This window comes from Dasypus novemcinctus, chromosome X (genome assembly GCF_030445035.2).
Source record: "Dasypus novemcinctus isolate mDasNov1 chromosome X, mDasNov1.1.hap2, whole genome shotgun sequence".
In the NCBI taxonomy this organism is placed as follows: Eukaryota; Metazoa; Chordata; class Mammalia; order Cingulata; family Dasypodidae; genus Dasypus; species Dasypus novemcinctus.
Window position 1 is genome coordinate 147,365,404 of NC_080704.1, and position 130,269 is coordinate 147,495,672.

Sequence of the window (130,269 nt, forward strand, 5' to 3'; positions counted from 1 at the left end):
GGCAACAGTAAAGCCACCACAGCCTCAGAATAACTTGCCCTTCTCCCCAAACCCATACACAGCTCTCAAACAGGTGAAGGGGCCACACCAGGCAAGTCTCAACTGCCATCCCTAAAGCCCTTCCAAAGGAGAGAAGACACCCATAGCTTAGAGAGAACCTCTGGGCCTAGGAGAAGGGAAGGGGCAGGGAGGAGGAGGAGGAAGATATTACTCCTGCCAGGCTTCCCTCTAGTCCAAATGACCCTCTGGCTTCCTTAGTATAGGTCCATATATAATAAATATCAACATACCTGCACAGAAAGATTTTTTTCCCCCCGAATTCTTGCTACTCCGTTCAGATTCCATTTACAAAGCTCTGAACCCTCCAGGAATTGCAGGGTACCTCCCCTAAGACCCTCCTGGCCGACCCAGGAGAAACCTTTGAAGTCCCCACGGCAGGCTCAGGGTCGGAACTGCTAAGAAACACCCGAAGACTGAAAGCAAGTCTGCTGGCAGCTTCAGCTCCTTCCAAGCTACTCTCTCCTCATAGTTAATGTAAAGTCATCAGAGTTCGAATGTGAACCGCAAGCTTCTCAGCCTTTCAGTACCGGGGATGGCCTGGGATGTAAACACATAGGAGGATTTATTCCTTTGGCCAGGCGGGGAGTCGTTAGGGCAAAGGATAAGGGTCAGGGGGCTCGAGTTGGTGCCAGAGCAGCCCGAGGAAAACCGGCAGAAGCCGAGCCGTCTTCGAGCCGGGTTTTTGGTCCCGACTGGTGCAAGCTTCCCCCCTTACAGATCTTTCGTTCCCCTCCTCTTTTCTCCTCCCCCGGGCCTCTCGCCCCCCACCCCTCCATGCCACCCCCACCCCGCGGCCCAGGCGAGGGGCTGCTCTTTGAGGGCGGCCCAGGGGTGTGCAGTCCTGGAGGTTGCCACGGAGGGTGGGCTGCCCGGGAGACACGTGGAGAGGCAGCGAGCCCCGGCATTTTCCCTTCCCCAGCACCTGTCCCACTTCGGCGCCGGGGCTGGGGCTGCGCCCGCGGGCGGCCTCTTTGCCAGAGCGCCAGAGCCATGCACCGAGGTCGCCCTGGGTAGGGAAGTGGGGGGCCGGGGGAGGGGCGGGGCGACCGGCGGGGGCGCCCCACCTTTCCAGGCAGGCAAGACCCTACCCCGCCCCCCCCCAAGACACGGAGGCTAAAACGGGGAGAGAGAGTCACACATAAAGCACAGGCGAAAACGCTCACTCTCCGACCCGGAGCGGCGTTGCTCGCTGCCCCCCCTCCGCCGGAGCCGGGGGCTGGCCGGGGAAGGTGGCTCCGTTCTTCCCCGGTGGCCAGTGCGGGGTCTGCGGCTGCCCGGCGAGGTTCCGGCTTCCCCGGGGCTGGCAGGGGGAGCCCCAAGAACTGCAGGCCCGCCCCCCCTTCCTCCTCCTCCTTCCCCTCCTCCCCCACGTGTCCTCCCGGAGCCCAGCGGCCTGATCCCAGCACCCCCTGCCACCTCCCTCCTCCTCCAGCTTCACCCGCTTCCCCGGCGGCGTGGAGAAGAGCAAAGTTGGCGACAGCGGCCGGGGGCTCTGCCCAGGTGAAGGGGGCGCCGTGGGTGGAGGGGAGGCACGCCGCGGCCCTGCAGCGGGGGCGTGGGGGGAAATAAAGAAACTTGCTTGCCGCGGCCCCCATCCCGTGCGGGTTCTGGTCTTACGTGGACCGAGCCCTCGTGGCGAGACGCGGCAACGCCGCCGGGACCTGGGCCGGTACCGGGAACTGGACCCGGACCGCGCGCCTGGGTCGGCCCAGCGGGCGTAGGCAGCGGGCCAGGCCGACACCCAGGCAAGGGCGGGGTGGGCGGCCCGCACACCGGACCGAACTGGGGACGCCGGTGGCCTGGGCGCGGGCCGAACCGAGACCCGGCCGAGTTGGGTGGCGAAGTAGGACGTGGATTCGGGGGCGGGGCGCGGCGGGAGGGGGAAAGCAGGCCCGGCTGGACTGGCCTGGGCGTGGGGGCGGGGGGCGAGTTCGGGGCACTTGCTGGGCTGGGGACCGAGCGGCAGGGCGGGGCGGCGCTAGGGGCTGAGCCGGACCGGCGGGGAGAGGGCGAGGGGAGGGGGAACCGGGGGTGGAGTAGGGGCGTGGAGTTGCGAGCGGGGTCTGGCCTCGGCCGGGGGCGAAGGTAGATCGGCGGGGCCGCGAGCGGAGGGAGGGAGGCCCGCGGCAGCGCGGCGGCGGCGGCGGCGGCGGCGGCGAAGGCCAGCTTCCGCGGAGTTTGTGCCTGGGCTTCCCGGGCTCCGGCCGCCTCACGCGCACAAATGGGGTTAGGGGACCGACTGGTAAGCAACTCCGAGGGCTAGACGGTGTTCGGCGGCGATTCCGGGCAAAACCAGGGAAGACGCCGTCTGCGATTATGCCGCACCCCCCACCCACCTCTTAGCATCTGGATTCTGCTCTCGGGAGGTGGGGGGGCCACGGACCCTCCCCGCCACAACCCTTTCACTCTCCACCATTCCCACCACCTCCCCTCCTTCCTCAGCCATCTGACTCTCCTAGGGATATGCATTTGGGGGGTGGGGGGTGGGCGGCGACGGGGGGCATACTTTCCCTCCCGCGGTAGCAGACTAGTTCCTATCTTATTCCCACCATGTAATGTCGCTTGGAGTCGCGTGGACGTTGGGGGTTTAGATCATCTTTACTCCCACGCCCACCCCACCCCCAAGCGATTTGATCGCTTTTAAGGAAAGGGACAAATCCCAGGATTTCCACGCCTGGGATGGGGGTTGAGGATTGGGATTCACCTCCCCTCCCCTCGCTTCCACTACCAACCCCTCTTCTCTCTGAGCCATTTCCACGGGTATCCGAACCTGGGGGTGGGGGGAACGGGATTATTAACGTGCTTCTCTGTCTCTACACAGGGTCGGCGTGGCGGAGGACAGCTAGTCTCGGAGGGAAAGTAGCCACCAGTCCAACTCGGGTCGCCCCCACTATTACTTAGGTGAGGCAGCAGTGCTAAGAAGGGGATACTAATGGGCAAGGGATCGAATATAAGGGAGGGGTCTGGGTGGTCGCCCCTGAGGGACTCTGTGTCTGTCTTGGCGGTGTGAGAGAGGCAAGCCCTGGCTTCAGAGGAGGGGTTCCGGGGAGGGAGATGGGGGGGTGGCGACGACGGGGGGGGGGGGGGCGGGAAGAAGGGGGGAGTCACGCCCTGCCTGCGAGGGGAGCCTCCCTTAGGCCCCTGGGAGGAGGGGACTGAATGCGTCTGCTCGGTGCTGCCCAGCAGGGGAGATCTTGGGTCTCTGGATTTGCACACTGGATCGGGCACCAGTGGCCTGAGAAAGTCAGATCGGGGCATAAGGTGGCGAGGGTTGGAAGAAAGAGAGAGGAACCCCTGGACACCGGCGCACTGATCCTCTCCCTTCCTCAACCTCCCCCTTCGAGGGGCGTCTGTTGGGGGGGGGGGGCGTGGGGCTCTTGCTGCCCCCTTGGATTGAGCGCCTCCGCCTCTCCCGAGAGTCTAGCTTTTTGCCCGGCTTGCTGCAGCCACCGCTGTCTCTCCAGAATCCGCTCGGTCCTCGCAGCGATCCCCTCCTCCTCCCCTCCCCTCCCAGTGTCACCGGGGCTGCTTGGCTCTGCCCCCTTCGCCGCCGCTTGCTCCCTGCTTTCGTCCCTCCCTCTCTTGCTAGCTCCCTCCCTTCGCCTCCTCCTCCCCATTCTCCCCCCTGCGCGAGCAGCATTCTGGGAGTTGTAGTTCCGTAGAGTTCGGGCTGGCGCCTCACGCGTACCCGGCTGGACTTCACTTCCCGTCGAGCCCTGCGACCGGCACCCACTCCACCAGGCTTCGCTCGCACACACAGACACACACACACACCGCTCTCCCCCTCACTCTTTCGCTTGCCGCGGCTGCTGCCAGTGTGTGGCTCTGTCTCTCCTCCGCTTTGCTGAGCCCTCCCTTCTTCCTCTCAGTTCCTAGAGTCCGACCGCCGCCGCCGCCGAGAGAGAGGAGAAGGAGGTCGGTGGCGATAAGGGGCGGAGGGGGGCATCAGATCGCGGCGGTATTAGGCGGGTGGCGGTTCTGAGGGGGTTAGAGGGAGCCCGGGTGGCGGCCTGAGCCTCCCCGTGGAGCCGACCCGGGAACAGGTGCGTCTTTTTTTTTTTTTCCCCTCAACCCCTCCACCCCTTTTCACTCCCCGGCTTTCTGGTATCCTCTCACCCTCTTCTTTCTATCTTAAGCCTTTCTTCAGTCCTGTCCCTTCTTAGCCCCGCGGCCGCACTGCCTGCCCCCCGGGGGCGCCGTGCTCTTCGTGTCCCCGGACGTAGCGCTCCCTGGAGCTCTCTCTGTTCTCGCCCCTCCCTTCAGGACAGCTCCCCTCCACTTCCCACCTTCGTACCCCATCCCTGTCCTACCCTACCCCCTCCTTATCCCCTTCTCCCTTAGCCAGGTGAGACTTGTTCGCCAGGATAGCCTAGAGTCTTCTTCCCGGCTGGGCGGGGGTCTCCATGGAAACGGGGGTCGGTTGATCCTGAGAGGGGGGGAACCATTGGAATTACCCCACTCTTCCGAAAGGGAGGTGGAGGCTACGGTCTTGTTAACTCCCTGGCCCCCTCCCCCTGCCCCCCCCCCCTCAAGGATCCGACGATCCGAAGGGAGGCTGGCCGGCTGAGCAGGGCGAGAAAGGGCTTGGTTTTTTTGGGGGTGGTGGTGGTGGTGGTGGTGGTGGTGGTGGTGTCCGTGATGAAGTCTTGAAGAGACCGACAGAAAATACCCTCCAGCCTCGGAGGGAAGGTGCGACGGGTGCTTTTCAGGGCTGCTTTCTCCCGGTGTTGGGGTGCAGGAACCGTAGGGTAAGGGGTACCCCTAGGTGGCGGCGGGGCCTGGGTTGGGAGTGGGAGTGCTGTGATGGGGGCAGGGGCAATTATCCGAGTCCCTGAAAAAAGGCGGGGGATGACTTCGGAGCGCCCTGGCTCCGCTGCCCTCGCTGTAGGGGCGGGGGCCGCCGGGCCGGGCGCGGCGGGGAGGGGGCTTAAATTGAAGGAGGAGGAAATCGGGGGTAATTCGCACTAGCCCCGGCAAGCCAGGGGGAGATCGGCGTGCAAACCCTCTACCCGCTTCGCGCCAGGCCTGGAGGCAAGGGGTCTGAGAGAGAAGCCGAAGGCTGGAAGGAGGCAGGCTCCGGTTACGGGGCCGGGTTTCGGGATCAGGGGCAATCCCCCAGCCCTTGGAAAAGGAGGGAGAGGGATGGCCGCGAACCCCCGGGCTCCCCCACCCCAGGTCCTAAGGGGCGTGAGGAGAAACGGACAGCAGGCCCGGCGGAGCTGGATTCGAGCGGATCGCGGCCGGGGCGGGGGGGGCTCCGTGGTGGGCTTCGGGGGGAGCAGTCCGGCAGCGGGGCGGGCAGGCGGGGCGTGGGGCTCCGGCGGGGCGGGGCCGGGGCGGCGCTGCTGCTGCCGCCGCTGCCGCCGCCGCCGCCGCCGCTGCTCCTGCTGGGGCCGCCGCAGCCGTTGCCGCCGCCGCGGCTTCTGGGCGGGGAACGGAGGCCAAAGGGAGTCCCGTGCCGGGGCAGAGGGCGCAGGCTGCGCGCGGTGGGGAGGGGGCCGTCCTGGGGGCGGGGGCAGGCGGGGGGTGGAGTCCCCGACGGGGGGCGGTACAAGCCGGGAAGACGACGACGAGGAGCCCCGGGGGCTGGGTGCATGGAGGACGAGGTGCGGGGAGAAGGAAGGGGGGGAGTAGGTCCCGCGACGGGCCTCGTGGGCTTGGCTCCTCGAGGTTCTGCTTCGGGACAGAGCCCTGCAGGGGTGCCCAGGGGCCCGGGAAGGGAGAGGGAAGCGAGCTGGACGGTGGCAGGGGCCCTCCTCTCCAGGGTCCCGCCGAGAGGAAGGCTGGGCCAGAGGGACGTCCGGGGCCAGGCTGGGAGGAGCCGGCCGCACCTCGGCTCGGGGATTTAGCGTTATGGAGGTGCAGGAGATTGTTGTACGGAAAGATGTGATCGAGGGGAAAGGCGGGAGAGAAGCTCACTGCAAACCCCGGAGACCCACAGCACAGGCCAGTGGGGTGCCCATCGATTCTGCCCGCCCACCCCGACTCCCCCAGTGGAAGCACTATGTTTTTTGTTTTATTGTTTTGAGATTTTCAGTTTTGGTCGTTCGAAACTGTCGATGTGGTGATACTTATTCATTCTTGATGCCTCCTAGAGTAGATGGTAAAGGGCGGGCGTACCCCGGCGAGAACGCGTCAAGCCCAGGGTTTAGGGGCTTTTTTCGAGAATGTAGGTAGGAGGCCCGGTAACTTGGTGTTACCGCTAAATACTCTAGAGGCAATTTGGAGGTCGCCCCTGTGGCACAGAGGTGGAGTACCGTTTCAGAAATCTTCGGTGGAATTTCTGGGGGTGCAGTTGTAGGTTCGTGTTACTCTGGGTTAACGCCATGCTTCTTCCAACTTAGAAGGCAATTTCTCAAATTCGCGCTGCTGAAACATTTTATGGCGGAAAAAACAGGCGGGGGGTGCATTGGAGTTGGAAGCAGATTAAGTTGATAATAAAATCCCAAGGTTGGAAGGCACTTTAAAGGTTATCTAGTTCTCTGTTTATCTCTCCTGTCCTTGAATGTTGGGTTACAGGGAGCTTTGTTATGGGGGACATGGTAGGGGGCACAGTGGAGGATATTTGGGACAGAGTTTAGGGGCCCTCAAATTGGAGGGTGGTGTCCCCATATGGTACTAAAGACGGCCATAGCATGTAGGAAAGAAATTTAGGGGATTCTGCTGGGGGTTAAGTGGGGTAACCCAATCCCAGGAAATACCCAAGAGCTCTAAACAGAAGCAAAAAGTTGAGGAGGAACCTGTAAAATTCTGATGGCCAAGCAAGCTTAGTAGGAAGGACTGGAGGAAGGAATAGCTAGGGGGTTGCGTGAGTCAAGTTCAGAGAATCGAAGGTTGATGGTAGAATTTATGAAGGAATATGGTCAATCTTGACTAAGTCATGTGGATATTGAATAGGCAGGCCCTCATCGTTTGATAGGGTGACTGAGGCAGCTGCCCGTGGGGTAAATGTCAAAGACCAGGCGTCCAGGTTTTAGGACACAGAGCCTTACAAAAATTGACTCCTTAAAGACGGCGGACCCTGTCACCAGGTTTACAGCAGGAGTTGTCAGTTTCTTTCCGTTCTGGAGCTGAGAAGAGGAGTCAGAAAGTCATTGATGGATAAAGGGGGAAGGGGACCCTAATATCAGGATTAAGGAGGACTAGCTCTTTAGAATAGGCCAGTAAGGAAGGGAAGGCAAAACGTTGGGATGGGGTAGAGAAAAGCTAAGGCCGTGGCAAGCTCTGCTGTTGCAGTCTGGATTGGCCAGAGTGGAGAGGGAGTCCCAGAAGAAATGATAGCTGCATCAAGGGCACACATATGGATCTGGCTATTTTTATTTGCTAGGAAAGGGTAGAGAGAGTGGTATGGTCTTTCTTGAGAAGTAAAGGGAGTTCCTCCAGGGGTGTCTCTATTTTTTTCATGATGCAATTCACTCAGTAGGAGGGGAAAATAAAAATTAAAAAAAAAAGTTTAGTACAGGTGGCAAGAGGATCTCGTGACATGATCAGGCTGGATTATGGGTTTTAGGGAGGGGCTCCTTTGAGGGGAACAGAATTATGGGAGAAAAGGACTTGAAGCTAGAAAGAAGGAAGGCAAAAGGAGAAGTCAGGAAGAGGGTTGGTTGGCCAGTGAAGGGGAAAGAAAGGTGATGATTCCTGGTCCCATGTTAGGGCCAAGTAGAGACAAAGTAGAATCTTGCCATATCCAGGATAATGTTTTCCAAAGTAAAGTTTGAAAAATCTTTAGGGTTTTTTATACTTGTGTGCTAGAATGACTAAGTATAGGGCAAGAGATAAGGAAGATCTTGAATGAAAAATAGGATTGGGGAGTAACAGGCTTTTAGGAAGAATTGTAAAGATAAGTATATTTATCCAAAGGAACTAGAGAATGTAGAGATGGTTTACAGGTTAAAAACCACAGAATGTGAGAAAAAAAGGACTAAAGAGTCAAAGGATGAAGGCATTTATTAACATGTCATTCGGAGCTGGTGTTGGAAAAGGTAAAAACTTACCGTTGATAGCTACTGCCTGGTAGGAGCCAGGAGGCAGGGGTTAGCAGGGAACCAGGGCTTACAGGCCTATGCATTAATTAGAAAATCTAGACCAAAGTAAGGATACTAAATGCGGGAAGGGATTCACTGTCATAAATAGAATGGCCTTGAAAGGAGAAAGTGGGGATACACCAGTTTTTCCTGTCTGTGAGTGGGAGGGATCATAGATATAAGGAGGTGAGAGATGGGAATTCCAGGGTGAAACAGGATAAAGAGCAATGTGGCATAAGGGCCTTGAGCCAGAATTGGAGGGTGAGGTGTGGGGGCATGGAGGAGAAGCTCACATGGGGGGGGGGGTTGGACCTTAGGGCATCTGAAATTGTGATTCATTGGTTCTAGGCTAAGCTAAGTTTGGAATGGAATTGAACAGCCACAGGAGTAGTGAGCTATTTTTCAGGATTAACCAGCATTCACGATTCAGAGACAAGGAGGTTGTGGTTGAGGCTGGGTGGGAAAGTGAACATTAGAGTAGAACAGAGAGCATCAGGAGAAAGTACAGGGTTGTTGGGATAAGATAGATGGAAAAGCAGGGAAACTATGGGTACGGAAGACACTTTGACAGTAGTTTTCAAAAAGAGAAGAAATGTCTTAATGCCGGAGTTCAAATTAGGTGTGAGTCGATGCTGGCCAGAATGTTTAACATCAGATAGCCACAGAAGGAGGATATAAGAAGTCATCTACCTTCTAGCCACTAGGATGCTAGTCTGGCATTTTGTATAATCTTGCATAAGAGTTAGGCTATTTATTTATTTATTTATTTGAGATGCCGGGGCTGGGGATTGAATCCCGGACCTTGTATGTGGGAAGTCAGTGCTCAACCACTGAGCCATATCGGCTCCCCTGAGTTGGTGTTTTCATTTGTTTGCTTGTTGTCTTTTCTTTTCTTTTTTTTCCCCTTTCTTTTCCTTTCTTTTCTTTTCCTTTCCTTTCTTTTCCTTTCTTTTCTTGAGGCACCGGGAACCAAACTCAGGACCTCCCATGTGGGAAGCAGGTACTTAAATGCTTGAACCACATCTACTCTCCAAGTTATGCTTTATTAATGCCAGTTTTTGAATGGGCACCCTTAAAATAATCTACAAAACTGTTCTCTTTCTGAAGTGTACCCTTTCCCACTGCTCACAACTTAAAAACAATCTTTCATGATGAAAACTTTTCTTTGGCAAACTGAAGTTGAATTCTGGTCAAGGGCAAAATTTAACCCTGTGTTTCCATCCCCATCATTCAAATTTGTACTCTTTCTCTTGCGCTCTCTCTCTCTTTGAATCAGAAGCCACTTTTCCCCCATAAAACATTTAAATATGGATAATTCTTTTTTACAAGTGGCTACAGGCTACATGTCAAAGTCATGTTTTCCCTGGTCAGTTAATTGTGATACATTTGAAGAGACATGATGTGTTATTTGCAAAATGTGATAATTTTCAGATTGGCACTTTAGAGTATGTGAGGCAGGATACGTCTTCATTTAGATCTTAAGAAGACCTTAATCTAAGCATCCGTGAAGAATCGAGAGTACTAAGGGGCAGGCAGAGCTTTGTGTTTCGGGCTTCTTTACCAACTGTCTGCTAAGAAACAAACTTTGCTTACCTCATTGCTAAGGTATGCCTAGAAATCTTAGTGCCATGTAAGGGTACAGCCTAGTTTTGTTATAACGCTGGTGTCAGGACCAGGAGAAGAAGTGGCTTTTAGTTTTTCCAAGTACTATGGAGAAGTGTGCTATCCATGACCATGATCCCAAAGGTGAGTTGATGTACTCCATACCTGGATCCATGAGATGATTAGGTGTTTTGTGATGATGAGGCTTTACTCAATTTAACTTGGTTGCACCATGCACAGGTTAGGATAGTGCAATGACGCTCAAACTTTCGCGTGCAGCAGAATCACCTGGAGAGCTTTGGGGTCATAAAGCCTTAGCATAGAGTCCTTGTACTCTCACTTGCTAGCTGGGTATCATGTAGCAAGTCACTTAACTTTCTGGAGCCTTGGTTTCCTCACCTCTAAAATGAAGATGCTAACACCAATCTCACGGGGGTGTGAGGATGGCATGGTGTGATGTACATATGGTGCCAGGCACATAGTCAGTACCCAGTAAGTGGTATCTATTACTGTATGATCTTCTAAATGTTCTTAATCAATTGCATATCACTTTATGGTAAATGTGGTGGCAGAATGAAAACTATCCCTAGCTCCCGAGCTTCCCTTCTGTCTTGATTCTCTGTTGTGCTCTTTTTCTATATTCCTGTTGTATTAGTACACATTTAATATTTGCAAAGTGGTAGGAAGAAATAGCTTGGCTCATCACTGCATTATTGCATCCACCTTTGAGGTGGAAGTGGCAGCTTCTTCAACAGCTGTGCTGTAACTCTGTTCAGTATTTCAGGGCAGGAACTGAAGACTGGCTATTCAGTTGAAACTTGAGTGGAAATTTTGGGCCGTGCTTAAAAAATGACCCAAACCTTGTTAATAGGGTGACATTTTAGAAAACCATTGCTTTCTGAAAAGGGCTGATGTGCTTAATTATGACTGGTTGGGCTTTCCAGCTGTCTGTGACATCTGGAAGTTCTACAAAAGCTGGTAGATAAAGCCCGGGTCTGGTATGGCTCTGTGACAAGGATGTTGATCAGTGATCAAATGGAAGAGAATAATATCTCAAATAACTGAGGTATCCCCAAACCAAACTTCTGAGCAAGGAAAAATGATGGCAAGTGAAATAGATTCCCTCTCTGCAGCAGGGATGGACTTGGATGCCAACAGTCAGCTCTCTGTAAGCAATGCCAATATAGGGGGAGAAGGGTGGCAAGCCAATCTAAAACAGTAGGTCAGTTAACAAATTGATCATTTCCGTTTGACTTTGGAAATGCATTATTATTCTCTACCTTCCCCCCTCCCCAGCAGATTTACCTTCCTATTTATATTCTGCTTAGGTAAATATTCAAATGAGTTGTTCCCTGAGCACACATCTACTGACAGTGGCAGAAGGCAGTCCATAAGTTGGCTGGGTGTAAAAATTAGCTGTGGATAAACCATGCTCAGATCATTGGAAGTTGATTTTATTGTTTTGCCCCAGCCCAATTTTATTTCTGTGATTGTCTTTGTCATGCAAGTAAAGAAAGAAGAGAAAGTTTATGAACAAGCAAAGGAAATAAAAGGAATCCATGGATTCAGTGCTTTTTGTATGGGATTCTTGGTCTCCGTATGACATAGAGAGGATTTCAGTTGTTGCCAGTAACTTAGCAAGTATTTATTGAATACATACTGTGTGCCTTGTATCATGCTAAACACTATTGGGTAGGGGCTATAAAAGAAGAGAAGTAGAAAATATCCTTTCTAACCTTGAGGAACCTATAGACTGGTAGCAAGTTGAGTCAATAAGGAGGGTTTGAGATTCTGTGAGCTAATACTATTTAATAAGATAGTTTATATATGTGTGTGTATATGTATAAATAATAGTATATATATTAGTGTGTGTATATAAATTATGTGGTATATATTTGTCGTGTGTGTGTATATATATATATGTACATACACTAACATATACATAATATATTTAGTTAAGCCCTTATCTAGCTGGGTCTGATGTGGGAGAGTAGAAAAAATAATAACCCGATAATGGCCTCTCCAAGTACTTGTGTAAGAGGTTCAGGAGAGTTAGTTAAAGAAAAAACACACACACAACAAAAGTTGGGTGAGGAGGAATCCTCATTAGAGTCCATATCATCGAAATCCCGTATCATGAATGTGGTATAGGGAAATGGAGACACCAGAGGGCCAGTGCCCTTAGCAGGGAGGACAAGGAAACATCACAAAAGGGATTCAAGTCTCAGATTACAATGATTCAACTCTAGAGTGAAAGACCTAAATATTCAAAATGGTCCTTCTGAAGACCAAGACTGAGGAAAGCCAACTCTTATTTTTGATCTAGCAAAAATTAGAAGTGCTCAAAACATGACCTTAGTTACGTAGGGCAACCTTTTGAGATGGGTCTGCATTTTGAAAAAGGCCGATTCATTTATACACTCTCTTAGGTATCTATGTGTGAAATCTAGAAGTTCTACAAAATATTGTAGTAGAGCCCAGGTCTGGTATAAAGCTCTGACGGGGTGTTTTCCCTAAATGGAGTAAAATAATTTCCTCACGGCAAGAAATGGAAGTGAGGGGAAACGGACTTGGCCCAGTGGTTAGGGCATCCGTCTACCACATGGGAGGTCCGCGGTTCAAACCCCGGGCCTCCTTGACCTGTGTGGAGCTGGTTCATGCACAATGCTGATGTGTGCAAGGAGTGCTGTGCCACGCAGGGGTGTCCCCCGCGTAGGAGAGCCCCACGCGCAAGGAGTGCGCCCCATAAGGAGAGCCGCCCAGTGCAAAAGAAAGTGCAGCCTGCCTAAGAATGGCGCCACCCACACAGAGAGCTGACATAACAAGATGACACAACAAAAAGAGACACAGATTCCCGTGCCGCTGACAACAACAGAAGCGGACAAAGAAACAAGACGCAGCAAATAGACACAGAACAGACAACCAGGGTGGGGGGTGGAGGAGAGAGAAATAAATAAATAAATAAATCTTAAAAAAAAAAAAGAAATGGAAGTGAGTACTATTTGAATAGTAGGAAAAAAGTATCATGGCAGTGGGTAGAAAAGCTAAAACTACCTGGGGATATGAAAATGTGATAGGTTAGTTACCCTTGGTCCTGTCACACACTTTCATGTTATTCTCAATTTTAGATAGGAACTAGTTAATTCCCATTTTACAGACGACATTGTAAAATAGTCTAAGGTGGCTGAGAAGTGAGGCCTGGAAGTGCTCTCCAAGTTTTCCCACCTTGGGCTATAGGGGTGAAAGTATATTGCTTTTTCAAGGGTAATGTTGCTGTTTGATTAGATGGTTCAGAATGGATTGACCCTCAAAGAACTGGGATTAAGTGCTAGCAAGGAGATTGAACAGGGTGTGGCCTAGGTTTGGATGTTGACACTCACTGAAGAGCTCTCTAGGGAGATTGCAAACTCTGGGCACTCCATTCAAATGAATGTTCAGCCTTCCCACGACCTTGACTTGACTATTTTGGAGATAACTGCATTCATCTGAAAAAGAGTAGATTCTAACAGCTAACATTCCTTTGTATCCAATCTCATAAATGCTTATAGGTAAGACTTCTTAAACATAGAGGTACCCAAGAGTCTATGAAGTTACCCATGCTGGAACCATGTACAGGCAACTGCTTAGCCTTGTTAGTAAATACAGGAATTAATGTATCTGAGAACAGGATACAATTTCCTATGTAAGACTGATCCCTTGGGATAGACATAGAGGAAATGTTTGGATAGAAAAATGAGGAGAACTAGAAAGTGCTAGAATAGTGTTAGTTTGGCAGAAGGTTGGGATGAACAGCTCAAAGAGCCCTCCTTCCTCTAAATTGCCTGGCAGATTATTAGTTGATTGTGTTTGTGTGTGGAGTGGGGTGCGATAGGGGCTGGGGGTGATAGAGGAACCATTTAACATGAAGGTAAGCAAAGTTAAGTGATTGGATCATGTGTATAGGACTGAGTGTCAGAATGGTGATATTTAGTTAATGATAGGAAAAAGTGAGGGGGTATAGAAATTGGGGGCGGGGGGAGCCTGAGGAGCATATTAGAACATATTTATATGGAAAATCATTACGTTAGAGCAATTTAAATTAAGAGGACTTCCTTATTGGAGGGCAGGGTTTAGGGTATGTAATTAAGTAGGGAAAACAGTAATGTTAGTCTCCTGTTGACTGCACATGGACTGAGCTAGAGAGACAAGGAGATCTGTAGCAAGAGTTCCATACTAAAGGCAGGTAAATTCTTCCTCGTTGGGTATGCGTACATTTTCCTTTTGAACACAATGATTTTAAGAAGTTTTGACCTTTCTAAAGGCAATCCAGTGACTGTGCAGAAATGATGCACTTTTCACTTTGACCCTAGGACCTCAACTTCAGTGGTCTTTTGGATCTCCTCGGGGGTGTTTTGGATGCTGCTTTTCCCAAAATGGAATAATGGGGTGGCCTCTCTTTTGCTTCTGTGAAATTTGAAAGTGAATGCTTCTGTCTTATGGGAACTTTTTACCCAGAGTACCGTGTTTTCTATTGGAGCAATAAGTCCTAAAGTTGGTTTTCTTTACTCATTAGTCATCACTGACCCAACCCTCCTCCTTTTTTTTTTTAATTGATTTTGTAAAAATATTACATCAAAAAAACAATATGAGGTCCCATTCAACCCCACCACCCCCACCCCACCACTCCCCCCCCAGCAACACTCACTCCCATCATCATGATACATCCATTGCATTTGGTAAGTACCTCTCTGGGCATCTCTGCACCTCATGGTCAATGGTCCACATCATGGCACATACTCTCCCACATTCCATCCAGTGGGCCCTGGGAGGATTTACAATGTCCGGTGATTGTCCCTGCAGCACTATCCAGGGCAACTCTAAGTCCCAAAGGCGCCTCCACATCTCATCTCTTCCTGCCATTCCCTATACCCATATCAGCCACCATGTCCACTTTTCCCACTCCACTCCAATGCCACCTTTTCTCTGTGGACCTTGGATTGGTTATGTCCGTGGCATCTCTATGTAAAGAGGAGGCTCAGATTCCACATGGATACTGGATGCAATCCTCCTGCTTTCAGTTGTAGGCACTCTAGGCTCCATGGTGTGGTGCTAACCCTCCTCCTTACTGGCCACTGTCCACGCCTATCCTCTTGAGGCCAGATTCAGGGCCAGGTTTCAAGAGGAATATTTTCCAGCTCTTTCATTTTCTAAGCCATAATTGCTTCCAGGTCACCAGGCAGTATGAACCAAAAGAAGTGTGGGGGAGTACTAACCAGATTGAGTTTAACCAAGACCTTCTTAATCTTGAGTTTCTAGTTTACTGTCATGGTGGTGGAATCCAACAATGAATAAATGGGCAGGTTTCATGCTGTGTGTAGAGGGCCTCGTTGTGTACCATATGTTTCCATCTCCTATAGTTCTTACAGGTGAGGGGTCTTCTGCCACCAAGAGACCTACATGGTTCTGGAGAACTTGTCAACTGGGTGAAGACCTTGTCTGATCATTTTAAGGTTAAAAGACATTTAAAACAGTGTCTACCTTGGTCAAAAACATCCATCAGTTAGATGCTTTGTTACCTCCTTTAAATGTCCTCTTCCTCATAAGCATGATGACCATGCTTTTGCTTGTAAGTGTTGTGAAATCTTGCTTGTTTGGGCATCTTCATTTCAAAACACAATAAAACATGACAAAATTCCACCCCATCTGTTAAATCTCCTTTAAGATTTTAGTTCTACCCATCCTCTATAACCACCTCCCCTTTATTCTGACTTGGGCTACACTTTGATATTGTTCTTCCCCTTTTGACAACATATGTTCTCTAAACTTTTCTAAAATGTCTGTCTTCAGTGTTTCCCCACAGTGTTTCAGTTTGGCCCGTGATGGTGAAATATTTCAGGTTCCCCTATTTCATTTTTTTCCCTTTTGGTTCTTATATGCCATGGGCTTTTCTTTTATGCCCTTCACACCTGCCTTAGTCTTCTGGTGTTTGTATATTTCCTTTTGGATTTATAAAATATAGTTTTTAAAGATCTCTGCTGCTTTATTTTTTCTCTTCCACTACCTGCTCATACTCAGCTTAGCTGCTGTCCTCCTCCATGTTAAAGTTACTACTTACCTCTTAGTCCATTTTCCTTTTGGTATTCCTCATTCCATAGTGTGGATATTATGTCTGAATATCTACTTTCTGCGCAGCATATGACTGCCCACTTGTTGAATTCATTCCCTTGGATGTTAGTTAGTTCTTCTATTTCTGTATAATGCCTGAGTCCCCTAAATTGAAAAGGGGCTTTTCTGCCATGTTTTTTCTTTCAGCCAGTGGGTCGGTGGAGCATGTGCTATCCAGTGTCCCCACCATGAGTTGAAGGCATATTCTGAGTTTTTTCCCCCAAAGTGGATACAACTCACAGTGGTCCCACTGCCTTCCACAGAGTGAGCAACATTTGATTTTTGGGCCACACAGCTGTTCATTTCTTAAACAATTACATGGTGATGACATCTGGGAGAATCCTTTGAGGTGCCTATGCTTCCTGGGTCACTTGGAATTACCAGGCTTCTTGCAAGTTCCTTTGAGGAACTTCTGTGCCTTTGATCTGATGGTGGCCCCATCAGGAACCTGTTGTTCATGCCCCCATATGAGTTCCCTTTCCTTACTCTCTGGTTTGGGAGGACCAGTCTAATCTTCTTAAGGGAACTTCTTACCCCAATGCTCTCCTGCCCTATGCCTTCTAACACTCCCCTCTCTATCATCTACAAAGGCTACCATTACCTAGCAATAGTGGGCTTCAGCTGGGCAGAGGTACTACCCTGACAAAATCATAACACAAGTTGGAGAGGCAAAGACTTAAGCAGATACTTCTATCTTCAGGGTCTCATGAAAATGGGGGTCTCCAGTTTCAGTTTTGCTCTCAAGGTAATCAGGAAGTATTGTGTGATCATTATCTTGGTTTTTACTTGTATTTTATTTATGGGTAGAGAGAGGTGGGGTCTGAAAGCTCTTGATCAAGGTGCTGACAAATGACATAGTATATGTTGTGTGGTTTTTAAATGCTAGGCTTCCCTTCTGATTTCTGTCCCAGGCCCTACAAACTTCTAATCCTAAACAGAACAAATATAAATGCAAGAGTGAAAAGTTAAGCAGCAACTAAAACTTGTACTTGATGTTGAAATATATCTTATGGCAAGAACGGCCCCTTCTATTGCCTGAGTCCTCTAATGTGTCACAGAGAGAAAAAATGAGCAAAGTACCTGGTGTATCAGCCAACAGGCTAGGCTGAATTGTTGTTTCTTAAGCTGGGATATTCCAAGATACTCTCAGAAACAGTTGAAACTAAGCCCCCTCTCGATATAGAGGTGGAATGGACATAACCATCCCAGGGTCCACAGCATGGAGGAATAGAGTATGGATTAGAGTGGACTTACTGATATTCTACTATGGAACTATTGTGATTAGTAATGGAAGAAATTGTAGCATTGATGTGGAGAAAGTGGCCACCGTAGCTGCTGAGGGTAGGGAGAGGGAAGAAGAGATATGATGTGGGGGCATTTTCAGAACTTGGAGTTGTCCTGGGTAGTACTGCAGGGACAGATGCTGGACATTGTATGTCCTGCCGTGGCCCACTGGGTGGACTGGGGAAGAGTGTAAACTACAATGTAAACCACTATTCATGTGGTGTAGCAGTGCTCCAAAATGAATTCACCAAATACAATGAATGTCCCACGATGATGAAAAAGGTTGTTGATGTGGGAGGAGTGAGGTGAGGGGGATGGGGGGTATATGGGGACCTCTTACATTTTTTAAATGTGACATTTAAAAAAAATAAAGATAGAAAAATAAAAAACTTGATTAACCAGGGTTGCAAGAAATGGGGACCAGGTGAACTGATTTGTAAAGCAGCCAAGCCGTTTGTCTTGCCCCTTGTTGAAAATCATTCGAAAATTATGAGTTGACTCACATAACTGTCTTAGTAATGTTAGAAGATAATTTTCAGGAAAAGGTGAAATCATGAGTTTTGTACAGATAGAAAAATGAAAAGATTTTATTTTACTCGTTAATCAATTGGGGAACCAGACAGATGTTATAACCAGTTCAAAGAAAAAGTCAAAAAGCACAAATTTATACGGAGCAAAGGAATTGAATTGCAAATGGAGGCAAAACTGGTTTTTCCACAGGGGGGAGGGAAGTCAATCCAAACTCTATGGGACAAGACAGCGTTTGCATATCCACCAGTTACCTGCAATTTATAGAGTTGTAAAACACCCAAAGACAATGAAGAAGGCTAGAATCAGGTAGCCTGGAAGGGTGTGCGATGGACAAGGCATAGTTTTTTTCATTGAAGTACAAAGTTTTTTTCCCTACAGCAAGTAAGCATGCTGAACCTTTTCTCTCCCTTCCTTCTTTTCTTTTTTCTTTTTTTCTTTCATTTCTTTTCTTTCTCTCTTCCTGTCTAATTGATTTTGCTCCTTGTAATTTCTCAGGGTCATCACCTCAATTCTCATCCAGAGTTCAGTTGCATATAACATTACATTTACTGAGTACTTACTATATGTAAGGTACTGTGGAGGAACCAGAGACTAAAAGACCTTAAGTAGCTAATTGTGTGGGGGGAGACATAGGCATGCCTTGCCATCCAAAGATCACTGCATGGCAGGGAAGACCAAGAATCGGTGCTGTGGTAGTGGTATGAAGTAAGTGTTTGAGAAGAACCAGAGAGGGAGGAATTCACTCTGATAGGGGCTGTGGAGATGACATGATGACTTTTAAGCTAGGCCTTGAGGGAATGACAGAGAGAGGTGAGGAGTGCGGGCATGGGGAGAGGCCATTTCAGGATGAGGAAAACAGCAGAGTCCTGAAACTAGATGGTCTGTTTAGGGGTCAGGAGCCTGGGATGGCCAGGGTGGCAGGAAAATGGCAAGATGTGGCAGAACAGGAGGCTAGTCGGGAGGTCTGAGGCCAGGTTCATGGTGAGCCCTGAAGGCTGCACTAAGAAATGCAAACTTGATTCCTCAGGCAGAGGAAAGCTCTTGAATGCTTTTGAGGAGGGGACGGGGTGACTGTGATCGAACTGGTGCTTTAGGAGATGAATTGATTGTAGAATGAAGAGATTGGCAGCAGAGGGATCAGTTAAGAGGTTATTGTAATATTCTGGGTGAGAGATGATGAGGGCCTGCATCAGGGTAGTGGCAAGAGGGGTAGAAGGAGAGGATGGAGAGGGCGTTATCAAGGTTTGACTTCTGATTGGATATGCTCAGGGAGGGAGAAAGGGAGTTGAAGACAATGCTGAAATTCCCAGGCTAGGGGTGCTATTAAGTATGACAGGAAACACGCTGGGGTTGGGGAAGTGGGGAGCATGTTTACAGGAACAGATAATGAGTTCAGATTGAGATGCGTTGTGTTTGAGGGAGGCAGTGGACATCCTGTTAGCAACAAGTGGCTGGCAGCTGGAAATTCTGGTCTGGGCCTAAGAAGAGCCATCAGGGTGAAAGACAGAGAGGGATACTGAAAGAAAACAGAGGCAGAAAGACAAAGAGTAGAGGGGAAGAGGAGGCCATGGTAGAGGGAAAGAGAAGGAGGAGGAGAGTGGGGAGAGACTGAAGGGATAGTGAGAGAAATGGGTGAAGGTGAGATGGTGGGGAGGGGAGAGGATGGGGGTGGGGTGAGGAGAAAGGTAGAAGGGAAGAAAGTTGGAAGAGGGGACTGTGTGGTGAGAGAGCTCTGAGAAGAGAAGGGGGAAGCAGGGATGGGGTGGGGGAGAGGGCAGGAGTGAGGAGGAAAGGAGACCCAAGGAGTAAGAGGAGGAATGAAGAGAGACTAGGGAAATAAAGATTGCGGGAGAAGGGAGAAGGGAGAGGGAGAGAGATATAGGTGGTGGTAGGAAGAGAAAGAAGGGAAGAATGTTGGAAAACCGGCCTGGGAAGAGATGGTAGAGGGGGGCAAAAGTGAGGGGAGACTGAGAGCAAGATGAAGGCCAGAGCTTACTCCATGGATGCCAAAGTTTCTGGGAGAGGAAGAGGGAGATTGGTTAGCAAAGAATTGAACTACAGAGAAGGGCCCCAGAAAAGCCAGCAGGCACAGGGTCGGGAAAGCCAAGAGAGGGGAAAGTAGGAAGGAAAAGGGCAAGGGAAGAGGCAGTGAGTAGGAATGAGGACCAAGAAGAGAATGGGTCTGTCCTCTTCTGCTGTCCTTTCTTGCCACCTCTCTCCCTCACTCACTTGCTCTGCACCAGCCACACTGACCTCCTGGCTCCCCTTTGAGTACTACAGAAGCTGTGGCAGCCACCTGCCGTAGGACTTCTGCATAAGTTGTTCCCTTCACCTGAAATGCTCTTCCCCCAGATACCCACGTGGCTCATTCTTCCACCTCCTTCAGGTTGTTTGACTGTCATCTCCTTGGCAAGGCCTAATCATCCTATTTCAAATTGTAGTTGCTATCTCTGTCCCACCTGAGACCATGCCCATGCCCCTTGGCATGTGTTATACCTTCTAACATACTATAACCTCAGACTATTTAACATGTTTATTGTCTGGCTCCTCCCATTCGAATGTAAGCTCCACTGTCTTGTCTGTTTTGTTAATTGTCGACTCTCCAGTTCCTATAAACCATGGTGGCCCATAGTAGGAGCTCATAGGAAGCTTGTAGTAGGAATAAATAAGTGATGCTGTGTTGGTGGGCAAGCTCTGAAATCTGTATAAAAGGATAAAGAAAACAAAACCTTGGTGTGGTGGTTTTACTGTGATTTTGCTTCTTTCTCTGGAAAGTGGACAATGGCATAAAATTTTGATCAAATTAGGGTCCTGTCCAGTTGTACTTTGCCGAATAAGGATTTTAGCTAATAACCGAACTCAAGAGTTTAAGGGTCTTGAGACAAGCTCATTGGATAAACCTCTTTTTTTCTTCGATGCCTTATTTTCTTTAGAAGGTGAATTGATTGTGTGGTGGTCCGTTGCAGCAAGAGCTGGGTACTGGCTGGTGAATGGAGTGGTAGGTCAGGGGGATGATAAATCGATAAGAAAGGACAAGGACTGAAATGTGTGGTTCTTGATGAAGCACTGCTTTTTTCTGTGGTCAGAGTACAAGGAGGTTTGAATTTGATTTGGAGGGGAGCTTCCAACCAGGTTAGATATATGCATTAAGTCCAACTTGAAATTAGAATAGAGTAATTTTGAAAGGCTTATAAAGAAAGCGTGTGTTTCCTCTGGAGAGCTTAAATTGCCTGCGTCACTCAAATACTTCAGTACCCACGGATTAGAGCATCGACAAGCAAAAGATCCCCAGTAGTCTTTCCACACACTGTTCATCTACGGGAATGACCCTCCAATTGTAGTTGGTTAGGCTGAATGTGTGTAGAAAAACATACTGTCATCTCGTTTATCTGCACTAGATGGCATTTCTTCCAACACTCGAGCCTATCTGTCTTTAGGATAATTTAGAAATCACTCTAGGTGATTTTTTAAAAATCGCTCTATCCTGAAAACTATGGATTCCTGGAAAGCTGGTGCTCCTTCATTCCCATTTGGACCTTATTTTTCCATAGCAGGCTGGCTCGTTAGAGAGACTGCTTTGATGCTATAATTACCTTTATTTAAACGTTGCCATGTAAAAGGCTGCTAAAGCGGCTGTCCCTGTTACAAGTTTTGAATTTTTTTTTAATTCTTTCTCCCCAGGGGTGAGTGGCCACAGCAGGTCCTATCTGGGCGGTGACTGGCTGTCATGATCTCTACGGCACCGCTCTACAGCGGCGTGCACAACTGGACTAGTTCTGACCGGATTCGCATGTGTGGCATCAACGAGGAGAGGTGAGGAGTCTGGAAAGGCGGCTGGGGCTGGCCTCCAGTGAACAGCATCTGGGGAGGGACCCTGGAGAGGAGACCGCTGATTGTTTTGATCTTTGGTCTAAGCCTGGAAGAAAGTCCACATGATGGTTCAGCTTTACCTAGAAACTCTGAGAGTGGGTGTCTTAGTTTGCCAAAGGGCTGCTGATGCAAAGTACCAGAAATGGGTTGGCTTTTATAATGAGAATTTTTTTAGGGTAAAAGCTTACAGTTCTGAGACCATGAAATGCCCAAATCAAGGCATCAGCAGAGATGCTTTCTCACCCAAGTCAGCTACTGGTGATCCTGGTGTGTTGCCACATGGTGAAGCAAGATGGCAGCCAATCTCTGCCTTCCCCTCTGGGCTCACTGTCTCTCAGAACCCAGCTGTGGATGACCAGGCACAGGGCTTATCTCTTTCCAGGCCTCCTCTCTCAGTCTTGGCTGCTCTGCTTTCTTCCCAAGTTCAGCTGTGGACTCTCAGGCGTATAGCACGGCTCAGTTCCTCAGCCTTGAGCAGCTCCGTGGGCCCAGCCCCTTGGGGACCTCTTTCCATGCCTCTGCACTCTGCTGATTCCAGACTTTGGGACCTTTCTCAGGCTCTCTGGGCTTCTCTGTTTTCCTGCAGTTTTCTCTCTCACATAGCAGAATTAATCTGGCAACTTCCTTTCTCTCTGCGTCTCCTTTTGTATAAGCTCCTATAAGAGGACGGGGACCAACCTGAGTTATGCCTCACTGACGTAGTCCAATCAAAATCCATTCCTGTGGGTGTGAGGCCACACCCACAGGAATGGATTAGTTCAAGAACAGAATATTTTTTTGGTTTCACCAAATTCAAACTGTCACAGTGGATTTTATGGCAATTAGTGCCTTCTGGCTGCATGAGGTAAATGACAATTCATCATGAGATACTTATGGCATATCAAAGGAAGATAAAACTCTAACTTAGGTTAGACTTGAGAGTTGGTGATGCTTGCCTGGTCTCTGGGTTTTCACTTTTCTGGTCATCAAAATACTTGGTTGTCCAATATATGCCATTTCCTGACTGTGTCCCATACACAGGGCACTCAAAAAGGCCTTCAGATTTTATACTCAATTTTCATAACTCTTGGCCAGAGAGCTGTGCATGATGGTTGCCATGCCTCTCCCATTTTTAAAGAAGGCATTGCACACCCATGCTTGTTGGTGTTGAGCTGGTTTTTCTATCCATCAAGTATTTAAATCCATATGCATCACATAAATCATGTAGAACACAGAACAATGTGGCTTTTCCTGGGATTCAAGATTTGGCATTTTCTTGGGTAAATGTTGAAAGTGTTTGCAGATATTTTTGTGGCTGTGGGGAGTACTGGCAATTTTGAAGGGAAAAGGAATGGATGTCTTCGACTTCATCTACTTTCTTCTTCTGTTCCTAACCAGAGGAGTGTGCATTGTCTGAGGTTAAGATTAGGAGAGTAGAACTTAATTTTTCAAGTCATTACCTTAAGCCTGATTTTTTTTTTTTTTTTTTTTTTTTTGGTGATACCAGAGCCAGGGATTGAATCCCGGACCTCATATGTGGAAAACTGGCACTCAACCACTGAGCCATATCTTCTCCCCTTAGTTGGTTTTTTCATTTGTTTGCTTGTTGTTTGTTTTTTTTGTTTTTAGGAGGTACCAGAGACCAAACCCGGGGCCCCCATGTGGGAAGCAGGCACTCAACCAGTTGAGCCACATCCACTCCCCAAGCCTGATATCTAAATATTCTCTATACTGTGGAACAAGTTAGAGATGGACTCAAAAGGAATTTAATTTTAGAATATACAAGTCAAGGCCAAGGAAAATAGGACTAAGATTCTTTGTAGATTCTGAGTAAGAAAAAAAAAGTCTTTTCCTTTGCATATGAGGAATGGCTTTAGATAACCACTAAGAGATGATCCGAGTAAGTATTCATCAGTAAGTTAGGTTGATCTAGTCTTAAGTAGTTGAGACTTTGATGCAGAGATCTGAACTAGAACCTTCAAAATGCTGAGTGATGAGTTACCTTGGTTCACTGTCCATTATAAATCCCTGCTAAGAAAGAAGCAGGAAGTGGGCTCGAAATCCAATTTTCTCTTTTTATGTACCTTTCTCAGCATGCGAAATTACCACATATGCTTAGTGGTAGTGGTGACAGTGACCTTCTAAGTGCTGTCATTGTATCTCCTCCACCCATTGTCTTCTTCCCGCTACTGTCTAGGACTCACTGTGGCCAGTTTCCAAAAACGTGATCTTTCTTTCTTTGAAAACTGTCTTCCTCAGCCCTTCAAAACTTATAGAACATAGAGATTTCAGGTGTGAAGCTGGACCTTTTCACATCTTAAAGTTATGTTTTAAAAGCCTGCCTAGCTTCATCAGATGGAGTCAGGAACTGCTGGCAAAGGAGAGCATGGGGTTTCTGCTGGCCCTAGTTGACTGGCTCTAGTCAAAGCCTCCCGCTGAATTTGTCTGTTTCCTTGCTGGCCCCATTCCTTTCTAGCATCAGTTCATTCTGTCCTGCAGCAGACACTTTATTAAACCCAACAAGGGCAAACCAGTAGTCATGGTAGATTGGTGTGTGCTCTAAAAGTGGCATGTGCAGGTCCTATGGGAGTCTGCATACAGGATTGTCAGCCATTTTGGAGCAAGAAGAGAGAGCTTCCCAGAAGCAGTGACATGTAAGTAGGGTCTTCAGGGATGAGTAGGAGTTTGAGGTAAGGCTTGGTGATCCCTGCAGAGAAGAAGAGAGCACAGTGTGTTGGGGAAGACTCTGGCTGGATAAAGGCTATCTTGGGGACCGGAGGCAGGGAAAGTCTGCAGGGGATGGAAAGTAGGAGTCTGATATGCTCCTGGTTGTTTACTTCTCTCACCTGTATAGCTGGGGCCCAACAGGAACTGAGAAAGGTCCGACTTGATAGGAATGCTTGGATCTTAATAATTTAGGAAACGGCCCTGAAAAGTTGTGGCCATTTCTGCATTAAGTTCCACAGAACCTTGAGCATAGCAGCCCAGGGTCATCCCTGGTGGGAAGAAGCAGTGGGATTGATTTTCAGTCCTAATCGAAGCCTACTTTGACCCCCCACCCCCACCCCCACCTCCCAAGCTATTCTTGCCCCAGACCCTTCTCTCAGTGGAGTGATTTACCCTTTGCTTAGCTTGGCACACCCTTCTCAGAGGATTTGAATCATCACCACACGACATTTTCCCAGAGCCTTGGGGGCTGGCACTCAGGGATGGGTAAGGCTGAAGTAGCCAGGACTGCTGCTCTGGGGGCACAGCCAAAGTTTCTCTGGCCTGGCTTTGCAGTTCTCTGATGGCTGCCTTGGCAATAAGGGTTTCTGCTCCCAAGTTCGATTTCCTGTGGGGTAGGAGTCAAGCAAAGGGGCTCAAGTGTGCAGCTAGGTCCCTTTTATATGGTCAGGAGGGGAAAGAATGGAAATAAATAGTGTTTTCCCTCTGTGTTCCCCCACACAGGGCTTGGTGAGGGGGGCGCTGTTACTGCTTGTTTCCCGTCACCACCATCTCCTCCCCCCAAAAAAACCCATCCCTGGTGAGTCTAGTCGGAACACACTTCCTCCTGGCCCAAGGCTGGGTATAGGTCTTGCTTTTCTGGTCTCTCAGGAGTTGAGTGAAAGTATTCCCCCCACCCCTTCTCTCTCTTTGGCCCTCACTTCCTCCCCTTCCTTAAGAACCCCCTATCTGCCTGGAAAGCCCTTGCCTCTCTTTACAACCATTTCTGTTGTTTGTCACCAACAGTCATTTCCAGCAGTGGAACCCTCCCACTTCTGCCATCCTAGCTGCCTTTTAAAGGGAACTAGCCTTTCCCCCTCAGTTAGCCCCTTCTGGAGCCCTGAAAAAGATGGACCGAGGTCCGCGGTGATCCCCCTTGCCTTTTTTTGCCTCTCTTGCCCCAGGTATAATATCTGAGTCCATGGAACGGTACCATTTTGGCAGTGAGAGTGAGTTACCTTTCTTGTTGCGGTGGGTTCTGGGTGCTGTGACTGCCGCTAGGCTAGGGTGGCTGGTGAGGCAGGGAGCTGGCTTCTTCAAGGTTGTTGCAGAGCTTGGGGTGAGGTTCCCAAGAAAAGAGGGAAGCAGACCTGAACGCAGTCCGTTTTCCCAGAGGCATAGCACCTTCCTGAGCTTTGCCTACCTAGGCAATGTGCTGCAGCTTTGACATCAGGGTTTTCTTCTTTAACCCAAACCTTCCTCTCTTGCCACACACACCCACAGCTCCTGCCCTGTTGGCATCTTCCCTAGGGCATGCGGAGTACATTCTTGCTGAACTTAAACCACCAAACTTTCAGTGCATGCCTGTCCTCTCCTTCACTTCACCCTCCCAGTCAGAACCATCAACCTTCTTTTGTGAGGATGTACCAGGATCTTAAAATTCTTATCTGAAATTTGGAGAAGACTTGTAGAGCAGGTAGGGGACCATTGAGTTTTCCTTCTTTGGGACCCAGCTCTCTGGCCTTGAGCCCTTCCCACTGAGGTATCCCAACCTGATTTTGGGGTTCATGGTCTGAGGATCTCACGCTGGGATAAAAAGCAAACACAGTGGTGCTGGGAGTGGTGAGGGGAGATGGTGGGGATAGGAGGAGATGGGTAGAAAGATGGGAAGGAGGGTACTGGCCTGGAGTCAAGTATATTCTAAAGAAGGGGGAAATGTACAGTGGAGGGAAAGGAGTAGTACTCTTAAAATTACTTTCAGCACCCTGTGACCTATTAGCTGCGAGTCAGGATCATTACATGTGCTCATAAATGTGCACCTGCTCCAGGCCAACCTGTCAGGTGAATGGGTGACAATTCAAGATTTAGAACACAGAACACAATGGGTGGAGTATTTATTTTAGAAAAGGATTTCTTGCATGGTACCTTCAGGCAGCTTCCCGTATAGACTTAAAATAAGATCATACTCATAAGGAAAACCATTTGCCTCCCTCTTGAGGATTTCAGGGAATCACATCACCCCTTTAGGCAATGCCCTGTACATCCTGGATGGTCACCTTGATGAATGAGGTCTGGAGAAAAAACAAGGGTGCTGGGCTTTCCTCTGCACTGCTGGTAAGCACCCCAGAAAACAGGAGAAACAGCCAGAAGAGGGGAGTCTGGTCAGACTGGGCTTCTTTGCAGGAACTTGCAAACCTGGGCATGGAGGCCCCACTTTGCAATCTGGGCCCTATAATTCCTTGTGGTTTCCCCCAGGCCACCAAGGGGAATGAGACAGGAAGGTTTTTTGGGAATCTGGGCAGGCAGGGGCCTATTCAGAGGAAGTGTAGTGGTGGCTCAAAGACTGGCCTCATGTGCCTTCTCTGGTTGTGTCTCCCATGCCAGAAGAGCACCTCTTTCTGATGAGGAGTCCACGACAGGTGACTGCCAGAGCTTCGGATCTCAGGAGTTTTGTGTCAGCAGCAGTTTTTCCAAGGTAAGTGGCCGTGTGGTGTCACATGCTGCCTGCCAGAGGGTAGAGCTGAGCTGCCTGGGCGATATGCCCAGCCTGCTGTCCCAAGAAGAGGGTGGGTGGGTAGGAAGGGACAGGGTGTCTCCCAGGAGTTGCTGTAGGTGGGACAGAAATGGGTTGGCTGTCTTTGGCATATGCCAAGAATTGGTTGGTTGAGTTGCTGAGGGGACCAGCAATTGTGTCTCCAGGACCTCAGGACACTTGCACACACACACACACATACACACACTCACACACACTCAAGAGTTAGCTGAGATGTGCACTCTGCTCTGTTGTTGCAGGTGGAGCTCACAGCAGCTGGTAGTGGCAGTAATGCCCGGGGGGCAGACCCAGATGGCAGTGCAACGGAAAAACTTGGGCACAAGTCAGAAGAAAAGCCTGATGACACCCAGCCACAAATGGGCTATGCTGGGAACGTGGCAGAGGCTGAGGGCCTCTTGGTGCCACTGAGCAGCCCAGAGGATGCGCTTAAGCTCCCCTCTTCTGACAGTGCCGAGGCTGGCAACAGCAGGGCTGACTGCTCTTGGACTCCCATCAACACCCAAATGAGCAAACAGGTGGACTGCTCACCGGCCGGGGTCAAGGCTCTGGACTCTCGACATGGTGTCGGGGAGAAGAATACTTTTATTTTGGCGACTCTGGGAACCGGAGTCCCTGTGGAGGGGACCCTGCCTCTGGTTACTACTAACTTCAGTCCGCTGCCAGCCCCCATTTGCCCCCCTGCTCCTGGTTCAGCCTCCGTCCCCCCGTCTGTCCCAGATCCATTCCAGGTTCCCCTCTCTGTCCCTGCCCCGGTGCCCCATTCTGGGCTAGTTCCTGTCCAAGTGACCACTTCAGTGCCGGCTCCTTCCCCTCCCTTAGCACCAGTCCCAGCCCTGGCTCCAGCACCATCATCAGGGCCCACACTCATCTCTGATTCAAATCCTCTCTCAGTTTCGGCTTCAGTCTTGGTGCCTGTGCCAGCTTCTGCTACTCCCTCAGGCCCAGTTCCCTTGTCGGCTCCGGCTCCCACTCCCCTCTCAGTTCCAGTTTCAGCCCCTCCCTTAGCTCTAATCCAGGCCCCTGTGCCCCCTTCAGCTCCAACCTTGGTCCTTGCCCCTGTCCCCACTCCGGTTCTGGCTCCCATGCCAGCATCCACGCCTCCAGCGGCTCCTGCCCCTCCGGCGGTGCCAATGCCCACCCCCACCCCCTCCTCTGGGCCGCCTTCCACTCCCACCCTCATCCCTGCCTTTGCTCCTGCACCGGTGCCTGCCCCCACCCCAGCCCCAATCTTTACTCCAGCCCCCACGCCCATGCCAGCTGCCACACCAGCTGCCATTCCCACCTCTGCACCCATCCCGGCCTCCTTTAGTTTGAGCCGAGTGTGTTTTCCTGCAGCTCAGGCACCAGCTATGCAAAAAGTCCCCCTGTCCTTTCAGCCAGGGACAGTGCTGACCCCAAGCCAGCCGCTGGTCTATATCCCACCTCCGAGCTGTGGGCAGCCACTCAGCGTGGCCACACTGCCAACCACCCTGGGGGTCTCCTCCACTCTTACACTCCCTGTCCTGCCCTCCTACCTGCAGGACAGGTGTCTTCCTGGCGTGCTGGCCTCCCCAGAGCTACGGTCTTACCCATATGCATTCTCTGTGGCCCGGCCCTTGAGTTCCGATTCTAAGTTGGTGTCTCTGGAGGTGAACAGGCTCCCCTGTCCATCCCCGTCCAGCAGTACCAGCACCCAGCCTGCACCCGATGGGGTCCCTGGGCCTTTGGCAGATACTTCCCTCTCTCCTGCTTCTGCCAAGGTGCTTCCGACTCCACAGCCTTTGCTGCCAGCCCCCAGCGTGAGCTCGGCCCCACTGCAACCCACCAAGATGCCAGGTGGCACCGAGCAGCAAACAGAAGGGACTGCTGTTACCTTCTCTCCCCTCAAGTCACCCCCACAGCTGGAGCGTGAAATGGCCTCCCCGCCCGAGTGCAGCGAGATGCCCCTTGACCTCTCCTCCAAGTCCAACCGACAGAAGCTCCCATTGCCGAACCAGCGTAAGACACCCCCCATGCCCGTGCTGACCCCTGTGCACACCAGCAGCAAGGCCCTCCTCTCCACGGTCCTGTCCAGGTCTCAGCGTACAACTCAGGCCGCTGGCAGCAACGTCACCTCGTGCCTGGGCTCCACTTCCTCTCCTTTCGTCATCTTCCCTGAGATCATGAGGAACGGGGACCCGAGCACCTGGGTGAAGAACTCGACTGCGCTCATCAGCACCATTCCTGGCACCTACGTGGGTGTGGCCAACCCAGTGCCTGCCTCCCTGCTGCTGAACAAAGACCCCAACCTGAGCCTCACCCGAGACCCCCGCCATCTCCCCAAGCAGGAGCCCATCTCCATTATTGATCAAGGAGAGCCTAAGAGTACCGGGGCCGCCTGTGGCAAGAAGAGCAGCCAGGGGGGCACCGAGGGACAGCCAAGCACAGTCAAACGTTACACCCCAGCCCGCATCGCCCCTGGGCTCCCAGGGTGCCAAACCAAGGAGCTCTCTTTGTGGAAACCCATGGGGCAGGCGAATATTTATCCGCGGTGTTCAGTCAATGGGAAACCCAGCAGCACCCAGGTCCTGCCTGTCGGCTGGTCGCCATACCATCAAGCATCTCTGCTCTCCATCGGCATTTCCAGTGCCGGGCAGCTGACCCCCAGCCAGGGGGTGCCCATCAGGCCCACCAGCGTTGTTTCCGAGTTTTCTGGCGTGCCATCTCTCAGCTCTAGTGAGGCTGTGCACGGACTTCCCGAGGGGCAGCCAAGGCCTGGGGGCCCCTTTGCTCCAGAGCAGGAGACTGTCACCAAGAACAAAACTTGCCGGATTGCTGCCAAGCCTTATGAAGAACAAGTCAACCCTGTCCTTCTTACTCTCAGTCCTCAAACAGGGACCCTGGCCTTGTCTGTTCAGCCTGGCAGTGGGGACGTAAGAGTGAATCAGGGGCCTGAGGAAGCAGAGAGCCACCTCTGCTCTGACAACACTCCTAAGATGGAAGGCCCCCAAGGGGCTTGTGGCCTGAAGCTGGCAGGAGACGCCAAGCCTAAGAACCAAGTGCTGGCCACCTACATGTCCCATGAGTTGGTCCTGGCTACGCCCCAGAACCTGCGCAAGATGCCTGAGCTGCCTTTGCTACCTCACGACAGCCGTCCCAAGGAACTCATCTTGGATGTGGTTCCAAGCGGCAAGAGGGGCTCCAGCACAGAGCTTTCACAGCTTGGGAGCCAGGTGGATCTGGGGCGGGTGAAAATGGAGAAGGTGGATGGTGATGTGGTCTTCAATTTAGCGACCTGCTTCCGGGCTGATGGCCTTCCAGCAGCTCCCCAGAGGGGCCAAGCTGAGGTGAGGGGCAAGGCTGGGCAGGCTCGAGTGAAACAGGAGAGCATAGGGGTCTTCATCTGCAAGAACAAGTGGCAGCCAGATGACATGACTGAACCTTTGCCACCCAAGAAAGTGAAGTGTGGCAAAGAAAAGGAAGGCGAGGACCAGCAGCAGCCACAACTCAAGCCCATAGTCCGGAGTCCCCATGGACCCAAGGTGAGTGCTGGGATGAGGTTGAGGGCAGGACAGAGAAACTGGTGGTTTATTTTGTCCTACAATTGTCAACCTTGTTATATACCGAGGCACAGTGTTCTTGATCACACTCTGCAAACCAAACTTAGCCGGAAGGCTTTTGTAAAGGGAATAGTGACCTGCTGCCCCCTTTCCTAAGTCACATTGTCCATATATGGTCTTTTAGCGTGGGGAGGGGCTCACTTGTATTTTGTAGGATGTGGAAAATGATTTGGTCCCTGAGGCAGGGGAGCCATTGTCCCAGATGAGGTTGGAAAACGGAAAAAGGTATCGGTGAGGGAAATCAATTAATAACAGGCCCTGTCCTGAGTAACCATGCTTCCTTTTCCTTTCCGGAGACAACTGCTGGCCTTGAGAACTTGGGGCCCGGGGAGAGAAAGGGCCTTTGACAGGGTCGTGTTACTGGCACAGTTGGGAGAGACTGCTTGGGATTTGCTTGGAGCCTCAGGCCAGAGACAGTTTGACTTCTGGGCTTATCTACCAGTTTCCTACTCCCCCTTCCCCCCATGCTTGGGGTGGCAGCTTTGGGTTTTGGCCCATTGGGAATTTGGCATGCAAGGCGGGTGGGCATCTGGGTCTTAAAACCTTTTTTTTTGGTTAAGATTTATTTATTTATTTCTCTCCCCTCCCCGCCCCCCCACCCCGGTTGTCTGTTCCTGTGTCTATTTGCTGTGTCTTCTTTGTCCGTTTCTGTTGTTGTCAGCTACACAGGAATCTGTGTCTCTTATTGTTGCGTCATCTTGTTGTGTCAGCTCTCCGTGTGTGCGGCGCCACTCCTGGGCAGGCTGCACTTTGTTTCACGCTGGACAGCTCTCCCTACGGGGCGCACTCCTTGTGCGTGGGGCTTCCCTATGCAGGGGACACCCCTGTGTGGCACGGCACGCCTTGCGCACATCAGCACTGCGCATGGGCCTTAAAATCTTAATAGGCTACTGATTGTGGTGAAGTTCTAGGCAGAACCATGGGCCAGGGGGACTTGAATCCAGTGGTTCTTCAGAGGGGGTCTGTAGGCCACAGTTGAGCTGGGAGATTTTTGAAACAGTTAAGCATGGGGCTTAATCAAAATTGGGAGAAATTTGAAGATATGTTAGCAAACCTTCAAATTGGATGGTGATAAATGCTGATGAGCAGATTTCTAGCCAGGATGCCATGAATTTGTGTGTGGCAGAAGTTCTCAGTCTTTTGTGCATCATAGACCTCTTTGAGATGCTGATGATGGAGATGGATCCTCTTCCTAGAAAAGTGACCTCAGAATTTTGCCAGTAAGTTCAGGGAGTTTATGGACCTACCCCATCCCCAAAACCCATCCCTGTACTCCAGATTAAGAATCTCTGGGATAGGTTTTACTCAGTGACCTCACAACTTCCTCTGTCTGTCAGACGTGCAAAGTAGGAACAAAGGTCATGACGTAGGAGACTGTTGGTCAGGCAACCACCATCTGCCCTTGGCAGTGATAAGACTAATCATAATTAATAGTAATAGCTGTTACCATTTGTTGAACTCCTGTTATAAACCAAGTGCTTTTTAAAAATACATTAGCTAATATAATCCTCATAAAGACCCTATGAGGTTCTGCTACACCTGCTTTACAGAGGAGAACATGAATGAAACAGAGGCTCAGAGAGGGTAAATTTCACAGAGTTGCACAGCTACTAAATGGCAAACCTGGAGCTCAAACCCCCGTCTCTTCAGCTCCAAGGCACAAGTTCTTCTTCAATTTTGCCACACTGTCTTCTACTGTCTTTATATATAACAGTTCCAGTGAATGTTTAGTGAATGTTTGCTGAGTGGCTACTACATGCGAGTCACTCCAGCCAGTAGGAATACATCTTCAGGAGAGGGATGATAGAGCATATAGGTGAGGGCCATGTGCCCTGGAGCCAGGCAGCGAGCCTGAGTTTAAATCCTGGCCCCACCACTTCCTAGCTGTGTGATATTGGTCCAATAACTCAGTCTCTTTGGCCCTCAGTTTCCTCATCTATAAAACAAGGTAATAATAGTGCCTACTCATAGGGTTGTTGTAAAGATTAAATGAGCTGATATGAAATGTGCAGAACAGATAAATCTATAGAAACAAAGTGGACTAGTAGTTGCCTAAGGATTAAGGGGTATAGGGGAGTGACTGCTAATGAGCAAGGGGTTTCTTTTTTTTCCCCCAATTATGGCTTGATAGTCAGCTAACAGACTTTATTTTTTTCATTTTTTATTATCTTTTTTGAAACAATACATAGATCACACAAAATGTTACATTAAAAAAAAATAAGAGGTTCCCATATACTTCATTCCCTACACCCCCTACTCCTCCCATATCGACAACTTTGTTCATTAGTGTGGTATATTCATTGCATTTGATGAGTACATTTTGGAGCATTGCTACACAGCATAGATTATAGTTTATGTTGTAGTTTACACTCACTCCCAGTCCATTCAGTGGGTTGTGGCAGGATATATAATGTCCAGCAGCTGTCCCTGCTGTATCATTGAGGACAACTCCATGTCCCGAAAATGGCCCCATATCACCTCTCTTCTTCCCTCTCCCTGCCCTCAGCAACTACTGTGGCCACTTTCTCCACATCAATGCTACAGTTTCTTCCATTACTAGTCACAATAGTTCCATAGTAGAATAGCAGTAAGTCCACTCTAATCCATAGTTTATTCCTCCATCCTGTGGACCCTGGGATGGTGATGCTCACTCTACCTCTAAATCGAGATGGGGCTTAGATCTCACATGGCTGATGGATGGGATTTTCCTGCTTGTAGCTGTAGACTCTCTCAGTTCCCTGGTACGGTGGTTGACCATCCTCACCTCCCTGTTAGCTGACCTGGGCAAGTCCAACGAACTGGAGAGTAGGTGTTGCAACTCTGCTGAAAAACTTCGTTTTTGAAATACCTTCAAACTCACAGGACAGTTACAAAAAAAATACAGGCCACATACAGTGCACTCCAACATACCCACAACTAGAATACCCAGATCTACCAATTTTAACATTTTGCCTCCTTTTCTGTATCATTCTGCCTATTTATCTATTTATGTATCTATCTGTTTTCTGGATTCGTGTATAGGGTATATACACCATGTTCCTTGAACTTTTATTACTGCCATGTACATTTCTTAAGAACAAGGATATTCACTTATATAACCACCTTAAGTGCAGTTATCAAGTTCAAGAAATTTAATATTAATAGAAAGGTTATAATCTACATTTCATTTTTTAAAAATTTATTTATTTATTTCTCTCCTCTTCCCTCCCACTCCCCCCACCCCAGTTGTCTGTTCTCTGTGTCTATTTGTTGCATCATCTTCTTTCTCCACTTCTGTTGTTGTCAGCCACACAGGAATCTGTGTTTCTTTTTTTGTTGTTGTTGTGTCAGCTCTCCGTGTGGGTGGCGCCATTCTTAGACAGGCTGCACTTTCTTTCGCACTGGGCGGCTTTCCTTAAGGGGCGCACTCCTTACACGTGGGGCTCCCCTACGCGGGGGACACCCCTGCGTGGCACGGCACTCCTTGCGTGCATCAGCACTGCGCATGGGCCAGCTCCACACGGGTCAAGGAGGCCCAGGGTTTGAACCGCGGACCTCCCATGTGGTAGACGGACGCCCTAACCACTGGGCCAAGTCCACTTCCCTCAGTTTTTTCTTATGTCCCAATGACGTCCCTTTGAGCATTTTCTCATCCCTTGCTAGCTCCCATCCAGGATCATGTATTGCATTTAATTGTCATTGTCTCTTTAGTTGCTCTTTCTTTTTTTTTTTAATTGTGGGTACATATACACAACATAAACTTTTCCATCTCAACAACCTCCAAGCATTACATTCAATGGGATTAATCACATTCACAATATTGTAGTATCCTCACCATCTTTCATTACTAAACTTTACCATCTCCCCAAACACAAACTCTATGCCTGTTATGCATTAACTCCACATTCCCCTTCCTCCTGCCCCTAGCAACCTGTACTCCACTTCTTGACTCTGTAAGCATGCATATTTCTTTTCATATTTTCTTCATAGTTACTATGGGGCTTGAATCCTAAATCTCTAACAATCTCGTTTGCTTTGATACCAAGTTAACTTCAGTAGTATGCACAAACTGTGTTTTTTTTGTTTTTTCTTCTGTGCTTTTTAAAAAAGATTTATTTTTATTCATTTCCCCCACCCCATCCCATTGTTTGTGCTCACTCTCTGTTCGTCTTCTTTTTTTAGGAGGCACTGGGACTGAACCCAGGAGCTCTCATGTGGGAGAGATGCACCTAATCACTTGGGCCACTTCCGCTCCCCACTTGTGTCTCTTGTTGTGTTTCCTCTCTGTGTCTTTTTGGTGCGTCATCTCGCTCATCATCTTGTTGCATCATCTTGTTGTGTCAACTCACTACACCCGCCCATCACATCAGCTCGCTGTCTTGCTCATCTTCTTTAGGAGGCAACGGGAACTAAATTTGAGACCTCTTATGTGGTAGGTGGGTGCCTAACTGCTTGAGCCACATCCACTTCCCATAAACTGTGTTCTTATACTATTCCATCTCCCTACCTTTATATAGTTCTCATCACAGTTTACATGTTTATATATTATGAGTCCCATACCACTGATTTATCATTACATTTTCTACATTTGCCTTTTAGATCCTGTAGGAAATAAAAAGTGGAGTTAAAAAGCAATAATACTGGCATTTATATTTACCCTTATTGGTACCCTCAATGGATATCTTTACTTTTTCATGTGACTCTAATCTATTGTCTATTGTCCTTTCAACCTGCAAAACTCTCTTTAGCATCTCCTGTAGAGTCCTTCTAGTGGTCACAAAGCCCCTCAGCTTCTGTTTAGGAATAGCTTAATCTCTCCCACACTTTTTTAAAAGTTTTTTTTTTTAATTACGCATTCTCTTCTTCCCCTCCCCTTCCCTGCTGTTTTTGCTCTCTGTGTCCATTCATTGTGTGATCTTCTGTATTTATTTTTCTTTTTGTCTTCTCATCTTTCTCCTTCAGGATTCCCTGGGATTTGATCCTGGGGACCTCTGATGTGGACGGAGGTTCCCTGTAAATTGTGCCACCTCAGTTCATGGTTTCTGCTGCGCTTCACCTTGACTCTCCCCTTGTCTTTCTTCTGTTGCATCATCATCTTGCTGTGTGACTCACTTGTGCAGGCACTGGCTCACCATGCAGGCACTCATGTGGGTACTCAGCTCACCACAGAGGCACTATGCTCACCACACAGGCACTTGGCTCACCACGCAATCAGTCACATGGGCACTTGGCTCACAGCATGGGCACTCGGCTCGCCACATGGGCACTGGCTTGCTGTGCAGGCACATTTTCTCTTCTTCTTTTTCAGCAGGAGGCCCCAGGGATCAAACCCAGGTCCTCCTATATGGTAGGCAGAGGCATTATCACTTGAGCCACATACACTTCCCTCTCCCTCACTTTTGAAAGACAGTTTTGCTGGATGTTAGAATTCTTGGTTGGCAATTTTTTGCATTCAACACTTGAAATATGTCTTCCCATTGTCTTCTTGCCTCCATGGTTTTTGATGAGAAATTGGTGCTTAATCCTATTGAAGCTCCTTTTCACATGGTACATTGCTTCTCTCTTATAGCTCTCAGAATTCTCTATTCTTGGCATTTGAAAGTTTGATTATACTATCCCATTGTGTGGGTCTATTTGTGTTTATCCTGTTTGGAGTTCATTGAGCATCTTGAATGTGTGTGTGTGTAGGTCTTTCATTAGATTCAGAAGATTTTCACCTATTATTACTTTGAATATTCTTTCTGCCCTTTTCTTTTTTTTCTTTTCTTCTGGGACACCCATAATGCATATATTGGTACACTTGATGGTGTTGCACAGGTTGCTCAGGTTCTGTTTACTTTACTTCTTTCTGCTCCTCAGACTGGATGATTTCAATGTTTTTATATTCAACAAATTCTTCTGCCAGCTCTAATATACTATTGAACCCCTCCAGGAAACTTAATTTCTGTTACTGTGGTCTTCAGCTCTGTTTGGGTCCTTTTCATAATTTTCATGTCTCTATTGATACTCTTTGTGCTCATCTCTCACGTTCCTGATTCCCTTTAGTGCTTTGTCTATGTTTTCCTTCAGTTTTTTGAGCATATTGTGGACCATTTTTAAAAAAAGTCTTTGTCTGGTATGTCCCAGGTCTGGTCCTCTTCATTGATGGTTTCTAATAATTTAATCTTCTCCTTTGTCTGGGTCATTGCTTCCTGTTTCTTCATATGTTTTGTAATCTTTTGTTGAAACCTGGACAGTTTAATATTTTAATGTGTTATTGCAAAGAAGAAGGAAGAAAAGAATACACCCTTTCCAGCCTCTGCAGGTTGACCTGTGTATGTCCTCTCCTTCAGAGCTTATTATACAGTGAGTTGAGAGAATAGCTCCAGGCCAAAGCGTAGGGTCCTCTGTGTTCCTTTCTGTGACTACATCTTGTCTTGGGTATGTGTGTGTGGCCCTAAGCATTACCATTCCCGTGTTTACTGATATAAATGTCCCCTCTTTCCTAGGATATAGTTTCTTCATGGTCCCAGGCCTTGCACTGTATGTCCTATAGCCAGCAATCCCTTGCCCCAGGTAGCACGACCTGACTGTTGTCCCATAGCATTCTGTAGGAGAGCTCAGTGAGCTGCCTTCTATACACAGGGCAAGTTCTGTGACGGCAAGTCCCTCAGGCCACCACCAGACAGATTGGGCCAGACATACATGCTCCTAATACGTGCACAAGGGTTACTCTGCTCCGACCAGTACCGGGACTAGGGATCCGCCCTAGGAATGCCAGCAGCTCCACACCCAGCCAGTCATGGGTGGTGGAGGGTCCAGACAGGGTGCCGTGAGGTCCTGCCACATTTTTTAACCAGTAAATTTTATTTAATACATATTAAGCATAAATCCATCCAAAGTGTACAGTCACTGGTATTCAGTATAATCACATAGTTTTGCATTCATCACTTCAGTCATTTATAGAGCATTTTCATTATCTAATAATAATAATAAACAACAAAAAACAAAAAACTCATCGCCTCTCAATCTGTGCTTCTCCTGCTCTACATAGCTGCTATTCTGTTTCCATCTCTCTAGCTTATTGTGGTATTTATATTTTGTAAAAACAGTCTTATATATGCAATATCACCCATATTCTTATTTTTTTTCAGGGAGGTACAGGGATTGAACCTGAGACTTTATACGTGAGAGGCAGGCACTCAACCACTGAGCTTCATCTGTACCCCACCCATATTCTTATTTTACATGATGTTTCTCTGTGTTATACAGTCCCATGTTACATTTTCTAGCTTTTCTTTTAGTAATATACATGGCGGTCCTACCACTTTTAAGTAGCCTTTTTTTTTTTCTCCCCTGAGTTGGGTCCCTTATCTGTTTGCTCATTGCTTTGCTTATTTGCTCTTTTGGTTTTTCTCATTGTCTGCTTGTTTTATTCTTTAGGAGGCACTGGAAACCGAACCTAGGACCTCCCATGTGGGAGACGGGCACTCAATTGCTTGAGCCACATCTGTTCTCTGCTCATTTGTTTTTGCTCTTTGTCTCCTTATTCTTTTGTTCTGTGTCTGCTCATTGTTTTTGCTTGTTGTCTGCTTGTTGTTTGCTTGTTTTCTTTAGCAGGCACTGGGAACCCCTGTGGGAGGCGGGTGCTCAACTGCATGAGCCCCATCTGCTCCCAGTAGACTTTCTTTTGATTTGGTGCTTGCCCTGTTCCTGCAGTCCTTTAACTGTTTAGAAGGATTTTTATGCCAGCTCTTGTTGGTTGTTCAAAGTTTCTGTGTGTTTGGAGGGGGTGGCGAGGGACAGAGCCCTGAAGTATCTCACTCCACCATCTTTTTTTTTTTTTAAGATTTATTTTTATTTATTTAATTCCCCTCCCCTCCGCAGGTTGTCTGTTTTCTGTGTCTTTTTGCTGCGTCTTGTTTCTTTGTCCGCTTCTGTTGTCGTCAGCGGCACGGGAAATGTGGGCGGCGCCATTCCTCGGCAGGCTGCCCCCTCCTTTGCGCTGGGCGGCTCTCCTTACAGGTGCACTTCTTGGGCGTGGGGCTCCCCTACGCGGGGGACACCCCTGCGTGGCACGGCACTCCTTGCGCGCATCAGCACTGCGCATGGGCCAGCTCCACATGGGTCAAGGAGGCCTGGGGTTTGAACCGCGGACCTCCCATGTGGTAGACGGACGCCCCATCCACTGGGCCAAAGTCCGTTTCCCTCCACCATCTTGATTCTATGGGATTTCTTTTTGGGTTGATGAAAATATTCTGGAATTTGATAGTTATGATGTTCACACAACTTGTGAATATACTAAAAAAGACTGAATTGTACACTTAAATAAGGGAGTTGCATGGTATATTTCAATAAATGATATTTCATTAGAGCTGTTATTTAAGACAAGATTCATTGAGATGAGATATGTACATGCTTAGAACAGTGCCTGGCACATATAAGTGATCAGATAAATGTTGGCGGCTGCTGTTACTATTGTTAGTATTACTACAAACAAAATAGATGTGATCCCTGCCCTCATGGAGCTTATGTTGTACGGATGACTCAGTCATTGGCAGACACCACCCCTTCCTGTAAATATATATAAATATATAAATATATATATATATATGTATATATTACATGAGCAGTTCACTGAGCCTACTGACAGGTGCAGATGGCAAGGAATATAAGGTTACAGGACCAGGGGCTTGAAGCAACCCTTGGTGACTGCCGTAATGATAGAGTAAATGTCCGTTTTCTAGTTTCTTGAGAAAGAAACCATTGCCAAGCAAACCAAGATCAGGTGTTCATTCCAAACAACTCCTTTCAGGGCACAGCCAAGATATCAGAAGAGTCTCCTGCTTCCTATTGCACCTGCCCCAAGGCCTAGCAGAATCCTGCAGGGCCTTCTGAATCATCAGCAAAGATATTTCTGCTTCATTTGGTGCTGGGTTTATTTTCTCGTCTCCTCATCCTTTGGAAAATTCTTTGGAAAATATTTCAAAACTGTTAATCAGAACATTCATCTTAACGAGGTTTCCCCATCCTCCCAACTTTTTGCATAAGTCGCAGTGTACAATACATTTTTACTTTCAGTGCTGCCCTTGTAGAAGTAACAGAAATCCCTTCTAGATGTTTTACTTGTTTTTGTCTGTCTAAGGAAGTAAAACTTAACGATCTGTACTTGAAAGAGCCAGCTAAAAATGATATTCAGGAATAAATAGGACATGTTCAAATGTGTGTGCATTTGACTTTCTTCTCCCTGACTTACAATGGTTTTCTCCACCCATACCTGAAGGTCAAGTTTAAGCAGCAGCTGCCCATCTTCCTCTTTGCTCCTCAGTTCTTTCTTTCTCCTAACACTTTTGTTTGTTGGAACTGGTGGTAAGCAAAGGGGAAACTGAGCTCAACTTGAATTTTCAGCTCAGCCCTCTGTAGAATGAGAAGGAGGAGGAAGTCATGGGATGGAGGGCATCCCTAGAATTTGATGGGCAAAATGGTGACTCCCTGTCCCCAGAAAATTGAGATCCCCTGCCCCCACAGAAAATGTTCCATCAACAAGATAATCTTCCATTCTCTTAACTGAGCTAGATGGTGTTGATCTTCTTGAAGAAGATCAAGGGAAAAGCTTCAAGCAGATCCAACTCTTCCTTTCCTGCCAGGACCTGCTTTTATTGCTAAAGCCTTATTTGCTTATTTTGCACACCTTGGATACTAGAATACTGAAACTCCCTACATTGCCCTGTTTCTTGTTTGGTGGCATGGAGAGACCTCAAAACTTGGGAGAGTAAGTGGCGACTCTTCTTTGGCCGAGAGTGTTCTTGTCAGTGTGTTAGCATGGCCATTGGGCCTAATGGATGCACTGGGGAGTGGCGCTGAGCAATAAACAGTCAAAGAAGCAAGTCGGGAAGGAGAGGTAGTGAGAGCTGGTGCGAAGAGGCCCAGGCTGGAGGCCAGGAGTCCTGGGTCTTAATCCCAGCCTTACCACTCACTTTCTTAGTGCAAGCGCAAGTTACCCAACTTCCAGGTTTGCCTGGTCAGTGGCAAACCCTGAATGAGTCGACTCACTGGGCTGTGTGTTGCCCTGGGCGAATCATTTACCCTCTTGTCTTGGAGCCTCAGTTTCCTCATCCGTTGAATGGGATGATACTAACTTCTCCTCTCAGGGTTGCTGGGAGGGTAAAAGCAAATAATAAAGGCAAGAGCGTTGGGAAAAACTACAAGGGATGCAGAGGGTAAAGGGGCATAATTAATAATGCCTGGGCTTTTTTGTTGTCTTTCTGAAGTACAGGGAGGCTTGAATTGTTGCTCCAGCATTGTATTTTCTTCTTGCCTTAGTTGAGTCTATTTTCTTGTATTACTTTACACATGAAAATAGGCAATTTTTCTTGAGTTGGCTCGTACTGAGAGTCTTTCTAGTTGTTAGTATCAGTACCCTTCACAGTCATGTTATTTGAACAATTTCACCAGTTAACTTACAGAAGAGGCATTTTGTTTTATGCCCATCTCTCCTTTGCTGTTCAGATATAGAGTAGGGGATCCAGACTGCACACCTTCGTAGACCCTGTAAACCTATTTAAAGCAATGGCGTGTGGGTGCCTACCCAGATTAGCTGGGGCACTGGGTTCAGTCCAAAAAAAAATAGCCTCTCTATCCCACTGTGGAAGGCAGCAGGCAGGCCCTTCGTCCCTCACCCCCATCTTGGGCAGCTTGGACCGTGTGTCAGAAATGGGAGGACGTGGCTCACCATTAGGAGAGCTTGCTTCAGACGTGAAACTGACCTCTTGCTCCTCCCCCCGCCCACCGTCTCTCTACCTCTGCTCAGTGCCGGAAGCAACCCAGTGACCCCCAGGAGCCCACCAAGAAAAGCCCCCGGGGGGCTTCAGATTCAGGAAAAGAGCACAACGGAGTCAGGGTAAAGCACAAGCACCGGAAGCCAACAAAGCCAGAGTCCCAGTCTCCAGGAAAACGAGCCGATGGCCACGAGGAAGGTAGGCCCTAAAGACCTGGCCCTTCGGGCTGGGCTGGACAGGGAACCCTATGGCAGGTGTGTGTGGGGAGGGCGTGAAACAAACTAGAAGACTGAGTTCCCGTCACTAGGGAAGGAACATGTAATTAGACTTAATTGACACCTCTGAGGTCAAAGGCCTGAGAGAAAGGAGTAGGGCTTATTCTGCATACCCCAGACACTAGAATAAGGCACACTCTGGAGGTCAAAGGGGAGCGGTTTTCAGTGAGATAGAAGTCTATCCTACAACAGAGGAGCCAACCCATTACCCTGAAGTGGGTCTTAACTTCAATGAAGAAACAGGTTTCAGGGGAATTTAGAAGAAGACAACAGAATAGGGGTTCATTTCACTGTTGACTCTACCCCTGTGTAAACTCACAGACTCCTAGTAGAAAAAGTTAAACATAGCTAGGAGGCCTCAGGCATCCTAAACGCTTTATTACTTAGGTAGCTACAGGATGTTTAGGGAAGAGGCTGTGCACAGCCTGCACATGCTGCCACAGACTGTGCCTCTGCATACTCATCAGAGAGAGTCTCCCAGCTATTCCTGACCACAGGAATCTGTGTTCGTGGTCTTGCCTGTCTGATATGACCCACCTTTCTAGTCTGTTCTCTTACAGCAGTTTTCCTCTGCTCGCCGCTCTCTACTCCCATCTTCCTCACTCAATCCTCTAAGCTTCCTCAAGGTTTGGGACCTGCTGCAGCTCAGTTCAAACTCTGTGGAGTTTGCAGTGGCCTCAGAGTCTTACAGCAGTCAGTCAGGCCTTCTACTTTGCCGCAGGCTGTTGCATGGATTCCATGCCCTCTGTTTTTGTAGTGTCAGCAAAAATGACCAAACCCCCAGTTCTCAAAATCCATCAAGAAATGCTCCTTCTCTAGAAGAGATATGCATGTGATCAGAGCATAGGGGGAGCTAGTAAATGTAACGCAGCGTAAACAGAAACCTTCCCTTGAGTTTTGCACCTGAGCCTCTCAGGTGGGTTTCCCGGTTTTCAGACTCTGATTGTGTTTCCTTACCTTCTGCCCTGAAACCACACCGGACCCCAGGTTCCTTGGAAAAGAAGGCCAAGAGCAGTTTCCGTGACTTCATCCCAGTGGTTCTGAGCACTCGGACGCGGAGCCAGTCTGGTGAGTGAGTCCTCAGAGGTGGCGGCCCACCTTGACATCTTCTCTGAAAAGAGCAGTTGCAATCTGGTTGTGAGGTTTTGCCTTTGGCCCACGTGGAAGGTCAGGAATTTGATTCACTGTGCCAAGGTGCCTGGTTCCTGGCAAAGGCAAGAGGGCCCATGAGGAGTGGGAGTGGGCATTGCCCACAATCTGGGGACTCTTTGCTTAGCTTTTCAGAACAGGGATCTGACATCACATGCAGGGAGACAGTGGCATAAGGAGGAAAGTGCTGTGCCACTCAGGAAAGCCAGTTCTCCAAGTTTTGGCAGCTGATGATTCTTGGGGCCATCTCAGGCACAGCTATTTAACCTCTGGGCCTTAGTCTTGCTGCCCTATGTGACAACGTCATCAGAATTGGAGATGGTCATTGCAGCATCAGGGCTAGCAGAATCACATTTGGTCCCTTGAATTTGTATTGTTCAAGGCCGAGTGTCTGAAAAAATGATAGCACTTTCAGGTCGCCCTGTCTTCTGCTCGCTTCCATGTTGGTGCCTAAGGCTAGAGATGGTTGCCCTGATTCACCCAGATTTCCATGCAAATTGGATAGAATGGGGAAGCAGAGTGCAGTGTAAACTGAGTTATCTAACATTCTATTAACTGGCACCTCAGCACATGGAGAGTGTGGTGGTAATTGGGGCTCATAATGATGGCCTGGAGGCCTTGCAAAATCCCAAAGTATCCTCTGAATCATCAAAGAGCGATTATGTTATGGCCAGCCCCATTTGAGTGTTAAACACATTGTACTGTATTTGATTCTTTGGAAATTGGTGATCCCTGTGCAATCTCTATGGTGATTCCGTATTAAGCAGAATATTAGATTAACCAGAACACGTCGTTCCCTGCCTGGTCCATAAAATGGAAAGTTTGTGGGATATTTGCTGTCTTTAAGCGGTCTGACGGACTCTCAGCTTTGGTCAAGGGCAGCTCTGTTTTCCTTGAATCATTTCTTTCTTCTGCTGACCTTGCCTGGGTGGGGGAATTGTCAAGTTAATAGGTTGACCCGGGGAGAAAGACAGCAGTGCCTCAGAGCTGCTTGCAAGGGAGGTGTCAGATCTCCTGTAGTGCTAAACCAGGCCAATTTAGGATTGCACTTCTGTGGTTAGTGGAGTTGAAGGAAAGAGTGGGGAGAGAAAATGGCCTCTTGGCCAGGTGGCCTAGGAGGGCAGGAAAGGTGCCATCTGTACTGGGATGTTGGGCAGAGGAGGGTAAAGCGCCCACCCGGTGGTGAGGAACAGTGCCGCCTCACCTGCAGCCGGGTGGGGGGCAGTGCAGGGGAAAAAGCTCCACCCCTGCACTCATGGCAGCGCCACAGGGGGTGGGGCCAATTGAAGGGAAGAGAGCCTGGCCAAGGCTCACTAGGGGGTGACCAAACAAGGCTGTGTCACACAGGAAAGGGACTCCTTATTGCTTGGCTTTTCCTGAGATTCTGCTTTTGCGATGGTTCTGCTCACCCAGGGTGGGTCTGTCAGTGAGATTGGTGGTGCCCTGGAGTGAGCAGGGGCTGGGGCACGATACCACTGTGCCCTCCTTTCGCCCTCTACTAAACCCTGCTCTTCCCACGAGCAGGGGCCTGTGGTCCTCTCCTGCACCTTACACAATGCTTGGTGCCTTGGAAGCACTAGGTAAGAGTTTGCAGATGAATTAAAGTGACCTGGTAACATGTTTATGAGTCAGGGCATGTGTTTTCAATACCTTATACTTGTGCAAAGACTCTGTAAAGCGTTTATGGGAGAATTATCTCATCTGATCCTCAGAACAGCCCTGTGAGGTCAGGAAGGCAGAGAGCAGTATCCCTGTTTTTTTTACAGATGAGGAAACAGGAGTGAGGGAACTTGTCCAGAGGATATGGCTAATAGCTGGCCAACCTTGAACTTGAACCCAGACCTTCAAACTCCTAGCCTAGGACACTTGCTTCTACACCGTACTGTTTTCCTTTGAAAATGTACCTGACCGTCTTCTGTACATCCCGTCCACAGGAAGTATCTGTAGCTCCTTTGCTGGTATGGCAGACAGTGACATGGGAAGCCAGGAAGTCTTCCCTACAGAGGAGGAAGAGGTGGTAACCCCCACGCCAGCTAAGCGTCGAAAGGTGAGAAAGACCCAACGGGACACCCAGTACCGCAGCCACCATGCTCAGGACAAGAGTCTGCTGAGCCAGGGCCGCAGGCACCTGTGGCGAGCCCGAGAAATGCCCTGGAGGACAGAGGCTGCCCGGCAAATGTGGGACACCAATGAGGAGGAGGAGGAAGATGAGGAGGAGGGCCTGGTAAAGAGGAAGAAACGGAGACGGCAGAAGAGTCGAAAATATCAGACTGGGGAGTACCTGACTGAGCAAGAAGAAGAACAGCGGCGAAAAGGAAGAGCAGGTAAGACTGGCCAGGGGGCTGCTGCCACCCCGTCCCCAGTCCACAGCCAGCCCTCTTCTGGGGACCTTTACGCATCATGGGTGTTCCCTGGAGCCTACCTCTGCCTTCCCTACACCACCCCAAGCCTCTGCACCCATTGAAACTTGGTGCTATGATCTCCAGCTGCCAGAGGGGGTCACTCAAATCCATCCTTGAGGTACTGGCTTTGGGTTGAGATCGAGTGAGTTAGGACTCTCCTCCAGTTGAGCTGAGGACATGAAGGCCCGAGCCCTCCCATTTCTTTTAAAAGTCTGAACCTGTGGTCAAGGCCATGATGACATCTTTGGCATGGGGCAGCCCATTACAGGGAGTTCTCTGGTTGGCTTTAAAAGAGTCAGGTCCTTTTGGAGGCCAGGTTCTCCCTCAGACCAACAGAATAGCTTCAGAGAGGGGCAGGAACAATTTTTCTTACTTTGTCAAAGCCACAAAGGTTATCCGGAGGCATAGTGAAGCTTTGAGATGACCAGAGGTGGCATCGTTTTTGTTGGACCTGAGTTGGAAGAGCAAGTGGTCCAGAGAAAGCAGGCTTTCTTTGGCCATGTCAAGTGCTGTAACTGCTATGATATGTAATCATGAGAGCACAGATGGTCATAAAAAGCTTATGTCAGTATGTTCCATCAAGTACTATTGAGGCCTAATCCAAGAGTGGATTTCTTAAATGATCAAAAAGCACATCTTGGAGCACCATAAAAACACACATACTTACCCCCTGTCCCCAATATCTGCCCTTGAATCACCAATTGATTATTTTCTACAATATATTTGTCCAGAGCTGCAGGTAAACACCTGTAGTTTCCTTATTAGCGAAAACTAAATGTATATTGAAAGGGTAATACATTCTGGGTTTACTAAAATGCAAAAAAAGGCTTAACCTCATTTCTGGATCTCAGAGGATGGATGGACACATATATATATATAAAACCTGTCCCTATACTCAAGAGAGAAATGGATTTAATTTTCATCAACTACATGAGAGAGTAGGGACAATTGTCTCTTTCTTCTGCAAGACCCATTATTGGTTGGTCAGGAATGAAGCACTGGCCTCATCCACTTGTATTGGGACAAAGAGGTACTTTTGGGTCATCTCATCTCTACAGAAGGCCGGTTTCCTAGTTGAGAAGTTTCCTACAGAACTTATCAGTTCTTAGAACCAGAAGGACCTTAAGGTTGCCTAGTGCAGTTACCCACCCAATGCAGAGCTCTTCGCAGCATGCTTGATAGGTAGCCTTTGCTCAGGCACCTCCAGTAATATGGAGAACACCACTTATCAAGGCACTCTGTGTAAAGATTTGGGGGCATCTCCACTTATTGAAAATTAGTCCATTCTCCCTTCATGTATGTGGCTAAGGGTTTTGAGTTGAGGCAGTTGGCTTTGGTATGCAGTCTGATCACCTTCCTCCAGATAGGAAGATGGTATTTTCATGAAGAAACTGCCTGACAAGCAACTGTCTTCTCAGAAAATTCCAATCCCTCCTACAACCATCTATCTTTCAGAAAGAGAATCAGGCAAAGTCTAAGCTATGCAGGTCACCTTACTCCTGTCTGAGCCCTGCGTCCTTTCCTTTCACCCTTTTTGACCTGTGGAGGTAATAGGAAGAGCCATTTCCACTCATATACTTCTACCCTCGCTCTCTGTTCCTCTCCACACTGCTGTAAAACCCTTGCTCCTCGGCAGTTTAATAAGCCTCAGAGCACGGGTAGATGGGGGTGGGAGGGTGTTTCTTTTCCTGTGGCATAAAAGCTGTAATACGGCTTCCCCATGTTTCCTGAGGTCCTCATAAGGCAGGTTCTGTTCCTTCCTCTTTTACTTCAGCCCAAACTTACTGCATCAAAAGCCCTGGTTGAGAATATTCTGGCTGGGGGCACCATTAGAGACTATCTAGCACAGCAGTTCTTGGACAGATTGTGGGGACCTGCTGGTGGGTTGGGGTTAGTTGGGAGAAAGGTGTGGTATTATGGCTGGTTCTCTAAGAGCTGTCCATAACCTATAGCCAATTCTTTGGTCTGTAATGATGACTTTGCGCATCCAAATCTGCCGGAAAAATGTACACATGAGAGCATGTGTTAATTCAGGGTGATGAGTTGAGAACCCTTGGATCTCACTCGACTCCCTCATTGTAGAAATGGGAGAAACTGAGGGAGGCGGCAGTTATTTGCATCACAGATGTGCTGATCTTTGGCAATGTGCTGCTCAGCATGGCCATCGGTTTTATGGAGGATACCAAGAAGGTATGTCCCCTACCTAAACAACTGGCTCTTGAAGAACCCAATAGTGATTGTTATACTCTTTATTTATTTATTTAAAATTTTTTTTTAAAGTACCAGGGCCAGGCGTTGAACCTGGGACTTCATAAGTGGGAAGCCGGCTAGCACTCAACTACTAAGCTATATCAGCTTTCCCGAGTTGGTTTTTTCGTTTGTTGTTTGTTTTGTTTTTAGAAGGTACCAACAATTGAACCTGGAAGCAGGTGCTTGACAGCTTGAGCAACATCCATTTCCCTGTCTTACTCTTTGTAGCACTTTATAAAGGAGTTTTGCATATATTACCTCATTTAATTCTCATGCTGGCCCTAGGATGTGGATAATAGTCTCCCCATTTTAAAGATATGGAAACTGAGGTTCAGAGAGATTGACTTGCCTCTGGTCGGTCACTCGGTTAGTGGTCAGGCCAGTAATCCATATAACATGGGTGTTAGGGGATAAGGGTAAACACCATCTATCCCTCCTATGTGTGGGGTTTTGGACAGACCCTGTGGAATGATGCACTTGATAATGGAATTCACAGCAGGCCTTTTTGAAATTAGAATGAGCTTTGTTCAGTGAGCTGTGACTAGAGTTATAGCTGTTGCCCAGTGTGTTCCAGTGGCACAAGTGACTTGATTCCCAACTGGGGAAGGCAGCGGGTTTCTGCCACTGACTGCCAGCTAAGTAGACAAATGGCACCTTCTGGTTTCAGGTAGTTTATCTTGGCTTTGCTCTTTGTGCCCTCAGAGGGTGGCAAATAGTACAGTCAGGTGGGTAGAGCTGAGGCTGTGAAGGAAGCATTCTCCATTTACTGTCCACCCCAATATACTTCACAGTTAACTTCAGCAGAGCTGCTAAATTTGTCTTCACAATAGAGTGGAGACAAAGGGGATGGAAGAAAAGCCAACAAGAAAGTTCTGATTTGCTCTGGGCTTTGAGAAAATCCCTTTTTTTTTTTTAAAGATTTATTTTATTTATTTATTTCACACCCCCACCCCACCCCTGTTGTCTGCTCTCTGTGTCCTATTTGCTGTGTGTTCTTCTGTGTCTGCTTGGATTCTCATTAGGCGGCTCTGGGAACCGATCCTGGGACCTTCCAGAGTGGGAGAGAGGCGATCATTCTCTTGTACCACCTCAGTTCCCTGATCTGCTGCATCTCTCATTATCTCTTCTCTGTGTCTCTTTGGCTGCATCATCTTGCTGTGACAGCTCTCCACATGGGCCAGCACTCCTTCACGGGACAGCACTCCCACGTGGGGCAGTACTTTGCACAGGCCAGCACTCTGTGTGGGCCAGCTCACCACATGGGCCAGCTTGCCTTCACCAGGAGGCCCTGGGCATCTAATCCCTGGACTCCCATATGGTAGACGGGAGCCCAACTGCTTGAGCCATATCCGCTTCCCAAGAAAATCCTTTTAAAACTACTGTCCTCTGTGGGACAAGCAGATGAGCTGTCCCCTGCTGGCAAGGCTGGGAGTTGTCTCCTGCTTGTAGAGGAGAGACTTGGGTGTTGAACTACAGGACCCGTTCAAGCAAGTGTAGTCAGCACTACAGAAGATACTGAGAGCTCTTAGCTGCACAACTTTACACTGAGATTCTTTATTTTTATTTTTATTTTATTTTATTTTTTCTTTATTTTCTTTTAAATGTTACATTAAAAAAATAAGGTCCCCATATACCCCCCACCCACCCACGCCACCCCTCCCACATCAACAAACTCTTCCATCATTGTGGCACATCCACTGCACCCGGCGATTACATTCTGGAGAACCACTGCAGCACATGGACAGCGGTCCACATTATAGTCCACACTTTCCCCCAGTCCATCCAGTGGGCCACGGCAGGACACACAACGTCTAGCATCCATCCCTGAAGCACCACCTAGGACAACTCCAAATCCTGAAAATACCCTCACACCATATCTCTTCTTCCATTTCCCAACCATCAGCAGCCACTGTGGCCACCCTCTCCACATCACTACTACAATTTCTTCCCTTACTAATCACAATATTTCCCCAGCAGAACACCAGTAAGTCCACTCTAATCCATACTCTATTCCTCCATCTTGTGGACCTGGGATGGCTATGTCCAGTCCCCCTCTACATCAAGAAGGGGTTTAGATTCCACATGGATGATGGATGCAATTCTCCTGCTTGCAGCTGTAGGCATTCTTGGCTCCCTGGTGTGGTGGTTGACCCTCTTCACCTCCCTGTCAGCTGGCCAGGGGTAAGTCCAAGAAACCAGAGGGTAGGAGGTGCAAGTCTGCTGAGGCCCAGGGCCTGGCCGTCACATGGATAGTTCAGAGATTCAGGTCTCCTGAGTATACACCAACCCAAATGCCAACCACAGGTCTGGTAAAAGTGACAGAAGAGGCATGTGTAGAAAGGTTTTATCTGAGTCCAACTCCATCACACTCAGGAACACAAACTCCAAAGTAGGCCCAACTGACATGGCCCTGAACTCCACAGCCATCTGCCTTGACCATAGAACCTGTGGGTTGCTGCAGCCCTCAGGAGAACCAGCACCTGGGTTTCCATCTACCTTGGCTGTCTCTGGTACCCTGCTGAGGCACGCATAAGCATCACCCCTGATGACCTCCCGGCTCTTTTTTGGAGATTCATAGCCATACACTGAGATTCTAATCCCCAAGGTCCTCTGATTCATCTTAGAGAGAGCTGAGAGGATAGCTTAAGCTTGTCTGTATTCCATGTCTCTGACATCCATTCTTTCCTGTTTCTCACCTTCAGATTTAAAGGCCCGTAAACAGAAGACTTCCTCCCCAAATTCGGAGCACCGCCTCAGGAACAGGAACCTTCTCTTGCCCAACAAAGCCCAGGGGATCTCGGATTCACCAAATGGTTTCCTCCCAAATAACCTTGAGGAGCCAACCTGCCTTGAAACTTCAGAAAAGCCATCAGGAAAGCGAAAATGCAAGACCAAGCACATGGCAAACGTCTCAGAAGAGGCGAAGGTGTGCAGCCAGTATGGGGAGTTGTGAGGGAGGGGAGTGGGCTAGAGGAGCCAGCTTTCCACCAGGCTCCTCAATCAATACTCTGCTGATAAAGAGAGTAAGTGGATGAGGAGGATCAAATTAAACCATATTTATTAAAGTATTTTCTACTAGTTCTGGAAGGGTTGGGGGGATTAGGAGAATGGGAACTAAAGTTAGCATTAACCATAACTACTGGCAAACGATAGGGTTTGGCTCAAGATGGCTTTTCCTCTATAATCTTTTGGATCGATCTCCTTTGGGTTAAAGATGGATTAAAGAATATGGCAGGATGTTAGCCTGATTAGCTTGTTAACATCCAATCAAGAAACTTTTGTCTGGGTCTAACTCATTGGAGAACAATCAGGGAGCTTTCTGAGTCAGTCAAGGGAGAAAACAACTTGTAGAAACTAGGATGCTGATGCCCAGATAAAGGTGGCTTGAGGGTGAGTCCTAAGGAATCACACTTGGGTCTGGGTTGTAGCCACCCTTCCCACCCCGACTCAGTGTGTTTTTCACTCCCCAGTCAGTGACCAAGTGAGAGTTCCTAGCAACCCTGTTCCAAATCAGCTTCTCTGATGTCCATGGTGTTGGAGTCCACATTTGTACCATTAGAAAAAACCCACAGTCCTCATCCTAGATGTGCTTTACCTTCGAGGGAGGTGAAGGACCAGTTTCAAATGTCTACCCACAATATCTGTTCATCATTGGCAATGAGACAAACAAAAAGTTCAACTCCAGAGCAGGGATCCCCGAGTACCAATGAAAGATGGTAGACTGCAGGTGCTTGTCTCCCCCTCCTTTCTCCTCCTCCTTCTGGAATCTAGTTCCAGCTCAGACAAGGTACTCAAGTCTATTTTCTCATCTTTAAAAATGGAGATGGTACTCCTTGCCCTTTCTATCTCACAAGGATGCTTGGGGGAACAAAGGATGCAGTGTATATGAAAGGCTTTGATGACCATAAAGTGCTCTCAGAGGGTTGCTGGGCATCCTTGCGCTTCAGGGAGAGGCGAGAATGAGGGAGCAGAGGCACGTAGTAGCAAGTAGCAGTGTCCGTTCCCTCTGACCTGTTGTGGGAGTGCTGCCTTTCACTGGGAGGATAGGGGGAAGAGTGGGAGGCTATGGTCTGTGCTAAGTACTCCGTTCACATAATCGCGGTGAATTCCCACAGCAAGAGAACCAAGGCGGGCACCGTTCTTGCCCTCATTTTCTGGTGAGGAAACTGAGGCTCAGGAAGGTAAAGGAGCTGGCACAAGGCTACTCAGAAGTCGTGAATGAGAGCCAGGATGTGTGTCTGCCTCTGGAGCACAGGCTCTTTCCATGTGCCTTTCAGACTCTGAATGGGTGGCTTCTGTCTGTATCCTGGAGACACTGGGTGTGGGGTGAGGCAGTTGGGCAGGGAAATGCTGCAACTCTGAGTAGGTCTGGCGAAAGGTGGGAGACCCAGGCCCCTGTCTCCCCCCTACCCCACTCCTCCCCGGTCACTCAGATGTCCCTGTCCCACACAAAGGTGATCAGCCATCTGATATTCAGCAGCACACGCTGGTGATTCTGTCTGGTTGTTCTGCCTGGCAGTGCGTCTGCTGAAATGTTCCTCCCAGAGAGGTTTTGTCCCTTCGCAGGGCCTCCTTTTCTCCCCCCTGCCTTTCTTTCTCTCCCAGTCACCACCACCTGCTCTAGTTGCCCCCATGGCACGGGGCTTTGTAGTGGGAAGCCAGGCGGGGGGAGGGTGGGGGAAGCTCCTACAGCACTTGGAAGCTGGAGTATTGGCCAAAGGCTCCTTCCCACCCGGGCTCAGAGCTAGGGGGAAAGGGGGAATTCCCCCACACTTACTCTTGCTCCTCCCCCTCTCAGGCAGCCTCCCTTACTTCTCTCTGGCAGCACCGGCCCCCAGAAGGAGAGTCATCCTTTGGCTCCTGGTTTGGTGTAGCTGAAACTGTGGTACTTTACCCAGCATTCTCCAGTACTGCTATTATACGACTCTCTCCTCCTGGAAATAGCAGCATTATACACTCATAGCTGGTACCTTTCTGTTAGGGATTGTACCCCTCTGCCTTTTGGAAATGGGTGACTAGAAGCAGCTTCTCACTGTCTTGGGATTTACCAGGGGAAACAAATGCCCTGGACCCTCGTCTCTTCTCTGCTGTTCCTTTCCCGGCTTCGTGTCTTTCTAGATAACTTCTCTGGTTACGCAGAGTCCTGCACATGGCTGACTTGAATCAAGTCCACAAGTATTCATTGCAGCAGTGTGCCAGCTCTGAATTAAGTGATGTAAGGAACAAAAGAGAAGACGACAGTGCTATCCATCCCCCTACTCCCCCCTCCCGAGTGTAAAAACTAGCAGGGGAGGCAAGACTCACCTGTGCAACAAGGAAGGCAGGATATTAAGAAATTGAGACAATAAGCATCACATTATGTGATTCAGACTAGGTGGCCTGGGGGCCGAGAAGGAGGAGGGCAGGAGGAATCAGGGTTGCTGGACATTGTAGAAGCCACAGGACTTAAGTGAGACCTTGATCCTCTAGAAAGATTGGATAAGTTGTCCTTTGCTGTGTAACAAATTACCCTAAAACCTTGAGGCTTAAAACAATAATAACCATGTGTTGTCTCATAGTGTTTTTTCAGGGGGAGCAGCTTAGCTGAGTGGGTCTATTTTAGGATCTCTCATGAGCATGCGGTCAAGGTGTCAGCCAGGATTACATTCATCTGAAAGCTTGACTGGAGCTGGAGTGTCTGCCTCCGAGTGGCTTCCTCACGTGACTGGCAAGTTGATGCTGGTTGTTGGCAGGAGGCCTCCTCTCCAGGTCTGCTCCAAAGGGCTGATTGAGGGTCCTCATGACATGGCAGCTGGCTTCCCCCAGAGCGAGTGATCCAGAAGAGAACAAGGCAGAAAACACAGTGTCTTTAAGGACCTAGCCATGGAAGTCAAACACCACCATTTCTGCAATCTCCTATTGGCTACACAAGTCAGCCCTGTCCAATGTAGGAGGGCCTACATAATAGCGTGAACCTCAGCAGGCAGGGCTGGCTCATGGGGGGCCAGCTTAAAGGCTGGCTACCCCAGTCTGCCCTCTGTCCTACAAATAGTCGTATTCCTCCCACATGGAAGGTATACCCACTCCTCCCAAGACCTTCTCAAAGTCTCATCCTATTATAGCTCCAACTGGAAGTTTAGAACCTCGTTGTCTAAATTGGATCCAAGTGCAGATGCGACTTCTTGTGTCTGATTCTTTGAATAAAGCTCGTGATGTGAAGATCTCTGAACTAGAGAGACAAGTTACTGTTCCCATATACCCAATGGTAGAACAGGCATAGGAACCTGCTGTAGACATTCCAGTTCATAATGGGGGCAGGGAGGGAGCCACATGGGGGCCCCTCATGAAGAAAGGACCTTAACTTTTTCTGAGCACCTACGCTGTGCATTGCTCTGGAACCTTTCCCGTTCATTATCTCAAAGACCTTACAAGGAAGGAAGGGAGACTCGGGGAGGTTGTGCCTTGCCCCAGGTGTTGTAGCTAGGGGATGGCAGAGACAAGATTCCTGAGCCTGAGCTCTTTCTACCACCCTAGATGGGAATGAGTACGATCTGGGGACATGGTGTGGTAAAAGATGAGAAAAGCCTGATGAGGGTTAGATGTGGGGGTAGGTAGTTGCAATAAGAGTGCAGGCTTTAGAAGCGGGGCTCTAGCCTGTGCAGTCAAAGATAACTCTCTCCCTCTGCTTCTCTTTACTCTCAGAATTTGCTTTGGGCTTATTTTATAGACATGTGAAAACCTCAGTGAATAGGGATTGATATAGGTAAATAAGGCATGCAGAGTGTCTGGGAGAAGCTGGGATGTCCCGGCAATCTCTGATTGTCTGTCTCTTCCCTATTCCTTGGTTTATAGGGTTCAGGATTTGAGCCTCTTAGCATCTCTCCATTGGGTAGAAATGGGTGGGAACCTGTGCTGAGCCTGGACTATTCTAGACAGCCAGTGATTGGCCCATCCTCTAGCCTCAAACCTGACATTGGTCTGGGCCATTTGGGGTATTGTCAGTAGAGCACAAGATAGGTGGAGATGAGGTGAGATGGCCTTGGGGGGAGTGGCTGCTACTGTTGCTTCACCTGACCCAGTCCTACCTCTGTGCTTTCAGGGCAAAGGTCGTTGGAGCCAGCAGAAGACACGATCTCCCAAATCTGCCCCAGCGAAGCCCACAGAACCATGTACACCCTCTAAGTCCCGAAGTGCCGGCCCAGAGGAAGCCTCAGAGTCACCTATGGCCCGGCAGATCCCCCCGGAGGCACGGCGACTCATAGTGAATAAAAATGCTGGCGAGACCCTCCTGCAGCGGGCAGCACGTCTTGGCTATAAGGTGAGGGGCTCCCTGACCCTAGGATGCCGTCGGCCTCAATATCTATGGAGAAACTTTTCTCTGTTGACTCTTTTGTGGCTTGGGCAGGACTTTGTTTAGGGCTTGAGCCTGGGCTGGTCTTCTCTGCCCAAAAGGTGCTCTGGAGCTGCCTTTCCCCTTGCCCAATTTGTGTGTGGGAATACAAACTTATAAGAAGGTCGATTTAGGATGAACGTAATTGAAATGGTAACACAATATTTTTCAGTACATTCCTAGGCCAGAAATGGGATTTTTGGATTTTCACATTGTCTGAAATTTTCCCTGTGTGGTGGCCCCCCCTCTCAGAGAGGATCAAGGGATGGTTACTCTTCACTCTTCATTGCCTCCTCCAATATCCCCTCTTTTCGACTTCCAGTAGAAAAAGGGCTGGGAATATGTTGATGGGGGCAGGGCTGAGCTAACCCCATCTTATACTGCTTCCCTGTGGATTGGAAAGGAAGCCAGGAAGGAAACTGAGGTTTATTGAACACCTCTTCTGTTGTATGAAGACCTTTGATTACTTAATGTCATTTAATCGTCACAGTAAGCCTGGGAGGTCAATTTTATTATGCCCATTTTACAGATGAGAAAATCAGGGCTTAGCAATATTAAAATGATTAGTCTAAGATAGCCCAATTAATACATACATATATACATAGACATATATGTGTACATATTTAGATGTACACACATATTCAGACATAATGCATGTCTGAATTCAAACCAAGGTCTGTTTTGATTTCTAAGTGCCAGGCTAGGGATGAAAGACTGACTCAATTCCCATAACTAAATTAAGTTGTTGGACTCTTTCGGTGGCTTCCTACTTTTTTGTTTGTGTTTTTCTGGTAAGGCTTTTCATGCCTGTAACTGACTCAGTCAGTCATTCCCACACAGGTTGGCCAGCACAGGAGGCTGACCTGACCGTGTCTCGCCATCAGTTGACCCCCATCTTTAGTGAGCACCTATGGTGGTGGGTACCAGGATAATGTCCAAGGGAGACCTGGGGGGAAAAAAACACCGATGCCCACTCCCTGCCCTCAATGTGATTTTTCCTTTCCCCAGGGCAAAACCAACAAACCTGAAGCCATTGGAAAACCAAGCTGGACAGAGCTAGAGCAGTTAGGGTAGCCTGTCAGAGGAGGGAGGGAAGGGTAGTGGAGGAGGGCTCTGGGGAAGAGGTGACATCTGTATGGTGCCCTCTCCAGGTGAAGGCAGCATAACCCGCCCTGTATCCAGAGAGCAGTACCCCTGTATTAGTTATCCAAAGGGGTGCTGATCCAAAATACCAGAAATTGGTTGGTTTTTATAAAGGGTATTTATTTGGGGTAGAAGCTCACAGATACCAGGCCATAAGCATAAGTTACTTGCCTCACCAAAGTCCATTTTCACGTGTTAGAGCAAGATGGCTGCCGATGTCTGCAAGGGTTTGGGCTTCCTGGGTTCCTCCCTTCTAGGGTCTTGCTTCTCTCTGCGTTCAGGGTTCCTCTCTTCCCAGGGCTTGTTTCTTCTTGGGATCAGGTTTCCTCTTCCTGGGGCTGGCTGGTCTTTCCTCTGTGTGCTTACCTCCTGGGGCTCCAGCTTAAGGCTTCAGCATCAAACTCCAATATCAAAACTCCAACATCAAAAACCCTCCAACTCTGTCCTTTGCCATGCCTCTTATCTGTGAGCATGGCCTAATGATGTGGCCCCAATCAAAACCCTAGTTATAACTTAATCATGCCCAGGTACAAACCAGATTACAAACATAATCTAGTATCTATTTTTGGAATTCATAATCATATCAAACTGCTACAATCCCCAGCACAGTTGTATCCAAGCAGAAGCTCTAGCCAGCCAGCCTTCAAGCTGTCACCCCAAACAGCCAAGTGCCCCATCTCACGAGTGCCTGGAAAAGGGCTAATGACAGTGCACAGTGGTGGGATACATCAGTTTGCTAGCCAGGCAGCTGGAAGCTTCTGCCAGCCTGGCTGCCTCCTCCAGTCCCCTCAGCTTCTTCACCAGCTCCGTCCCAGACGAGTTAGCATGCCTGTAGACCTCGGAGTCCAGTCTTACTGTCTCAGCCTAGGGATGTTAATCATTACTGCGTGACTGACTGACCGTACTGGATTGTACTCGGAACAATCCTGATTTGAGGGGAGGGTTGGAACGGACTACCCTGGGATGCCAAGCCTGGCATCCAGGGATAGTACTTAGAAACAATGCTTGCTTCCTTGTTCTCAAATTACCACCAGAGGCTGTGCTCAGTGTCCAAGGCCACGGCACTGTGCATCTCATTTCCCTAGCCTGGGGCTTTGAACCGAAGTGCCTGGAGCCTGGAATCAAGGTCTTAGGGTTTGGGGGGGCAGGTGAGCCTCTCCAAGGGCCTCACTCCACAGCCAAAACCCAGATAAGTGTTCTTGGTCCTAGAAAGGTCTCCCTCCCACTGAGAAAACTGCCCCAAGTTGCGGCCCTGGGAGTGGTGGCCCAGGACTGACTTTGTTGACAACAGACTTCGAGGTTTGCTTGTCAGTGCCCAGATAAAAGCCGGGCTCTGCGACTCGTGGACATCTGGGGAACTGTGAATTGAACTGTGGTGATTTCAAGACTGGGACCTCCATTTGGTGATGGAGCCCCTGTCCCTGTCCCCACAGGACGTGGTCCTCTACTGCCTCCAGAAGGACAGCGAAGACGTGAATCACCGTGACAATGCCGGCTATACAGCCCTGCACGAGGCCTGCTCCCGGGGCTGGACTGACATCCTGAATATCCTGCTGGAGCACGGGGCCAATGTGAACTGCAGCGCGCAGGATGGCACGAGGCAAGGAACTGCTCCTCCCCCGAGCCCCACTCCCACCCCCACCTCAACCCCTCCCTTGCCAAAGCACTAGCCCCAGCCTGGACCTTGGTGACCCACCAGGCTGCAGGTTGCAGAGAGGCCTTGTCAGAAGACGTTTGGGAAATGCCTTCTATAGACTGGAGAGACAATCAGTTGTGGGCAGGAGGAGATTGAGGTCCCAGGCGGCTAGTCTGTATATTGGTTACTAAGGGGAAGCTGGGGTTATCTAGGGATCAGCCTGTCATTTGCAGCTGTCATCAGGGAAGACTGCTCAGTCTTTCCTCCAACCATCCAGAGGAGGGCACACCTGTCTCAGGCAGAATGTGACCCTTGGGTGACATTTTAGATTTGACCTTTTTTTAGTCTGCTATAAAGAAATTGTACCCATTCTACTCTGTGCTAGCCACAGGCCGATCTCCTGGACAAAATAGAGAACATGAGCTGTGTACCAAGTTGGAGGGCCCAGGCCAAAGCAGGCTGAGGCTCAGCTTGGTCACTGCCTGGTATGTGGAACTGCTTTGTTCATCCCTGCTCCTGAGTAGGCAACAAGTTCCATCTGTTCTTACCCTAATATCTGCTTTAACTTTCTCCTCAGTCAGGGGCCCATTCTCCCCTGAATTCTAGAACTACCGGTAGAGCTACACCGTGCCCTAGGGACTGTCCCATGGTGTGAGCAAGGAGTACGTAAGAGAAAGAGGGAGAGATGAGATAAGAGGGAAGACTAAGAGGCACAGAGAGAGAAGGGAGTGGAGAGATGGTAGTGGGGAAGAGTGCAGGCCAGAGGTGGTGGCCCTGAGATCATCTCATTTTCCCTGAGGCCTAGACAGAGGTTCCCACTCAACCCTAGCATTCTTACCCTGTTTTATCTCCGTAGGCCAGTTCACGATGCAGTGGTCAATGACAACCTGGAGACCATCTGGCTTCTGCTGTCCTATGGGGCTGACCCCACACTGGCCACCTACTCGGGACAGACGGCCATGAAACTGGCCAGCAGCGACACCATGAAGCGCTTTCTCAGCGGTAAGCATGGCCCACACTTGATGCCATTCTCCTTGGGGCTGGCCTCTAATCCTGAACTTGCGGGAAGGAGATGCGCTCCATCTCCCTTCATCTCTAAACAGTTCCCACGAGGGGCGTCCAACCTCTTCACCTGCTTTCCTTCACGCTCTGTAGAAATCTCTATACACTTGAAGAAGCGCCAGAGTCCACTTCCTCTTCTCCTCTGGCTATGAGTGGTGTCCGCATTGCCTGTGTCCTCTTTAGGGCCCTGGTAGCTGATGGTGACCCATTTCGCAGCGAAGGATCTTGGATAGCAGTCCCGGCGCTAAAATGTGTCAACCTGTGCTTTGAGTGAGATGTCAATTGCAAAGAAGTGACACTTAGTATTTTGTTTTTATACTTTCTTTTTGTTTTGTGATCGAAATGAAACCCTTGGGACCCCTCCTGAAGCTTTATTCCTCCCAGGCCTTGCCTGTGGTAACTGAGGTTCCCTCAGCATCCCAGCTTCCTTCTTCTTTCCATCCCTTTCTCTTCTTCCCTCACCTGCCCCCTCTGGAGAAAGTGTGTGGTGTTCAGGCCCATGGCAAGGGCCATAAGCCAACATGCATTTCTTTTCTCGTTAGTGGCTAGCAGCTGTCTGCAGTTAGATAGCTCTACCTGAGTGGGACAGGTGCGGGAAAGGGAAGATGGGGAGTCTAGCTTGGGCATGCTCAGTGGGGATCTCCCCAGCCTTGACCTCAGACTCAAGGAACCCCGCCCCCTTGTGACATCACAGCTTGGCCCTTGGGCTAGCAGTTACTTCTTTAGACTGCCTGCGTGAAGGAGCAGCTGGGAATTGCATTTCTGATTCCTGTTGGAGCTTGGAGATCTGTGGTAGAAACCCTGTCGGACTGAGAGCAACAGGACCAGGAATTTTCCCATAACTGCTCCCTCCCTGCATCTGAGCTTTGGCCCTCCTTAGTCCCAAACACACCCCTCCTCCAGATCCCCACCACCACCACCTCCAGAGATAGAGTTCTGGGCTCCCTTTTGTTTTTCTGACAAAAGTTAACAAAAGTACCTGGTGATAGTGAAAGAAAGAGAAACTAAAACTAAAGATCCAGATGGAAAGAGAACTAGGTAGGGAACAGTGCCTGTATACTCCAAGCTAGGAGGAGGTGATGGAAGGCCACTGAAGGGGGGGAAGGCCTGACTCCTGCTCAGCCAACTTCCATCCAGTTCCAGATCAAGCTGACAAAGCCCTGGAGTCACGGTGGACAGGCTTCATGTCCTCAACCTAACCCTGCTTCTCCTTAGCTGGGGGCAGGAGGCCTGCCTTCTCCTGCTCCCACCTCTAAGTTCTTGAGGCCCTATCGTCGAGGGCCAGAGCAGCTTTGGGATGCTCGGTTAGTTGTTTGTCCTGGACCAGGGATTGCCGTTGTTCCCTTTAGCTGAACAGTCAGCTGACGTGCAAGGCTCAGTCTCCTTTCTTTTTTTTTTTTTAAAGATTTATTTATTTATCTATTTATTTCTCTCCCCTTCTCCCCTCCACCCCAGTTGTCTGTTCTCTGTGTCTATTTGCTGCCTGTTCTTCTTTGTCCGCTTCTGTTGTTGTCAGTGGCACGGGAATCTGTGTTTCTTTTTGTTGCATCATCTTGTTGTGTCAGCTCTCTGTGTGTGCAGCGCCATTCCTGGGCAGGCTGCATTTTCTTTCGTGCTGCGCGGCTCTCCTTATGGGGCGCACTCCTTGTGCGTGGGGCTCCCCTACACGGGGGACACCCCTGCATGGCAGGGCACTCCTTGTGCGCATCAGCACTGCGCGTGGGCCAGCTCCACACGGGTCAAGGAGGCCCGGGGTTTGAACTGTGGACTTCCCATGTGGTAGATGGACGCCCTAACCAGTGGGCCAAGTCCGCTGCCTGTTGCTTGTTTTTTGTTTTCGTTTTTAGGAGGCACCAGGAACCAAACCTGGCACTTCCCATGTGGAAAGCAGGCGCTCAACAGCCTGAGCCACATCTGCTCCCCTGAATTAATTTTTCAGAAGTTTTACTGGGGTCACATATATACAACATAACATTTCCCCTTTGAACCACCTCCAAGTATACAATTCAGTGGTATGACTTACATTCTGAATGCTGGGCTGCCTTACCACCATATGTTATCAAACCTTTTCCATCACCCCAAGCTCTACCCATTAAGTAATAACTCCCCATTCCCCAGCCTGATCCCTGCCTCTGGTACCCTGTAATCTTTCCAGCACTATGAATTTGCATGTTCTAGTTATTTCACATAAGTGAGATCACAGTATCAGAGGCCTTTTGGATGCCTAGAAGCTAATATCTCCCTCTTTTTTTTTTAAAGATTTATTTTTTTATTTTATTCCCCCTTCCTCCCCCCCCTCCAATTGTCTGCTCTCTGTGTCCATTCGCTGTGTGTTCTTCTGTGACCGCTTCTATCCCTATCAAGGGCACTGGGAATCTGTGTTTCTTTTTGTTGCTTCATCTTGTGTCAGCTCTCCATGTGTACTGTGCCATTCCTGGGCAGGCTGTGCTTTCTTTTGCACTGGGCGGCTCTCCTTACGGGGCGCACTCCTTGCGCATGGGGCTCCCCTACGCGGGGGACACCCCAGCGTGGCACGGCACTACTTGCGTGCATCAGCACTGCGCATGGGCCAGCTCCACATAGGTCAAGGAAGCCCGGGGTTTGAACCGCGGACCTCCCATGTGGTAGGCGGATGCCCTAACCACTGGGCCAAGTCCGCTTCCCATTTCCCTCTTTTAAAAATCAATTAATTAATTAATTAATTTTTTATTACATTCAGAAAATATGAAGTCCCCATATACCCCCCACCCCCCTTACCCCACACCTCCCCCCATAGCAACACTCTCCTCCATCATCATGAGACATTCATTGCATTTGGTGAATACATCTCTGAGCACCATATCCCTTTTTTTATCCCTGCTCTGCCCTCCCCACCCCACCCAATCTCAAAGAACCAATGGGTACATTAGTATAGTGGCTGCAGAGAGCACAACTGGGGTTGGAAGTTGGGGAGTCATTTCCCTCCACCACCCACCTCCCCAATCCCCCTACACCTGGATACATTTGTGCCGGCTTTTGGATTTTTTTTTTATCTTATCTGTCTGGCTGAGGTATTTAAATCTCCAAGCTTTTGTCTAACCAGGCTCTCTGTAGATTAACTGTCTCCATCTTCCCCTAGTGGAGATCCCACTGGGCAGAAAATGAAGGTGAATCTCTGTAGGGTGCAAAGGGCTCCATTTTCTGCAGGCAGAAAAGGTGAGGGAGAAAAATTTAAAAAAAATAAAAAACCAAATCAAACCAAAGACAAACCAAAAAAAATTTAAAAATTAAAAAAAAGATGAGGGAGAGCAGCTGGCTTTGCACCTCGTGTAGAGCTTCCCTCGCTTTGTGCATGGCCCCTGTTCTGGAAAAGTTGTCTGGGAATCAAATCCTCTTGTAACTACACAAAGGAATATCACTATTTACAGGTATCCTGTAGTGAATCCTTTTGTCAAGCAAAAGATGCTGGCAATTCAACTGGGTTGTAAATGTGGATGTTCTTATGTTGGGTTTGCTTAAAGTGAGGACCATTTCCTCTGAGACCTTAAGGGGATGTAATAGCACTTCTTCGTTCATTCATTCATTCATTTATTCATTCAGCCATCCAACACTGATTGAGCACCTGTTAGGTTTTAGGTCCTGTGCTGTGTACTGGAGACCAGACAGTAAACCCTTTCTGCCTCCTCCTCGGGCAGGCTTTGAGCATCAAGCCACCCAAACCCCTCAGAAAGGCTTAGGAAAGGGCTTCGCCTTGGGCCGAATTACAGGCAGACAAGTGACTGATTTACCTTTGACCCTTTGAAGAAAAGAGCAATATCCAAGCTAAGGAAAGGAAACAGACTCGTTTTTCCTCCTCCTGGTCAAAAGGAATATGAGGGCTAGGGGGAGTCGTCCTCGCCGTTTGGTCTGGGGCAACAGTGGAAGTGTCAAGACTGCTTCTCCTCCCACTGATAAAAGGCTTAGCAGTTTACCACTGGAGGTCACTGAATCACAGGTTTTTGTTTGTCCTGCCAAGACCTCTGCCATATGACCCCCATGTCGAAGAAGGCTTGTTTTTTTCTGTCCTTTCATGTCCCTCAGATGGTGACTTATTTGGAGGAGATGGGAGGGGTGTGATGGGAACCTGGGAAATAGGGGAACTGATTGCCGGGGCAGCGCTGATGTTGGGATAGAGAGGCTCTGCTCTCACAGTGAGTCCGGAGAGGACTTTTGAAGGGAAGGATCAGAATAAAGGTCTGAAAGTTAGAGGGAGTGGGAGAATGAAGGAAAAGGAAAGTCAGTCTTTCCTTCCATCTGTGCGGGACTGTGAATGGAAGCTGCAGCAGTTAGCAAAACTTGGGGCTCCTTGTGTGCCCACTCGAGAACCTGTTCCAACTTCAGCATCTTTGCTTGTATCCATTAACTCTTGGCTGTCTCAGGAAGACTCTTTCCCCTGCAAACGACAAGGATTTGCAAGTGGTAAAGGGAATTAGAGGAATGTACCAGGGGCTCTGAAGGTACTTCGTAGAGAGGAGCCCCAGGAATGTAGTGAGCTGGGCAGCTCTGATCACTAAGGGACAGCAATCGTTTGAATGCATGTGTTTCGGCCTGTTGGCTAAGCAGGCACATTACTTTATAGCCTCACCTTGGAGCAATGCCTTTCTTTCTTCCTTAATTATTTCTTTCTTTCCATCCATCGTTCTTTAATTCTTCTTTCCTCCCTCCCTTCTTCCCTCCTTTCCTTTCTTCCACCCATCCTGCCTTCCTTTTAATTACTTATTTCATTCTTTTCTTCCTTAATTGATTATTCCCTCCCTTCCTTCCTCCCTCATATATTTCTTAAACTCTTAGCACTGAGCTAGATGCAGGGGAGAGAACGAAGAACAAGACAGGCATGGTCCCTGCTTTTTTGGAACTTAGAATCTCATTCCTTTATTTCCCATGGCATCTAGCATAGGGCTAGGCATAGAGTAGATACCCACCTGACAAATGCTTCTGGAAAAAACTGCTTCCAATTCTCAAGTGGCACAGTTTCCAGGAGAGCACATAAGCTGGCAGCCATGACTTCAGAGGAGGAGCCTTACTTTTTTTTGTTATTGTTGAATGCCCAAAAGATGTAAATTACATAGCTAAAAGTTTTCCTACTACTTTGAAAGCTTCTCTCTCACTGCTTTTTCCTACTAAGAGAAACCTTCATCTCCTAAAGGTTGCTGAAAGATGAGTTCTTTCAGTCGCTCACCACAGCTGATTGGTGTTCTTGTTGATGGGATGTGCCTCCCAAAGGGAAGGCATATTGGGGTATGGCAGTGCTTCCCACTGGGGAAAAGTTACTCTGCTCCTTTAAGAGTGACTGCCAGCTTCCTCCTGGGTTTGGTTTTCAGGGGCACCCTCACCTCACTGTGCCCTTGGGACTCTCTCCTGTCCTGTTGCCCAGGCGTCACTTGAGGGCTGGTGGCAACCATGCATAGCTTATTCAGCTTGCCAGCTATGCTAGCCATTTTGGCTACTGCTGGGCCATGGCACCACACATGACAGTTGAATTTGTAATGAAAACCAGTGGCCCTGCTTTGTGTCCACATGGGGCCAAGAAGTGAAACAATTCCATTAGATGATGCTTAGCCAGGAAACAGGGAGACTAGGGGGTGACTTGATGTCTATCCTCAGATCTAGCAAGCAAAGGGCTTAATTTTTTTTATTGTGGTAAAATATATGTAACATTTACCATTATAATCATTTTAAAGTATGCAGTTGAGTGGCATTAAGTATGTTCACAGTGCTGTACAGCCATCTTCACTCTCTAGTTCCAGAACTTTTTCACCACCCCAAACGGAAACCCATACCCATTACGCAGCCACTCCTCACTCCCCCTCCCTCCCAGCCCCTCAACTAATCTGCTTCCTGACTCCATGGATTTGCCTATCCTGGACATTTCTCTAAATGGAATCCTATACTCTTTGTCCTTTTATATCTGGCTGCTTTTGATTAGCATAATCTTTTCCAGGTTCATCGATATTGTAGCATGGATAACCACTCAACCCTCTTTTATGGCTGAATAATATTCTGTTGTATGGATAGGCCACATTTGGTTTAGCCATCCATCTGTTGATGGATATATGGGTTGTTTCCACCTTTTGGCTAGTATAAATAGTGCTTCTGTGAACATTGGGGTACTGTTTCCTGTTCTCTTGGGTATATACTTAGGAGTGGAAACAAAAGATTTCTATGAGGATAAACCTAGCTACTTTCCCCATGTTTTCCAGAGGCAAAACAGAAGGAAATTATGCTGACTCATCTTACCTTAAATTGGAGATATCATGGTTGGATATGTGAGCCTAGCGGCCCGCGTGGAATTAAAATCCTGGGAGAGGTCCAGGATTCTGCTTGCCGACTAATTCCCTAGACCATTTAAAACAGAGTTCTCTAGCCTAAATGCCCTCAGAGCCTATCGTGTAAAAGAGCAGAAGTTGGCTGGGTGGACACTGGTGTATTGGAGAGTGTGCACACTCTGTCTCTCCTCCCTCCACACAACTGTTGACTGGTAGGAATGTGGACCCAATGTTGCCAGTTCTGAGGTTCTCAAGAAAAGCTGCAATCCTGGATATTTTAGGCACAGTCTCCCCATTTTAAAATGTTGAGAGTCCAGTAGACCTTTTCATTTTAAAACCATGGACCAGTGACCCTCCAGTGGTCAGTGGGCAGGGTGGGGCTCCTGGCTGCTGCCTTGCAACGGAGCTGGAAGTAGATTGTCCTCCAGTTACTCCCCACCCCTCCTTTGGGCAATCCTTTCCTACTCCCATTCTCCTCGGCCCAGACGCAGGCACACACTTGGTTTTTGGATTCCTTCTCCAGCTGACCGTTCCTTGTCTCACTGCCTTCTCTTCCCTCATCAGATCATCTGTCAGATCTCCAGGGCCGGGCAGAGGGTGATCCTGGAGTATCCTGGGACTTTTACAGCAGTTCTGTACTGGGTAAGCTTTAAGTGGATTTCTCTCCCCACCCCACCCCCCACCTCTTGTCTGTGGCTCAGAGATGTGGGTTTGGTTTGGGGTTGCCCTGATTCTTCTCAAAACACAGGAGGTAGGGCAACAGGTATAGCTCAGTGGTTGAGCGCCTACTTCTCGTGTATGAGGTCCCTGGTTCGATTCCCAGTACCTCCTAAAACAAACAAACAAACAACAACAACAACAACAAACAGGAGTAACCTTGTGGAAGTATCCCTCTTCCACCTTTTAGTAGCTTACAAACCCTTGCAGCCAAAGCCCCAGCCAACACTTCCCATGGACTCAGAACTCGTTTGCCTAAACCAAGAAATGTAACCCTGAATTGGACCAAGCCACTCCTCTTTAGCCTGCTACCATTCCCTACTCCCGGTACTTTAAAAAATTCTCTCTTCTCCCTTGCTTTGTCTTAACCTTGCCAGAAGCCCCTATCAGCATCCTCACCACTTCTGGTCTTGCTCACTCTCAAGAGGGACCCAATCCCTCATCTGGTAGCTACCATTCCCTCCCTTGCCCGGCCACGTGATGTACACACAAGTTTTGAGAGATCCGCTGTCTCCTAAGCCCTTGGCTCTCTGGCCGACACATCCCTTTCTTGGAAGATCAGCACATCTGCATCTCTGGTGGTCACCAGTGGACCAGAGGCTGAAGATTGAGGGAAGCACCCCATCCCCAAGCTTGAGGGAAGCTGGAAAAGGAGAAGGTTGGGATGGAATGAAACAGGCCACCCCAAGCTTGTGGCCTGGGAAGGGAACCTTCTGTGAACCCTTGGGGCTCCTAGGGATCTCAGCAGGCAGTAGGGCAGTTGGGGGGAAGGCCTTAGCAAATCAAGGGGGCAGACATTTGCACCTAGCCCTTGACTGTTGACAGTATCGTCTGGCTTCCATCTTCAGCAGCTAAGCAGCTCATCCTTCACCTCACCTGGCTTTTTCCAGTAGGAGGAGGGAAGAGTCTAATGACTCTCTGGCCACAAAATCCTTTCCTGGGCCGTCCCAAGGCTGTGAGCCCTGGGATCTGTGCACCTTGGCCCTGACCCAGGGGTCTGTGGGCTTGCTGTTAGTTATCTCCTGTTCATCAGCCTTCATGCCACTTTCGCTTGTTGAAGCATTTGTTTTCTTCAGTTTTGGACCTGGAGCTAAGTCCTAATTCCCTACGTGTTCCTCTTTCAGAGGAAAAAGATGGATTTGCCTGTGACCTCCTGCATAATCCTCCGGGCAACTCTGATCAAGAAGGAGATGATGTGGAAGAAGATGACTTCATGTTTGAACTCTCAGACAAGCCTCTTCTCCCTTGCTACAACCTCCAAGTGTCTGTGTCCCGCGGGTAAGTGTCTAAGATTCCTACAGAGACGGAGCACAGGGATCCTGGAAACCCCTGACCCGCCTCCTGCGACAGGGTGGAGTTCTCCAGGAGGAAGCTAAAGACCTGGACATCGATCGCAGGAGCATAGGAAAGATCATATAGGACAAAGGCCAGCCTGACTTTCCAAGGCTGATAAGTTATGTTTAAAAGAGCGGCTGTGGGCTTCAGGTCCCTCGACTATGCATTTCCTGAATCAAACACCAAGATTCACTCCCTGGAGGTTTCCTGGGATGTTCCTGGGTATAAGAGATGATCTGGGAGATACTTTGGCTGGCGAACTCTTAGAATCTCTGGAACATTTTTGTCATTTCTAGGGACGGCCGGATAGAATATTTGAAATGGAGATTCTTGGAAAAGGTGGGACAAAAGGTTCCCATAGCTGTGCGGTCACTAGGGTTCTTAAGTAATCCACAGCCTGGTTTCTTATAGGCTTAATGTTGGCAAGATGATGGTGTCAATGCTGTCATCTCAGATTACTGTGTGTATATTATAACAGGGATCACTCATTTTCGGACCCTAGGAAAAAAATATATATACACACACACACACATATCTGACACTTAACACTAGGCTGAACCCAACGGAACTTCTATCTGTTGATTCTGAAGGGCGTTCAGCAGCCTGCAGGTCCATGGTCCTTGTCCGTTTCCACTGGACTGTCGAGGCCCAGGCAGGTGGCCCTTTTGCTTGCTCTTAGCCTGCGTCATTAAGTAGTTGCTGCTTATCGGTTATCTTCACGTGCTTCAAATACCTGTGCAAACAGTTTCAAGGATGGTTTTTCTTTGAGATCTATTTTTAAACTATCAGACCCTATTGAGAGAAAAGTGAAATGGCAGGAAGTGCACGTGATAGGGAATGAAGATGGATGGGGAAACCCTTCAGGTGAGACCCTCAGTTTATGACTCTAACCACAGTTGATTTGCATCCCTGTCCCCCAAGGCCCGATAAAAATAAAAATAGTCTATATGATGATACCAGGAGGGATCAACTTTCAGGGGCTTTGGGTCCTTATTCATGTGGGCATAAGCTGATCCCTGAAGGCGGGAGAGGGCCTCTAGGATATAGTATTGCACAGTTAATTAATTCCTCCAAAGTATTCAGCACCTCCTTCTCTGAAACAGGATCTTGGGCCCCAGCAGTAAAAGGACCAGGGTAGTCTGCTTTAGGTGTGGACAGAACACGGGCAACCTCTCGCTGAGAGGCAACACAGCTTTGCAGTGTTTACAGGGGTGAGCTCAGCTCTGGCAGAGCTGATTTTCCCAATGATCCAGCCTCCAGAGCTTAATTCTGGATCAGGCTGACCCCACAGCTGTAGCACTATGTGAGAATGTCTGTTCTTTTAAGTGGGGGTGGCCTGGGCTGGACTGTAGACTGATGACTGGCTGTGTGGTATATTAATGTTCCAGGGATTTTTTTTCTTCATTCTTTGAAAGTGGTGGTTTCAGTGTATGGTCACTGTGGTCCCTTTCCCCTAATCAAAAACATTCCAGTCTCTGATTGTGTGAGATGACAGGCATTTTAAAGATAAGGATTATGGGCCTGGGGTCGAAATTTTAGGTACTATACCAAACATTCAGTTCTACAAAATTGTCTTAAGCAGCGTTACCAGGTCAAACCCTGATGACCAGAACACAGCGCTGGTCTTCAAAGACGCCAGTGTCTAGGGGAGGAGATAGACAAGTAGACAATGAAGTCTAATGGAAGACAAAATGCCCTAAGTAGATTTATTATGAAAGCAGGAAAACCCAAAAACAGTTCAGGAGGGTGGCAAGTGTGAAATAAAAAGTCCCCCTTCACAGTGAGCCCCCATTCCTATGTCACAGAGAAAACCACAGTTAGGTTCTTTTGCATCCTTTCCAAAACGGACTCTGTTAGAAATATTATAACAGGGGGAGAAACCAAGTGCCATGACACTGCAGACGACAGGATGAGCAATGACTTACACTGGGAGAAGGTTTCATGGGTGGCCTGGCTTCTGAGCTGGGCCAGAAAGGAGGGAAGGCTGGAGGGCACAGCACAAGCAAATGCACTGAGGCATGCAAGTACATGGTCTGTTCAGAAAGCAGTGGGTAGACCTGTATCTAATAGCTGACATTAGGCAGGGTGGAGAGTACCGGGTGGGTGTGTTATAGGGTAGAGAACTGGTCCGAGAAGTTGCAAATAGGGTCATGTTTGGATTGCCTTAGGTAGTATCATGCTAAAAAATTTGGAGTTTGTCTGGGGGTACTGGGGATCCATGCAAAGCTGTTTAGGGAAGGAGTAAAAGAGTCAGCTTTTCTTTTTAGAAAACTAACTCTAATAGTAGCATAGTAGATCTGATGAAGGTGGGTGGGGTGCCAAAGAGTTACTCTTGGCAGAGGGAAACCAGTTGGGGGCTGAAGCAATATATAGTCCGGGCCAGAAGTGACAAAGGCTAGAACTGGGGCAGTGGAATGGCAAGGATTGAAAACCCTGCAAATGTGGGGCCACTAGCATGGAGATGCAGCCATTTTTGATTGTCCCCTTCCTGGTTTAGCCACAGCAAGCGCTTGGGCTTGGCGGGTGACTGGCTTCTCCCACACCCCCTCCCAGCTGTCCCCAGTCAGTGTGCTCAGCAAAGTCAGACTCGCTGTAATGTGAGCTCTGGCCCTGCAGAAACGATGGTGCTGCCTCTGCTGCCGCCAGAGAAAAAACTTGTCTAATGCATTCCAGAGCCAAAGAGAAATGCCTTTTGGATTACCCGCAGTCTAGGCCTTTCTCCACGGCTCCCCCTTTGCTGGGGAAGATGTTGGAGAATAAGAAGGCAAGGGGAGCAGGAGTGAGAACAGGAAAGGGAAACCAGACGGGGTTGGCAGGGGTTAGGAGAAGAACTGGTCCCAGCAGATGGTCAATCCCAGGCCACAGGCGTGCAGGCTGAGTCCTGGGGAAGCCTGCTAAGGGATGTAGGTTCTGGAAGGCTTGCTTGAGCTCCCCATTTCCCTCCCTCTCCCTCTTTTGGGAACAGGTTGGTCAGGGATCTCATTTAGCTGAAAGCTGGGCCAGGCAGTGTAGAGGACAGAAGAAAGTATTTGCCTCACCTCCACCCAAGAAGCCTAGTTTATTGGGGGTGGGGGGACGGCCAGACTGGACACATCACATGAGAGAATGACCAGCCAGGTTGGAATCCCGTTGTTGCACCAGCCTTCCTGGGCCTTCCAAAGTGACACCCCCCACCCCGTCCTGCACTGCATCCCCTCAGCCCCCTTTCCTAACTTGCCTTCTTGCTTTTCCAGGCCCTGCAACTGGTTCCTTTTTACAGACGTCCTGAAGAGGCTGAAGCTTTCCTCGAGGATCTTTCAGGCTCGATTCCCGCACTTTGAAATTGCCACCTTGCCCAAGGCAGAGTTCTATAGGCAGGTGGCCTCCAGTCAGCTGCTGACCCCTGCTGAGAGGCCTGGAGGCTTGGAGGACAGATCCCCCCCAGGCTCCTCCGAGACTGTGGAGCTGGTGCGGTATGAGCCAGAGCTGCTTCGGCTTCTAGGGTCTGAGGTGGAATTCCAGTCTTGGAACAGTTGACGGGAAAATAGCCCCTCCCTTTTCTTCTTTCTCCCCTGAGTCCATCCTGCCCCCACCTGCCATGTCTTTTCCCCACCAAGCACCAGACTGCAGAATGAGGCAATAATATGGACCAACAAGAAGCCGCCTTATCAATGCCAGCATTAGTGACTGGATTTTTTTTTTTTTGGTTGCAATTAGTTCTCATCTCCCTGTCATCGTCATTGTTGTTGTGGTTGGTGATGGGGGTGGAAAGTTGAACTCCACATCTGGGGACAAGAGGTCCTGGGGTGGGGGGAGGGGAGACAGCGCTAGGGTCCCTTCGGACAGGCCTCCCTGTGTATAACCAAACCTGGGCCCTGGGTGGCCGCCGCCTGTCCTGAGGAGAAATGAGAAAAGCCCAACTGTCTGAGCACCCCCTCCGTTCCCGTGTTCTTCTGTCTTTCATAGTATTTATTTTTATTAGTATTTAATTTGTATTGTTTTGTTGGTTTCTGATAAGTCTGTATCACTGTGATGATTTGAGACAACTTATTGTATTAAGGGACTTTCTTCACCTCCTCCTATCTTTTTCTTTCTTGATAAGCTTTGGAGCTGCTCTCTCCCTCTGAAAAACTTACTCCCATTTTCCCACTGGGGAGGAGGCAGGGTGGGGAGACGGCAGGGTGGGGAGACAGCAACGTGTGAGTAATGAAATTGGCTGGTGCTGGCCCAGGGCCTGGGGCCTGGGGGTAAATCCTGAGGCTTTGGTGCTCCCCCCCACCCAGTTTTTTTTCTCATTTCACCCCCTCCTACCCTTTGCAGCAGCCCCGCTATCTTGAGATTAGTGTTTACCGTTTACCGGGGAGGGGAGGATTCTGGGGCCAGAGGTTAATGAGTTACTCTAATAAAGGAGAGTTGAGAATGGGTCTTAGGGGTAAGATTGCCCCTTCCTCATGCTTTCCTCATAACTGCCCCTCTCAGAGTGCACAATATGGGCTTGTTCCTGCATCTTATCCCTTGCCTTCCCTCTCCTTCCCCCCCCCCACCTGCCCCCTTCTGGCCTCACCCTCTAGATACTGAACCTTTCTGCTCCCAGCCCTCACCCTCCACCGTGATCCCTTCCCAAACCCACAGCACTCCTCTCCACTCTCTTCCCTTCTCTCTTCTTTCCCCCCTTTCGCTCTGCCCTCCCCATTCTCCTTTGGAATCTGCAGAAGGCTCTGGGACTGACTGCCAGATGGGAAATCCAGGCCTCAGTTGTTTACTAGGCAAGGGCAAGAGACTGTCTCCAGCCTGGGCGCCACTCTTCTGACGGGAGGCCTGGACTGAGCGTGTGGCCCGCCAGGCCTCCCTTCCGCCTTGGGTTCTGGGAGAGAAAGAGGGAGGAGTTCAGGCTGCTTCCCCATCCCTGCCCCTCCCCCTCTGTGGCACTGTCTTTCCCATTCTTGTTCTTATTTTTCTATCAATTGCTATTTTTCCGAACAATCCTTGTAGAGAGTATGTGCCATCCAAAGGGAGGAGGGCCTCACTGTAGCTGGCTCTGGTTGGAGATGGTACAGTTTTATTGTACAGGTGCTAAAACAACAACAACAAAAGAAGAAAATGGAAAAAAAAAAGACTTAAAAAAGAAAAAATGAAAAAAAAAAGCCAGTTTGAGGATGGGACAATCTGTTCTCTGGAGGCTCCTGACCCATGTGGGAGCATTGGTGGTTATTTTCTTTGTATTGTGTTTGTTCTTTGTCCCCAGGGGGAAGTTCTAGGCCCCCTTTCTGTAGGACTGCTCCTCACCCCCACCATACTGCCCAGTTGGTTTTGAAAAGTTGTTCTCCCTTTTTGAAAAAAAAATATATATACATATATATATAAAGTTGAGGGTTTTGCATTTGGATTTTATGGCTTTGTTTGGGCTGTGGTATTGTGTGGTTTATTTTATATTTGCCTTAATTTTTTTTCTTTTGCATTTGGGTGTGTATTCTGGCTGCCGTTTTTGTTTCGTTTTAAGCAACAGACTGTAGAGTCAAAAACACTTGCATCCCGAAAAACCTGTGTCAGGGCTTCTGTCTCCTGTCTCTCTTTTCACTCTTCTGCCTGTCGTGGCTTTTCATGGCTTTGCCATGGCTGACGAAGATGGGCATCCCGCTGAAGGAAATGGGGAAACCTGTGTTCCTGCTTGACCGTTTTGGATCCTGATGGGTACGATGAATGAGGACAAGGTGCAGTGGCTGGTGAAGATTTGGGTCACTGGGTCAATATCTGGAAAGAAAAGGATAGGCAGCAGGGCAAGGCCTGGGAATTGGCCTGCCTGGAAAACTGACTTTGGCTTAGGTCCTGTTGGTTGGGGATGGGTGGGTGTGCCTGCATTCCTTTTGTGCCTTTAGAGTAGCAGGATTCCGGCAGCCCAGTGAGAGTTGTGATGGCTCCCTTCAGCAGGAGCAAGTGAGGACCCCTCCTTGTGGACAGGGCTGGTGGCTATGGGGAATGGGCCTCCTTAACTCAAGAAAATCACCTGCCTGCCGGCTCTCTTTCCTGTCCCCCACCACCCATGGCAGCACAGAGCTGCACGCTCTTGCTGTTGCCCTCACTGCTGTGTTTGGCAGGTCTGAGCCAGGCTTCTCCCCTGCCCTCCCATTTACTGGGTAGGCCTCCTGTGGTTCTCGGTTTCCCAAGACCCAGCTACTATGAAGGGAAGATGCCAACCAAGGATCTTAATGTTCCCTCCCGATTCTGAGAAATAGCAGTAGAAGCTATTCCTTCTGACTGCTGGTACCTGGGGCCTCTCACTGTGCTTTGAGTCTCTGGGGAGCCCTGTACAAGGAATCTATAGGTGATGGGATCTATGTGTCTGGGTAGCTGCAGTCTAGCCATCCCCAGGAGCATGCTGGAGCTATTCTCTTTGCCCAAGCCCCAGGAGCTGGCCAGACATCGCACCCTCTGCCCTGGGGCAGGGAGGGCATCATTCCCTTTGAGACACAGCATTAATCTCCTCGCTGGCCTCCCCCCCCCCACCCTTTATGATTCCAAGGCCAGCTAGAAGAGCTGCTTCTGGCAGCACAAAGGAATGGGCCTCAAGGGGGCAAGGGGGTTGGGGTGCTCAGGAAAAACTTCCTGGGAGAGGGGGTGCCTAGTTGATACTTGAGTAAGTAGAAAAATAGGAATTTGGGGTGACAGGGAGGAATGTTTCAACCGAGGAGAGACAACCTGAGCAAATGCTTGGAGACAAAAGCCTAGGATGTGCAAGAAGCTGTGGCCTGCTTCAGTGTTGCTGCAGCTGGAAGGGACAGATGGGGGAGAGAGGAGACGCCACAGCAAGGAGCAGCGCTTGGACTTTTGCCTTAGGTGAAGGAAACAGTGGGGAAACTTTAAACTGGATAGTGACAGAGCACAGCAGTTTTTTGTTTTTGTTTGGAGAAATCGGTAAAAATGTATTGGGGTTGGGGCAGCCAGAGGGAAGGGAAAGGGGCCACTTATTTAATTCCTTGAGTCAGAAGAGAGGATGGAGGGAGGGTGGTAGAAGTACTATTAGGGTTTCCATGGAACTTAGGAAGGGGAGGCTGTGGTTAAAGCCAGAATAACCTCTAAGGAACGGGTGAGGGTCTTTGGGGCAGCCGTGGAAAGCCATGGGCTTGCAGGGTTGGGGAGTGTGTGTGCACGTTAGGGAGGCTGGGGTCTCGTCCAAAAGCGTCCTGCTTAGCTGCTAGGGGACATCGCCAAGTCCTCGGGCCTTCTGGATCCCGAAGCGGGGCGGACCGTGGCTCCACGTGTCTCCCCCAGAGTAGGGGCTTCCACCGCGAGGGGTGCAGGCCAGCCGCAGCGTCAGGCCGGGCTCACGCCGCGGGCGGTCCGGGCCCTCCGCCGGCCACCGGATGTCACCGGCACCTCGAGCCCTCTCCGATTTCAAGGTAGGAAGCGGCGCCACGTGAAAAAGTACCTAAGGCCGGCGGGGGCGAGGAGGCGGGCTGGGCGTCCTTCCGCAGGGGACCGAGGCTGCGGGGTCACACCTGAGGCACCGGGGGTGGCAGCGGCAAGAGCCGCGCGGGAGGCCTGGCGGGTCGCTTGCTCACCTGCCGGCCCGGAGGCGGGACGCGGGGGCCGCCGGGGAGGAGGGCGGGGCCGGACGCAGCTGGCCAATGGGGAGAGGGCATCCCAGCTCCGGCTACATTCCCCCCGCCCCCGGAAAGTGGAAGCGGGGCGGGGGAGGGAGTAAAGTTGGAAGCACCCAAGCAATGGCGGGCAAGGTCGGGGGGCCCGAGCCTTCCGGGGGAAGAGTTGGGGGCGTGGAGGGCCGCAAAGAAGCCAGCTGCTGCGGCCTCCCCTTCCAGGCCGGGCCACCCCACCCGCCTGGCCTTGCCAGCTCAACAGCGCCACCTGCTGGACGTCGTCCGCCACTACCGCATCCGGCACTCGGGTCTAGCCCGGCTTGGCCTCCCAGCCCGGGGAGAGGCCCGAAGGGGAATGAGCTCACTCACCCCGGGGCCAGCGCCTTGGCCTCTTTAAGAATACGTGGTGGGGTCGGAAGGGCCTCTGGTCGTCGGAATAACTTCTGGTCCCGCCCCTCCCTCCAGGCCTGACCTTTCCCACCACTGCAGTCCCAACCCGGGATGAGGAAGTAGGGGTGAGGCCGCCCCTGGAAGGAGCCAGCGGTCAGGGGGGGGAGTTCCAGGAGTCGCCTGCCTTGCACGCCTGATGACAACGAGGCACTGGAAGCAGCCCAGGGCTCCTTTGTCTGGAGATGGCAGGAGACATGGGCAGCAAAAGTAGATGTCTGTGGTGTGACCTATGGGGGGTCAGAAAGCTGCCACGGCCCCAAGTGTGGGTTGTCTTTCTCCAACCCCTCTTGCCTGCCCATAGTATAATACTGGAGTCCCCATAAAGGCGTTCATACGTTCGTTCTTTCTTTCAACAAACATTTACAGAGCACCTACTGTGTGCCAGATACTATGCTAGATGCTGGGGCTACATCAGTGACTAACACACAGTCCCTGTCCTTGAGGAGCTCACAGTGTATTGGAGGTGAAAGGTCCAGGAACAAATAATTAAGGAACTACAGTGTGCTGAGTGCACCACGGAGAGGTATGTACAAATTACTGTGGGGGCCCAGAGGTGGGAGGAATATGTCAGCCTGCAGAGGGTGGGGACTGGGTCCCTTGATTCCACTAAACCATCGCCAAGGCAGGGATGTTGCACCGTGGATCCCCTGTTTAAACGAATCTCTCTCCTGAGTTTCTTCTCTAGCCTTCTCCGGTAACTGTCTCAGCACAGGTTAGTTTATCAGATTAGCTCGTTTAACCCCTGGTGTAGGAAAGAAACCAGACAGAAGTTTCTTTAGGGGCAGAGGATATTCAAAGAAGGATCAGATCTTAAGGTGCTAAGGCTGGGGGATGGTGGGATAGGGCGGTACGGTGAGGGCACTGAGCCAGGGAGGCCAGGCCCTGGGCAGTGGAGCACCTGGGGTGAGTGCTTTTGCCGAAGGAAGGTTAGAGATCACCTACCTCAAAGTTTGATCCCTTATCTCCCACCCGCTCTATCAGTACCTGTTGGTTGATGCTCACCTTATGCTTCATAGCATGCCCTGTTCTGTGGGTGACGTGGACCCAGGCCTGACATTTCAGAAGGCATTACACTAATTGCAGAGACTAAATAGGCACAGGTCATTGAAGGTTTAAGTAACAGTTGGGACTTATGATAGAGGAGATGTCACAGGCTGCTCCTGACCAGTTGCCACACACTTTTCAAAATAAAGAGCTCACAGCTAGGCTGGTCTGGGGAGGCAGCTTCCATGAACTGAGTCCTGAAGGATGGGTACCATTTAGTTGATGTTAGAGGGCTTGGTACAAGAGCGCATTCTCGTGGAGCAGAACCAAGTAAAGCCAAAGCACAGAGATGGGAAAGCATGAGGCATGTTCAACGTCAAGCAAAGCCATCTATCTGACTAGAGTAGTACATTTGGGGGAGCAGCAAGAGAGATGACTGTGGAAAGCAGTTAGGGTTGCATGGGAAAGCACTTGGAATGGCAGGCCAAAGACATGGGACTTTGAAGGCAGGGCTGATGCTAAGCTTGAAATACTTCTGGAACCACTGCCCTGCCTCCTCCAGGCTCTCCCCGCTGCCTCCTCCAGGACCCCCAGACTGCCTCATGATTCAGCAGCTAAAGGTTTTTTTTTTAACTTATTTTTTTTATTTATTTCTCTCCCCTTTCCCACCCTCCCCCCCCCCCCCCAGTTGACTGCTCTCTGTGTCCATTCGCTGTGTGTTCTTCTGTGTCCACTTATATCCTTTGTCAGCGGCACCAGGAATCTTTGTCTCTTTTTGTTGTGTCATCTTGTTGCGTCAGCTCTCCATGTATACAGCACCACTCCTGGGCAGGCTGCATTTTTTTTGCACTGGGTGGTTCTCCTTATGGGGTGCACTCCTTGTGCATGGGGTTCCCCTACGTGGGGGACACCCCTGCATGGCACGGCACTCCTTGTGCGCATCAGCACTCCACGTGGGCCAGCTCAACACACAGGTCAGGAGGCCCTGGGTTTGAACCCTGGACCTCCCATGTGGTAGGCGGACAATCTATCTGTTGAGCCACATCCACTTCCCAGCAACTAAAGATTTAATGCCCAACATCCTAGGACAGATGGGAGGTTAGGTATTTTGAGGGTATGTCACCCCTGCCAGTAGGCAATGGGGAGCCATTGAGGGCCTTTTGTGCAAGGAGGACAGGCTTGGTGCCCTGGCAGATTGGAGGTGACAAGACTGGTCACCTTGGGAGCCGCTGACGTGTCTAGTGGTGGTAAGCTGGGGAAGTTGAGTTGGGCGGAGGGCTCTGGGAATGTGGGAGAAAGGCCAGATTTTAGAGCCATTGAAAACTGCGCTGGACTTTTGATTTCAGGAGGTAGACAAGAGGGATAGGGTTGAGTGAAGGCAGCCATCTGCTGGCTGGGAAATTTCCAGGTTAGGTCAGGAAAATGGCGGCACGGTTAACAGAAAGAGGTAAGTCATGATGGCCTTTTTCTTTCTTTTAGAAAGGTTCATTTTATATGGGCGGAAAGGACATTCCCCCACCATTTTTGTGAGAGGGGCTGGCAGGCATCTAGATGGAAATGTCCGGCAGGCTGGTAGCAAAGTGAGCCGGGAGCTTAGAAAAGAAGTAGGGGCTGCGGTTCTGGATGTAAAAACTTGTCCTCAAAGGGCTCAGCTGGAGCCACGAGAATGGATGCTCCCCATGGGGCATACCCCCATTTCAAGTACTTGATGAAGCACCAGCAGAGGCAGAGAGAAAGGGCAATGGAGCAGCTGGGCCCCTGTGGGAGGGGCCTGGAAGTAGTGTCTCTGTGCTGTGAGGGCTTACAGAGGCCAGACTGTGAAGACGCCATTCGACTTGACCTTGAGGGTATTGAGGACCTTTGAATGATGGTTTCGGTGGTGTTCCAGGGTGAGCAGAAACCATATTTCAGGAGGGGGGCAAGGCCACCCCTAACGCATACAGTGCTTCTCTATGCAAATTTTTATAAAGTAAGCTTTACTTTTAACCACCAGGGAATTGTCATAATAAACTGATTTTATTAGAAAAAGATACTTTTAATGCCAACTGCTAGAAATGTGTAGTAAATGCACCTGCACAACCATATCTGGTTCCCTCAGGGGTAGGGCAGGGGGAAAACAAGAAGTGAGTGGGAGAGGACAATAATATAGACTTGGCAGCAACTGGAAGGAGCGTGAGCAACCCGGGGAGGTAGTTGGGTCAAGTGAATGGTTTTGCACCGAGGACATAGCAAAAGTCCTGAGGTACTGATTCACACTAACCAAATTCACCAGGAAGGTATGATTGTTTCCGAGGCTGACTTTTGTTTTGCCTTGCCAGGCGAACAAACTTGGCAGGAGAGAGACAGGCCAAGTCAGAGAAGGGTGAAGGGAGGAGACCCAGGCGCTAGGCTGCAGGGTTGACTTTAAAAAAGAATGGGTTAACCCTTCCTCTGAAGGAGGAAAGAGAAACAGAATGGGATATAGAAGGGAGAGGCCCCGTGGGGGCATACAGCTGACAGCTCCTGTCTTCTTGGTGAAGGAGGAATCAGAATGAGGTGTGAAAGTTGGAGATGAAGGGCCACGGTTCACTCGAGGTCTGCCATAGCCACTGTGGGAGTGGGTTAGCACCCCTAGGAGGGCAGGCTGAGCAAAGGGACTGGGTGGCAGGCATGTGAGAGCAGGCATGGAGGCCACCCTGATCCACATGATTATCCCCAGAGCAACGCTTGGCAGCTGGAAAACACCAGGGGTGGGGCTGGGATTCACAGGGAGGGAACCCAGGAACAGGGATGTAGGCCAGGGGCCAGTGAAGGTCGTCAGTCCTGCATAGGGTGTTATGGAAAGAGCCCAAGTCCTCAACACAAGCATTTAGTGAACTCAGCCCTGGCTGGGGACTGTTTCTGTCCCCAGGGTCTGACTCTAGAGGGGGCCCTTTGCCCCTGTCTAAACCCTTCAGCAAAGCACTCTGGGGTGGCCAAGGTTCCAGCCTGTTGTCATGGTGACGGTGGTGGGCAAGGAGGCAAACTCTAGGAAGAGTACCTCAGTCTAGCCTGTGGGGGGTTGCTGCCTAGGACAGAGTTCCTTCCGCTCGCTTCATGATTTTATCCCACTCAGTCATCTTGTCCCTTAGAACGGCATCTCCCCCCCCCCACACACACACACATATGTGCTTACAGAAGCTCTTGTACCGGTTCCAGCTCTGCGACCTCTCTATATTGGGGAATCCCACCTGTACCCCCAGAGTCTCAGCGCAGCTGAACCTTGGTTTGTACCAAGGGAAATCAGAGAATGTTCTCCCTTGAGAAATGTAAACCCCCATCTCTGGCTGACCCAAGGAGAGACACACACCCTTGGAGACCTCAGAAACTACAATACAGACCCACAAATACAAATACATACAGAGATAGTCACATATGGGATAACGAATTCCCTGCGTAGGGAATGTAGGTGGTGAGACACAGCCAGGCAAAAGGACTCTTCTCCCTAAGCCCCCACACCAGCCCTGGCCACAAACTTCTCCCTGGCTCAGGAGATTTGCCCTCCCTCACCACCTCAGCCCGTTTATCCCGACAAGAGCATACCCCAAGTGCTCTGGAAGGCCATGGTCTGACATCAGGGATGCTCACACTGGGTAGAGCTTGGCCACGGTGACCTCAGGCAGGGGTGGGGGGCTGGGGTCAGGTGCCTTGACAACCCACTGAGAGTTAAGGGCAGGGTGCTCAGCTTAAGTCAGTCTGTCCTAGAGGAAGTCCATATCAAAGTGGTGTTCAACTTTGCCTGGTGGATCACACTCCCTCCTGACCCCTCCATCTATATATCGTGGGGCTCCATCTTAATGAGGGAAGTTGGGTTGAATGGAGAGAAGGGGGCTGGGGTTGGGGACCTGGTCAGCAGGCTCCCAGATGTGGTCACACTGGGCTCAGCCATAAACAGGGACCCTGAGCCTGAGGAGAGCTCAAGTTCAGCCACTGGGGTCAGCCCAACAGTGGGGCGGCTGGGTGGAGAGAAAGTCTGGTTCCCCATAAGGCTCTGATTCTGGGAACCCCTTGAAACCACCTGGGTTGGAAGTGGCTGAAGATGAGCCTGATCTCTCAGGAGCTCCCTCAGGGTCTCTTCCGGAACCAGCAGCCCTTCCATGGGGGCCCCAGTCACCATGCCCTGCACATAGGAGGAGGACCTGAGCGGCCCCTCCTTGACCCCGGGGGTGGCTGTGGTGCCAGAAGTCCGGATGAAGGCAGCAATGACAGTCCCGGGGGGCTGAGAGCTGGGCCCTCCTGGTCCAGCGCCTGTGACTGAGGGTGGTGCTGGGTTGGCTGGACGGTTGGCCCCAGCGAGAAGTTGGGGCAAGCCACTGAGAATCAGTGGCGCCCCAGGTGCTGCCACCTGGCTCTCTTGGAAACTGGTGTTCAGGGGGAAGGAGGCCTGCAAGGTGAAGGTATCCTTGAAGGTCGAAGCAGGTGGGACGCTTTGGAGCACGAGCTGAGTCGAAGCAGTAGTACTGGCAGGAGGCCCGTTGGTCAGCACCGTGGTCAGTGGGATTGTCTGCAGGGTCAAGGCCGAGCCCGACCCCACAGGGGCCACACCTAGGTGGATGTTGCTGGGCACTGAAGGAGCACTGGGAAGAGACAGGAAACACATGGGGTTAAGGCAGGAGGCATTCCCCATCTGACTAGGAAGGAGAGCACAAGGGGACGACGGAGTGGAAAGGTGTTTGGTTTGCTTGTTGAGACTGTGTTTATTGAGTGCTAGGTAGAGGCCAGGACTCTTTCTAAGTGCTTTACAGGCAGCATGTCATGCAATTCTCAAAAGGGCCCACGAGTTTAGTAAGATTAATCATTTGAGTTTACAACTTGAGGAAAAGGAGGCCCAGAGAGGTTACATAACTTGCCCAAGACCACACAGCTAGTAAGCAGCAGAGCAGGCACTCAAATCTAGGCTTCCTAGATTTGCCTAGAGCTATTGCTGGTCCTCCTCAGAAGAGCCTCTCAGCGGCCCACGCCGGGACAGTGAGAGGTACACCCACATAACCCAGAAGAAGTCCAACCTTTTCAGGGGAAATTGAAGGCCCCTTAGCATGAAGAAAATAGTGAGAGCTTGCCGGGTGGGCCTGGAGGCTCTGAACAAGGCAGAGCAGGTGCCTCTGCAACATTCTCTGTCGGCCTCTTTTCTGGAGCAAAGGAGGCTTGGGGGGAGAGATGCATGGGCCCAGATGGGGAGGCCCCTGATGGATGCTGGGGGGAGCACCCTGGTATAACAGGAACGGCCTTGGCTGGCAGCAGCAGCCCCCCAGATCAAGTGCTGGCTCTGCCAAAACCTCAGTTATGTGACCTTGAGCAAGTCACTCCTCCTTTCTTGACCTCAGGTCCCTACCAATAAGTGCCCCTCCTGGCTTCCCAGGGGATTCTGTTAGGGTGCCATGAAACCAGAGGCACAGCAGCGCTTTGCAAAGGTTTTAAACTGTTGGGCTGACCCCAGTAGCTGATATTCCCAACTCTGGGCAGAATCGTTATCTCGGTGTCTTTACCTCACAGCTTTGGTGAGTTTGGCCTGGCTCTCTGGCGGAGAGACAAGCACAGCAGAGGTAGCGGGGGTCTCGTCTAGAGACAGTCCCAATTCCAGACTAGCAGATGGCTGGAGACCAACATGCTGAACCTTTGGCTTCTCCCAGGAAGAGCCGCCCTTGCCTTGGGTGGCGGCTCTGGATGAGACCCTGGAGCTGGCTCGGCGGGTGGTGGCTGTGGAGGACGTGGAGGAGGTGGAGGCCTGAGGGGATGCGGCAGTGGCTTCGCTTCTCTCATCCTCATCTTCAATCACCACCAGGTCCTTGGGCATCTCCTTAAACTGGTACACCAGCCTCTGCCCTTCCACTTTGGCAAGGATGCCTCTTTGGTAGTAATATCTAGGGGACAAGAGTCAGGGTGTGGGGGTTAGCTGGGGACTGAGGAGTAGGGAAGCCTTTCCTCTCTGTCCCCCAACCACACCGCCCTCCAGGGCAGGGGAAGATGAGGCTGAGGCTGGTAGGGGAGCCAGATGGGAGCCTGAGGCCAAAGGAAGGGGTAGGGACAAACTCTTGACTCAAAGGGCTTTTATGAGGGCTCACAAGATCTAAGGAAAAGGTTTTTAAATGCCAACCTTCACCCTGCTTTGGGCCAGAGGACAGGGGGTGAATGAGGGATGGAAAAATGAGCCAGGGGATAGATGGCAGATGTTTCTGGAATCCCCCAGCCTGAGAGACCAACTCTGGGCAACTCAAGTCTGTATCCCCAAGTCTCTAGCCTGCAGATTATGAAGAAAGCCCTTTTGGGGGGTGGGGCCCCTAAAATGCTCTTCTGCTATAAAGAAGAAAGGCTAGGACAAAGATGCCAGAGGAAGGGAGTTTTCCTCTCAGAGGTCCATGGGCGGCCTGGGGAATGGGCTTAGGGGCAAGAGAATGGGCAACTTAGATGACCCTTGTCCTCAAAGGAGAGTCAGGTCTCCATGGAAGCTGGAGAGACTCCCGTGGACAAAAGGAAAAATCTTGGTGACTCTCACAGGGTAGGGATTCTGGGCCCTGGCAGCTCCTACCTCAGGGCCCGCCCCATTGTCTCATAGTTCATGTCAGGCTTGTTTTTCTGTTTCCCCCACAGCTTGGACACAGCTTTGGAGTCCACCAGCTTGAAGATGCCTTTCTCGCGCTGGGTCCACTTGATGTACTTGGGACAGGTGTTTCTGTCTTGCAGAAGGGCCAGGAGAAACTCCCACAGGTAGATGGTGCTGCCTGCAGATGGACCGGCAGTGAGGGGGCAGCCCAGGTACCCTAGAGGCAGGGAAAGGAGGCAGGGAAAGGCTCCCTTCCCACCTCACCTCACTTCCAGCCATACCTTTGCCATCCTTAGATTTTTTCCTTATGGGGACGCTGGGGTCAGTGACAGGTGAGGTACTTCGGTTGCCTTTTGTCTTCCGGACTGTGAGGGGAAGGTGGGAGAGCAAGATGAGGTTGAGAGCAGGTTCCTGACACGGAAGGCCCGGGAGCTCCCGGAGATGGGTGGGAGACTGTGGACCAGGAGGAGCCAAGTCCCCAGTGCTGGAGGCCCAGGACCACCCTCCTCAGCTGGGCTACCAGGTATCTACACCCAACCCCAAAGCACAGCAATGAAATGTAGTGTCTACAAATCAGTCAGCTTGGGAAGACTATATAACCTGCCTGCCCTAATGTTTGAAATGAAAAGGCAGCCTAAAGGTGTGATTGTTGGGCTGGCAAATGTGGTGTGGGGGTTTTAGTTGCCATGCTGACGAGACAGACAGAGCCAGCCAGGACCTGAGTAAATCAATAACACCAGAGCCTGGGAAAGTCCAAAGTCCTCTCCCCTATATGGACTCAACTCTATAAGCTACCTATACTGCAAAGAAGGAGTACAAGCATGTGACATACATAACTGATCTTTTATAGGCAGAGGCCTCTGGAGAACCAGGGACTGGCCTGGGGTCCAAGCCTTGGCCAAGGATTCAACTCATGGAGAAGCTGTGCATTTCTGAAGGAGTTCATGTATATGCTGGGCAGACAGGAGCTGGGGGAGGCTTCTGCCAGGCCAATAGAGGCAGGAAAGGGAAGCCTTTTAGGACATCCCCCAGACACCAGAGTGCTGTCCTCTTGGTCCTCTTAACCCGTCTCTGAGCCTCGGTCCGCTGCCCCCATCTGGTCTTCCTAACTCCACCGCCGCCCCCCCCACACACACATACTTACTTCTCTTCTTTGATTTTCCAGTCTTCTTGGCACTTTCTTCTCTGGGGACCTTCTCCTCCAAAGAGTGCCCTTCCTGGCCACCAGCATCACCCCGCCTGTTCAGGGCATTGGGCTCAGAGACAGGAATCAGGTAGTTGGGGAGAGTGACGGCTGGAGCAGGGTCTGAGTCTGGAGGCGTTTCGGAGGTGCTGACTACAAGAGAAAAGGCCCAAGGTGGGTGGAGCCCAGTGCATGTTGGGAGCATGGTCTCCCTCTGCCTGAGAGAATGGCAGGCCCCCAGCAGGGAGGGGTGCACACAGCCACAGATGCAGGATACACCTGAAAATGCCTCACACAGCTCCCACCACGAGAGGAGGAAACATCTGCAAGGCTGTGGGCACGTGCTGCCCCCAATCACAGCCGCCGCATTTTATAGCCCACTGGTAGCAGTGGGGAAGTTCCCGGGCCACATCCAGGGTAAAGGGCCACCTTGATTTAGTCATTCACTCCTTTTACTACTCGAAGGGGCCATGGAAACTATTGAGCACGATTCCTCTGCTTTATTGATGAGTAATTTGAAACCCAGAGATAGCAAGGCATGTGTCCCAGGTCACACGACAAAGGGGTGCCTGCTACATGTAGGCCCTCAGGAAATATTTGTTGAACCCAGAATGAATATTAGTGACAGAGTCAGGGTTAGCAATGCTAGGGCTCTTAGCTTTGGGCTCAGGGCTTTCTCTCCCCAGTGTATCACAGCAGCCTCCCTGCCTTCCCCCCAGGAAAAGGGCAGTTAGGGCCGGGGATCTTCCAGTAGCATTCATTAGGGCATCAGGGACTGGGGGAGAAGCCTGCCTAGGGGGCCCTCTGGGGGATGGGGACCAGTTGGGGTTGGCAGGGATCTGAGCCCTCTTAGGGACTGGCCTCCAAGTATAGGGAAGGGATGAGGATGTTCCCAGCATGGTACATTTCTAAAATCCTAGGCAAATACCCCAACTATATCACATCCTGCCTTTCTTCATATTCCTGGGAGCCAGGCAAGAGAGCAGAAAAGCCTGAAAAGTCACCCCGGCCATCTTTTCCTTGGCTCTAGTTCCCTCTTGCCCCACCCCCCATCCCATTCACAGCTTAAGTGTGCAGACAAATATCTTGGCATGTGTGGGTTCATAAACCTGCTTGCCTATGTGCCTAAGAATCCATTACCCGTAAGTGATATTTACAAGTGGAATTTCTTATTGTCTGGAGTTCAGGTGCTGGAGTTCAGACTTACATATCTGCTTCTCATCCAGGATGTTGTTGGGAGACTCCACATTGAGCAAGACTTCGGTGGTTGACATGGTGTGCGAGGTTACCTCATTGTCATCTGGCCCCAGGTTGGGGGAGGGAAGAGAAGAAAAGTCCCCTCAGGGCACAGGGCACAGAGGGCAGGGGCAGGGGCTCCAGCTATAATCAGAGCCAGCCCAGAGGATGGTGCTAAGAAGCCATGGAAGTGGTAAACAGAGGAGCCACGGGAGCCCTAGCCTCCTGCCCTAACCCTCCCAACCTCCCTAGCTGGTCTCCACACTTCATTGTCCCACCCCATCTCTAGTGACCGTGGACCCATTAAGATGGTTCCCTCCTCTGTGAAGCAGCAATACTTTTCGCCTGTCCTAACTGCCCCCTGGAAGCCATGCAGACAGCCACTGTTCCCTGGAGATAGAACCTCTCTCTCTGCCACACCTTCCTTGCCTGGGAAGGGAACAGACCTGCCAGCAAAAATCTGCCCTCCAGGATCTGATCCTCTGTCATGCACAAGGTCCCGTCCGTTATGATGCCATTGTGAACGTCGTCCAGGTCCAGTCCTGAGTACAGATGCAGTAATTCGGGGTAGGGTACCTGCTCCACGATCACAGCTGGGAACACTGAGGGGTCTTCCAGCTGTGGAGAAGATAGGGATCTGGTTCAAGGCCCACTCACCTCTCCTAGGAAGCTCCCCCTACCAGAATCTGGCCTTTCCTGCAATTCCCAGTTCTTGGAGCCCCAGGCGGCATGGGGGAGCTGTCCTTGGTATAGGACAGTACAGCTCTGGGTCCAACATCACTAGGTGATACTTTGAGTGGGTTCTTGACTAACCGAGATGGGTAAATTCTGTACCACCTGCCCTCCACCAACGGCAGGCATTTTTATTTATTGTAGCCATGGGTTAGTCTGTGGCCAGGGTTAGGGCTCAGTCCAAGACAGGGTTCTTAACCTTTTTTGTCCCACAGACCCCTTTTCCAATCAGTTGAAAACCATGGACCCCTTACTAAGTCCACACTGTACTGTGTATTATTTCATAAATATACCCCACCCGCACCAACATGTCCCCACAAGAATAATGTGTTTTTGAATTTCAATTCAAGCTCACAGACCCCTGGTTAAGAACCCCTGGTCTAGGAGAAGGTTTAGGCTCATTCTGAGGCCAGTGGGAAAGGCTTAATCAATGGCAAGGGCGAGGGGTTCAGTCTGTGGCTGGATAAGGGACTCCACCTATATCCAGGGTTGGGGATCCAGTTTGCCACCAGGGCCAGGGGCTCAGATTGTGAACATCCTAGGGCTCTCTGCAGCAATGAAGATGGAAGAATGGAGGCATTACAGGGGTAAAAGGGGCAGGGTAGAGGGTTTCAAGTTTCCATTTGATTCAATGGGTAGATGGGGATACTGTTCAAGTTATTGGTAAATACAAGAGGAGGAGGAGGAGCAGGTTTTTGGAGAAAGCTAAACAGTAGAGTGTCTGGATATGGTGAGTTGGAGGTTCTTTTGGGATATTTTAAATGGAGATGTCTATCAGGGAGTGGGAAAAAAGTGTCCGAGAGCTCAACAGGGAGCTGGTGGTCATTAGACACCTTGGAGTGGGTAAGATTATCAGGATGAACATTAGACCCCTGGAGAATACAGTTGCTGCAAAATTGAGCTATGTCAAGTAAAAAGGGTGAGTGATTACGACAATGTTTTTTCCTAAATTGTGTAGAGAAGGCAATATGCCAGGATGTTAACAATAGCTATATTTTGGTTGTGAGACCATGGGTGATTTTTTCCCCTTCTTCCTCCTTTTCTGTATTTTCCCAGTTTCCTCGAGTGGGACTGTTGATGCTTTCTTCTTGAAAAAAATGAATGAGAATGGCCAGCTCTGTCTAATGTTCCTGAGGGATCCAGAAGAATACAGATTGATAAAAGGCCTCTGGGTTTGGCCCCCAGGCAGTCTCCCTGGCTACAGCAGTTTCAGGAGCATGCCCGGGTCACAACAGATCTCACAGAGGACGACGACCTGGAGCAGGCAGTCGAGTGTTGTGACTTAGGCCACAGATTCTAAAGCTGAGCTGTCCAATACGATAGCCACTAGCCACAGTGGCTCCTTTAAATCTAAATTCATTAAACTTGAAAGAACATTTCAAATTCAATATTCTGGTCTTGCTCATCACATGTTGAGCGCTCCGTAGGCATACAGAGTGAACGGGTCCCGTCCTGGACAGAGCAAATGGAGAACACTTGGGTGGCACCTCAGAACGCTCTATTGGGTTGTTTTGATGTAGAGCCAGACCGCCTGGGTTTGGAAAGCAACCTCTGCTACTTACTAGCAAAATGGCCTTGAGCCAGTTACCTCTCCTCTCGGTATCGGTTTCCTCATCTACAAAACTGGGGTAATCAGAGTCTCTACCCCCTAGGGATGTTTCAGTGGGTCAATATGCATAAAGCATTTAGAGCAGGGCACCTAAAGGCTCATTAAGTGTCAGGTGTCAGGGGGCTTCCGGGGAGTCGTAATGTATTTCTTAACCTGGGGTGATAAGTAGATGGGTGAGATGGGTGTTTGTTTTATCATTATTCTTTAAACTGTGCATATATGGTTTATGCACTCTTTGGTAGTCCTGATACCTTTCACGATAAAAAAATGTTTCCTAAAAAGAGTGAAAGGGAGGTTGAGAAAGTAGACACAGAGGGTGGAGCTAAGAAGGTGCTCTTTTGCAGGGGATGGGGCAAAAGGGAGGGAAGGTTTTCTTTTAGGGTCAGGGAAACCTAAAGATGTTCTAGGTTGAAGACAAAGATCTGGGAGATCTGAAAGATCCAAGAGAGAGGGAGGAGGTAATGGTCGGTTTTGAGGTCTTAAAGGAGGCAGGAGAGAACAGATTATGTACCGGGGTGGGGGTTGGGGGGGTGTGGGGAAGGGGTTGCCCTTGGAAGGAAGAGGGACACTTCCTCCTCCCAGGCAGGGGTGGAGGTGGGGGAAGGAAGTAAGAACACGCGATGTTATGAATAAGCTAAAAGGGAGAGAAGCGAGGGCAATTGAGGGTGGCTTTGGCTTTGAGTTTTTCTGTAGATTGGACAAGCGGTTGTCTCCTGAGGGTGCAGGGACAGGTGCGGGGCTGGGAGGTAAGAAGAGTTTCTGGGAGGAACAGAAATGGTTGCCATGCAGACTAGAAACAAGTTAAAAAAAATGACAAGTAGCACTGAGAGCCCAGGTAAGGTTAGACTTTTTCTTCCCCTCTCCTCACACAACGCCGTCCGCGGGCCTCAGCACACTAGAGGCGTTTAAAATTGCTTAACTGTGATAGTAAGAACAAGCTGGGCAATGTGCTAGAAGCCCACTGGGGGGCAGCCTTCAGTAGGCTGGTAGAGATGGGACAAGGTTTTCCACAAGGTTTTAGGATAAAGGGCACCCGTTGGGCTGGGGTGCCCTTGGAGAGAACTCAGTGGGATCTCTTCTTTGTGAAGATGGGGAGATGACAGCTCAGATAGGGCTTGCCCAGGTGATAATGTGGCCAGAACCCAGGGCTTGTGACTCCTAATCTTTCATTCCTTCAGCCTTTCGTCTCCACACCTGGCTGCTTCCACTGTCTCCATTTTCTGGAAGGAGAGTGGTGGAGGGAGGCATGCATGTGCCCGAACACCATTCAGTGGGGACATGTAAATGCAGAGAAAACATGCCTTCTCGGGTCCAATGCCAAGGGCAGGGCAAGGTATGGAGCTGCGGGAACCTGAGTGCCAGAATCCTATCCTATTTTCCAACCTTCTCCTACCCAAGGACCCAGTTTCTAGTTTGCCCCAAATCCTCAGGTGCTTAGGGCTGAAAAGACCACCACATGAGGGAGGGCCCAAACCTGCCTGGAGACATGTGTGAAGATGCCAGGGGCGTCAAGAGATTCTAATTTCATTGGTCTAGAGTGAGGCCTTGGCATCACTATATTTGAAAAGCTCCCCATGGATTCTAATGGGGAGCCCAGGTTGAGAATCATTGCTCTAGTCAGTCCTGAGTGCAGCCTGATTTTGTCATCAGGTTACCAGGGAATATTAAGATACCAAGATTGCTAAGGAGAGAGACTCTGGCAGGCTCGATACTAAAAATAGTATATATGGTTGTTTTAAATATATCAATCAATCAAGAATTATTAAAAGAGAAAAAATAAGATGCCAGGGGCTGGACTTCACCTGCAGTTCCAGCTGGCAGTGCTCACCCTTGTTAGGGGGTCATGGCAGCAGGTGAAGGGAAGTGGCCGAAAAATTCTGGGGTTGTCAATCTACATCTTGGGCATCGAGTCCACATGGCTGACTGACCCACAGCTCGGCTGAATCACTTTGCAGCTGCTTGGCCGGCTTGGCAATCGCACGTGCCTCCTAATTGCACACGGGTAACCGGCTCACAACTGCCGGCTGTGTGAATGACTAGCTGGCAGCCAGTCAGGCTGGCAAGTGGGCCCAGTGCACCGAACGTAGTAGGGGCTTGACCAATAGATCCCAGCTGGCTGGATCGCTGGCTGTCTGCCTGCCTGCCTGCCTGTCCGTGTCTGTCTGTCTGATACCCTGCACTGGCTGACTGCACTTTGTGCTCTGGAGCTGTACCTGGTGGATATCATCCATGCCGTTGCTTGCAAACTCAAAGATCAGTTCACTGGGCTGCAGGGTAATAGCCATGCTGTCTTCTCCGGAAGCCAACAGCAGGATTCACCAGGCCCTCTGGAGCTGTGAGGTTTTCCTGACGCTGAGAAGTCCCTCAGGTCTCTCCGAGCCTCAAGCTGACACCCTGAGCCACAGGAAAGTTGGGGGTGTTGAGAGCTGGGGTAGGTGGGAGCCTAAGCCAGGCTCAAGACTGCATGCTGGGCTGGGCCAACGGCAGGTGTGACCTCAGGAGAAGGGAGAGATGGGGACAGGGAGTAAGTCGCCTGCCTTGAGCTCTATTCCCAGGCCAGCTGGCAATCCAGGGGATCCCTGCCATGCCAGGGCAGACTGCCAGTCGAGGGAAGGCAGAAAGGGGAGGGCAACAGGATAAGAAAGGAGAGGGAGAGGAAAGGAGGCAGGTAAAGGAAGGAGGAAGAAAGAGGAAGTCAAATGAGTTGCCTCCAGTGGGAAGGTGCCAGCTTGGGTCACCAGCATCTGCACCCCAAACTAGCCCCAAAGAGACACAGCCTCCTTCCTTCCCCTCCCCCATTCTTGGCAGAAGGTGACAGAGGGGCTTTAGGCTGTCTCCACCCTAAAGACTAATCCCCAAGAGCGGGGCCACGGGAAAAGCCAGGGCACCCAGCCTGGCCTCATGGATGGGGCAGGATGAATCCCTAAAATTCCCTTGGCTTGAGAAAGAATCTCGTGTGAAGGGGTGTGAGTGGGGACACAGTGCTCTTCCAGACTCGGCCTGGCTCCCGTTGTGTCAGGGACAGTTATGGGACTCTCAGCCCCGGCCACACCTCAAGAGAGCCTGGCCCGGCCCAGATGCCCTGTGTGCCCATTGGCACCAGCCGCCACTGTCGTCGCTGCCACCGCCAGAGAGGAGGGCCTCTGGGCCGTGGGTGGGTTGGCGTTCTTGGTTCAGCTTTGCTTTCAGTTTCAAGACTGAACTGTCACCCTGGGAACTTGTGAGGAGAGCCCCAGCTGGGGGAGGGGCTGACAGAACCTTCCCCTTCCTGCAGGGCCAGCTCAGGCCTCTTTTCCAGGAAATCTTCCCTGTCCGCTGCAGCCCACACACAGTCACTCCTCTCCCTGAACGCACCCCCAGCTCACAGTCTGCACCTCCAAAGGAGTTCATATGTCATCCGGGCCTCCCATTGCTTCCAGGGCCTCTGCGCCTCAGGACTGTCAGCTCTGTGGCTGCACTCCAGCATGTTCTCAGAGGTCACCCCCATGCCTGCCTTCCAAACCCCCAGCTCCGGTTCCTTGAGCTTTTGTGCTTCCAGGTACCACGTCTTTGGCCCTCAGGGTTCAGTTTTGGTGGCTCTGTGTGTGTGTGTGTGTGTGTGTGTGTGTGTGTGTGTGTGCGCGCGCCTCCCTATTAACAGCCTGGTTCAACCGTGAGAACCTGAAGAATTGAGTTCACGCACACAGTAGGAGCTGCAGGCAGATCCCTACCTCCTTGACACTCCCTTGGCAGTGCCAGGATGGCAAAACCTTCTCCTGGCCTTGAAAGAAATGAGGAACTTCAGGAAGGGGGAAAGGGGAGGAGCGGGAAGGGGACCACGGGTGACCTCCCTGATGACCGCTCCCCCCACCCCACCCCCAGGAGACACCCAGGCCTCTCCCACTTCCTTTCCGTTAGCCCACAGGCCTGGCTCCGCCCTCTCCCCACCCCCTACCCCCACACCTTTCCACCCGCCCCCAACAACAACAACAAAAAAAAACCTCTCGAGAAGTCGAGAAGACATCTCAATCTGTGAGATCTGAGTTGCTGTTGAGGTGAATGAGAGACTTGAGAGACTGAGCCCTGCTAGGTCCATCCCCAGCAGGAGTGGGAGGAGGCCCTGGGGAAACCACGGGGTCCCCGTCGACCCTTCGACCCTTGGCCATCCCTCCCTCCCCCCACCGCCCCCCCCCCTGCTGCAAGTGGCCTGCAAGGCCTCCCAGGGCCATTTATGCTTGGAAGGTCTGTCTCCCTAGCCAGAGCGCCCCAAGGCCCACATTCCGCAGCTTCCCCACCCTCCCACAGGCCCTGTCTGCCTGTCCCCAGGAAGCATTCTCCTACTAATCAAAGGCAAGGCGATCACTTTCACCTAATCCCACTGTGTCTAAACACGAAACTCCCGCTTCTGCCACCTCCCCTCCTGCCACTCCACCAAGGTCGTTCACACCGTGGCCCTGCCCTCCACCTTTGCTCATCTCTTTGGCTTCTCTTCGCGGATCAGTATTTCATCGTTTGCTAGTTCACTGCAGTGCTCTCTGCCTCGGCGGTAAGGAAGGTTCTAGGCACCTTCCTTACCGCCCCCACTCGACAGTGGCTTCCTTAAGGTCAGGGACGACTCCTTAGACTCCTGACAATGCCCTGACATTGGTCACGGATGAAACCCTAGTACCTTGCACAGCGCCTGGCATGTAGCAGCCCCTCGACGCGTGTTCGTGGAATGGCCGCACGCACGCATGAGCGAGTGGTATTGTCGGTCAGTATCTGTGCGGACAGGACAGTAAGTGGATCCGTGTGTTTGCTGCCTGGGGAGCGGTCACGTACTTGGTCTTACTCAGGAATGGGAGAAATGTGTGTACTATCTGCGCATTTTATCTGTGTGTGTGTTTTTGTGTGTTTTGTTTTGTTTTGTTTTTGTTTGTCTGGTTGGTTTTTTGGTGCTGCTGATTACCCGGACTGTGTTCGCTGTGAGCGTGCAAACACACATGCGTGCAAGATGTAGGCATGTGTCCCCGGTGGGAGAACATGTGTGTGACGGTCTCTGGGTGTCAAAGGGCTGCCTTGCGCTGACCGGCAAAGCCACAAGCTAAGTCGTCAGTTCCTCCTCCTCCGGGCCAGCCTGGGCGGCCTTCGTGAGAATGACAAACCAGCGCTAATGCCGGCTCGGAGAGGCTGTGGTGAGGATGGGGGTGGGATGGGATGGGGCCCAGCGGTCTGCAGTCAAAAGAGCTGCTGCCTGCCCCCTGCCTCACCGCAAATTCAAAGTTGTCTGCTTCCTAGGAAGAAAATGCCAGCAGCAGGCAGAGTATGTGGCCCATGGATCCTTGGGGTAAGCCCCCCACCAAGATCTACTTTACTAGGGAGATGAGGGTGGGGTGGGGGCAGGCAGCCGGGATATACTGCACTGTATTGGCTGGAACCCCTGGCAATTAGCACGATGAGAAGGGAATTGAAATAAAATTGGGCTCTTTTAGTTGGCTGCACGTGTGTCTAAATTCAGGTTCTGCCATTCCAGAACCGTGAGGTATTGGGTGATTGTATCCAGCACCCAAGGCTGGTGATCTCATTCTGCCCCAGGGTCAGCCCGAAGCTCAGGTGAAGGGACCAAGGAGTTCCAAGAGGACCGAGGGAAGGAGTAGTGTCCTACCCTCTTGCCTACTCCAGGCTAAGAACACTCGACCACCCCCAGTGGAACCTTCCAGTCCAGAAAGCTTCCCCCTTTCCCCTTCAGAAGTTTGAGGATTTGAAAGTGAGAGGTGGGGAGAGGCTTATTTGCATCTTCACTCACTCTCCCCTGCAGAGGAGTGAACCACCCCTACCCCAGTCTCTCAAAATAACCTCCCTCTCCCAGGAACCTGAAACCAAAGAAGACACCACCACAGAAGGCCCGCCCTACTGGAGGCCGAAGAGGCCCACATCAGGGGCTCCCTTCTCTGGCGTCCTTACAGAGCCCTTTGGCTGGGACGCAACTTCAGTGGCCTAGAACCCTGGACACTGTGCCTTGCTGGCCCAATGAGTGTGGGAGGCTGGGGGTGGGCACAGACATGTGAGTCAAGGAATGGAGGCGCCTTGGGAACCCTTAGCAATGGGCGGTGAATCCCCCCACCCTGCCCCGTCACGGCACAGCTCCCGGCTCCCAGGGTGGTAAGAACTCCCTTTGAGATATGGCAGGATCCCTGGCTCCCGGAGCCTGTCCTACCTGGGCTGAAAGTGAAGAAGGCGTCGGTGAGACTATATGGCCTCTGGACACTGGGTGGGAGCACACATGCCACAGCAGTAGCAGGCAAGTGAGGTGCCGATGTCCCCGGCCTGCAAATGTACACCTCTGGCTCTCCGTGGTTCAGACTGCATTTCAAAACCAAAGCAAAATAGAAGTGGATTTGCCTGCGCCTGCCTCACCACAGCTGGGCCTCCTCCACACATACAGACCCTTTCTGGGGCTGTCACTGGAACACATCAGGCAGTGTCCAGTGCCCACCCATCTGGGCCTCCCTGACAGGAAACGGCTCCTATGTGGAAGCCACAGCCACAGTTCCTGCGGAGTGCATTTAAATTGACACCCATTCAGCTGAGCCAATGGCTCTCACAGAATTGCTGGTAACACTCGTGGCATTTTCACACATGCCAAGAAACCTGGGGGCCAGATGGTCAGCCGGGCCACAGAGCAGAATTCTTCTCCAGGCCCTCATCCTCTCGGAGCCCGTTCTCGCTCCTGAAATGCCCTGTCCTCCATGAAACCTTGCTGGAGTTCTCTGGAAAGGAAGTGACAGTTTCCTTCATGCCATTTCCCACTCCCTCAACACCTCTGCCCCCACCACCACAAACAAAATGGAAACTACCCCAGGAACAGCTGTACCCTTGACTTAAAAACAGCCCCTCCCTCAGCAAAGAGTCATCAAGCCGCAAATTTATATGCTGTGCTGCGTGACCAGTAGCATGCCTTCAAGAGAGAGAAGGCCCGAGTCAGGGGTGCAGTCTGTAGTTATGCACAGAGCAGAATGAACCCATCCAAGGGAACTCGAACCCACAGCCTTGAGCCAGCTAGGGCTGGACTCTAATCACGAGCCAAAGCATCCACCTCAGGAAGGGGCCCTGGCCACAACTATTTTGTCAACTCCTTCTCCTCTATTCCTTTCGTTCCAGTTCCACCGGTGCCCTTCCCCCACCTACCCCCATTTGAGATGAAATCAGGAAGAGGGAGGGAAAAAAATCAAGGTTTTGCAAGCTCTGTTGGTTGGGGTTTCTTTGTGCTTATTTACAAGAAACCCAGTTTCCTTCCTTGCCCCTTGGTCACTGCCTGATTCCAGCACAGGGCTTGTCACAACTCTAATGGCAAGGTGGGCTCTGAACTCTTCCCCAACTGCCCCCTACCTTCTTCCTTGGCTCTAGTCCTACCCCACCTTCCTAGACCCTGACCTGTCCCAGAGGATGGTGGTCAGGGCTGTGGGAGATGACAGGCAAGAGATGCTCTCCCCTCTTCCTCTGGGGGTCCCATCAGCCCAGTCATGGGGTGCCATGGCTCAGGTGGGAGGAATGGGGAAGTCCTCTCCTGGCTGCATCCCAACAAGATGTATGACCCTGGAAAAGTCAGCCACCATTCCCGGCCGTGGGCTCTCTCCTCTTTAAAGTGGGTGAGCGCTGAGGGTAATCCAGGTACTCGCCAGCAGGTACTCGCCAGCAAGGCGCAGGTGCATAAAGATGGCAGTGGGAAAGCACTTTGAAAATTAAAAAGCACTCAACCAGATGAAGCATTTCAGGTGACCTCCCTGAGAGCTTAACTTCCGCTAAGCACCCCACCTCCAGAAGTGCCCCCATTGGAGTTCACAGATAGGTGCTGGCTTGGAAGGGGCTGACTCCTGGCCTGAGCTGGGGGCCCTGTGGGGAGGGGCAGACTGCTGCGGTAGATGGAGGGCTCCAGTCCCCTGTCCTCACCACCTTCACCCCGCCCCAGCCCTTTGGGTTGTGGTTATGTGGCAAGAAGAGCACTACAGAAGCCCCAGTAGGGGAGGGGGAGGAGGGTGACTGACAAATGGAACTGAATTTCCCCAGCCGCCCTGTGGGCCTTCCCTGCAAAAGCCAAAAGAGCATCTCCTGGAGGTGCCTGCGGCCACCGCCTCCACCTCTCCAGGGCTCCAGGAGGAGGCAGGGTGGCACTAAGTACTTCTGGGAAATGAAGAACCAGCCAACGACGGGGAAAACACACAGCCACAGGAAAGGGGCCAAAACCAAGTACTGTCAAGGAGAGGGCCCCAGAAGTCCCTGCAGACTAAGCATGGATTTCCCAGCTAGAAGATCCAGCTCTGTCTCATGGTTTCAGCAGGCCATGGGACGCCTGAGCCTCACTTTCCTCATCTGTAAAACGGGGACCTGGATAACGATATCCTTCTTGATCAAGGGGTCACTGTGAAAGACCAATGAATTAATGTGGGAAAAAGCTCTGTTAGGTCCTGAAGGTGGGGGGGGGGGGTTGTTGTTCTTTTTTTTTTTCTTTCTCAATTTCCTGGTCTGATTTGTGACCTTTTGGCTGTGCCTGCTTATTAAGTATTAGCATGTCTGTATATAAGTGGAGAGGAATAAAGGAAAATGGAAATGTCGGGATGAGACAAAATGAAGGATGATGAGGGGGGGTGGACATAAACCACAACTCTAAAATTTATGGTAGGGAGAATAAACCAGCTTGGCTATGGAGGGTGGGGAAGGGATTGGTTGGGGAGTCAGGAAAATAAGTTGGTTTAAGTGGAGAGGACCTCTATCTGGCAGGCAGTGAATCTGAGCTTAATACGGTAAGCAACTGGGAGTTACCATAGATTCTTGAGCAAGGGAGGGACGGAAAGCCAGCAGTTCTTGAAGAAGATCTGTTTGGTCTGGACATGTGAGTGGATCTGGGTGTGGAGGAGATGGAAGAAGACCTAGGAAAGCAGGTCAATCCCAGAGCCATGAAGAAAGGGGGAAAAATACAGACTATGGGGCAGTACATTTGTTGTGGGGCATTCACTGCGGAGACCTGTTCTCACTGTGGGAATGTTAAAAGACATGGGCAAAAAGAAACAAACAAAAAAGAATAAAGAAAAAAACATATATAAAGACATGGAGTGGCTGGGGGGTGGAAATATGACAAGAAGATGAGTTCAGCTTGGACAATCCAAGATTCATGGGGGAAGGGAGTGCGTGTAGCTGAAGGGGTTGAGCGCCTGTTTCCCATGTACGAGGTTCTGATTTCAATCCCTGGTACCTCCTTAAAAAAAAAGGTTCATGGGGGAATAGGAGAACCCAGAGAGTCATTTTGCTAACCCTCAATTACCCGTTCACCCACCAGGCCTACAGAACCAGAGGGGTCAGTGGTCCAGCAGCAAGCCTGGGCCAACAGAGCCGATTATCTGGATACAATACTGTGGCAGAGAGTTGCCCACCGCCACCCCCGGGTAGGCCTGCTGACTTTCACTGCTGGGAGAAGGAGGGAGGGAAGGAATGGGAACACTGACCAGAGACTAATTAAATTCATTAGCAAGTTCTTTAGAAGCTGGGGTAATGTGTGACTCTGCACCAACAGGATATTAAGTCAGATAACTTTTATTGAAGGGATAGTGTTCTTTGTCAAGGCCCTGCAGTCAAGGCGGGGTCGTAGAAACTGAGGCCAGAGGCGCCTCCCTCACATCCCGGTCTCCCCTTGGTGGGTGGAGCCCGCGACCTGCTGGGTGCTACCCAGATGCCTCCTTGCCCTGCTAGCCACCTCCCAGGCCAGCAAAAGCCAAAGGGCAGAGGGGCAAGGTTCCTGTGTGGCCTGCACAGAAGTGGCAAGAGAGGATGAGGTGAAAAGCCAGTCCTATCAGACAGGGAAGGCGGCTTCAGCTCCAGATTTCATCACGAGTTCCTGGGGTTCCTCCTTGCCTCCCACCCACACCATTGAAAGCACCTCCTTGAATCAGAGTCCCAAGATACCAACGTTAACAGCCTTTTTTTTTTTTTCTAATTTTTAATTTTGTCTTCAAAAAAGTTTTAGATCACAGTGAAGTCACACATACAATTTAGGGGACTCCCATATACCCAACATCAAACTCTTTTCCTCCTTCCCCAGCAGTGATCTTTTCACATGTGGATGTCATATATTGACCTCCACAGATATTGAAACAGGGAGCTGAAAGGTCATTGCATCCATCCTCTTATTATCAGACTACAGAAACTTCTCCATTTCTCACAGATCCCTCCAGAGTCAAAGGAAACGCCCCCTCCTCTTGAAAGCCTTGCCTGCTTCCTGCTGGCCTAGTATGTTCTCCTCCTAACACCTTAGCTTGGCTTCTTGGACTAAATCAGGGCTCAGCGGAAGAGGACCCCTAGGGCAAATCTGGCTCACCCTTTCATATGGCCCGTGAGCTGAGAATGGTTTTTACATTTTGACATGGTTGAGAAAAAAAATCAAAAGAAGGAAATTTCATGACACATGAAAACTCTCTGAAATTCCAATCGCAGGGTCCTTAAATAAAGTTTTATTGTAACACAGCGATGCGCCTTCACCTCTGCATTGTCTACAGCTGCTTTTGTGCTTTGGCAGCATTGACTACCTGCCGCAGACACTGTAGGATAACCTGCAAAGCCTAAAATATTTCCTTTCAGGTCCTTTATAGGAAAACTTTGCTGCCTCCTGAACTAAAGGTTTCGCTCCCCCACCTCCCTTCAGGGTGAAAGAATTCATCAAGTTTGTTTCTGAGAAGAATGTCACAGAGCAATTGGAAGCAGAAGTGCCTGGAGGGAGATGTGGGGCCACCAAATACAAACTTGGCCAATTTTCATCAGAAAGCAGGCTCCAGTCTAGGGGTTAGGAGCCTGGAGTTCTGGTCCTGGCTCGGCCCCTGATTCACGATGTGACCTTCACTTCCACTCTGTGGGCCTCGGTTTCCTTATCTACACTACGAGGGGGCTGGACTAGTTGGTCCAAGGCCCTTTGTAGCGCTAGGATTCAGAGTCAGCAATCTGTTGTATTTCCAATTCACCCGGTTGGGAGCAGGCACAGCCCTGGTCATTTATTCTGCAAGCAAGAACTTCCAGAAGATTCCCCTGCCTGGCCGTGGTTTTCTGCTACCACTGTGGGTCCCCCTGGCTGCAAACTCACATGCCCCAGCCCCCTCCCTAACCTTACTGCTGACCTGTTTGCCCTTCTCTCTGAATTCCACTTCCTGCCCAATGAAGATGGCTTCCTCTGAAAGAGCCCCCAATGGGTCAGAAGCCTCTGTTTGGGGGGTAGGGTAGAAGGGGAAGAGGGCTCTTACCTCTGCCCAACCTCCCAGGGCCTAAGAGCAGACATGCAGTGGAGCAGGAGAGAGGGCCAGCCCTCACTGCACCCCTGCTCTGCCAGAGGAAACAGCCCCTCTCTGCCACTTCCTGTCCCAGGGGTTTCAGCAGTTTCCCCTTCAGGGCCTACTGGCCCTCCCAGCCCCACCCCTGCCCCACTCAGGTCTGAGGGTGCCAAGAGGGGAGGGGCCCCTGAGTGGAAAATAGGGAGGATCCCTCACAGGATGACTGAGGTGACAGCTGTCTACACCAGGGGACCCCCCCCCAGCAGCTCTTCTCCCAACCTGCTTCAAGCCAGGGGAGAGAGGGCTGGATTACCTGGGAGGGAGACTAGGAACAGTCTAGAGTAGGAATGAGGTGATCACTTCACCGAGTTATCGCTTTGGGGGGCCGAGCAAGCCTGGCCTTGGGAAGACTGAAAAAAAAAAACTGGTCTAGAAATGCCATGACTGAGGGCAGCGTCCAGTAGGGATCAGCCCTGGGTGGCTTCAGATGGAGAGAAGGGTTGAAGCAAGAGGGCCTGGAGAAAGCAGGCCAAGGATGGGGGAGCAGGGGGGCGTGCACTTTCATTTGGAAAGGCAGGTGGCACTGACATTGATGTCACACCCCAATCTTGCAGAGGGCTTGTCCTTAGTGCCAGTGGACGGAGGCAACAATGGAGAGGAAAATATTGTCTCACATGTGGGTCAAGGGCAGTGGCATTTTCTGGGTTAAGGAACAGGGAATGCGCACGTTGAGTAGCAGCTACTAATTTGGTGTGGTGACTTATGCTTGTAAATACCTCCCAGTCACCCTTGCAAGGTGGGGCTCCCAGCACTAGGGCTGTGTGCCCAGGAGGGAGCCTGCGGGCAGGTGAGCAGCTCTGCAAGACATTCCCAAGGCAATGGGACAGAACACAGCAGCAGCCCGAGGTTCTAGACCACTGCCCAGTTGCTGGTCCTCTTGGACAGGCTGAAAGTACACGAGAATGATTCTAGAAACCTTGCTGCTGGGGAGGGGGACCTAGAGGTGGATGGTAAAGATTGTAAATATAGTTCTGGGAGGTTCAAGTAACAGTGAGAGAAGCTAAGGGGACCCCTAGAAATGATGGTTCTAGATGGGCCAGCAAAAGCAGGGATGGGAAGTTGATCTTGATACCTCTCTCATCACTGAGAGGTCATCCTCTTGCACCTTTGGCCAGAGCCCTGCCGAGCCAGGCCCCCTCTCAAGAGAGCAGAGTCCCACTTTGTCCTCTCCTCTTTTCCTCCATGCTCCCTGAGGAAACATGAAAACCAGTTCCCCTCCCGATCGGGCCCCATCGCCCCCGAGGGGAGGACCTGCCCAACCCAAGCTGGCGTCTCCACCCCTGCAAGTCAGAGTAAATGCTATTGCACAGCTGGTAGGAGGGCCACTGAGGAAACCTCAGAGACAACATCTGGACGTGCACCTGGGCGCCTGCCAGCCCCTCCCCACATCTGCAGGGCAAACCCGGAGCCAGGGTTTGGGTAGGAGCCCAACCCCAAGCTGGTGGCATGTGTCTGGAAGGCACATCTAGCCTGGGCGGAGGAGGGGGAAGCACTTGAGATCATTGCCAGCTCAGGGTCAGCACTTGCGGGGTTGGCACTAACTGGAGCTAGGGCTGTGCCCTGGCGGCCTCTGTTGGAGGGTCTGTTGGAGGAGGGGAGAGGGGTGTGGGTGCTCGTTTAGAGGAATGCAGCAATTTTCTTTTGCGCCCTCTGACGGCGCTTGAAGTTGCTCCCCACTGCTTCTGGGGAAGGCAGCCAAACTGTCCAAATGACCTGGGGACAGGGAGGAGCATTGGGAAGGCGGCAGGGCTTTATATTTGCTGGGTATGTGCCGGGTGTGTGTGTGGGGGGGTGTTTGGCATCATGCCAGGTACTTTACAGATGTTATATCCTTTAATTGGGACAACATCCCCACAAAGTAGCTAGTAAGAGGCAGAGCTGGGGTTTGAAGCCAAATTTCTTTCCAAAGGCTACACTCTTTGAACTTCGTTTTCCTTGAAATCTATGCTAGTAATAATTCTGTTGTAATATTTCCATCTTCAAAACTGTAGCAGTGAGGTTCAGCAGAGATTAAGTAATATGGCCAAGGTCACAGTGCCAGTCAAGAACGGAGGCAGAACTCAAACCCAGGCCTGTCTACCCGTGATTTCAAAGTCCATGTTTTCTCCACTGACCCATGCTGGAGAGCATCTGCAAGGATCCCTAGCTCGGGGCTTGCTCCGGACACCTGGCTTAGAAAGTCCAGACCCTCTATGATGCCCCCTCAACAAAAGCTTCCCTGGCCCGTGGTGTCCCATCCTGTCACTGCCTCAGTCGCAACCAAAGCTTTCTTTTTTTTTTTTTTTTAAGATTTTTTTATTTATTTCCCTCCCCCGCCAGTTGTCTGCTCTCTGTGTTCTTCTGTGACCGCTTCTATCCTTATCAGCAGCACCGGGAATCTGTGTTTCTTTTTGTTGCATCATCTTGCTGCATCAGCTCTTCGTGTGTGCAGCGCCATTCCTGGGCAGGCTGCACTTTCTTTCGCGCTGGGCGGCTCTCCTTAAGGGGTGCACTCCTTGCACGTGGGGCTCCCCTACACGGGGACACCCCTGCGTGGCACGGCACTCCTTGATTTATTTTTTATTTATTTCTCTCCCCTCCCCCCGCCCCAGTTTTCTGCTCTCTGTGTTCTGTGACCGCTTCTATCCTTATCAGCGGCACGGGAATCTGTGTTTCTTTTTTTTGTTGCATCATCTTGTTGTGTCAGCTCTCTGTGTGCGGCACCATTCCCAGGCAGGCTGCACATTCTTTCGCACTGGGTGGCTCTCCTTGCAGGGCGCACTCCTTGCACGTGGGGCTCCTCTACGTGGGGGACAACCCTGTGTGGCACGGCACTCCTTGCGCGCATCAGCACTGCGCATGGGCCAGCTGCACACGGGTCAAGGAGGCCTGGGGTTTGAACCGCGGACCTCCCATGTGGTAGACGGAAGCCCTAACCACTGGGCCAAGTCTGCTTCCCCCAAAGTTCTTTCTGATCACCAAATCCTAACTTCCTGGGCCACGGCCATCCCCCCAATGGTGGCAATCTGCGTTCCTGTGGCCAGCTGAGGAAGAAGGGGATGGTGGAGGAGAAGGCTTTCAGCTCTGTTGACGTAGGAGACTGGTTCTATTCCTGTACCTCAGGAACCCACTGCTTCCAGAGAGTTCTTCCTAGTCTGGCCCCAGACCTCAAGTAGCCACGGCATGTGCAGTACCTTCCCCAGAAATCTCCACTTGCTCTTTGGCTTACACATCATGTACCTCTGGTTACCTGGGGTGCTGGCTCTCAAGTTTATTCAAATATTGATAGAAAGCCAGCCCTGAGCACCTCAAATGGGCCAGGCCCACGGCCAGGGGCTTGATCACTGGACCCACATGATTCTTCCCGGTGGTAGGGTCTCTTGGTATCTGAGTTCCCAGTAAGCTGGGCTTAGCCTTTCTGCCTAAACAATTTAACCTACCATAGCAAATATCTCTTCAAAACTGAGGCCCGGAGATTGGGGGAAAATAGAGAGGGACTGCTCATGGGTACAGGGTTCCTTTCTGCGGTGATGAAAAGGTTCTGGAATTCGTGGTGATGGTTGCCCAACTCAAGGAATATACTAAAGATCATCAAACCATACACTTCGGGTGAATTGTGCGGCATGTGAATTATATCTTTAAAAAGCTGTTATTCAAAACAACAACTGAGGCCCAGAGTCCTGCAGCAGCTTGCAAATTGATGGAGCAGCTCAAGCCAGATCCCAGGTCTCCTGACTTGACTCCAAAGCTCTTTCCTCCCACCAGCCTCTCTATAACCTTATGCAAGGAGAGCTGCCAAGGTTCAGGAGTGTGCAAGGCAGGTCCAGCCCAATGCATGAGCGTTGGGTGGGGGACCCAAAGCAACGGGCAGTGGAAAGTGCTCTGGACCAGAAGCCTTCATTTCAGATCTTCATTATTAACGTGGCCAAGTCCCTGCCCCTCTCTGAGTCTCAGTTTCCCCATCAGTAAAGTGAAGTGGATGAGTCTGGGGAGGCCTCGCTAACTACTCTGTCAGCTCTGACACTCTGAGGTTCTAATTATAAAGCACTACAAGGCAGACGAGACTTGAATGTCACATGTGTGGTTCTTCTTGTGAGAGTCAAATTCTCTCAGACAATTCTGCAGAATTTCTCCAAGGGGGGTGACTTGGGTCCCGATTTGCCCCCAGCAGCGGATGGTGGAGCAAACCATAATAAAGACCCATTGATCATGTCCTTTTGAGAAGTCAGGAACCAAGTTCTTGGCTCCGCGCCCAGGCAGCCCCACCTTCGGCTGAATTTGCCTCCATGGTGGAGGGAGTGATGGCTGATGGCCACCGGTCTACCCCTGCCGGACAGGATGTTTCCACATCAAGCCCCACATCCTGCAGCTAGGCCTGGGCTCCGGTTCCCCCACCCCCCGCCCTGTCCTGCCATCTGGTCGCCTGCCCTCTGCCCCCTCCCCTTGCTGGGTGTTTACAGGCTCCCTTATCAGACTGGGGAATCTGGGCCTCACCCAGCCGGCTGCCCCACCCCACCCAGCCCAGACAGCCTGTCCAGGGCCCTACCTGCTCTGGTTTCGTCACCACAGGCACCCGCAACCTGGGGCGCCACCCTGCCCCCACCATGCCCCTGGCAGGCAGGGGTGTGGATGAAAACTTGCTGCCTGGCACAGGCCCTCAGTGCCTAGGGCCCTGCCTGCCAGAGTGAACCCTGAATATTCGTAGCGCTTTCTCCAACTTGCCCAAGCTGCGGAGGGCATGTGTTCTTTTTAAATTGTCATCTCTTCTATCTACAGGCTCCGGACACCGGGGAGGGGAGGCACTCAGGCTGCACCAAGTTAGCCCCTCCATGTTTTCTTCGTCCCCAGCTGCCAAGAGACAATGAAGGCAGCCCAAGGATGGAAGGCTCCAAGAGTATAAGCAGTTTTTCTTTCTCTTTTTCTTTTCAATTGGAGAGCACTGTAAACACTCCAAGCTGAGGGTGGGGCTGCAAAAGGGGCTGCAAGAGGAGTGTGGCAGAGGAGGTAAGACTGGGAAGTCCTTGGGTGCAACCTTGGCCAACCTGTACCCAGACTTCAGAGCCTTGTAGGTCCCAAGTTATCTCCATCCCACCTTGGGATCTGCTCACCCACCCAAAGGCTAAGTTGAAGCCAGAGCTAACCATTGAGCAAGTCAAATGCCTTTGCCCCAGAATGCCCTGATTTTTCCATCTGGTGGGCCTGAACCAAAGAGGGGGACAAGGATGGGGGGTGGCAGGCAAACAAACATGTGGCACGTGATGGGTTTCCCTCCCAGCACTTTGGGCTGAGATCCTGAGAGTTCAAGTTCTGATCTGCCTGGAGGCAGATTCCCGGGACAGGGCTCCTTTGCTAAAGTTGACCCAGCCCCAGAGGAGGGAGTCAAAGGTACAGTACAAACCCAGCTCATCTTCCAGGGGGCTTCCCTTCTCTTTGATGATAAATCATTACAAGCATTTTGTATTTAAACAATCACCGATATTTTAGGCAGTGGATTATAAAAGTCATACTTGAGATACACCACCACACTCCGAAGAAATGTTACCAGACTGTCTCCTTCTAGGTCTCTAGGACACAATTCAGTAGTTTGGGACACTTGGGTGGGAAAGTTTGGAAAAACTCAGCTAAGGCAATTTTGCCATTAATGGGCTCTGTAACCACAGCCATGCCATGTCCTGTGGCTCTTGCAGCCTTGGACTTCCCTTCCCCCTGACTGCTGCCCTCGTGCTACCCAGTGGCAGTCAGGGCGCCAGGTTTCTCTCTTCTACCAAAACTTTCAGGCTGCCATCCTGTCTCCCCAGGACCCTACTCCTCCACCACTCAGAAAAATCATAATAAACGATTTGGTGTGACTGTGTTAATAGCTGCTATTGGGTCCATGTGTCACCTCTCTCCTTAATACATTTGTGTTTTCAAAGGCCACCTGGAGCTACAGGGCTTTAGTCTGAGGAGTGGCTCTAGGGCAAAGAGTAGAACAGACCAGTGGGTGGATGATCCTGGCTCCTGTCACACCATTAGCCACGGGGGGAGCCAGCCTTCATCATCTACTCCCCATACTTGTGGTTTCTGTTAGGAAGCTAGAAGGAGTGGATGTGGAAGACCTTTGAAGAGCTAAAACCTCAGCTTGAGGTAGCAGAAGGCCCACTTGACTGGGAGTGAGAAAGATTAAGTTCAGTCTTGGCCCTGCCTCTGACTCAGTGTCTCCTCCCTCAGTGTCTGAGCCAGTGCCAACTCCTACTGCAGGGCACACATTTAGATCAACTACTGTGGTCACACCAGCCATACCCAGCAGAGCCAAAGAGTCCAAATTCATCTGCTTGGTTTCCAAAGGTCCTTCATAGCCTGACTCCACCCTACCTACTCAGCCTTATTTCCCATGATTTCCCAACTCAAGCCTGGGCTTCAAGCCCAGTGGTCTCCTCATGTTCCCCTGAGGGAACATTCCAGGCTCATTCACGGAGTTTCTCAGGCTTGCCATGCCCCTGCTGATTCTTTTTGGCTAATCAAATAATGCCCATCCAGCAAGGTCCGAATCAAGTTCCATCATCCCCCTCCCATTATTGAGTAATTCCAGGGCTGGATGTTCCCTGATACCTGTAGTCCACACCTGTTGTCCCCTTCTCTAAACTCCCATAGCACTTAAATTCTACCATAAATTCCAAATGCCCTTTAATTATTTCATGTGTGTGTCTTGTTTCCCCATCAGGCGGTAAAATCCTTAGGAGCAAGGCCTATTTCATCTTCTCCTAACTCTAGCATGGGTCTGGGCATTTGTGAACTAAGTTCACGCAAATTCTCAACCTGCATGAGATCTCTAGAAAGAGATCCTGAAAGATTTGAGGGCTCTGGTCTAGGGATGGATGGGAGATTTGGGGGGCAAAGGTCTGCAGGGCTCAAATGTGACTTTTCCTCTCTTGCCCCAAGCCACTTTGGGGGGCAATACACACCAGCTAGAGTCATTTATTCCAAGCAGCATCATGAAGGCACTTGATGATCAGGTCATCATCAAAGCTTTCCCTCTTTGTACAAAACCACAGTGTTTCTACTCTGGGAATACTGAGTGCTGGTCTGATCACTTGTCACTCAAGACAGACTTCATGATGCTGGATCAGGTCTAGAGAACTAAAATAATTCAAGAGAATGTGGTGTAAGTATACCTATATAAGGACAAACTTTTTTTGAGGCCTTTTGTTATTGAGCAGACAAGGCTGAAAAAAGATATGAGTGGCACCTATAAAATCAAGTATGGAGCAGATAATCAAAGACTCACTCACCAAAAATAGGTTCTAAATTAAGGACAAATAATAAATAGTCCTATTTCACATATACATAGTAAAGGTAAGAACTCTTTAGCTAAGGATATCAGCCAAAAGATAAGCATCTTCTAAAATGAAAGTAACACCAGGGACAACCATGAGTATAAGGTAAAATTACAAAAGCAAGTCCAAATGTATGTTATTACAGTTAATATAAATAGGATACATTTGAGTATTAAAAGAAAATGGAGGGGAAGTGGACTTGGCCTAGCGGTTAGGGCGTCTGTCTACCACATGGGAGGTCCGCGGTTCAAACCCCGGGCCTCCTTGACCCGTATGCAGCTGGCCCATGTGCAGTGCTGATGCACGCAAGGAGTGCCGTGCCATGCAGGGGTGTCCCCGTGTAGGGGAGCCCCACGTGCAAGGAGTGCACCCCATAAGGAGAGCCGCCCAGTGCGAAAGAAAGTACAGCCTGCCCAAGAATGGCCCCACACACATGGAGAGTTGACACAACAAGATGATGCAACAAAAAGAAACACAGATTCCCATGCTGTTGACAACAGAAGGGGACAAAGAAGAAGACGCAGTAAATAGACACAGAGAACAGACAACCGGGGCGGGGGTGGAGCGGGGGTGGGGTGGGGATGGGGTAAGAAATAAATCTTTAAAAAAGATGGAATGGACAATCTGATTCTAAAATTCATATCAATTTGCAAAGGTCCTAAAATACCTCAAAACAGGAAGTTGATTTGGCCCAACGGATAGGGCATCCACCTACCATATGGGAGGTCCAAGGTTCAAACCCAGAGCCTCCTGACCCGTGTGATGAGCTAGCCCACGGGCAATGCTGATGCATACAAGGAGTGCCATGCCACACAGGGGTGTCCCCTGCATAGGGGAGCCCCATGTGCAAGGAGTGTGCCCCGTAAGGAGAGCCGCCCAGGGTGAAAGAAAGTGCAGCCTGTCCAGGAATGGTGCTGCACACACGAAGAGCTGACGCAGCAAGATGACACAACAAAAAGAGGCACAGATTCAGGGTGCCACTGACACAAGCAGACACAGAAGAACACACAGTGAATGGACACAGAGAGCAGACAACGGGGGGGGGGGGCGAGGAAGGGGAGAGAAATAAATTTAAATAAGTAAATCTAAAAAAAAGTCAAATCTACTCAGATTGATATATAGATTTAATGCAATCCTGATAAAAAGTCCACCAGCATTAAAGAAAAAATTGAAAAAAAAATACCCTAAAACTCCTTTGAAAAAGAAGAACAAAGTTGGAGGTCTCACTACCTTTCAAGAATTATTTGATATTCCACACAACGGATTGGTGTAAAGATTGACAAATAGGTCAATGGAGCAGAATTTAGAGTACAGAAATAAACATGCATGCGTAAAGAGAACTGATTTTTGACAAAACAGCAAAGGAATTACAGTCGACCAATGCTAGCCTTGTTAACAAATGATGCTGGAACAATTGTATATCTGGATGTGAAAAAAAGAAGGATTTGGAGCCATACCTCTCACAATAAAAATTTTTTAAAAATTAGCTCAAAATGGATTATAGACCTAAACGTAAAACCTAAAACTACAAAGCTTCTAGAAGAAAACATAGGAGAAAATATTTGTGACCTAGGGTTAGGTGAAGAGCTCTTAGGTACAACACCAAAAGCATGATCCATAAATAGAAAAACCGATAAATTGGACTTCATCAAAATTTAAAACTTCTGTCCTTCAGGAGACACTGTGAATTGAATGGAGGAAAAAAAGAATGAAAAGATAAGCCACAGGCTAGGAGAAAATCTTTGCAAAGCATGTATCTGAAGAGGGTCTTGTATCCAGAATATACCAAGAACTCTCAAAACTCAACTACAAGAAAACAAGCAAATTGATTTTTTAAATGGGCCAAAGATTTGAACAGACACTACACAAAAAAATATATGGGTGATGTGAAAAGATGTCCAACGTCATTAATCATTAGGGAAATGTAAATGAAAACCACAATCAGATGCCACTGTGTACCTATTAGAATGGCTAAAATTAAAAAGACTGACCATAACCTAGTTGTCGGTGAGGATGAGGAACTCTCATACACTGCAGGAGGGAATATAAAATGGGTACAATCACTTTGGAAAAACAATTTTGCAGTTTCTTAAACAGTTGACCATATCACTACTGTATGATTCAGTCATTCCGTTTCTAGGAGAAGAGGGACTAGATTTCCATAGAAAGATCTGTACACAAATGTTCATAGCAACTTCATTTATAATACCCAAAAACTGGGCGTGGAGGGGGACACCAAATGTCCACCAACTGATGAATGGATAAACAATGTGTTATGTCTATACTATGGAATGCTACTCAGCAATAAAAAGGAATGGAATAGTGATATGTGAAGCAACATGGTTGAATCTTAAAATAAGTATGGTGAGTGAAATAAGTCAGACCAAGAAGAGGACATATTGTATGATTCCATTGATATAAAACTCTAGAAAATGCAAACTGATCTATAGTGATGAAAAAGAGATCAGTGGTTGCCTGAGGATGAGAGGGAGGCATGACAAAGAAATGTTGTTATAGTCACCATGTGATTGCTATGATGGTTTCACAATTATAAATGTATGTCAAATAGCATCAAATTGTACACTTTAAATATGTGCAGTTTATTGTACATCCATTATACTTCAATAAAGCTATTCAATAAAAAGAATGAAAAAGGCCCTCATGTTGGGTAAAATAACAACAATAGTAACAAAGCAGCAAATACTATTTAATTGACTCTCTACTATTACTATGTAATATTACTATGTGAGAACAGCAAAGCACTTACTATGTCCTGGGCATTTTCCTAAGTGCTTTCCATGTAGCGAGCCTTGGAACAATCTTATGAGATCCTACAGCACATCAAGCCCAATGTTATTCTGCCTGTAAGTTATACACATCAAAAGTAGAAGACAAAAGAAGCCAGAACACCCATGCTCTCCTGGAACATGCATTCCTTGGTGCCACCAGTATGAGAGACAAATTTGGAACCTTGGGACTTACGGAGGGTGCTAACTCTAAAGGGTTTGTGTTGTGTGGTCTTTTGCTTCCTCCCCTGTCAACATTATCATCCCACCTACCCTGGAATACGATACGTTTGGACTAGCACAGGCAATGAGTTTTTTCCTCTTTTGAAGGGCCACCTGCCCTTTCCCCTCCAAGAAGCCTTCACCCATCAAGCTGAGAAAGGAGAAGAACGCTCTTTCTCTAGACAAGCCATCACACCTATTCAATCTATAAACATTAAGTGCCATAGGCTGGGTGGCAAGTCAGCTCCCATCTGCTATGGGACTAAGTGCACACGTATGTCTACAGCCCTAGAATTGGGTTGAGATCCTTCAGAGCAGGGGCTGGGCTGTTGTGTTTATTTTTAGGATCAGTGTGGCGCCGAGAAAGTGGTCACCTAATGAGACAGGTGTTTTCTGTGCCTGGATTCTCACAGAAGCAGCAGAGCTGAACTAGCCTCTCTTATCCTCGGGGGGCATTGTGGGAAAAAGAGAGATTATCTCCTAAATTGATGTCTAAGTACCTCCTTGTTATCAGGTCATCGGGAATTTGGGGGAGGTTAAGACTAATTGCCCACCTTTCCATCCCCCAAGGCCTAGCAGCTCTAACCTGATGGGCAGGGACGAAGGGACTGAGTGGAGCGTCCTGCTCAGGGGTGGTCCAGAAGTGGTCCCGTTTATCTTGGGCTGCCTGGGTGGCCAGAGACTCCTCAAGCAAACACAATCCTCTCAATAGCTGATGGAACCTCCAAGGTACTTTCTGGGGAGATGGGGGGGGGGAGCTTTGGAATGGGACTGGCCCCCTGGCCCCCATAGGAGCTCTTTTGGGCAAAGCAGGTGCCCCAGCCCCAAGCCAAGGTCTCTGGGCATTGGCTGATCCATCATCTAGTCTAGCCAAAGGAGGGAGAAAATGATCAATGGTTGGCCAGTCAGTTCCTAGAATTCTATCCTAGGTAGGGTAATAATATTGAACTGTGGGAATGAATGTAGCTCAGTGGCTGAGCAGTTGCTTCCCATGTGTAAGGTCCTGGGTTCAATCCCTGGTACCTCCTTAAAAATTGAACTGATGAATGCTAACTAGTTCCCAGTGATGGAATGGTAGGCCTTCTCTCAAAGGGACTCAGTTTTATTTCTGCAGAGAATGATATTCAACATGAAAATGGTGAAGAGATGAAGATGATAATGTTATTAGAAATATTAAAGACCTGAGTTTCATTCTTGGCCACCAAATGGCCTGCCACTCAGAAGGACTATATATTACACACACACACACACACACACGCACACGCACACACACACACAGCACCCTCTCCCTCATCCTGTGCAAAAAAGTTAGCAGAAAAACCTGGAAAATCTCCCCCTCAGTTTCAGAAATGGGTGTGGTATGCCCTGCCAGCATTGCCCAAGAAGTGGTTGATCCGGGAAGTGGATTTGGCTCAACCGATAGAGCATCCGCCTACCATATGGAGGGTCCAGGGTTCAATACCTAGGGCCTGCTGACCTGTGTGGTGGGCTGGCCCATGAACAGTGCTGCCGCATGCAAGGAGTGCCGTGCCACACAAGGGTGTCTCCCGCATAGGGGAGCCCCACATGCAAGGAGTACGCCCCTTAAGGAGAGCTTCTCTGTGCAAGAAAAGGCGCAGCCCACCCAGGAGTGGTGCCGCACACACAGAGAGCTGACGCAAGATGATGCAACAAAAAACAACACAGTTTCCCGGTCCTGCATGACAAGAATGCATGACAAGAATGCAAGCAGACACAGAACACACAGCAAATAAACAAATCTTTAAAAAAAAAGAAAAAGAAAAAGAAGTGGTTGATCTCCAGAACCTGGCAAAGTCAAGAGTGTGTGAAGGGAAAGTGACAACAACAATAATAACCACAGGAATAATAATCCAAGAGGAATTATAACTCTCTTACTGGGTGGTTGTCATATGCCAGGCATCATGCTGAGTGCTTTACATGCATTAGTTCATTTCATCCTCACTTCACCCCTGTGAGATAGCTACTGAAATCCAGACAGGTTAAGTACCTAGTTCACAGTCACACAGCCAATAAGAAGTGGTAGATCTGGGACATGAACTCAGAGAGCCTGTGCTCTTCCTCCACTAGACAAGAACCCTTCTCTGGAAGGGTAGTGGGTCATACTGGAAGAGAAAAGGATGCTTCAGGAAGGGCAGGCAAATTGATGGGCAGAAACTGCCAGCACTGGGACAGGAAAACAGTCTACTAAGCAAGCTGCTTAACCTCCTGTTAGCCTCTCTGAGAAATTTTCCAGCACTTTCCCTTGCAGACCCTCCTGCATAAAAAACACCCCTCCCTGCTGCCTGACCCTCCTCCCCACCCTGGGTGCAGGCTGCGATCTCTCTGCCAAGAAACTCACCTTGGAACACAATTTCCCAACCGAGAAGAAGTCGGGGCACTCTGGTCTGTGCTTGAGTGTTGAGTTTGCTGGGGAGGGGGCAGGGCAAGAGGACAGGGAGGGAGGAGAGAAGATGAGTGGGTGGTGTGTGAGTATGTTCATCCAATTAAACTTGACAACAGCCAAGTGCCCCTCTACACCCAGTCGTGTCTATTCATCGTGGGAGACACAAAAGCAGCAGAACAAATATATGGCTTGTCCTTGCCCTTGCCCGGGTGGTCTGGGCAGGAATATGTGGGACTCTCTAGACCCTTAAGTTCCCAGCCGGCCGATGAGGGAAACAATTACGGAAAGCCCTGTCCTCCGCCTGAACCTCTGGGCTTCTAGAGAAATCCCAGAACCCTGGGGAAAGGTGGGACCCGGCCAGCCTGTGCCTGCCATGAACACCTGTGGCATGTCAGTTTTCTTGTCCTCCAGTGTCCTCTGAACCTCTCCCATAGTTGCCTTCCCTCAGGGCCTGTGTGTGTGCGTGTGTGTGTGTGCGTGCACGCACGCACGCACGGTGGGTGGGGGTGGGGGGTTCAAAGTGAATCCCCTCAGCTTGGGTGGCAGGGAAGCCTGGTCACCCTTTGTGTCTTATCAATACATGCCGGCCTCGCTGTCTGGGCCAGCCACTTTGTATCTCCTGGAGTGGAGTTCAGGGTTTACACCGAGCCGCCCCCACTTGCTGACCGGGTCTTTTATTGGCATGCATTTGCCAAACAATTATCCAGGCTTCGAAGGTCAGTCTGGGACCAAGGAATAGAGAGAAAGGAGTTTTTGCTCCCTTTTCTGCCTAACAAATCACTCCCGTGCCGCCCCCGCCCCCCCCCTTCAAGGTCTAGCTCAAGCCCTGAGTCCCTCACAAGGCCCTCCTCCCTCCTCTAACTGCCACTGACCTCGGAGTCATGGCAGCCTCTGGCCCCTGCTCCAAGGAACACAATTAGCACCTGACCAGCCACTGGCCTGGCTGCCTGGCCTTGCCTTCGATTGTTTCAGTGGCTTAGTCGTGGCTCTTCTACCACCTTTCCTCTGGTCTCCCCCACAGCACCTAGTGCAGGTGGGGCACACAGTAGGTGTTAATAAATATCTGCTGAATTGCAACTCAGCAAGCCCCTATGAGGTTAGAACCCTCACAAGCTCCCCGACCAGCAGTTCCTTGGCAACCGGCACCGGGCCGAGTTACAGGGCATTTAGCGGCGCATCCACTATTACTGGCCACACCAGGCTCAGCGGCCAGAGATTTTTCAGGCAGGTTGGTGTTGATGAGAAAAGCCCCTGACCCTTAGGAAAGCTCCTGTGAGATTCTGGGTACCTCAGATGAGTTTTCTTTCTGCCCTGCAGGACTAGTTTTCAGTCTGACAACCACAAAAGGAACAAATTGGCAGTGAAGCCAGAAACCTCTTTGGAGGCTTAGAAATCCAGGCGAGAGAACCAAGCCCAGCTTGAGGGCAGGCCCAAGCCTGGGGAGAGAAGACTGCCCAAGGCCCTTTCCAGCTCAGCGGAGAATCCCCAGCAGGCAGCAAGGGGCATGGCTGGCTTGGGCCTGCCACTCCAGGGGACTAGAGGGGCACCTGCAAGTAGCGCTCAGTGACGCCATCCTTCTCCTGGAACCCAACAAATCACACTATGGAATGCTTGCTGCCTTATCCTTTCATTCGCCCAAATCCCAGGTCAGGCTTCTGCCCAGAAGGGGCATCCAGACCACAACCCAGCTGGAGTCTCCAGCAAGAAGAAGCCTCCAAGTTCACGGTGCCTGGCTCCCAGCACTGGCCCAGGGATTCCAGCCTGGCTTCGAAATATGGATACTGATCTGCTCTCCCTGACCTTCTCCCTCATCTCCCAACCCCACCCCCTGCCCACACAAGAAGGTACCACAGTCCTGGAAGGTTGGTCATCCCCTTCATCTCCATATTTTCCTCACTCCCATCCCACCGATGTCCACTACTGGGACTGGCTCTCAGGAAACGTGTGCTGAGTTTTATGGCATCTGAGCTGGAGGCACTGTATAAGACAATACCATTTCTCATTGATGCTCATTTTGTGCCACATGCTATTCTAATAAGCAGCTTACATGGATTAACGTATTTGATCCTCACCATAATCTTATGAGGTAGGTCTCACTTGGCAGAGGAGGAAACTGAGGCATACAGTTGACTTGGATAACATGGCTAGAAAATAATCGAGCGAGATTTAAACCCAGAGAGTCTGGCTCTGGGGGTTGGAGGCAAAGTGAGGGGAGTGTGTGGAGAAAGCCAAGGCCGAGCCTAGGAGCAGAGGTTTACCTGAGGAAAGCAACCCCCTTAACCTGTTCCCAGCTGGGTCTCTTGGGGACAAAAATCCTGGATTTTGGAGGTGAGGGACATCTAGGACATTTCATCAATCAGGCGCATGAATGACAGGTCACAGCACCCTCATGTTTAGATCCCGATATATGACAAAGAAGACAGAAGCCACTGTGCCACCACTCAGTGCTAGGCAGGGGAAGGGTGGATCTCAGGCCCCCAGCTTGCCCTGGGGTGGGCGCCAGTTCCTGAGCAACCACTGAGCAAACACAGTGCAGCAGTGGGAGGAATGCCAGACATAGTTGCAAACAAGCCACTCCTTCGGTTCACAACCAGAGGCTGGGTGAGGGTGGCAACGTGGAGCCTGCTGGATGCTCCCCCCCAAAAAACTAGTCATCCCATGGGGGCTTTGAACCTAGCCCCAGAGACAACCACATGCAAGCAGCCTCTACCGCACACTGGCTGGGATAGGAAGTCCTCCTTGATAATCTTCACCTCAAGACAGTTCCCGCTAGGCTTTTTCTACAGTAGGTCCTCTGAATTAATGGTTGAGAAAGCGCATTATAACCGGAAAAACCCTGTGTAACTAACTGCAAGGAGGAGGCATTTGCATTCTTGCTGGGCTACGTGTTTCCTAGGCATTTTCCGTGCTAGAATGTCCTGTCTTCCCCCAAGGGAGAGCGCTAGAGCTGTCCCCTTCACCCCCTCCCCCAAATGGCACTCAGGCCAGGGGTCAGATGGCAGGGAGGTGAGTCCCCCGATGGGCGTGCCTGCCAGCTGTTAGGGCCCAGCCGTGGTGGCTCAGGCCCTTGGGTGGTGACCTCACTTCCGCTCCTACCTCCCCAGCACCCCTCCCATTTGAGGCACCACCAGGCCAAAATCGAGAAGTCCAAGGTTAACTGTTCCTCCCCACTTTAGGAGCTAATTAAAATGATTAGCCACAATGAACTGTCAAACATTAACCAGAAGAAGCTGCAGGACCAGACAGGCCTCTATCTCCAGCAGAGGGATGAGGGGCAGGCATCAAATGGCTATCGAATCCTTTGGCTGGGGTGTGGCGGAGGGAAAGGGTGAGGTGGGGGGGGAACAGCCAGGGACCTTCGCTGAGCCGAGGTGCCAAGGGGTCAGGAGGTGACTCTGGTCAGGAAGGCCATGATGTCCCCAGCATAGTGTCGTGAGGAAAGGACGGCAGGGTTGGGGTGCGGAGGAGGGGCCAGGGATTCATAAAGCGGCTACCTCCTCAGCGGTCCCCGAAAGCAAGGCGCTGACGGCAGGGGACCCCGCTCTGGGCAGCAGCTGAGTACCCTTGGCGGCGGCAGAGGAGGGAACAGAGAGGCGGGAGAGCCGGGCAGAGCGGGAACGCGGGAGCGGGAAGGGAAGGCTGGCTCACACGGAAACTCTGGCCCCTGCCAAGAGGTCTCTATTTTGGCGATTCAATGATCCAAGTCATAGGTTCGGGCTTGTTTTAACTCCCAAAGCGCCTGACCCCTCAAGCCCGAGGGGCCGCCTGCCGGGCCCAGCCGCCTGCCCCCCGGGGCACCCGCGCTTCTGGAGGGCCCTTGTTGAGGTCTGCGCTGTTAAGGAGCCCGGGCTGTCCGGAACGCGGAAAAACTGACCCCCCACAAGCCCACCTCCAGAAATCCATCACGTTTATTACCCTGGGTCAGAAGCCCGGGTTCCCCAACACGCGCGGTGGGGCGAAGCAAGAGCCGAGGTCAACACGCCGCGTCTCTCCCACCGTCTCCGGGGCCCCCAACCCCTAACACTTCGGGCCCCCCCTCCCCCCTCCCCAGGCGCCCTCAGGCAAAGTTTGCGAGGTCCCCAAAGGTCTCGAAGAACCGGCGCCTTCGACGTACCTGAGGCCGGGTGGCTTACGGGTCAGGGCTAGGCTCGATGGCCGCGGTCCCCTCCCCGCTCCGGGGGCCGAAGCGCGGGTCCCCAGCCCCGCCAGCCCGCCTTCTCCCTCTGGAAGCCGGGCCGGGCAAGTGGCGCCGGGACCTCGGCGCCGGCGAAAGGAGAAGTGGAAGTGGAGCGCGGCGCCCGGTCGGTCCCCGCGGCCGCCGCCGGGGCCGCCGTCCCCCTCCCTCCTTCCCTCCTTCCCTCCCTCCTCTCCTCCCTGCCCGCCTGCCCCCGCGGCCCCGCGCCCATGACTCACCTCGGCGCCGGGGCAGGCTGGTCCGGGCGGGCGAGGCGCAGGGCTCTCCCACACGTCGCGCCGCCAATGGCAAGTTGGAGGGCGAGATGCAAATACCAGGTGAGACGGCGGCGCCCCTGAGAAAACAGCTCCGGGGGGCGGGAAGGGGGGGGTAGTGCCGGCGGGGGGAGCCGGGGCGACGCTGGGGTAGGGCCAGGCCAGGAGGGGGCGGCGGGGCAGCGGGGCGCCCGGGGAGGGGGCGCGAGCCGGCGGAGCCCTGAACTGAACAGACCCAGCGAAAGGGGAAATTGCACTGGAGACACACACGTCCCCGCAGGCGGCGGCTGGGGCGGGCGCGAAGGAGGCAGGGCGGGAGGGAGGGAAGAGCCGGAGGGAGGGACCGACGGGAGGGACCGCGGGCGGGCAGGGTGGGGGAGGGAGCGAGGGAGGGACGAGGCATCTTGGTGGAAACAGCGCCCCTCCACCCCCGGCCCGCCGCGGTCGCCAGCACGGCAGGGGGAGCCGTGCCAGGGGCCCGCGCGGCCTTTCCTTCCCCTCACGGCTGACCGCCCCCCGGGGACGGCGAGAGCAGGGTTCCCGCGCGCCCCTGCCCTGGCCAGCGCCCCACACCCGGCTCGCACTCGGCGGGTCCCGGGGCTCTCGGCTCCCTGTCCTGGCCCTCCCCGGCCGGAAGCCCCCATACAATGTCCCGGAGAGAAATACACTCCCCGGGGACACGGGCAGGCTAAGTCCAGCCCCCTCGGCCCTTACACTCCACTGCCAGGACGTCTTTGGCTAGAACCCTGCGCTCCAGACGACTGAGCGGCTGCTGTGTGCGGACCTGGCGCGAGTACTACGGGCAGGGCTCTGGGTGAGACCAGGAGATGCCCAGAGGATACAATTTGCTAATAGTGTGCCAAACATTGCTGAATCTCGGCCAAATATATTGTGTGGTTGATGTGACCCGGAGAGGTTCGGGGACTTCCTAGGGAAGTAGGACCAGGACCGAGGGCTCCTAAAGGAGAGGGGGGGGGGGCGGTTGGGGGGGTTGGGAGGGAAGAGGCTGGGAGGATGTGACTCGGCGAGGGCAGGGGCGGGGCTGTGGGGAGAGGGGCTGCCGGCAGCAGGTGCAAAGGCAGTCAGAGTTGGGGTGCTGGGAGAAAACCCATGCCTCCCGTTCTCCAGTCCAAAGCCAGGCTGCCCTGCATGAGGCCCCACTTGAACTTCAGTCTCCCATTCCATCACCCCCTTCCCCTCACCTCTGACCTACTTCAGCATCCATATCCACCCCCACCCCCACCACGGGCCTGGTCCCATGGCTAGGAGGCTCTGGGAGAGAGTCTGCTGGGAACTGTGACTCCCTCTGGTTCTCCATGGTCTGGGGGAGGGGCGCAACCAGGCCTCAGCCCTGACCTCTCCTTGGCAGAAAGCAGCAAAGCCGATGGGGCCCCAGGGGAGGAGGGTCCACTGAAGCGTGGGGGTGGCCAAATGGCCCGAGGTTCAGGGAAACACTCCGTCACCAGTGTCTGCCTGCTTCCCCAGCCTTGGAAAAGATGCTCCCCCGCCCCCGCCCCGCCCCACCACCCAGCACACCACACACACAGAAAACTGGAGGACTGGAGTGGTGGTGGATGATGGCAGGGAAGGCAGCTGCGGATTCCAGGTTTCTAGGGAAAGACCTAGTGGCTGGACTGAGACACAGGCCCCTGAGATCTCCCTGTTATCCATAGCCAAGTCCCAGAAACAAGCTCCAAGAGGTTCCCACTTCTTTTTCTTTGACAAATGGGCACTCATTACCCTAGGGTATTCCAGATCCAGGATACTCACAGCTCTCTGCTGGCCCCTTGCTCACGAGGCTCCCCTTTCAAAACTGTGGCGGGTTCCAGGGTCCTAGACATTCCTAAGCCCCCTTTACACTGACCTTGAAACTCACTAATGGACACACATGCACACACACCTAACCTACACTGTCCTATTTTGCTAAGAGTTCAGGGGTCTCTAACCTCAGACAGACTTGGGTTCCTATTCCAGCTGCACCATTTACAAGCTGTGTGACTTTGGGCAAGTCACTTAAACTCTCTGGGCCCCACCTTCCTTTCCTTGAATTGGAGAAAACAAGAGCCTACCTCACAAGGCTGTGAGCAGGACTGAACAAGAAAACTTATGGCTATGGCAGTGCCTGGCACCTGGCAAGCCCTAAAAAATATGTTAGCAATCTTCAGCATCATCTTCATCTTCATTTCACTTTTCTTAACCCAGCTCTCAGGAGAAAGTCTAACTGAGTCAGGGCAGAAGCTGCTGATAACTAATTCCTCCTACGAAGAGCATGAGGAGAGGTCTACCAATTGGGAAGGGCAAGGTGAAGGGTCAGCACTGTGATGGCCAGCTCATGGCGACTGGCCCTAATGCCTGCTGGTGATCTGCAGCCCATGGCTCACGGGAATCCCGTAATCCCCACCTTTTGCAGCCAGCCAGAGTTGACCAGAAGCCCCATTATGTGATAGCTGCAGCCAAAACAAATCCCACTCTACCACTCGATGAAAAATAACAAAAAACCTGTGCAACCTTGTCTTGGGGAGCCATGGGCCAACCTTCTGACCTTCCTGATGCCCTGGCTCCAGGTCAGCTGAGCTGCCCTTTCCTACCTGGCTCCCTGCTCTGCCGATTCCCCATTGGGTGAGCCCCAGCCAGGCGGGGCCAGCCAGGCTGAGATCACCACTCTTCTGACCACAGCCCTGCTCTCTCTGCCAATGGCTCATTCCCTGACTTGGCAGGAATTCCCCTCCTTGGGTTGCCCATGGATGCCCATGCTGTGCCATCGAGAAGTGCCCTATCAGCCCCTATCCTCTCAGTCCCATTTCTTCCCCACACTCCGACCCCAACTCTGTCCTCTCAAGCCTCAGAACCTGGCTCCTGCCAGGAGCAGAGGGGCCTCCGGGCTACCTACAGCCGCCTTGGCCCGCCACTGCTGCACTCAGCTTGCCCTTCTACCTTGGCAACTTCCTCGGCCCCTCTTTGTCCCCTTTGACAAGTAGCGCCTGCTATGTTCTTCTGCTAATCACCTCAGGTTTTTTAGAGACAAGGTGGCTACTTGCGTCCCTTCCTCACTTAATAGAACCCCTTGGTCTCAACAAATTCTATTCAACCCTGTGACCAGAACAAAGTACCATAACGCCACAGCTTCTGTGGCCATGGCCCTTACTGTCCACCAGACTCTCATGCCAGAAAAGTTGCCTGTCGATCAAACTTTCAGAAAGAGAAGCATAATCAAAACCTGGGAGAAGTTATGGTTTGAAAGGAATCCTCCCTACCTGTAAAGCTGAGAAGCCTCCAATAATCCTTTCTATAAAGCCGTTAATCACCTCTTTGTTAAAGTGCTTGATAACTCCAGATTTGCATCTGTTGGGTTTACGTGACCAGGCCCTAGACATCCAAGTGGCTGGGGAAAAAAAACTTTTTAAGTCCCAGGTTGGGTCTGGTCAGCATAGGCGTGTTGCTCTGAAAAGGATTGTTGAGTAGTTGCAAAATTGAATTCCTTGGGACAGGTTATATCAACTCCTCCTCCTTGGGTTGATGGTCTGTGGCCCCGGCACATATAAAGAGTAGGGGTATGTGCAGGCTAAAACACAGGCCATGCAGGTGGGAATCTGGCCCTAGTACTTCCTTGGCTGAGGAGCACGCCTGGCCTGGGGCCCTTAGAAAGCTACTTGATCCCCCATGTCAGTTTACTATCATTCAGGTCGAGAGTTTACCTGTATTTCCCTTTGTGGCCTCAAGGCACTTGCTGGGACAGGCATGCCATGACAGCCGCGGTGAAGTATTCAGAGGAGCCCCTCGGGCTCCAGAACCCCTGGGTTTCACGTCTTAGCAAGCTGGACAGCAGCTCAGGCAGGCCTCCTGGAGGGACAGGATGGGCAGGACCTAGGTGGTGCTGTAGGCCCTGAGCAGACACTCAGCATGGTCAACTCTGGGTGCACACACAGCTGGGGAGTGCCTGGTGTTGGGGCAACAGATTCAGTGCACTTCGAGTGAGTGGGAGAGGTGTGTGTGTGTGTAGGAGGGGACCCAAACCTGTGGTTCATTTGGGAAAAAAAAAAATGGAAGAAGTATCTTCCGGTAGAATTCAGCAAATGAGGGCAAGCGGCGGGGAGTTGTCTCTGATCCCCCTGGCCTCCAGCCCCTATCGTTGAGGGTGCGCCACATCCAGGATGTTCAGGCCACTGTCTAGAGAAGCCAGAAGGAACCCCTCAGCATCTGATGTCTGCTAGCCCAACATCCATCTTGTGTTGTGAGGGGTGGCCTATCTATGTCCCATGACCCCAAAGGGATTCCCAATGATGCCCCAGTGCCATCTCCCCACGTGGCTCACAAGAAAAACAAGTGGGCCCAAGGAGGCCTTGCTCCAAGGAGCTGTTGCCAGAGGGAGAGGGGTGGGGGGCAAGAATGGGGGAACGGAGGGAGGAGGCAGAGAGATCAGTAGCCTGGTTGGCCTGTCTCTTTGACCTCTGATGTATCCTCAGAGTGAAGGTGGGGAGGCCCTGGCCTTGGCCAATCACCCTGCAGCTCAGTACAGGTGGACCTGGACACCAACACATGGAAGCCTTGTTGGAAAGGGGGCACCCAGCAATGGGTGGCTTGAGTGTGCTGGACAACAGAGCACGCATGTAGCCATCGAGCCCGCATTCTCTCCTAAGGTGGCGAGGAGACCCAGGGGAGGGGCCAGTGCCGTAGCACCAGATAGTATATAATGATAATGGTGCCCCCTAAAGTTGTGCAGGGAGGCGTCATTAAAGAGAGACCTAGGCGAGCCAGGGAAGGTTGCTAGAATAGGAGGAGCCATAAGGAAGGGCTCAGACTGTGACACCACAGTGAGGGGAGGCAGCAGGCCTGACCCCAGATACCCAAGACTGGGGATGGGGGTGAAAGGGGGATGGTTAAAAGGGGGATTCTTTTAGCCTCCAATTTCACCCCCTTCACACCTTGCCAAGAGGATGTACCAGGAGGTAGGTGATTCTGCTCTTTCAGGATCACCCCATCCCACAGGGAAGTGAGGATGAGCCTGAGACATTTACTAGGCAGAGGCACAGCAGAGGCCTGGTGGGACACAGCCACCCTTGAGTTTCCCCGCCCTGCCCCGCACACGTCAGGGGTCGAAGGTGGTGGTTGTTGTTGAATCCAGAAAAAAAATGCAACATTTAATGTCTGTAAAGGTGCAGGATGAGTCATTTCACAGAATGTCTAGGCCCCTTTGCTGGCAGCAAACAAACTTTCCAGCCCTCTTTTGAGGAAGCCATCCAACTCGGCTGCTGCTGCTGCTGGTTTGCGTGTGTGAGTGTGTGAGCGTGCCTGTGGGTCTGTGTGTGGGATGGGTATCTGTAGGCCCTCGCCTGCCTGTGTGTGCGTCAGTGTGGGTCTCATAGATGTGACCGAGGGTGTAATTGTGGGTGGTGTGTGTGTACAAATTGGATGTGCTGAGGCCCCTCATGCGTGAGTGTGTGTCTACAGACGGCATGTGCATGTGTATGTCTGCAAGGCAGTATGGTATGTGAGCCCATGCGCGTGAGGGTGTCTACGTGTACATTTTTTTCCTCATGGCTGCCAAATTATCTTCCCATCTCTCCCCTCACAACGTGAAGGCTGAGGAAAACTAGAAGTCCAAAAGAGGGGCGGGTAGCTGGCGAAGGAAGAGGGCCTGGAGGGAAACCAAAGCAATTCCACTCGGCGGAGGAAAGTGTCAGCCAAGGATGAAACTGAAACCGAGGCAGCAGCTCCAGCGCACCAGCACCCTGGGATCTTCCCCGGGCTTGGGTTCTTCCCACCCCCGCCCCCTCCAGCCGGCTATGGAGATTAGTCAGCCTGAAATTCCCATCACCGCGGTCTGGATTTGGGGTTAAGGCAGTGAGGCCGGGCTAGAGCTTGGCCCGTGGTTAGCATGTGACCCCGTTAGCGCCCATTATCACATTAACACAAATTAGTATATCAGATCTGCCTCCCAGACACCTAGTGGGGCGCAGGGCCAGGGTGAGCAAGAGGTCAGAGCTCAGGCCTAGCCCTGGGAAATGAAGCCAGCATGAGGGCATCCAGGGAAGGGGCAGGCTGAGAGGACTGTGGGTCAGACTAGACAGAAAGAAGGGGCAGGGAGCACCAAGCTTTGCTGATTGGAGGCTTTTTCCTCAGTCATGCTCTGGGAGGAGACACCTTGAGGAAGGGGCTAGTAAGAAGGAGGGGGTTTCCAGGAATAGCTGGGCACCGCCCTGTAGGAAGGAGGCCCGGGTTCTGAGGTCTGGGCGGGAGGCAGACGGTATTTCTTCTGGCACACAGTGAAACCTGGGAACGTTTAGGATCCTTTGGTTTCCCCCCCCCCCCCCACCCTCGCTTTCCTCTTCTTTATGGAAAATCCTTAGATAACTTTCTCAGATGGCTTTGGACACCCTGAAAGCAGGAGAGCTGGGCTGACTGACCCCAAATAAAGAGGCACCTGGAACACTGGTACAATGCACAGCATTTATTTCTTGGCGCAGAAAAGCGGGACACACACTCTGCCCCTTTTTATATGGAGCATTGCATCATGGGAATGCCCACTCTAACCTCTGGAAAGGGTGAAGTTGGAGCCGCTAACAACTTTTTTTTTTCACCTCAAAGGTGTCTGTCTGGCCACAGGTTATTTCTGTGCCTTGATACTCTCAATATGTTAACCAAACAGCCACCACTTAACCATGAACTGCCACGGGGGAGGTGAACGGCATCTAGAGCACACAGCCACCAAGAAGTAGGACACAAAGCTATCCACTGAGGCCAAGGGTGCAAGTTTGAGCCCCAGGTGGGCCTCTTGGCCCTTCCCCCCTCACAGCGCTGCAGAAGACAGGACCGACATCTTGGTGGACCCCCTGGTTCCCGACTGGGCCCCAGCCCGGACCACAGCTTGTATCCCAGGGCTGGGGATGCATTCTGGGTTTCAAGGAAGCCAGGCTAGAGAGTGGCTGTTCGGGGAAACCCACCCCCAACGCTCCAGACGCGACTCAAACTTTCCATTCTACTGCCCACGGGCCACGGGTCAAGGGCGCCATCCCTGGAGAGGAAAGAAGGCCCATGAACCAGTATCCCTTTGCTTAAGTTTAAGAGCGGACCGAGCTCTGCAGAGGCCGGGGGGTGGCCCGACGGAATACTAAGAAGCGCGCGAGGCGGGTCTGCTCTCCGAAAGCTCCAGCCACTTGGGTGGGAACGCGGCTTCTCTCGGGCTGCCCCCAGGGCAGCGGGGATTCTATTGGCCCCTCACGCCTTTCCCTCGCCATCTCCTTCTCGGCCCGCGCGGCTTCCAACTTGAGCCCCCCACCCCAAGTCGTGCTCCAGGTCGCCTCTGAAGCGCCACCTACAGGCGGAACGCGCGCTGCGCGTCGTCTTGGGCGGAGGCGGCGGCGGCAGCGGCAGCGGGAAGTGGCGTCCGGGTTGGAAGAAGAGAAGAGGCCGGTTCCTCTATCCGAGCTTTCCCGGCTCCCGCGCGCCCTAGCCGCGCCAGCTCGAAGCGGCGTGGGCATCCGAGAGCCCTGGCCCGCACCCTGCTGGGGCAGGCAGCCGGGGTCTCCGACAGCTCCACTCCTACGCAGCTGCCCTCTCCGCGGCCTCCTTCCCCGGGGGCCTCTCCGCGGGAAGCTTTAAAGTCTCCCTGCGCCCGATCCGCTGACTCAAGAGAATCTTTCCTTCTCTCAGCACGCCCCTTAAAACTTCCCCTCAATCCCTTCTTTCCTGCTCCCGTCTCTCCACTTCCCCGCGTCCCGTCTTGCGAACAAGGGCTGTTTCTGGGCTCCTGAGGAAGAAAGATTTCCGGGGACCTGGAAGGGGAGCGGTGGGCGAGAGTCTCCGACGAGACCTCGGCGCCCCTCTTCCAGCCCGGCAGCTTGGAGCTGTTCAGGGGCGCAAAGCGAAATGCGCGGAGCAAGCTGGGGGTTGACAATTAAGGCAAAGTTCCCACCAAGGTACCCTCTTGCAATTATCCCCTCACACAGGGCGCCTGCGGCTGGGGACTCAGTCCCTCCTCCGTGCCTCAGGGCTGCCTGGGAGTTCCCCGGGGAAGCTGAGTCTCTTCTTTGAAACCCCCTATTCCAAAAGACAGGCGAGCACACGGTTTAGCCTCAGCTGGGGCATGGGAAGGTTTGTGTCGTCAAGGGGACCAGTGTGGAGTACTCTGAGCTCTGAGCTTCCCTCGACCCCTGCATTAGGCCAGGCTGATTGCCTGAGAGGTCACCTTGGCCCATCCTCCTGGAACTTGGTGCTGGACCAGTCCAGGCTGGGATGGGGGCAACTTTGAGGCCAAGGGATTTCCTGCTCCCACCACTCGCCTTCTCATTGTACTACTAGTTTGGGTTCCATGGGAGGACTTGAGGACTGGCTTATCTCATCACTCCTCCCAGACCAGAATCCCACATTCTGGATGCTGGGAATTTTAAAAAAAAAAGATTTATTTATTTTATTTACTTCTCCCCCCCACCCCCGCCTCCGCAGTTGTCTGTTCTCTGTGTTTATTTGCTGCGTGTTCTTCTTTGTCCACTTCTGTTGTCGTCAGCGGCACGGGAATCTGTGTTTCTTTTTGTTGCATCATCTTGTCGTGTCAGCTCTCCGTGTGTGCGGCGCCATTCCTGGGCAGGCTGCACTTTCTTTCGCGCTGGGCGGCTCTCCTTACAGGGCAGGGCACACTCCTTGCACATGGGGCTCCCCTACGCGGGGGACACCCCTGCGTGGCAGGCCAGTCCTTGCGTGCATCAGCATTGCGCATGGGCCAGCTGCACATGGGTCAAGGAGGCCTGGGGTTTGAACCGCAGACCTCCCATGTGGTAGACGGATGCCCTAACCACTGGGCCAAGTCTGCTTCCCCTGGGAATTTTAATATCAAACAAGGTTACCAGGGCCAGGGAAGTTTCCAGGCTGGAGGAGCTCTGCTTGTCTTCTCTGAAACATCTAAAGCTTCCCTCTCCCTCTTGAGGGGCAGTGGTCTCTAAGCATCCTTTCCCACCCGTCATGGTACTGGGCTGTCTTCCTTTCCCTGGATGCAGTTTCCTTTCATCTCTAAGGTAAGAGCTGGGTTCAGAAGCTGGCAAGTTTCCTGGCTCACTTGTCATTGCACTTTGGAGCCGAGTTCTGCCAAGGCCATGGCCAATGTGGAAATGGCCATGGACTGAAAGCAAGGGAGGGGTACTTGGTGGTCTTGAGGCTTATATAGTATGAGGGAGGTTTTCTGAGCTCCTATCTTGACATCAAGTTGAGAGTTGCCCTGGGTTCCCAACCATCAGCTCTGCAAGGGGGTGCTCACTTGGGACTGGGAGCCACTAAAGTGGCTGGATGGGGATGTATGTGCTGGAATCATGGCTAAGAATAATCCCACCCTGCAGTCTTCCTGGGGAAATTCAGAGTTTGAAGCCAACTTGCTAAGGGCTGGAGGATACCACCTTTTGTGGAGCCCAGTTTTGAGGCTATCAGAGTTTACATGGAGAGGAAATAAGGCAAAGTGCAATTTCTAGGGGTCCTAGATCCAGATGTAACTTGCTAGGTCAGAGAAGAATCTTAAGCCTGAAAAATTCAAACTGGTAAATTCAGTTGAACCAAAGGGACAGCCGAGGCACAGTGGGGAGATATTTGCCAAGGGCTTTGGGTTCGGTTAGTATCTTCTCTAGACCTGAAATGAAAGGCACTGAGTCCCTGGGAAGATGATGAAAGTCTGGAGAGACTTTTCCATAGGCAGGTTAGAGCTGAGGGTGGGGAAATCGATCTATTCTATTGCCCTCATTTTACAGGTGAGGAAGCCGAGGCCTAAGAAAGCAGCTGCCCCAGGTCATCCAGGTAGTGTGTGGCAGAGCAAGACTCAAGTCCAGAAGAGCACTCTTACCACCATGCGCCACAGCTTTGGAAGAAAAAATTTGGTCAGGGAATACCTCCTGAAACCTGAGGAAAGAGCACAGAGAGAAAGAAAATGAGGGGGGATGTCAGCAGAGATTCAGAGACGCAGAAGGGAGAATTAAAGGCTTGAGGAAAAGTGAAGAGAAAAAGGTATAATTTCTTTGGGGTCAGAGGAATGTCTGCCTCCATGGTCTGTATAAGGCATAGGACTATCCGTGTTGTGTTCCTAGTGATGGCAGAGAAGATACTACTATAGAATGGAGGGAGAACCATGATTTGGTCAGTGAAAGAAAAATCTAGAAGAGATAGAAGCAGAATAATAAAGCAATCTGAAGAGCAATGAGGTTCCGATCTGAACTCGCATATCAGCACTTCTGCTGCACTGCTAGTCCCTGTTGGCTTCTGTCCGCCATTAGGTTATAAAACCATCGAGGGCAGGGACAATGTATGTTTTAGGCTGCCAATGCAAAATACCAGAAATGGGTTGGCTTTTATAATGGGAATTTATTAGGGTAAAAAGTTACAGTTCTGAGGCTGTGAAAATGTCCAAATCAAGGCATCAACAAGAGGTGCTATCTCACCAAGTTGCAGCGGTGGGTGATCAGGCACATGGTGCCATCTAAAGATGCTTTCTGTAGGAGCTCAGTTGTGGGTGATCAAGCACGTGGCAGGGCACAATTGTGGCCCACTCATCTCTCCTCTAGGCCTGTAACTAGTTCCGCTTTGGGCTGCTCCATTTGTAGCTTCTCTCTGGGTTTCTCTGTCTTTCTGAGGCTATAGGCAGTCCTGTAGTCCTTTCTCACATGGCAGCGTAAAATGGCAGCTCTCTTCCTCTGGGTATCTCTACATATTTCTCCTGGTTTAAAGGACTCCAGCAAGAGGTTCGAGACCCACCCTGGGTCACACCTCACTGAAGAACTCCAATCAAAAGCCCCCAACTGAATTCAATCCAATCAAAGGGTCCCATACCCACAGGAATGGGCCAATTGAAGAATATAATTTCTGGGGTCCACATAGAAGACTCAAACCAACAAAATATATTACTCATCTTTTTCTCTCCCAGGCCTGTCACAGTACCATGGCATGCAGTAGATAGATGTTCAGTAAATGTTTGTTAGCTGACCAATAAATATCCATTCATAAGTGCAACACTCACGTTGGATGCCCCTCCAGAAGCATCTTTGTGTCACACCAAAAATGCCAAGACATCCCAGGTGGGAACCTCCCTGGGGAGCCAGGCACTTCTGTCCATGGACACCAGACAAGACTCCTGCGCCTTCCCCAACTGAGACCTTGGAGGGTCCACCGGAACCAGGTAAGGAGTTCAGAAAGGAAGAAGGTTAGGCAAAATTCACTGGGGTCACTGCCTAGCAGTGGTCCTTCAGAAGATATTTTGGCCATCTCCAAATTGTTAGTGCTCTCCAGCCAAAGACCATCAGCAATGCTCTTGTGGTGGAACAATTGGGTTTACTGCTCCTTGTAGCAAGGGAGAATTTACATCACAGGGAACTGTGGGGCATCTTGGTCAGAGGGTGTCAGACGGGATTTATAGGATTCAGGCTTGTGTTGGGCAATTTAGGGAGGATTTAAGGAAGCAAGGCATTGCTCTGGATTAGATGCTGTCAGGATGCCAGGGTAATTCTGTAATTGGGTGTCTTATTATTAAATAAATTTCATCCAGTAGGAGAGAAGATTAAGCCGAGGCTACAGCTGAAATAGGTAAGGAAGCAATCATCACTCTTATTAGCCAGGATGGGGGGATGTTTGGTCATTTTTGTGGTTTGGGCAATGTTCATGTTTTTGTCTGTTTTCAGACAAGATTATGGAGTGTCCTTGTATGATGTTGATGTCTTGTGAATCTGTTTATGTTAAATAGGACACCAAGACTGGGCTGTGAGTGCCAGACCAGTTAGTGGCAACACCAAAGCCTAGCTGTCAGTACCAGCTTCCAGAGGTCAGGGGCTGCTTTTCTCTTTCTCAAGATGACCATTTTGAGATGATCCCTGTTTTCTAACTAGGGCTTGGCAGTCCAGTATCTAAATATTTAGACCCTCCCTGTACTCTGACTCAGTCACACCCATATGTAGAACCAGCCAGGCAGAGAAACGTCATCACTGACTAGGGCTGTGTGTGGTTTTGTGTACATGTGTCTGTGCCCACCAGAAATTCCCTGATAAGATGGGAAAGAGGCCAGAGGCGGTCCCACTTCACCTCTGGGCCTAACAGGACTTCCCCTCTTCCCAGAAAGCAAGGCACTGGGATTGAGTCCCAAAAGGGGCAACAAGGGTGCCCAGCTTTAGGTGTGGAGTTGGTGGTGGATGGAAGGGATATTGTGGCAGCCAAACTTGAGAGGTGCGGACAAGGGAAGGGGTAATGGTGGGAGGAGAGAGCTCCTTTGTATAAATGGGTCTCTTGAGACGCTGATTTTCCTTCAAGGAAGTGGGCTGCAATACTTTACTGTGGCTCCCCCACCCCCATCCCTTTCTGCTTGTCTCCAAAACAGTCCTTGTTGATTAGAACAAAAAAAGCACATATGTTGACCTCATCCTCCACCAAGAGGCTTAATCTGACCCCTTTCCAATCAAACAGACTTCCTTCCCTGTGTTCCAAGTCTCCAGCTGTAAAATATCAGGACATCTCCTGCTGTGCCTTACAGGTGGCCAGGCAAATCTAGAACAATTATTGAGTGGTGCCAAGGTGCCATCTGAGAGTATTTGTAAAATGGCAAAGAAAAAGAGAGGTTGAAGTAAAGTGGGTGGGCTCCAAATGCTTGAGTTTGGCAAAGCCCCATCCCTTCTTTGTGGGATGTGACTAGCCCTGTGCTGTGCCTTGGGGTAGCCCAGCTTGAAAGCATACTGGCTAGCAAGGGCCAGATCCCAACTAGCACTGCTAGTTGTCTGTAGAGACAGAAATCGGATCCTAGGATGCTTGGGAGCCTGGACAGATTAAATGCACTCTGGATCAGGTGGCAAGTTGTGGCAGTGGGTGAAGTGATGGGGGTCTGGATGCCCTCCCATAAACAGCCTGCACTACAGGGAACAGGGGTTACAAAACAGCTTTTTTTTTTTTTTTTTTTTTACATTAAGCCCTGTTATTTAACATCACCCAAGGACTTGTTCAGCACTTTGGCAGGATTTAAGGGGTGAGCCTAGGGTACGTGGTCCCCATCCCGAGGGGAAAAACATGGCCTCTGCCCATGGGAGAACTTAAACCCATCTGGGGAGAGACCCTAATGCACAGAGAATGAATTTGATAACAATTAAGTTCAAAGGTAGTAAGTGCAATTGGAGTTCAGATGAAATCAGCATGGGCACTAGTCCAACTGGTACCACATCACCATGGTGGGACTTGAACTGGGCCTTGAAAGATGAGTAGGATTGGGACAGGCAAAAGGGACTAGGGATGGTACTCCAGCTGTGAGGAGCATGAACCAAAGTTTTGAGGTGGCCATGAACCAAATGTGTGTGTCTGCGCACACATGTGTATATCTGTACATGCTTATTAGAAGTCATGGGAAAGAAGGTCAGACAGGCAGAGTGGGCAGAGATCATGGAAGGCTTTGGAAAACTTGGGCCTTGATGGGGTTAGTGACCAGTTTCATTGTTCTCTGTTAAAAAGGGAAGAGACATGGACCAAGTGGTACTTTTGGAAGTGATCTGGCAGCAGGGATTGACTAAGGATGGGTGCTCTGACTGCGGTCTCCATTCTGGGTGTGTACACAGTACATTTTGCATTTCTATGGGCATATCTCACTGGACAATTAGGCATTTACCACCTGCCTTCCTCACTATCACTAGGAGTTCTTAAAGAGTAGTGGCCATGTTTAATATCCATCTTCCTATTCTGGCATCTTCCTGGCTTCATGGGAGGCACTTAATACACATTGTTTAGATGAATAGCATTTAATCTTAATCGAATCACAATTACATAGCATACAAGGATAACTGTCGAAGAATTAGACTATATTGCATGTAACTCTAAAATGATACAAATCACAATTTGATCTTTTTAAAAATGATTTGCGAGGCACTTGGGGGATCTTAGTGTCTTACCACCATCTTTGTAAGCAGCAATTATAACTATGTAATAATTTCTATTTCACAGTAAACTAGATGAGTTTTCTACATATGGATCTGGAGATGTCATGCATTAATCAGATCAAATTCCACTAAATGTTTACACTGATATTAAGAATCTGTTCTAGTGCAGCTAGTTCTTAAAATGGAGATTGTCCTTTTCTCGTGTTAGGAAGGGACTTCATTGTATAGCTCCAATTCCCTTTAAATAAACCCAATAGAGAAAATCCAGATTGGGAATACTTTCTCTTATAAAAGATCCTTAATAGAACTCTTGAGATTAGTAAAAATGTCCTCTTAATTGAAATATGATTTGAGTTACAAAACTTTGAATTGTATTCCCAGGAAATAATCTGTTAAGTGAAATATGCCTAAAAGCATATTTTGGACAAAAGGAGTTAGGCAAAGGCAGCTTTCTAGTTGGGGAGAGTGGGTAACGGAGTGAAGAGATCATGATCTCTCAGAGTCAGCCTCCAGGTTTAGCCACAAAATTGGCCTCTGAAACCTTCTTTCTGCATGCAGTAGAAGTCCTTTCTGTTCCCTCTCCTCCTGCTCTTTGCAGGATCAATTCAGTTCCAGGACAGGGGGCCATGCATGAGAGTTGTTCCAGGCAAAGTGGAATTTATTCCTTATGTTTGTTCAA

General features: G+C 50.6%; 2 protein-coding genes across 13 annotated transcripts; one reads left to right on the plus strand and one right to left on the minus strand.

Moving 5' to 3' along the window:
- The first annotated feature begins 1,497 nt into the window (after nt 1–1,497).
- On the plus strand, nt 1,498–70,934 carry BCORL1 (BCL6 corepressor like 1). 2 transcript variants are annotated; one of them, XM_058292302.2, is made up of 15 exons: nt 1,498–1,560; nt 2,882–2,961; nt 21,327–21,458; nt 26,805–26,895; nt 27,213–30,473; nt 41,320–41,485; nt 42,550–42,630; nt 44,646–45,035; nt 50,066–50,289; nt 54,442–54,660; nt 57,309–57,475; nt 58,368–58,513; nt 65,422–65,499; nt 66,699–66,852; nt 70,143–70,934. In XM_058292302.2, the coding sequence occupies exons 3-15, from the start codon at nt 21,373–21,375 to the stop codon at nt 70,423–70,425; spliced, it is 5,346 nt and encodes a 1,781-aa protein (XP_058148285.1). In that variant the 5' UTR covers nt 1,498–1,560; nt 2,882–2,961; nt 21,327–21,372; the 3' UTR covers nt 70,426–70,934. The 2 variants fall into 2 exon arrangements, with proteins under 2 accessions (XP_058148285.1, XP_058148283.1); XM_058292300.2 differs by lacking the exons at nt 1,498–1,560; nt 2,882–2,961 and adding an exon at nt 3,845–3,975.
- Nucleotides 70,935–77,914: 6,980 nt separating this feature from the next.
- On the minus strand, nt 77,915–115,956 carry ELF4 (E74 like ETS transcription factor 4). 11 transcript variants are annotated; one of them, XM_058292052.2, is made up of 11 exons: nt 115,385–115,591; nt 111,226–111,293; nt 93,412–93,557; nt 89,450–89,630; nt 85,342–85,513; nt 84,867–84,959; nt 83,621–83,812; nt 82,758–82,841; nt 82,462–82,654; nt 81,422–81,796; nt 77,915–80,512 (listed from the first exon to the last, which is right to left on the minus strand). In XM_058292052.2, the coding sequence occupies exons 4-11, from the start codon at nt 89,519–89,521 to the stop codon at nt 79,708–79,710; spliced, it is 1,986 nt and encodes a 661-aa protein (XP_058148035.1). In that variant the 5' UTR covers nt 89,522–89,630; nt 93,412–93,557; nt 111,226–111,293; nt 115,385–115,591; the 3' UTR covers nt 77,915–79,707. The 11 variants fall into 11 exon arrangements, with proteins under 11 accessions (XP_058148035.1, XP_058148026.1, XP_058148031.1 ...); XM_058292043.2 differs by having other exon boundaries at nt 89,450–89,730; XM_058292048.2 differs by lacking the exon at nt 111,226–111,293 and having other exon boundaries at nt 89,450–89,730.
- Between the last annotated feature and the right edge of the window lie 14,313 nt (nt 115,957–130,269).

Bases quoted from the DNA above. Each gene is read 5' to 3' on its own strand.
- BCORL1 (XM_058292302.2), top strand. From the start codon at position 21,373: ATGATCTCTACGGCACCGCTCTACAGCGGCGTGCACAACTGGACTAGT. The intron at 21,459-26,804 runs GTGAGGAGTCTG...CTCCCATGCCAG, and splicing joins TGTGGCATCAACGAGGAGAG to AAGAGCACCTCTTTCTGATG. The intron at 54,661-57,308 runs GTGAGGGGCTCC...CTGTCCCCACAG, and splicing joins CAGCACGTCTTGGCTATAAG to GACGTGGTCCTCTACTGCCT.
- ELF4 (XM_058292053.2), bottom strand. From the start codon at position 89,521: ATGGCTATTACCCTGCAGCCCAGTGAACTGATCTTTGAGTTTGCAAGC. The intron at 85,514-89,449 runs GTACAGCTCCAG...TCTTCTCCACAG, and splicing joins GCATGGATGATATCCACCAG to CTGGAAGACCCCTCAGTGTT. The intron at 82,655-82,757 runs GTATGGCTGGAA...GTCCATCTGCAG, and splicing joins AAAATCTAAGGATGGCAAAG to GCAGCACCATCTACCTGTGG.